This window comes from Nelumbo nucifera, chromosome 6 (genome assembly GCF_055504915.1).
Source record: "Nelumbo nucifera cultivar China Antique chromosome 6, China Antique-T2T, whole genome shotgun sequence".
Taxonomy (NCBI): Eukaryota; Viridiplantae; Streptophyta; class Magnoliopsida; order Proteales; family Nelumbonaceae; genus Nelumbo; species Nelumbo nucifera.
In genome coordinates, this window is record NC_142654.1 from 37,700,838 (window position 1) to 37,845,016 (window position 144,179).

General features: G+C 39.2%; 5 protein-coding genes and 1 long non-coding RNA gene across 9 annotated transcripts in view; 4 read left to right on the forward strand and 2 right to left on the reverse strand.

Moving 5' to 3' along the window:
- The first annotated feature begins 1,961 nt into the window (after nucleotides 1-1,961).
- LOC148790776 (uncharacterized) lies at nucleotides 1,962-3,867 on the forward strand. The gene is made up of 2 exons (XR_016077913.1): nucleotides 1,962-3,090; nucleotides 3,544-3,867. It is a non-coding gene; the product is annotated as an uncharacterized LOC148790776 (long non-coding RNA).
- A 29,865-nt stretch (nucleotides 3,868-33,732) lies between these two features.
- On the reverse strand, nucleotides 33,733-43,213 carry LOC104608716 (zinc finger (CCCH-type) family protein / D111/G-patch domain-containing protein). The gene is made up of 4 exons (XM_010274773.2): nucleotides 43,002-43,213; nucleotides 37,383-37,736; nucleotides 35,105-35,165; nucleotides 33,733-34,823 (listed from the first exon to the last, which is right to left on the reverse strand). The coding sequence occupies exons 1-4, from the start codon at nucleotides 43,125-43,127 to the stop codon at nucleotides 33,826-33,828; spliced, it is 1,539 nt and encodes a 512-aa protein (XP_010273075.1). The 5' UTR covers nucleotides 43,128-43,213; the 3' UTR covers nucleotides 33,733-33,825.
- Nucleotides 43,214-53,972: 10,759 nt separating this feature from the next.
- LOC104608714 (uncharacterized) lies at nucleotides 53,973-59,995 on the forward strand. Of its 3 annotated transcripts, none has more exons than XM_088889323.1 (7): nucleotides 53,973-54,288; nucleotides 54,375-54,802; nucleotides 55,287-55,837; nucleotides 58,166-58,358; nucleotides 59,003-59,067; nucleotides 59,182-59,392; nucleotides 59,486-59,995. In XM_088889323.1, exons 2-7 carry the CDS (start codon nucleotides 54,641-54,643, stop codon nucleotides 59,834-59,836), a joined length of 1,533 nt encoding a protein of 510 aa, XP_088745449.1. In that variant the 5' UTR covers nucleotides 53,973-54,288; nucleotides 54,375-54,640; the 3' UTR covers nucleotides 59,837-59,995. The 3 variants fall into 3 exon arrangements, with proteins under 3 accessions (XP_088745449.1, XP_010273073.1, XP_019055207.1); XM_010274771.3 differs by having other exon boundaries at nucleotides 54,405-54,802; XM_019199662.2 differs by having other exon boundaries at nucleotides 53,973-54,802.
- A 6,152-nt stretch (nucleotides 59,996-66,147) lies between these two features.
- LOC104608713 (uncharacterized) lies at nucleotides 66,148-71,269 on the forward strand. 2 transcript variants are annotated; one of them, XM_010274770.3, is made up of 8 exons: nucleotides 66,148-66,395; nucleotides 66,500-66,710; nucleotides 66,970-67,544; nucleotides 68,383-68,972; nucleotides 69,955-70,147; nucleotides 70,234-70,298; nucleotides 70,410-70,620; nucleotides 70,720-71,269. In XM_010274770.3, the coding sequence occupies exons 3-8, from the start codon at nucleotides 67,362-67,364 to the stop codon at nucleotides 71,071-71,073; spliced, it is 1,596 nt and encodes a 531-aa protein (XP_010273072.1). In that variant the 5' UTR covers nucleotides 66,148-66,395; nucleotides 66,500-66,710; nucleotides 66,970-67,361; the 3' UTR covers nucleotides 71,074-71,269. The 2 variants fall into 2 exon arrangements, with proteins under 2 accessions (XP_010273072.1, XP_010273071.1); XM_010274769.3 differs by lacking the exon at nucleotides 66,500-66,710.
- A 13,322-nt stretch (nucleotides 71,270-84,591) lies between these two features.
- On the reverse strand, nucleotides 84,592-87,860 carry LOC104608783 (uncharacterized). Its single transcript, XM_010274868.1, has 5 exons — nucleotides 87,224-87,860; nucleotides 86,858-86,971; nucleotides 86,744-86,811; nucleotides 85,168-85,850; nucleotides 84,592-84,898 (listed from the first exon to the last, which is right to left on the reverse strand). Exons 1-5 carry the CDS (start codon nucleotides 87,858-87,860, stop codon nucleotides 84,592-84,594), a joined length of 1,809 nt encoding a protein of 602 aa, XP_010273170.1.
- A 50,993-nt stretch (nucleotides 87,861-138,853) lies between these two features.
- The window catches only part of LOC104608712 (putative LRR receptor-like serine/threonine-protein kinase At1g63430), a 7,714-nt gene continuing 2,388 nt past the window's right edge, over nucleotides 138,854-144,179 (forward strand). Inside the window, exons 1-11 of the mRNA XM_010274768.2 lie at nucleotides 138,854-139,290; nucleotides 139,585-139,723; nucleotides 139,985-140,056; nucleotides 140,160-140,303; nucleotides 140,399-140,548; nucleotides 141,337-141,447; nucleotides 141,524-141,588; nucleotides 142,046-142,252; nucleotides 142,361-142,566; nucleotides 142,731-142,863; nucleotides 142,960-143,117. Of these exons, the coding sequence (XP_010273070.1) occupies nucleotides 139,206-139,290; nucleotides 139,585-139,723; nucleotides 139,985-140,056; nucleotides 140,160-140,303; nucleotides 140,399-140,548; nucleotides 141,337-141,447; nucleotides 141,524-141,588; nucleotides 142,046-142,252; nucleotides 142,361-142,566; nucleotides 142,731-142,863; nucleotides 142,960-143,117 (1,470 nt within the window). The 5' untranslated portion in view covers nucleotides 138,854-139,205. The remainder of the gene's footprint in view (nucleotides 139,291-139,584; nucleotides 139,724-139,984; nucleotides 140,057-140,159; nucleotides 140,304-140,398; nucleotides 140,549-141,336; nucleotides 141,448-141,523; nucleotides 141,589-142,045; nucleotides 142,253-142,360; nucleotides 142,567-142,730; nucleotides 142,864-142,959; nucleotides 143,118-144,179) is intronic.

Here is a 144,179-nt window from a genome sequence, read left to right on the forward strand (position 1 = left end):
CTGGTTCAACTAAACATGTATTTTCTGTATACATCTGTAGCATCAACGCTGATATTTGACAGTGGATGCGCCCAATGAGCACTGGCTTTGTTGTTCGCCCTTCCACCTTCCGATACTCCAGGTTTGAGCTGCCTGCACCTGAGTGTCTAGGTCCGGCGAAAGACTCGACAGCAAGCCCTTCAGGTTCTCTTCTGAATAGCAATTTCTATTTCTTGTACTGAAGGAAAACAAAAAAAAGAAACAAAATTTTGAAATGATTTCCATTCCTTTTCTCTCAATACCAATAATAATCATAAATCCTTCCATCTTGGGTAAATCCTTAATTTCATACATACATGATTATAAGTGAAATTTACACCAGGTTGGATTCATCGATGCTCCTGCTTCCTCTCTCTCTCTCTAATCATTCTAACCATGGCTTTGTAATGCTTTTGGGATTGCAAAGGAATGAGGAGATTTTAATTTCTGGAGTTCAAACTACTGAATTCTACCACCCAAATTCTCGGTTCTTGGAGAGCTGAGCAGGTTCTGCAATCTACAAGCCTGCAAGCCTGCAACAACTACAAAGAGGGAGGCCGAGCACCTACAGACAGCATTAAGCCCTCTCGAATACACATCGCAGAGTCCTGATCAACACATATGATCACCAAGAACAGACCCAGAACCCCAACCTCCATGAATGTGCTGCACAAGCTTGGACCTAGAAACCAGACGCCCCACTCTTTGACTGGAACAATTTAAATCATTAGTTGATCCCAAATCGAAAGATGTTCAATTAAAATTTTCCATCATCACTTCGACGATTACATACATATATAAAAATAGAAATTAGAAAAAAGTTTATATTAGGCCAAGATTAGTTAACTATGAAAGTTTATTCTTGCAAGCTCTATTGTTGCTTGGTTATTAACAAAATCTCTCCAAAAGAGGGAAATAACAAAATGGTGTATACTCCCACAGAAGGCCACACAATGTTCTGTTTTTTCGCCACAAAAACAACGAGAGGAACCCAGAAAACCATGTCAGGTCCCCACAATCTAAGCTAAGCAACTAATCTCACCCTTTTCCCTTCTCCAAATTCCATATCAGAGTCACTCTGCACCCTTTTCACGGGTGGACCCAGATTTTGTATGATTTTCTTGAAAAAGAAGATGATGAACAATATGTTTTATTTTTAAGGATAATTTTGACATTTTCAAAATTCTTAAACCCACACATGAGGTTACATGATATACATAACTGATGGTCCATTAACGATAAGTACTAGATTGTCGCATTAAATCTTAAATTTGGGTAATAAATTGACACTTGGCAAAGTACAAGGTACCTATTGAAAAATTTCCCCCAATTTAACTCTTGCATATCGACGCAAATGCCTTTATTGTAAAAAAGCAAAATATCAAATTTATGCTCTACTATTCGTTAAATTTTTAAAACAAACCTAATTAATGAAAAAATAATTGATGTTATTTCGCATTTCCGCTACTAGAAAAAGAAATCTAAATCTCCCTTAAGCTTTCTTGTGCAACCCTGCAATGCTTTCCTGCGCAACAGAATAGGCAAACCCTACGAAGTGCCACCCAACGCCCAAAAAAAGTAACACCGTATGATTAGATTATAAGCGCAAGATAGGGAATATGTTGGGGCCCGAGCAAACCACCCACCGCTGGATTCTTGTGCACAGCGCAACTCGTCCAACTCTCCGGTATTCGGATTCTTCTGCCCAATGCCTGTTGTTGTTAAAATACCTTTATAGAAAAAGCCAGTTATGTTACTTTTTCAGTTCGGTCAAGAGTTACGATCCTGTTTCAAGTTTCAATTTATATGATTATAGGTTATAGTTATGGCCTTCTTTTTAACAAATCCAAGGGATTAATTAGGTAAGATAATCCAAGAAAAGGCTTCCATTTCAAAATCTGGGACAAAATTACACTGTAATTCTATACCCAGATCCTCTGTTTTGTAAAAAGATCTTGTTCTCTTCCTAAAAATGTAGGAGCAATGAGGAAGAGCCACCAAGGTTGATCAATGGGGATGGTAGCCTAATATCACTTTTGTTCGTTTTTGAAGCAATGAAGCTAATAATCCTCAAGCAATCTGATTTCCTCACTCACCTAAAGGGTTGTTGCTAGAGCCTCTACCACTACCTAATCTTCTCCGTGTGCCGATTGGTCGTCGTACTTCGTCGGGAGTAGATAAATTCTTTAAACATCATAAGACGTAATCTACTGCAAAGCTAGGTCAATCCTTCTGTAACCCCACCAAAAAAATATAGATATGTGAAAGCGTAACACATGGAATCAAACCGAGGATGACAATTGTATAAAACCTCCCTTGTCATTAATACTCTTTTATAGTTATATATATAGTTTGTCATATAATTTAATGGCTCTCCCAAACCACTTTGTGGGAATGTCTAAGTACATTGGGACACCGCCTTCTACAAAGTTTCCAGTGCTTTGGTGGTCGGAGAACCCATACTACGGTGTCGCAGTTCTAGGTGGTAGACCGGTAGTTGGCATCATCAGTCGGTGTTGTTAAGAGGAGGATCCACATGTTTCCTGGACAACCCCAGTTCTAATTAAGAAATCCTCCAATTCGTCTCTCTAAAAGTGAGTTGGTGGTGGGTAGTTCCCCAACTACACAGTTTCTGGTGCTCTGGTGGTCGGAGTACCCATACTACGATGTCACGTAGAGTTGCAAGTATAAGACCAGTAGAGGGCATCATTAGTCGGTGTTGCCAAGAGGAGGATTCACATGTTTCTTGGGCAACCCTAGCTCTGATTAAGAAATCCTCCAAAGTCATCTCTCCAAAACCAAAAGTGAGTTGGTGCTGGGTAGTTCCAGGATTACCAGTGTCCTACAGTTGTTGCCCCTCAAGCTGTTGTTGCTCTTGGATTTTGTGGATTTCAGCCCATACCTCGTTAACGGTTTTGTGGCAAAGTTGTGTCGTTCAAATGTTATTGAGGAACTCGTCCATGTTTTGTGGCAAAGCTGTGTCGTGTGTTGGAAACTCGTCGAGGGTGAGAGAGTAGATGGAGGATTGTCTTCCAAGTGATGGCAGGGAGTGGGTCTTTGATGCATCCTCAGGTGGTGGTTCTGTTACTTCACTTCAAGTTCCAAAACCACCATAGTTGAACCTTTTAAACTTGGAAGGTTTATTTTGAAAATTAGGGCTTCTCTATTATGGGCAAAGATGGAGGAGATTTGATCTAATTGTTTAGTCCTTGGAGAGAGAGGTGGAAGCCATTAAGAGTCATCCTCTACTCTTGAGCTCCAACCATCACTGTATTGATAGAGCTGGTTTTTAAGGATGAAAAAAAGTATATATGCTTCCATCTACAGTGTGTTGATTCCTAATCAGGGTGCTTCCATCTACAGTGTGTCGATTCCTAATCAATGTGCTTCCATCTACAGTGGAATTTAAATTTTGTTGCATTGTTACTGTATGATTCTATCAATAGAGTGAATATATATATAAAACAATAAATTTCAAATGATCTTGGCATGTATCTAACTATTCTTTTTCCATGGAACATGAAGTTCATTAGGTAGAAGCAGCGCTTTGAGATTAGAAGAATCAGAAGATTGGCCGCAGGTGTCTAACATCTCTAGTGGCAGCAACAATGGCGATCGATCTTTACTTTACTATGATCCGGTTTCATCATAATCAAGGAATCGTACCAGTTTCATGTCTATTGAACAGAGAGAATTATTCAACTTGGAGAATGCGATGATTAATGTTCTCAATGTGAAGAACAAGGTTGGCTTTGTTGATGGGTTGGTTAACAAACTAGATGCTTCCAAACTGATGGAGTTGTTGGCTTGGCCGAAGTGTAATTCAATGGTGTTATCTTGGATTTTCAATGCTCTTGCACGAGAATTTCATGAAAGCATAACTTATGTTGATAGTGTTCATGTAGTTTGGACAAAATTGGAGGAGTGGTATTCAAAGAGCAATGTTCCTTGAAGAGGAGATGGCTTGATGAAACAAGACAACTTCTCTATTTCACTCTATTGCACTAAACCGAAAGGGAATTGGGATAAACTCGTAGCCTACCTTCCTTCAGTCTGTAGTTGTGGTGCTAATAAAGATTTCAACACTGAGAAAGCAAGAAAATGTATATCAATTCTTGATGGGATTAGGGGATCGGTTCAACACCATTCGATCCATCATACTTGGCATTGGATCCCCTACCCTTTGTTAACAAAGTTTACACTAATCCCTCAAGAAGAGAAACACCAATTGTTAAGTGCACAACAGTTTCCTACCGTTGAAGTTGCAACACTTGATGTTTTAGGATCAACCAAAGTCAAAGGATTGTTTGAAATACCAGTGTGATCATTGCTAGAAAACCCAGTTACCCTTGAGGATGGGACAAGAACAAATCAAGTGGAAATAATGCCTCTATTAATTAGAATTCTAAATCTACAATAAGTGTGGTAAGTGAAACTAGCTCTGATGCGGCACGATCCGGGTATTCCTAACTGGCAACAGATGGCACCTGAGAGGAAGAAGATGAAGGATTCCCGGGGGATTTGCCCGGCGAGAATACTCCAAAGCTTAAGTTAGAACGCTGGGGGAGAAAGCAAAGAGTGTAGGTCGCGCTAGATCACTGAGTTCTCAAAATTAGCTCAAGAGCAAGTAAGTTTTCAGTTATGATCTCTGATGTTCGAGAGAGAGTTTCCCTTTAACTAGGGAGCTCTTATATAGGCGTTCTTATCAAATCGGGCGTAACCGCCACTAGGCTTCTGTCGCAGCCGTTACCTGCCAGGGCTGCGTAGGTGATCGTTACAACGTACTACCCACTCAGATGAGTGACACATCCCAAAGGGATAGGCACGCCACTATCTGTCGAGAGATGTGGGTGTAGATTGTCAAATGGGCAGGGACTGCGCCGTCAGTCGAGAGACATGGTGCAGTTTGACGGGTACGGTCTTGTCAGATAGAAGCTTCCTGAGAACGTCGTGTTGCCTAGTCGCGAGTTACTTTGTAGTGAGCTACCTTGTCGCGTAGTGAGCTATCTTTGCCACGAGTTACTTTGTAGTGAGCTACCTTGTCGCGTAGTGAGCTATCTTTCCCGTGAGCTACTTTGTAGTGAGCTCCTAGGGATACTTCGAGGTGGCCCTCATCGAGATTGTCTTTGGGGCAGTTCTTCTGCGTAAGTGTTGGAGCGAGCTGGTTACCCTAGATCGTGAGCTGAAATAGTCTTGGAGTATTCCCTTCTCAGTAGCTCGGGGGACCTGGAGCTTGCGTTGTAGCGAGCTCCCCCTACAGTGAGCTATGACGTAGCGAGCTGTTCTACAGGCTCGTTACTTAGTTGCAGTCAGGCTGTAGTGCTGAGTTGTTGCTCGTGCTGAGTCAGGTCCATGTGTCATCGTCTCAATGGGTCGGGTCAAATCATCATCCATCAATTGCCCCCCACTCATCGAGCTAAGAGTGCTACCTTAGCGTGAGGAGTTCATGAAGTGTGACGAGTTGATTTGATCAAAGTTCAAACTTGATTGACTTTTCATATTAAATGTGTGCACGGGAACCAGGGGATTTCTGACTTTTCGAATACTGAAAAATGCGCTGAAGTAGCTCTTAACTCTGGATGTCGTGCAACCGCCATTACCTCAATCATGGGAGACGTGCAGCCAGTCACATTTCCGTTTCAGAAGGCGTGTGGTCAGCTTGACTACGAACCGTTAGATCTGCCTCAATCTGGGCCGTTGATTCGGAGGAACAGTGACTATAAATAGGAGGGCCCCCTAGGCCTCATTTTCTTTCATGCTATCTTACTGTCTTCGGATTCTGAGGTCGTGCATCCATCTAGTCTACCCGAGCTCTTCCGTTCACACCGTTTCATTTTTTCTCGGTGAGTCTTAATCATTCTGTCAATCATGTCTGGGTATCCATACCATGTCTATTCCCGGGGTGGTAACTAGGACGACAATGTCCCCTCGAGCTCAGGGGGAGCTTGGGAGAAGGTTCCAGAGGCTCGGGAGACCTCCAGTGATGTGGCCTCTACTTCTCGGGGGAGGGAGCCCAACACCTTCGGCCCCTCCTCCATGATGGTGGAGAGACTCAGGTCTCTAATCCGTTACTTTCACCTTCCCGGGGACCTCCTCTACAATATCCCCACTAGTAACTTTCCTTGGGAACATGGTCCCAACGACATAGTGATTTTCCAAGAATAGCTCAACGTCACCATCGACCAGCTCCATCCCAACACCATCCGGAACATGGTTGGGACCATTTCTTTGTGCTATGAGTATTGTCTTCCCCTTGACCTTGATATTTTTGCTTCTATTCTCTGCGTCAAGAATGCCATTCTCGGAGCCCCTTTGGAAAGGCGTTTTTACTACCTCTCTCCCCGCCGCGACTATAAGCTCCTATACCCAAACAAGATTCCTACCTGGAAGCGGGACTATTTTTTGGTCTATAACTCCGAGGGGTGGCCCTTCCCAACTTCCTGGAGGGGCGCCATCCAGGACCCCGGGGCCGAGTTGGACCCTAAAATTCGGAAAATGATGCTGTCTTGGGCATCGATAGGCTTCCTTTGTTCGGACTACTTGACTGAGGAGAAGCTCGCGCAGGCTGGCCTGAGTCCGGGTAGGTTGCCTTTTTAGGTCGCGTAGTGCCTTGTAAAAATATCATGTGTATACATATGCTTTGTTTTTTTACTGGACTAATACCTTGTGGTTTTTTGGCAGCCATCATGTGTAGTGTTGACGTGCGTCGCCTTCTCTCGAGCAACCAAAAGTGCAAGGTGAAGAGGTCGCATCCTGACCGGACTCCCACCACTGGGGGCACTGAGCTAGACTTTACTTCTCCATCTGAAGGAGGTGCTGGCGGAGGTAGCCTCGAGGAGGGTGAGCTCCCGCAGCAAGGGGTGGTTCCCCCTGGTCCTTCCAGTCCATTTCACTACCCGCGGCTCCCAGTGGGGAACTGGGAGGGTGTTAATGATTACGTTGTGGCTAGGCGGAAGAGCTGAAGGGCGATCTACAATGAGGAGATCACTAAGTGGGGGGAGATGGAGCCCGGGGAGCTCACCGCGCTCGCCGCCTCTCATTGTATGGTGGTAAGTGGTCCTTCCCCTCTTCTCTTTTTTTGCTTCCTTTTGCTGTCTTCTGAGCTTAGTCTCTTTGTTGGCAGGTGAACTCCGCCATCCACGCCATGGCCCTCCAGACGAACATCACTCCGGCGATGCTCGCAATCAGAGGGTCATCGTTCAGAAGCTCCAGGGCGAGCTCGACCGGACCCAGGGCGAGCTCCTTCACACTCGCAAGGGGAGCGGGGCCTAGGAGCTGCTCGTCCGTGACCAGGAGGCGCAGATCGCCAGGCTTTTCAAGGAGAGCGCGCGCTACAGGGAGGAGTCATCGAGGGTGGCAGCGGAGAGGGAGCTCCTTCACCAACAGGTTCGGGACTTGGAGACCGAACTCGAAACTTCGACACCATGGTGGAGGCTGAGCGGAAGAAGACAGTCTGGGACTTCAAGGACTCCCAAGAGTATCACAACCTCCAAGTGGAGTATGGCTCGAGCTCGTACCGCTCCGGATTCAAGCTCTGCCGCTGGTTGGTTCGAAAGAAGTTCTCTGGGCTCAACCTTGACGGCATTACCATGAAGGGCCTGGCTCCCAAGACGATGGACCAAGCGGATGAGGAAGAGCCTGACTCCCCAGAGGACGAGGACGAGGTGGACCCCTGAGGCTGGCGACTCTATTTTTATGTTCTTCTGACTGATTACTAGTGGTTCCCAGGTGCTAGAACCCGGTCTTGAAAAGATCTTCTTGGGCGGTTGTGCCCTTTTTTATCTCTTGTTGAACTTTCTCGAGCTGTTTAGCTTGGGTTTTTTTTTTTTTTGAAATGGCAATGAAATTTCTCTTTTTCTTCTAAGTATGGTGTGCTCTTTTTATTTTTGCCAAAACGATCTCATCACTCGAGCTATTAGAGTTGCATACCCGAAGTAGGATTTTTCGATAATCGTTATCTCGGGCTATCCCTTAGCGTTTAAGGCATCACTATGGTATATCGCGAAGCAATTACCATGTATGCTCGAACTATATGTTTGTAGGTTGTACCTTGGTCCAACTGATGTATTGAGACGAGCTATGCTTCGTAGGGTTCAGGTCCGAGCTGCTTACGTCTCTGATACTTCATACTTTGCCTTCACCATTGAAGTGGCTAAGTCTTTCTTGATGCCGAGGTCTTAGTTAGCTCGGTGTTTTAGCCCTTAGGCTGAGGAGGTGACTTATAGTCTACCGTTGAAGTTTGCCCATGCCATGGAGGCGACTAGGTCTTATTGCGCCGAGGTCGTGTTAGCTCGGCATTTTGGCCCTTAGGATTTGGGAGTGACTCATGGTCTACTATGTAGTTACAGGTAATATTACCTTAAGTTGACAATAATTCATGCTTGAGGTACTTGTTTCCCTTCAAGGGTTTCAAGCTCGTATGTTCCTTCCCCGAAAACTCGTTTCACTCGGTAAGGTCCTTCCCAATTCGGTCTGAGCTTGCCAACGCTGGGCTCAAGTACCATAACTTTACGAAGGACCAGGTCGCCCATGCGGAGGTTCCGCTTCTTGACTCTGGTGTTATAGTACCGAGCTACTCTTTGCTAGTAAGCTACGGTCCTGATATATGCGAGGTACCTTACCTCGTCGAGTAGGTCGAGGTTGGTACATAGCTCGTCTTCATTTGCCTTATCATCATATGCTTCCAGTCGTAGTGAGGGAACCTCAATTTCAACTGGGATGACTGCCTCAGTGTCGTAGGTGAGGCTGAAGGGAGTCTCTTCTGTGGTGGTCTTCTTTATGGTTCGGTAAGCCCATTGAACACTAGGTAGCTTGTCCACCCATAGTCCTTTAGCTCAGTTTAATCGTGCCTTCAGTCCGCGGAGTATAGCTCTGTTCGTGACTTCTGCTTGACCGTTTGCTTGAGGGTGTGCAATCGAAGTGAAGTTTTGCCAGATCCCCATGTCTTGGCACTAGTTCTGGAATTTGATGTCTTCGAACTACTTACCATTATCAGAAATTAATACCCGAGGTAACCCGAAGCGGCACATTATGTTCTTCCAAAAGAAGTTCTAAACGTTTCGGGCTGTGATAGTTACAAGAGGTTCGGCTTCTATCCACTTGGTAAAATAATCCACTACTACCACTAGAAACTTCCTCTAGCCTATTGCTAGTGGAAATGGTCCAAGTAAATCAATGCCCCATTGCGTGAAAGGCCACGGGCTCGTGAGATATTTGAGATTGGTAGTAGGCTGATGGTGGATATTGGCATGCTTCTGGCACTTGTCACACTTTCTGAAGAGCTCAATAGCATCTGCTTTCATTGTTGGCCAGTAGTATCCCTGTCGTAGTGCTTTTTGGGTGAGGGCCCTGCCCCCCAAGTGTCCGCCGCACAGGTCCTCATGAGTGTCGCGGAGTATGAGCTCGGCTTCAGAAGGTCACAAGCAGCGTAGGTAGGGGAGCGTGTAGGATCTTCGGTACAGCCGGTTCGTCTATCATGACATATTTGGCCACCTGACGCTCTACCCTTCTGGCGGCATTGCGATATGCAAGGAGGGTCCAATGTAGCAGGAAGCTCGCGAGCGGGTCAATCCAGCTCGACTCTGCTTGAACGACAGGAGCGATCTCCTCTGCCCCCCCGAGAATGCTAGGCCGAGGCAGGTTCTCTATATACTCGGTTCTCATGGTGTTATCACTGGTGTTGGCTAACCGGGACAAGGCATCGGCCTCAGCGTTCTCAGACCTCGGGACTTGCCTGATGAAGTGTGACTGGAAGTTGGGCAGAGCCTCTCTTAATTTGGCTAAGTAGGCAATCATAGTCGATTCACGAGCTTCGTATTCTCCTGTGACCTGATTGACCACGAGCTGGGAATCGCTGCATATGATAATGTGCTTGGCTTTCATTTCTTTGGCTAGAGCTAGCCCGACTATCAACACTTCGTACTCTGCTTCATCGTTGGATGCCACGAACTCGAGGTGTAGTGCATACTCCAGTTTCATGCCACTTGGGCCGTGCAAAACTATTCCGGCTCCGCTGCCCTGTTGGTTCGAGGAGCCATCTATGTAAAGGATCCAGGGCTCCTCATCCCAGTTCGTGCTTGGCCTAACTAGGAGAGATGCTACACTGGCTGCTACCTCATGGTGCTTGGACTCAACCAGCCTGGGAGCTCCGGGCTCGCCCGAGCTGGGGGCCTCGTGCTCAACCGGCCTGGGGACTTCGGAGCTGAAAGTGCACTCCGCAATGAAATCTACTAAAGCTTGGGCCTTAATAGCAGTTCGTGGCTTATATTGGAGGTCGTACTCACTGAGCTCAACGGCCCACTTCGTTAGTCGACCAGAGACCTTGGGCTTGAGTAGGAATTGCCTTAGAGGGTTGTTGGTGAGGACGATAACAGTGTGAGCTTGAAAGTACGGACGGAACTTTCAGACTGCAATAACTAGTGCATACGCCAGTTTTCTATCTCTAGATATCTCATTTCTGCTCCCTGCAACACTTTACTAACATAGTAGATAGGTCGTTGGACCCGATCTACTTCTTTTATTAGTACAGAGCTGACCACTTTGTCACTTGCCGAGAGGTACAACTCTAAAACATCACCCTCTTCGGGTCGGGTTAAGACTTGTATGCCAGCGAGGTACTTTTTGAGCTCGTCAAACTCGAGCTGACAATCCTAGGTCCATTCAAACCCTTTGCTTTTAATTGCTTTAAAGAAAGGTAGGCAGCGATTTGCCGACTTGGATATGAAGCGGCTCAGGGCGGCTATTCGGCCATTCAACCTCTGAACCTCCTTCATTTTTCGGGGTGGTCTCATATCTAAGATGGCCTTTATTTTGTCCAGGTTGACTTCAATGCCGCATCGGTTTGCGATGTATCCCAGAAATTTACCCGAGGTGACACCAAAGACACACTTATTCAGGTTTAGCTTCATATTGAATCTACACAGGATTTCAAAACTAAATTCAAGTCTTGTATTAAATCACATGAGAACTGGGTTTTGACGACCATGTCGCCTACATAACATTCTACTTTTTGGCCAATCAATGGCTCAAACAGTTTGTTTACAAGTCTTTGAAAGGTTGCCCGACATTTTTTATCCCAAAGGGCATGACCTTGTAGCAGTACAGGCCGAGCTCAGTTATGAATGCAGTTTTCTCTTCATCAGCAGGGTCTATCCTGATCTGATTGTAGCCCGAGTAGGCGTATAGAAAGCTCAGCAACTCATGCCCCGAGGTTGCGTCCACCAGACGGTTGATCCTAGGAAGTGGGAAGCAATCCTTTGGGCAAGCTCGATTCAGGTCAGTGTAGTCGACGCACATGCGCCATTTACCGTTAGCCTTTTTCACCAGAACGAGGTTGGCCACCCAGCTCGGGTAATGGACTTCCCTGATAAAATCGGCTACAAGGAGCTTCCCGACCTCCTTGTCGAATGCCCTCCATCGCTCTGGGGCTAGGTTGCATTTCTTCTGTCTAACGGGCCTAACTATAGGATCAATTTTAAGCTTATGAGTTATGATTCTAGGGTCTATGTCGGGCATTTCCACCATAGACCATGCAAAAACATCTAAATTTTCAGTAAGAAGCGTACCAGTTTAGATCGCAGAGGCTCCTCAATGGAAGCACCGATCTGAAGAGTTCGGGCTGGGATAGAGATGGTCTCTTCCGTGGGCGTAGCTCGCTCCTCGCTTTGCTCCATAGGTCGCTCCAACTCGAGGTCATCATCCACCTTGGCTTTTCCCTTGAGGGCGGCGACATAGCATTTGCGAGACTCAAGCTGGTCACCTCGCGCTACCCTGATGCCAAAGTCCGTGGGGAACTTCATAGCCAAGTAGTAGGTGGACACCATAGCCCATAAGGCATGGGTAATCGGCCGACCTACTATGGCGTTGTATGGGGAGGGGGTTGCGACCACTAAGAAATCGTGGTTGAGCCTCACTATGCTAGGCCAGGTGCCGACTTCCACAAGTACTGTTACCCTTCCCAGGGGCCGAACTTCCTCTCCACTGAAGCCTACCAGGGGAGTGTTCACGGGCTTTAGGTTGCACTCTTGAAGCTGGAGTTGGTCGAAGGCCGCTTTGAAGAGGATGTCTGCTGAGCTACCCGAATCGACAAAGACGCGCCTAAGTTCGAAGTCGTTGATCTTCATCTTTATGAAAAGCGCATCGTCATGGGGGTAGTGGACCCCGTGCACGTTGTCCTCTATGAAGAAGATGGGGTCTTCTATCCTTGGTCGCTTCGATGGGTTCCACTCTTCCCTGCCGGTCTCGCGAGCTGATGTGCGAGCTGCCGCTGAGGTGCAGCCCGCCACAATCGAACCTCCGACTATGACATGGATGGTCCCCCGAACTGGTCTCTCTTCGAAGGGCTGCTTCTGCGGCTGTTCCACTTGCCTGCTGGACTCGGGAGCGTCTTTACTCTGCTCCCCTTGTCGACCTGTTATATTATTATTATTATTATTATTTTGTACAAAATTTCTCAAATATCCGCAACGGATGAGTTCTTCTATCTCATCGTGGAGATTTTTACAACTTTCGGTACTATGACCGTGATCTTTATGAAAGCTACAATACAATTTTTTATTCCTGGTGTTAGGATCGGCCTTCAGCCGAGGTGGCCACTTCACGTACGGAGCGTCCTTGATCGCCATGAGGATCTCGGCCCGCTTTGTGTTGAGGGGCGTGTAGTCCCTTTCTGCTGTTAGAGCTCGGGAGGGCTGGACTAGCCTTATCCCCCGAGCCGTGTCCTTCTTCTTCCTGATGTCACCTTGAGATGGGGGCTCTGGCTCCCTCTTTCTTTTTTCTGGGGCCTACTCGCCCTTCTGGTTGATTTCCTCCTCTGTTACTATGAACCGATCCGTGAGCTTGAGGAACTCGGTCATGGTCTTGGGTTGATTGACAACTACGTGCCACTTGAACTCTTTGTGGGTGATACCTCGCTTGGTTGCGGTGAGGTGAACTGCAAGATCCAGGTCGGGTATCTGTAAACAAGTGTCATTGAACAGTTTGATATAACTCTGAATGCACTCCCCTTCCTTTTGAACTATGCCGAGGAGGCTTTCCTGAGTTCTTGGACCTTTTGCTGGTGACGAAGTGGGAGGTGAAAACTTGCATAAACTGTGCCCAGCTTCTTATCAAACCAAGCATGAGGTTACGGTACCATGTGCAGGCTACCCCTTGTCCAGGTGCAGGATTCACTGGCTCTTGCCAGGTGCATATAGGACTGGAAGGCGTCCACGTGATCATTTGGATTGAAGGATCCGTCATACTTGTCTAGTGGAGGGAGCTTGAAGTCCCTTGGCATGGGGACAACAAAGAGTTCTGGAGATAATGGGCAGAAACTGAGAGGAGAGGGGTGGCTTTTACTTCACCTGAGCATACCTCCTCTTTTCCTTTGAGCTCGGGAGAGACTCAGGTAGCAGTTTGGCGAGCTCGCCGGTGTTTTCATTGTTGTTTTGATAGCTCGGTGTTGGTGCTTGATGCTTCAATGTCACCGAGCTCGACGGGCTCAAATTGCTGGTGGCGACTCTGGACCAAAGGGCCCTGCCTATAGTCTACGGCCAGGACCTCGAACAGATTCTCCATGAGCGGGAGCTTAAACTGCGAAGGCTGGGGCGATACGGGCTTGGTTGGCTGGGAGGCCCCCGACCTGCCCATAGGCTATGAGGCGGGAGTAGTTGGCCTCTCCTTCTTGCTATGGGAGGAGGCTTGGCTCTTGGCAGGATCTTGGGTCTAGAGGCCTCTCCCCAACAAGGTCGCTCACTCCGGTGGGAGGGTTTGGTCTGCTTTGTGGCCAAATGCCGAGGGGGAAGTGACGACTGGGCCTGAGGTAGAGAGGGGAACTGCTGCTGGTACTGGTATTGGGAAACCTGGTGCAACACTTATTGTTGGTGAAGTTGGAATTGTTGAAATTGTTGCATTTGAGCCCGCATGGCTTGCATGCATTGCATTAAGTCCTCCAACTGGCTCGGGTTGGCCGCTGGGGGCACAACCGAGGGTTCAGTAAAGGTTGCTTCAACTATGGAAGGGAGTGGAGCGACCCCGGGTGCCACCGTAAGAGGCACGTTCAAACTGGGGACTCTGTCCATGAAGAGGGGGACAGTGAACTATCCAATACAGATAGTAGGAAGCTGGGGCTACTCCCCAGAAGCATTCTGGCTGGTACCACGTCCGGCGTTACTGGAAGAAGCCATGAATTCTGAGTTTTTGGAAAAAGAAACTGTAAAAGCTTAGAGGAAGACTTTTAGAAGCGTTTCCCACAGACGGCGCCAAATGATGCGGCACGATCTGAGCACTCCTAGCTGGCTGCTGATTGGCTCCTAGCTGGCAATGAATGACACTTGAGAGGAAGAAGATGAAGGATTCCCAGGGGATTTGCCCGACGGAAATACTCCGAAACTTAAGTTAGAACGTTGTGGGAGAAAGCAAAGAGTGTAAAGAGGCTAAGAGTGTAGGTCGCGCTAGATCACTGATTTCTCAAGATTAGCTTGAGAGCAAGTACGTTTTCAAATAGGATCTCTGATGTTCGAGAGAGAGTTTCCCTTTAACTAGGGAGCTCTTATATAGGCGTTCTTGTCAAATCGGGCGTAACCGCCACTGGGCTCCTGTCGCAGCCGTTACTTGCCAGGGCTATGCAGGTGATCGTTACAACGTACTACCCGCTTGGATGAGTGACACGTCCCGAAGGGACAGGCACGCCACTATCTATCGTGAGACGTGGGTGCAGACTGTCAAATGGGCAGGGACTGCGCCGTCAGTTGAGAGACGTGGTGCATCGCGTTGCCTAGTTGTGAGCTACTTTGTAGTGAGCTACCCTGTCGCGTAGCGAGCTATCTTTGCCGCGAGCTACTTTGTAGCAAGCTCCTAGGGATACTTCATGGTGGCCCTCATCGAAATTGTCTTTGGGGCAGTTCTTCTGTCTAAGTGTTGGAGCGAGCTGGTTACCCTAGATTGCGAGCTGAAATAGTCTTGGAGTATTCCCTTCTCAGTAGCTCGGGGGACCTAGAGCTCGCGTTGTAGCGAGCTCCCCCTATAGTGAGCTATGACGTAACGAGTTGTTCTACAGGCTCGTTACTTAATTGCAGTCAGGTTGTGGTGTTGAGCTGTTGCTCGTGCTGAATCAGGTCTACATATCGTCTCAATGGGTTGGGTCAAATCATCCTCCATCAAGCTCCTTTGCTAAATCTTCAGTTACTGGTCTATCTCTTGAACAACTTAACTAGATGCTTTGATATATATATATATATATATATATATATCTGAATGTGAATCGCAATGATGCTTATTTTAACTTTGCTAGTAAAGCCTCTGAGCCCCTTGGTATATTAAATATTGATATCTGGTTACTTGATATTGGTGCATCAAACCACATGGCACCACCCACAATCGTACTAGTAAACTCACAACACCACATTCCAATGACTTCACGTCTTCATGGGGCAATATAAATTTGTCCTTAAATTTACATCAGAGTGCTTCTCATACTTGATTTCAAGTGCAAATTATTATCTATAAGTAACATCACCTCTGATCTAAATTGTATGGCCCTTGCATTTTACAGGACTTAAGGTACAAGAAGGTAATTGTGCTCGACAAGATGCATGATGGCATATAGCATTTTACTATTGTCAATCTACTAGTTGATTAAGCTTATTGTTTACATAGTTATGCTACTACTTCCTCCAATTTGTGGCATTCCAGTTTAGGACATGCTTCATTTGACTGTCTATCTTAATCTTAGATTTGCATGTTCAAGTACCTAATAATTTTTGTTGTGACAAGCCAAGAAAACTCACTTATCTTTTCCTATTAGTACAGTAGGATCAACTGATTGTTTTGACTTAATACATGTGGATATTTGGGGAGGTTATAAAATTCCTTTGCTTTTAGGAGCCAAGTATTTTCTGACTATTGTGGATGACCATTCATGGGCTACTTGGGTTTACCTAATGAAATGTAAGTTTGATGCTTACACTTATCATGTTATGTTTTGTAACATGGTTCAGATTCAATTTCAATCCCATGTAAAATGTTTCGATTCAAACAACGGGATTTAGTTTACATTTGGGCCCATGTATATTCATTTTCATCAGCACGGTATACATACATCAACACGCCTTAACAAAATGGTGTCGTTGAGTGAAAACATCGCCACCTACTAAAAGTAGCCAAATCTCTTAGATTTCATGCAAGCTTACTTATTCAATTTTGGGGAGAATGCATTCTTAGAGTTGCATACATAGTGAATCATTTGCCCACCTCCATCCTCTCAGGTTAAATACCATATGAGATTCTATATTACCTACCATCTTTGTATGCTCACTTTTGAGCTTTTGGGTGCCAATGTTTATATTAGTATGTTACATCGTGCCCATGAAAAATTTGTACCAAGGACACAATGGTGCATTTTTCTTGGGTATCCTTATGGACAAAAGGGTTATCGTGTGTATAATATTGTTGATGGTCACTTATTTGTTTCCTAGGATGTAGTTTTTTGAAGATCAATTCCCTTATAGGGATGCTACTCATACAATCAAGAAACTTCACAACAAAATTTCCTCATTTCCTATGATTCAACTTCCTATTCTTGAGACTACCATTAGGGATTCCTTTACCCAATCCCAATCTCAGCTCACTAATACCACTCATAGTTCAAAGTATCGATACATCTCTCTGTATCAATAGAGGTGTATTAGTATTTTAATTAATGCACCTTTTATTTTTTAATTTTTTTTTTCAAATTTATTTTTTAAGTATAATTATATATATTATTTAGGGGGTGTTCGATAGTGTGTTCATCTCGTGGATGGACCGTTTCGGTCTATGCTATAGGGTGAAAATGAAGTTTGGTTGGGCGTGGATGGGACCAATCCACACTATATCGTGGACCAGCCCTATACACTATATCATAGTCCATGGTTTATTTTTGATAATATGTTTCACATACACAGTCGAAACCCTACATCATTTTACCGTTAACCTCTCCACCGCCGAAGTGCTCTGCCACTGTGTTCCTTCGCAAATGGAGGTTTTCTCCATCGAAGCACTCCTCCAGGCTTTCTCCACCACTGGTATGTCATCTTTCTCAATTGTTGTTTCTTTTTCCTTTGTTTCTGTTGTTGCTGTTGGTGGTTTTTTGTATGTATTGGTTGGGTTTTCTTTTGATTTCTGTTAGGTTTTTGTATGTATTGGTTTTTTGTATTCTATAATAGTTTGGGTGTTGTATGTATTGGTTTTTTGTATTCAACACTGTTGGATTTTTTCATGTATTGATTTCGTTTCTTTCTCCACCATCCTTTTTCTTATGAAAAGAATAAGAAACATGCCATAGACTCATGGAAATTCTAATCCAAGACATGATGATAAGCAAATATTAAGGTCCTCTAAATTCAACATTGCACATATACCAAAAGCACAAGTCATAATATGCTCTGTGGTGGAAGTTGTAAGCTAGTAGTCTAGTTGTCTATCCAAATCCAACTCATCAACCTAGACTAGCCAACAAGTTGGCTAATCTGTCAAAATGGCCACCACATTGTCCTATATTATAAGTTTTTAACAATTTATAATTGTTAAAAAGGGGTTGAGATTTGACAAAAAGTTAAGGAGTAGGAAAAACACTTTTGAACTTCACATAAACATCCATGCCAAAAAAGTAAACTAAGATCAGATTTAAATCTATATTAGAAACTATTATAATGTGCATTGTATTCCTATAATATGTGGATATGATCTTGTAAACTAGGTGATGTGTTGATGCAATGATGGATTTTACCTTTTTAGTCAACAGCATTATCAATGCTCATGTTAAGTTCTATATTCTACTTCTAGGATCTAAGGATCACTCACCTATAACTTAAAGATTATAGCTTTTCTTTTTCCCATTTGGATCCTCACTTGAAGCTAGAACCTAGGCTTCCATTTCATTGGCTTGCACTCTTTAGTTTGGTGTGCCATATCTTTTACGGTAGTACGTTGGACAACCAATGGTGGGATGGTTGAGTGAATAAGAGAAAAGGCATTGTAGTTTGGGATCTTGGGTTTGTAGTTTCACAACAAGCATTGTACAATTCCTATTTCAAGAGCCTCAAATTGAATTTTGATGAATGTTCTCTGAATAACCCAGGGCCTTCAAGTATTAATGACTTTCATAGGAGCCATGTGAGAGAGTAAAGCTTGTTCTAAATATCATGATGCAGCCTTGTTTAAAGGAAAAGTTGACTCTGATCTTGGAAGGAATGAAAAAATTAATAATAGGTGCTTGGATGGCTGATTATTGCTTCAAATGTAACCCTAGTTGAATGTGTTTTCAACCAATATTTTTAGAATGGAACCCACATAGAACCGTTTTGATGACTGGGTATGGGGCCAAATGGTTTTTGATTTTTTGTCATGGTTAGTATAGGAGTTTTAGCTTGCTTTTTATGTTTATTTCTTGTTTGTTTCCTTTTTCTTTGTAATGAAATGTTTCTTTACCAAAATGGTTCAACCATCTTGTTTTCAATATTTCTAAGAACTTGACAACCAAATTCCTCTACCAGTTCCCTGCTCCAACTATCCAATTGTCTAGTCCAATATGAGTCCAACAAGATTGTTTTGAACACCATTTTCACTTTTGCCATCCTATCTTCCCTAATACTGTTATTAGAGAGTGCTTTTGGTGAGGGGGAAAAAGCAGTCTTGGGTGGTTAGGATTTAATTTGATCTGAAGGATGACCTTGGTTTGAGAAGTCTTAGAAAGAAAAATGCTTTTAGATAAAATTTCTTTGAAACATCTCATGGATGATTTAGGTTAGCTACATCATCCATCCATTGACAGAAATGAGGTAGGAAATAAACTACATGAGCCTAATTGATCTGAACAAAGAATCCAATAGCTTTTGGCCAATTTAGAAATTATTCTACCAGTAATTGAAAAAGAGAATCGCCATCCATGTCCAATTAAATAAACTGGTGGTGCTTGCTCTACTCTGGTACCCTTGGGTTTTATGGTAGGAGGTATCCTTAGATATTCATCTATGCTTCTACTCTTCTTCTATTAGAAACACTTACAACTGCATTGCAAAAATTTGGGCAATTAGATAAGGACCTATCATCTCTAAATATAATTGTTTTCACCAATTACTATAATTTTAGCCGGTTTATGATGGGTAGACCACCCATCATCCCACTTACAACAAGACTCTACGACAATATAGAGACAGCGTTTTCATTGAAATGTTTCTTTATACAGGTGACATCTCACGACCCTCGACTGTGTGGTGGTCCTCAACACATCCTATTATTTTTGTTTAAGTACTAATAGTAATATTGGTGGTTTATCCATACACCATTTCAAGAAGCCATTTGACCAATATTTTGATGCTATGCTTGTCTTGCAACTAGTATGGGAATCGATAGATTATTAGTTTGTATAAATAGTTTGATGCTATGCTTATCTTACAATAATTTTTTATTTCATTTGTTTAAATATTATTTTTAGACATTTTTATCAATAAAAATAATATTTTTTTTACTTTTAAATTATTTTATTACCATTTTGTTGAAATTAATATTTTTAGTTAATATTCAATTGCCAAAGCCTTTTTTTCAAGTTGTTTATCATATAAATTATAAAAATTAAACATTTATTATCAACTACGTATATTATTTCATTAATTGTATGAGTCAAAATGTGTGGCGTGGACTGATCCACACCAAGCCTATAGAACACCACTATGGGTGTGGACTAGTCCAGTCCACAGTTTGTCCATAGTTTAAAATAGTAGTGAACTTTGGTGTTGTGTAGATTGGTCCTTGCCATAGGGTGTAGTATGGACTGGTCCATTCCATTCAATTTCTCATTCACACTACATAACACCCCCTTAATAAAAAACGAGTTCTTGAATAAGTGTACCGGCACCTAAAAATATAATACGATACACCTCGCATCAAGCATATCATGCTGATATTTTAAACATTGATATCACTAATTCCACTTCAGAGGAACAATATGATTCCTCACCTCATCACACTCAAATTGAAGCAGAACTCACTTTACCAAATCATCCAACCATGTTTATTAGGCCCATAAGGGCTCAACATCCACCAACACATCTAAGTAATTGTATACCATTAAATCTACAACAATCTAGGTCCATCAACAAGTTCCATCGGTTATACACTAATTAAGCCTACTACTTAATTAATAAACTCATTAACATACTCAGTGGCAACAAGCCATGACAACCAAGTTAGCTACACTTGAAGCCATTCATACTTGGACTTTAGTTGACCCTCTACCTAACAAGGTTCCAATAGGGTGAAAATAGGTCTTCAAAATCAAGACCAAACGTGATGAATGTATAGAGCGCTACAAAGTGTGTCTTGTTGCAAAATGTTACACCTAAATAGAGGGTGTTGATTACACAAAGACATATGCTCTAGCTGTTGAGTTAGTTACAGTCCGCTTCTTATTTCATGCTTGTTGTGGCACAAAATTGGGAATTGCATTACATTGATGTAAATAATGCTTTTCTTCATAGAACTCTTCACGAAGAAGTTTGCATGCAACCCTCTCTTTTGAGACTCTAAAGCTTGAAAGCTTAACTAGATCAACCTGAGACTTACCAAATTCCAAAATTTTCTCTTCTAGTATAACCTATATGTCAAACGAGAACATTGAGATCAAAATTCAATATTGCATAGGCTTTAGTACTCCGATTAGACATGATTCATAGATACCCTCACTTAGCAACATGTTAAATTTCATGACCAAACTCTAAGGATCCACTAAAATTCTTTTTAACGGTTTTGATCTTCACAACGTTTAAACCTTGACTCTACAATAGCATATCTAATATATCCATTGCCTCAAGGTTGTTAAGATACGATCAACCCCTAAATCACACCTCAAATCTATGATGGTCAAACTTAAAATTCCAAGATTCTATTTCGATGGCCATGAATGAATATAGTTAGACAACCAAAATTAATAAATCCTTTTATAGATCTAAACTGTACACCCGATTCCTTATCGTAATCTGTGCTCACATGCCAAATTTCAACTCAAAATTTTCTTGTTTATCTGTCCAATCAACAAAGATTCCTATTTAATGCATACGATTAAACCACATAAGAAGTCATAACCTAAGCAACCAAGCACCTCTCATTAAGTCCAAAATCTTCAAAATAATCTATCTATCCAATTTCAGCTTTGAATTCCTCTATTTCCATTCAAAACAAGCAAGATTCAATTTTGATTTTCTCATTAAAAACCTTGATCTGAACCAAATCTTTCAATCTACATCTTTGATCACAAATCCTCCTCTTTTATCAAATTCAAAACATAAAAAAATGCATACCCGCTAAAATTTTGATTTGAACCAAATATTTCAATCCACACTTTTGATCACAAATCCACATCTTCCATCAGATTTAGGATGCCCGAAAATACCTACCCACCAAATTTCATCCAAAATTTGCTCATTTAACTCATTATCAAGCCAAGGTTCTATTTTTAATAAATCTCATTGATTAGAGCATATCAACCATAGATGTTTATCATCCGAGCCTTATAGACTAATCAGACATCACCACCATGTTCAAAGACTCAAAAAACCCTTGTATGTCAAATTTCATGACCTAATTTACCCATTTGATTGTTAAACTAGAAATATTCGATTTTGCTATGCTGGATTAAATCACCACTTAATTTATCTAAACCTGAGACCTCAAGAGGGTGGGGGTTGATGTCAGCCCCATACTTGACTATTCAAACACATTGACTAATAAAATTAAGCCAGTAGACTTAATAAAACCCAAAGATACCCTCACTTAAAGCTGAAAAAAGACAAAATAACAATTATAACTGAGTCAACTTTACGTCATACAATTGAGAGCTCCAAATATAAGATTGCAACGATAGGCATGTCTAAAACTATCATTAGGACATAAAATCCATGAAAATCAAAACCAAATCAAGGAAAATGTTGCACCAAAAAGGAAAGGTTGACTGTAAACCTTTTCTTTTAAAATTCTTTGCCCTTTTCCATGAAAACACTCTCTTAAAGTTAAGCTTTGTGATTGGATGAGATTTATACCTAATTTTCCCTTAGTTCTCTATAAACAGAGAATAAACTTGAGCCTAGAAGGAGAGACCCTAGAAGCATTCTTAGCCTTTGTAGAGACCCCATTATATCGAAATTGCCAAGCACTTAAACCTTAAACATTAAATTTGCCCACTGTTTTTCAAATTAAAAATCTATGATTAGAAGCACTCTCGAACTCAATAGCTCTTTCAAGCATCATCTCAACTTATTTCAGTTGTTGGAAAACCTTTGTTAAGGTCATACACGACAGGTAAACCTTTTACTCTACTGTTTAGCTCATATTCATAATTTTTGCTTTTTTAGTTTAGTTTTGGGTTGCTTGAAGTTCTAAAACTTTGGAGAACTTGTGCTCTCAGTTCCTTTTAAAATAGGACAAAGAGGTAGAGAGGCGAGGGTCTTAGGGAAAGTAGCACCTAAGGTCCGATAACATCTCTTTAAACCAATTTGACGAGGAGTTGGAAGCATTTATCATGAGATTTCAAGAATTCTTAGCAATCTTTCCATTAGTTTTCATTAGGAATTAAGTCTAAAGAACTCTAATATTGGGCTGCCACAACAACTTGGAGAGAGGGGTGCCTAACACCTTCCCTCTCTCAATCCCTTGGAATCTAAAGTCTCTTGGTTAATTGCCTTTCCCATAGAGAATAGAGTCACTATTTTGAAGATAAATTGAATTTTCAAAGATGAAATGAGAGTCAATTTCCTCTAAAAAATGGGTGGCAACTCCTACTTTGAGCTGGCTATGGGCTTTTTGGAGCTCACAATGAGGGTTTACACAATCCAAGGCCAATCAAACTTTCTTTACATTTCACAACTCTGGACGTACTCTTGTTGTCCTTGTTTTTGTCGATGACTTACTTATTACCAAAACAGATTCTCATCAAATAGCTAAATTTAAGACAATACAATCAATGCTTTTTTAAGCTCCTATACTATTTTTAGGTATTGAAATTTCTCAGTCCTATGATGGTATTTTCCTTAGTCAGTGGAAATGTCTACATGAAATTCTTAAGGATAAAAGCATGTTTAAATGCAAAGCTAACCACTTCCCTATGCAACACCATCACCTTGAGCCTGTTTCAAGCCCACCAATAGATAATCCAAAACAGTACAAATACTTAATGGGATGCCTTCTTTATTTGACCATCATTGGACTAAATATCATTTATTTTGTTCATGTTCTGAGCCAATTCATGTCCAATCCATCACTACCTCATATAAACACTACCATGCACATTCTTCGATATCTGAAGTCCTCTGTTACATACGGTCTCTTTCTTTCTTTTGAGAATGATTTGATTCTTCGTGCCTTCTATGATTTTGATTAGGTCAATTGTCTGACTATAAGGCATTTAGGCATTCAACCATAGGCTATTTTATTATTCTTGGAAACTTTACTTTTATCTTGGAAGTCCAAAAAGCAATTACTGTTTCTTACTCATTCACAAAGCAAAGTATTGTGCCATGGTTGTTGTAACCAATGAATTGATTTGGCTTAAACAACTCTTTAGTGATCTTGGGTTTGTTCATTCACAACCAAAGGAGTTATTTTGTGACAACAAAGCAACTCTCCATATTACTAGTAACCCAGTCTTTAATGAGCATACCAAACACATCAAAATTAACTATCATTTCATACGAGAACATTTGTAGTCAAAATATATCACTACTTTACACATCTCCAATTTCCAACCTATTGACATTTTTACCAAAGTTATTGGCCAAGATCAATTTCATACTCTACTACCCAAGTTGTGTTGGAATAGGGTTAGAATCCATCAGATGGATGGCTAAAACATGCTAGATGGCTGGCCGAAATTACAAAAAATTTTCTAACCTTTTTGGGAACCGATTTCCTGGTAAATTTGAAATCTAAAATTTCAAGATCATTCTTGCATTGAACCAGACCAAATTTAAAACTAAAGAGAAAGGAGATTATACCTGATAGGCTTATACAGAGACCACAAATCGCAGCTCCCAAGGTGGTAGTTCACGCCCAATATCAGACACAAAAATTGTTCTCCAACTGAAGATGGTATAGTGTATAGAGAACCAATTTAGCAATACTTGTTTTCAGCAAATCTGCTATCCAACTTGTTTGGATCAAGTGGGGTAATTGAGCTTGAAATTCTTCTGGCTTTTTCTTGCAAAGAAAAAGAAGAAAACTTATCAGAATCAATTCTTGAAAGCCTAGTTCATTCTAGGGTTTCTTGGGAGATAAGAGAGAGAAAGAGAGAACAAGAAAGAGAGGTGTTCAAGTCTAGTTTGCCCTCTTCTTCAGTTCTTTTTTGATCTCCTTATGAAGTACTCTCTTAATCTAGTTAGAAGATTATCCCAATCTGATTTGGATTTGGACTCTATTAAGAGATAACTTATCCTCTCTATACCCAATACCAAACCTAGATTCGACCTAGAGCATCTTGTGACAGCTTAATTAATCTTATTAATGTTGGGCCTTTGGCCCATTTTCTTCAAAGGCTCACGACCTTTACAGATAAAATATGGCAAGTCTCTTAAATCAAATAAAAATCCATCAAAACAAAAAATGAAAGACCTAACTTAAATTTTTAATATAAATGATTTAAATAATTGAAAATTTAAAATAATTCATATTAGTGGCCCCGTAATGAGTACGAGAGTCATGCCTAGTTACAAATAATTTAGAAGATAAATAGAAATTAGAAATAATTTTGGAGAAAGTGAGGAAGGTAGTTTAGGAGAAATTTTAGGAGTAGAGATTATTTAAGTTATCGTAAAAGTGCATCTAATTGGTTGTTTCAAAAACGACATAAAATTTAAGCCTGATATTGTATGGCATGGGACCCCACAAAGGTCTCTCTCACGTCCATAAGGGTCCGGCCCCACCTCTATAAGAGGATAGGCCGAATTCATTGTTCAGAGTAGTGAACCATTGAGCCAATCAGCATGGGCTCAATTTGGAACTAACATTTAAATGATCCTTGGATTTAGCCACTCTATGAAGACCCGAGGATAATGGACTTAAGTGAGATAAAGCCCATTAGGTAATTAGTCCTATAATGGTCTCTTACACTTAACCTCTTGATCCATAATGATCAAAACACTACCCAACAGGGAATGACCTCTCCCCTGGTTGCAAGGTACAGTGCTACACTCTCTGCTCAGATGGATCCCGGGATTAAAACCTTTTGCAAACATTTTTCATAAAATAGTAGTATATATAATGTATAAAGACATTTTGCAAAACTAGATTTTAAATATAGTTGAAATCCACTACCGGTAGTTTAGGTTTCCATCAGAGAGGGTATAAACCTTGATATTCACTTTGTCCAACAAAGGGGCCGATTCTATCACTATGATCACCCACTTAAAAGATTTCCTAAACTACCCCAACATGCATAGGTATTTGACCCGTGATGGATCTCACTGATTGGCATATCAAAGACAATACAGTTTAACACCTAGTGTAGTACCATAATCAAGTTTGGAGTTATGTGTAACTTTTCAATTTTGCTCATCTATCTCCAAGGTCCAGGATATAACTGCAAATCAGTTCAGGTTCAATGTTTCTTTCAAACACACATTGCATGTGCTTGGGGTCTAACCCTATCAGTTGAGACAAGCTGCTCCAACTATTTGGTAGCACACCAATGTAAACCTTGGCAAGATAAATTCTCTAAGTCTATCCAATGGCTGAAAATATTCTAAACTAACACAAGTCTCTTAAGTGTCTAGTTTAAGGGGTAATTCATAGAAAATATACCAATATCAATATGAAGCAATAATGTACTTTATTCATTTACAAATAAATGTTCATGTACATTATTCCGGTTAGATCTAAGGGCATATACTATCTAACATGTTAAGTATTCAATCTACTCTTGCTCCAACTTGAGGGGACGTATTACACCAACTGTCATTCCATTAGATACCAATTGCCATCCCAAATTGTATAAATAAGACCCAAGTTGGGACCTGAGTTAGTTACCATTGAATCTTGATTCTTTGTATCTATATAAGTATCATCACAATGAAATTTTACAAAGTTCTTTTCCTTCATTTAGAAATCTTCAACTTCATATATCTTCTTCTTTCTTCCTTGTCTTTACATTCTCAATACAATTTACTCCACCTTTTAGAAACAAGGGTTGTGAATACTCATTTTAAAGGTCTTAAAAGGAGTTTTTCAAGTTTAAACATGTTCTCACCAAGCAAAGGAAACTCCTTCATTATTGAAGGCATGCTAACTTTAGTGCAAAATGGTTGAGAAAAAGTAGGAAAACAATAATTTTTTGTGGAACCCAATTTTTTAAAGTAACAAATTTTGTCCAAATAGCAAATGGCAAATTTTCCTACTATGTCCTAGTATACCTTGTTACCATGTCATACCAATACCTGTGTAAGGAGAGAAAGGAAAACACAAAATTAGGAATAGGGGTATAAATGGATCAAATTCGAACTGAATTAGGCAATATCCGAATTTGAATCCGATTAGAAAATTTGATTTAATACCTAACATATATTGAAATCAATGTTCGAATTCAAATTCGACTAAATATTTGAATGTTCAATTTGATTTGAATTCGACTGATTAATTATTTTAGGTAATTAATAAATATATAAAATAAATATTTTATTTATATAAAATATATAAACATATAAGTTATTTATATAATTTAATTATTATACATCAATTATATAAAATATTTAAATATTTTATATATTATATATAATAATTAAATAATTGGTCGAATTTGAATATTTATCAAATCAAATTAGATTATATCTGAATTTGACCAATTATGATATTCAAATTATTCAAATTCAATTCCATTATGTAGAATTTCAAATTAAAAATTAGATTTTCGAATACCACTCACGACCATAATTCGGAATAGGTGAATAGCTTGTTGGCCCCCCATCCCAACTAGAAAGTAATGCTCCTCAATTCGGATATGCCTTGCACAATATATAGGATGCTAAGTGCAAATAACAGTCAATAATAATTAAAAAAAATAAATCCAATTATTGTTAATACCAAAATTTAGAAAGCCGGATCGGATTGGGCCATTTGATCCTTTGACCTGGGAACCAGTCAGGTCTCCAGTTCCGGTTATAATATGAACCGCTAATACTAAAAAAACATTAAAATGGTCAAAGAACTGTTGACCTAGGCGGTCGAACTACTAAACCATTTGACCTAGGTAGTGGTTTGTGGGTTATATTTTTATTTTTTCTGTAATTAAAAAATAATAATAAAAATAAAAAATTCACTTGTGTCCCGAATCGAATTGGTCAATTGGGGCTAGGGTTTGAACAAAAACCATTTTTGTTCTTTCCTTCTTAGGCTCTCACTTGCTTAACCTTCGACGACTTACGGCAACAGTGACCCATGACAACCAACGACCAGCGGTTGAGGCCCCATCTATGGCGACCAATAGTGAACGAAAGCCATTTTCTCAGTTTCTTTAATCTCATTCTCCATTTCTCACTCTGAGATGTCGAGCACAAGGTTTTACAACGATGACATACAGAGTTACAATCCACAATCTACGGCGACCAATAGTTTATCAACATTTTGGATTTTTTTCCTCCTTTGTCGGCGAGTTTATAGTTGCAACAACGATTCTAATCACTGGTGACCATACCACAATCCACCGACGGTGGTTTTTCCCCTCTCTCCGTGAGCCCAACACCATTACTGGTGACAATGAAATCATGAAGATATAAAATGCATCACAGAAACTTTGAGTTTGAATTCACCTCATAATTTGTTTTTCATTTTTCCTAATTATGATATGAAAACAAACTTTGGTTTGCTTTCATTAATTGATTATTTGAATCAAATCCTTGTTGTTTATTAATTATTTTTTAATTCCTTGTTAATTTGCTATGTCCAATTTTATAATGAAAATCTGAAAATTGTAAGCCATGATTTTCTGGCTACGACTACTCTAATACCAAATGGTTGTATGATCACTTATTTGCTATATTTCAATTTTATATTTTTATTAGTTCTTGCTTCTTAATTCTTGCTATACTTTTTAATTCCTTGTTGAATTAAGATGGTAGAATCTCCAACTCCAAATACTAATCAATTTGATCCAAATCCATCACAAGAATATGTTTCATCAAATGCTAAACAGAAACCAATCTTGCATGGGGTCATGTTTCCCCTAAAGTTGACCCTCTCAATGGAACAAAGTTAATGAGATGTCCTTATAATCAAAAGACTTTTAAAGAGGGAGGGATTAATTGGATGAAACAACATCTTGCCCAAAGGAAAGGTGACATTTCAGTTTGTTGTAAGGTACCCTATGATGTAAAATACAAAATGGTTTAATTGTTGAATGGAATCAATAAAAAAAAGTGAAAAGCAACCTATGGATTTTGTTGATGACACTAGAACACAATGTGAAAATGATGATGACGATGTTGAGATTAGGGAAATATATCCATCTAGTACACAGGATACTAATCAGGGGAAAAACTAACTACATCATCAAGAAAAGGGGAAAGCACCTTCAAAGCTAATAACTAACCATTTTGCTCTACGAACCACTCCATGTGAACAACTTAGTATTAAGAGTGTATTGGCATCTAAGGGAGCAATTAGTCATGTGGATTGTGCTGTTATGAAGTGGATGTGTGATGCTTGTATTCTCTTGAGTGATTTGCGTGCAAGATGTTTTCAACATATGTTGGATGCACTTGCTACAATTGGTCCAAGGTACAAAGTTCCTTCATATCATAATTGTAGGATCAATTTGTTGAAAGATTTGGTTTAGGTGGTTAAGATGTCTATTGATAAACTCTATAGTCAATGGATTGCAATTGGTTATATTATAATGGCTAATAGTTGGACAGGTACACATAATCGAACATTGATTAATTTTTTACTGTATTGTCCTAGAGGAATTATATTTGTGAAGTCTGTAAATGCTTCTGAATTAGTGAAGAGTGCATAGAATTTGTTTGTTTTGTTTAAACAAATTATTAATTGGATAAAATTAGAAAATGTTGTTCAGGTAGTCACTAACAATGTTGCAAATTATGTAGTTGCACAAAGATTGTTGGAAGTATAATTTCCATGGATTTATTGGTCATCTTGTACAATACATTGTCTGAACTTGCTGTTGAAGATAATTGGGAAAGTGGATTATGTTGCAAATGTGGTTCAACGTGCATCTAAAATTACAAAGTATGTCTATAATCATATTTTTGTACTATCAATGCTAAGGCAGATACTCGCTTTGCAATCAATTTCATTTTGAAACACATGCATGATTTTCAAAATTTGGTGACCGATTGGAGTTATAATGACTCCAGCTATGCAAAAGATGCAAAGGGGGAGGAAGAATTGAAAATAGTGCTAGACTCTAAATTTTGGGAACAATGCAAAATGGTTGTAGGTTTCACATCATCACTTGTAAGTGTATTGAGGCTTGCAGATTTTGAGTTTAGGCCTGCAATGGATAGGAATGACAATGGTGCAGATTTCAGGTGGATTTTGTTAATTCTAGACTCTACTCACCTCCCTAAACCTCTCAACCCATACCTGCCCCAAAACCCATAGTAGGATGGATTTTGACAATCCAAACCCTACCCACATATGAAAATGCAAAACCCTCCCTATGTTCAAGGGTAGACTTGTTCATGGGCCGGGTGGCCCGATTATAGGCCCACGGGCTTAAACTTGAGCCAAAAAGCCCGGCCCACAATAAATTCGAACCGGGCTTGGGTTTTGTCAAAATAGCCCGGCCCAACCTAAAATTAGACTTAAAATGAGTTATGTGATTATGTCTATTTGAATAAATTTTTTAATTTAAGAATGTAAAACTGTGTTTTAAAACGTAAAAGAAAAGGAAAAAACCATCTTGTAGGCCCATTGTTCATTTAAATAGGAAAAAAAACATCTGAATTTTTAATTCTAATTTGAATAGGGAAAATTGTAATTTTTTTATTAGGTCGGGCTTTTTATCAGGGCCGGGCTCGGGCCCAAGTTATAGGCCCGTTGGTCGGGCCGGGCTCGGGCTCGGGCCTAGCGTATTTCCATTAATGATGAGTAAAAGCCCAGCCTGACCCAGCCCATGAACAGGTTTATTCAAGGGTAGGGGTGGGTTGGGTTTAAAACCCACATCTAATTTCCTTTTATTTCTTTTCATATAAAAGCAATAAATAAGAAAAATAACACAAATAAACAACAAAATTTCAAACTATTTGATTAAGACGTATAAAAACACATAAACTATCAATTATCCTTCATGTAAAGTTTAAAATATTATTAAATTCAAGACCTAGTACATCAAAATTTATATGATTTTCTACAATATGTGGGTCAAGGAGGGTCGGGTTTAGCCTAATATCATACCCTACATGTACCTGTACAAGTTGTAGAATCCCAAAACCCATTATTCAAGCAGAAAAACCCATCCCATCGGGGAGGGTAGGGGTGGGTACTCACTAGGTAAGGTAGAAATTGCCATCCCTAGCAATGGGGTATATGTATCATGCTATGTTGAAGGTTAAAGAAGCATTGAAAAAATATTTCAATTATAGGAAAGCTGAATATGACCCATTTATGTAGATTATTGATAAAAGATGGGATAAACAAATGGGTCACAAGCTTCATCTTATGGGTTATTATTTCAACCTGACCTTCCAATATTATATGAAATCAAACGTCAAATCCCCAACCGTTATGTCAACCATTTTTTATGTCATTGAAAAGTTTGCAATCAAATCAAATGATGCGAAGGTAAAGCTAAACAAAGAGCTTTGTATTTTTTAAACTTGTGGTGATAATTTTGGAAGAATGGAGATAGTTAAGACAATGCCTCCGAGCAATAAATATTTTCTTCTTATAACATGTTTATTATTTCAATTGTTTTTATTTTGGGTAGACATTTTAATTTTATTTTATAAATTAAATCAATTCCATTTCATTGCATATAGGTGAATGGTGATCGAGATTTGGTTATGACACTTCGAATTTAAAATGAATTATTGTATAGATCCTTAGCTAGATATGTAGTTCATTTGGATGTGAATACAATTGGAGTGTTTTTGAATGTATGCACACGAAGAAAATGAGTAGGTTGGAGCACTAAAGGCTCAATGACCTAGTATATGTTAATTGCAACCTAGGCATGATAGATTGGTAAGTGTTTTATGTTTCACAATTGTCTACTTTTTTATGCTTTCACTTCATCTAATTTTATCACTTGCTTCTTTGTAGGAGAAAAATTGAAAGTCTTGACCCAATTAGGTATGAACATGATGTTGTGGAAGATTTAACAATGCATGATGATGAGGATCCTCCATTACTTGATGGTTATGAGAAGGACAATATGCTTAGAGCTTATGAGACAACACTTCCAATAATGGAAGCACCATAAAAAAAAAGGAGCTACGACTGAAGGTAACTATTATTAATACTATCTCATAGGCATTTCCATACTTGAGTTTTTTGACTATTTCTTGAGTTCTAATTTTCTATTTTCATTCTTTAGATGGTAATGTTGATGATTTCTTCAATAAGCAATAGAAAATCTTGGAGGAAAATACATCCAACACCCAACTTGGAGATGAAAATGAAACATAACCTCCTGAAGATGAAGATAATGATAAAATACCACCTAGCTTTGGTTGGTAGTTGGTACCATTGAGAAATGAAACCAACATATCTTAAGAATTTGGACTATTGGATTTGTACAATTTATATGTTGAACTTGAAGTTTTGACTTGTGTTTAATACTTGTTGAACCTTGGTTTGTGATCTTTTCTGCTTTTGAGTACCTAAGTGTTGTGATTGATGAATTAGTAATGCATGATTTTATGGCAATATCTATGGAATCTCTTGCAAGTTTTCTTCTCTTGTCTTCTTAGTTTATTTATTTATTTATTTTTTGAGCAAGAAGCCAACAGAGGAAACTTCGAGAGGCTTAACTATCTAAAGGGGCTCCTTTCCATTTGTAAAGGTAAGGGCATTATAATGGCATGAATGGTACTTAAGTTTTTCCCTTCTTTTTTTTAGTATAACAAATTATAATGGCATGGATGTTTAGGAAAACATTATTTGAAGTTTAGTGAACTCTATGTTTATATGACCTAGATAAGCAAATTGTAAGTGAAAACAATAGCAAACAATTAAAAAAAAAAAAGAAAAAACAGAGTGAGAGGACCTAAAATTATGTTTGTTCCAATTTGACTGCCATAAACCATGTGAAGGAGAACCTATGGTGGCTTTGAGCTGGAAGGGAAAAGGGCCAGAGGTGGAGGTTTGAGTCTAGCATGGGAGCTTAATGAATCTTTTGAAATGGAGGGAGACTTTAAGAGAATCCGATAGGACCTGAAATGATTAAGTGAACTTTAGGGTAGGACTTGGGTTGACAGAGGGATAAACTTTAGGTAAGGACCAGGGTTGACATAGGGGTAGACCCTTGGAATCCCATGACCCATTCTGTTATTGCTTTCTACCGTGTTCTATAAATGCTTATGGCTATGTTCTTGTGTCTACTATTGTGTTCAAAATGAGAGTTGCCTACAAATTGATGGAAAGGGAAACCGTTTCCAAGGAAATGACCACATTGTAGTCTTCTGTTGTATATAAGTTAACAGTTTCTGTTGACTAACAATGCCAATCCTTTGGTTTGGAAGTGTGTTCACTTTTCATGCATCTTTTCTGTGTTTTTTTTTCTGTATTTCTTTTTGTATTTTCTGTAGACATATGACTAAACACATCATGCTTTTTATATTTTCTTCTGTATTTTTCTTTATTTTCTACAGACATATGACTAAACACATCATACTTTCTATATTTTTTCTGTATTTTTTGCAATTTTGTATGTTTTTTCTATATTGTTTAGAAATTTTATGTTTTTTTTTTGTAGACATGACTAAACACATCCTACTTTCTGTATTTTTTTTTGCAAATTTCTATATTTTTTTGGAAGTTTTCTATATTTTTTTTGCATTTTCTGCTGACATGACTAAACACGTCATACTTTATGTATTTTTTCTGTATTTTTGGAAATTTTCTGTATTTTGTTTTGTATTTTCTGCAGACATATGACTACACACATCCTACTTTCTATTTTTTTCTGTATTTTTTGCAAATTTTTGTGTTTCTTTTCTGTAATTTTTGGAATTTTTCTGTATTGTTTTGTATTTTCTACAGACATATGACTAAACATATCCTATTTTCTGTATTTTTTGCAAATTTCTGTATTTTTTGAAAATCTTCTGTATTTATTATTTATATATTTAGATATTTTTAATTTTCCAAATGATTTTTTTCTGTATTTTATTTAATTTTATGGTATTTTTTTATTATTTATAAATATTTTTTGTTTTTAATTTATTTATAACATCACGGGTCAAACCGTTTTACCCAAATGGTTGAACCATCAAACAAAAAATGGTGCCAAGACCGGTTATGTCTCCGGGTTGGTTTTCAAAACCTTGGTTAATACTACGATAACGAAATAACTTAGCATCTTGTAAGTAATAATACATTTAATCATCCCATTTTACTTTTCTTTTTAGGTCTTCTTTCTTGGATAAGAATGCGTAAGACCATCTCAATGATCAATATAGTCACGAGTCACGACTGCAGTAGAATTGTAGAAGAAAAAAGAAATGGATTGTTATGAATTATGATGCAAGCTTAACATCTTGGAGACTTTGGAAGGTTAGAATTTGGTATTATAATCTAATAATCATATCAAACATGTAAAATGTCAGGCAACAGTAACAGAAAGTGCATTCAAAACTTGAGCCACCTCTTCTCTTTCTCCTTGCTAACAACAGCATTGGATGCAGATGCATGGGCTGCCTCTGCATCTGCCAAGGCCTTGCGGGCCTCATTGAGCTTCCTCAAAGCAGCTTCATAAACCACCTTTTCTTTCCTGTTCCGATTCACCATTTCTTCTAGCTTCTCAACCCGGAACCTTAGCTCCTTCACCTCATCATCATAAGCTACCAGGGCCCGTCTGTCTTCTTTCTTTGCATCCTTTTCACCTTTAGCCTGTTGTTTTTTTGCAAGGCCATTTTGAGCTTCGCCTTGCATAGCTAGCTGGTTATTGATGAAACTGAAGACGCTTGGCCTTGATTCCTCTTCAGCTTTTGCAGCCCGTGCAGCAGCTGCATGTTTCTTATCACGCTTTCTCTTGCCACCTCTAGTGCGCTTCTTTCCTTGATTTTCCTTGTTTTCCTCATTTTCACGTGACTCCAGTGCATGATCAAGTGATTGCTTTGGTGGGAGAACTTTTACAGGAATTGGGTGCACCATTCCTTGTCCCGATGCACCCAAGCCCATCCCTTCTCGGTAACCCATGTTAGCCATCATCTTGGAAGCTATGCCCCGGGTGTGATGCTCCCACTTGGCAAATACTGTTGTTTCAGTCTGGATGCCTCGTTGTCGTGTTGTTGCTTCCAGAAATCCAAGACCTCGAGAGTCCTCTTCTTCATAGCAGCTGGAATCAGAATTGTCTGAACTTGAATCATCATCATCATCTTCTTCATCTACACTCATTTCAGCATATTCAGACAATGAAAGTGCCTCACTCCCAAGATTTGCACAACTTCCATCATCTCGAAAGACAACTTGACCCATTCCAATCACATCATCCCATGACTCAAGTTCTGCTTCCCTCCAAATGCCAGCCTTGCTTTCTGAAACTGCCCAGATGCTAGAACCTATCAATGACTCTTGCCATCTTGTGGGAATATACTTCTTGAGGGAAGAAATAGGAACATTGATTCCTGAGAAAATGGCTCTAAGTCAGATCCAAAGCACTGGATCAAAGCAAATGCATACAAAAGCTTCTCATGGAACAACCGAACAACCACAGACCAATTAAAAAATAATAGTAATAATATAAAGAAAAGAAAACCTTCACTGTTAAATTTGATAATGTATGTCAGCAGACATTCATGAAGAAACACCACAAGAGATCACAGCAGAAATACATGGGATTGAATTGACAGGAAAACAAACTTCTTTAAATCCTACATCTTAGGACCCACTGCAAACACTAACATACCATGAGACAAGCGGCAATTGGTACCAAATCGACATCGTTGTTGTAAAAAGAACTTGCACATCTGCACTTAGGTGGGTTCACATTAGTAAGTTTTGAACCAAGAACAAAGGCTTCCAAGTTTCTAGCAGTAGATAAATTTCAGCAACTGGTGATGATGACAAGAGTAAGCAATTTCAGGGTATCAGATATGTTAAGCAGATAGGTCTCCCAGATAGCATATAGAACAAACCAGTAAATGTTTGTAAAGACGAAATTTTATTAAAATAAAAAAATGAATACAAGGTGAGAAGAAATCACCTTGGAAATAAGAAAATAGAAGGAGCCACAAGACTTGGCAACAGAAACTGATCAGCATTACCTAAGAAAAGCCAAGAGCCACTAAATATAAAACAATGAAATCCAGGACCATTAACGTCTGAGCAACAACTATGACCCTTGAAACATATTGAGACTGTCAAATACCAGATAAGTATGTTGGGTAAAAATCTGGACATGAGCTGTGCCTTGGGAATAGATGAAGACCACTGCCCAGTCTTCAGCATACATGTAGAAAAATAAGATAAAAAGATGAGGTCCCACTGATTCATCTGAATTATCCACTAGCTAATATATATACATATCACATAAATTGGAAGGTCAAGTCACCCTATCAGTTTGAATTGTTGGGTAGCTAATATTCAACCGCTGGACCACCTTAGTAACAATGAAACAGAGACCAGGAAGGGTCTAATCACCCTTCCGAATGAAGTTCAGATTAACATGCATCATTATATAACAATAAATTGAGAGTATTGAAAAGGTGTGTTTAGGGATGAGAATGGGTTTGTTTCAGCCATGTTTTCGGGCCCAAATGGAGTGGGTGACTCTCTCAGGGCTGAGATTTTTGCAGTTCTGGAAGGAGTCCAAAAGCTAAGGAGATGAATATAAGAAAACTCATCACTGAAGGGAACTCAGAAGTGGTGGTAGGGTGGCTGAATAAAGAAAATAGCAGGTTATAGATGTACAGTAATGAGAGGAGGAAATTTAGGTGGCTGGTTGAAGAGAGAGAAATTAAGATCAGCTGGGTGAAAAGATCAGCTAACTCTTTTGCTGATGGGTTAGCTAAGCAAGGAGTCGAGAGAGAGTTAATGTTTTCGACACAAGTGTAACTTTTTCCTTTTTTCTGTTCTTGGGAGCTCAAGCTCTAGTTGGAAGATAAGAAAGTTTGTCTTCCTCCTTGTAATTATTTTTGTGATTAATTAATGAAATGTGGTTATTGATAAAAAAAAGTATTCAAATTACATGAAAGAGAGCTTTTCTACATATCACCACTTAACTCCTATGGTGTTAAGAGAAAAAGAAACTCCATTTAGTTATTAAATTGTAACATATGTTTGAATCTGCATATCATATAATAGATTTTCTGGATGGCCTAGAATATTTTTAGAAATAGAATAAAACAAGAACTCATGATTTTCTCACATCCCTTTGCCACCAGTGCCTAAAGACAGAAATAGTGTATTGGTAAATAGCCAAAGTAGGGGGAGTTAATCAACGCATTTCTACTTTCCCAAAGATAGATAGCTCCTTTCCCAAAAGGTCAATTTTTTGGAGAACCTATCAAGGATCAGATTCCAAAAATTTCTAAACATTGGGTTTCCTCCTAACAGAAAAATGATCTTTTTAACAGCAACACGATGGAAATGCATTAAAAATGAGAATAATGAGATCATGAAAGAATACTAGTACAAAACTCCTCGGCCAGGAGCAAAGGGAGAAAGATGGAACAATCTCAAAGAAACTGACCACACATTCTTTGCAATATCCAAGCAAGTTCATTTAGCATTGAATAGATTCAATATAAAAATCTTACTTTGGAACAACTAAGAAAAAACTTAGGCTCAGTTTGGAAGGAGTACAAATACAAATAAAATAATACAAAATACAAGGTTTTGCATTCCACATAATTGCACTTGTACTCCTTCCAAACTGAGCCTTATAGAAGATATGGTCCTTGATGGATTGAAATAGCAAAAAAGGATTCATGTAGCTGACCCAATATGAGGTTGAGTCAAGCAGTCTTAGAAAACTGTCACACTCACATGAGGTTGCATTTGAAGGAAGCAAAGTTGCAATAGTTCTCATTAGTCCTAATTAAAGTAGCAAATTTTATATGCTTGGAATACTACATCACAACCATGAGGCATGAGGTTGCACTTGAAGGAAGCAATCCAAAAGAGTAGTTGTAGTATAACCCCCCCCCCCCCAAAAAAAAAAAAAGAAAAGAAATTGTACGCACCAACATGTTTTCAGATGTGGGTGTAAGAAAAGAGATCCTTGCAGAACTAGAACCTTCCAACGCAACTATGCAACCATTATACCATCGTCCATCAGTGTGACGGAATCTACATTTTGATCCAACTGCAAAACCTTGATCTTTCACTGGTTCTGCTTCAACATGTGTCGGACCAAGAGGTTCCACCATCACATCTGTGGCTTCTGCATCAAATAGCTCCACCTTAGCATTCTCAGCAGTAGCTTCACAATTTTGTACTGATATAAGTAAATCAGTTTCACGCAATAACCGTGAACGTTTGAGGTGAAGAAGCCCTTCCTCTGCATCTCTGATTGCGAGAACAAGTTCCTCATGAACCTTAGGAAAAAAAAAACGTCAATACCTATGGATCATAATGATACCTCTCAGAAATCATCATAGCAATAAACAAGGACCAAAATTTTGCAACGTATCAGGGTGTATTGGACATATCATATCATTCCAGATACACCCTTTGTGAAATTTTGAAACAAAAGCCGAAAAGAAGTGGAGCACGTGATCCAAACACCTGGTACCCATGTTCGAGCGTATCGAGGTGTCTCAATACTTTGAACCTTGGCAATAAAGCCTGGTACCATGGTTTATAATTCATAACAAGGGAGAGATTGAGGAAGATGTCACCCATAGATTTAGAGCAGGATGGGAAAAATGGAGGGTGCATCCAAAGTTTTATGTGATAGGGATTACCACTTAGATTAAAAGGAGATCTATAAAACAATTGTATGCTGTACGGAACAAAGTTTTGGGCAGTCAAGAAACAACATGCCCCAAAAATTAATGTGGCAAAAAATGTGTATGCTGAGATGAATGAGTGGAAAAACCAAAAAAGGGATAAAATATTAGGGGTGTAAATGGATCAAATTTAAATAAAATCAGAAAATATCCAAATTCGAGTTTGAATCCGATTAGAAAATTAGATACCCGAATTTGATTCAATATCCAATGGATATTGAAAATTAATATTCAAATTCAACCAATTAATAAATATAAAAAATAAATATTTTATTTATATAAAGTATATAAATATATAAGTTATTTATATAATTTAATTATTATATATTTAAATAATATAAAACATTTAAATATTTTATATGTTATATATAAGAATTAAATAATTGGTTGAATTCGGATATTTATCAAATCAAATTAGGTCATATCCGAATTCAACCAATTAGATATTCAAATTTGATTCGATCAAATACCGTTGACACCCCTATCAAAAATGAAGTCATTCGAAGGAATCTAGGAGCAGCTCCAATAGGCAACAAAATGAGAGAAAGTAGACTTAGGTTGCATTTAGCATTCCTTATTTCAAGGACTTATTTCTTTTTTGCAATTAAAAACTCAATGTTTATAGGGGCATTTTATCAGCAAAAAGGAGATAAGTCCTTAAAATAAGGAATGCCAAATGCAGCCTTAGATGGTTTGGTTACTATAGAAGACCATCAACAGCAACCCTAAGAAAAGTTGATTTGTTGCAAGTTGAAGGGGCTAGAAGGGCTAGGGGTAAACCAAAACGGAAATGGGTAGAAGTAACAAGAAATGATTTAAGAACCAATAATTTAACAATGGATATGGCATTAAACAGATCAGATTGGCAAAACAGGATTCATGTAGATGACCAATATAGTTGGGACAAGGCTTGGATGATGATGAGTAACAAAGTGGAACATAGCTATTGCACTTAGGATTTTAAGAATCTTGGCCATCTTGTTTACTTTCACCATGATCAACAATTAGGTCCTGTTTTTTCACTTTGATTGCTAGTTATTCATTACACCTTTATTTTGTTTTTTTAGTTTCATTGTTTTTATTAATCTAAATAGTAGAGATCTTGAGTTTTGTTATTTTTATTAGTGTTCTTTCTTATTAAGTTTTGTTGTTATGCAAATTCAGTCACTACGTTTGGGAAAAAATCAAATGTTTCCAAAGGTTTGACTGATCACCTATGCTTATCTATAAATAAGCCTTGGTTTATGTAAGAAGGAAACTTATGGAATTGAATTTCTCTCTTCAGAGCTTAGAATTCTCTCTTGGACATCTGATTGGACACAAAACTATGTCGTAATGGTTTGATTCTATTAGAATGAAGTAAGAACCAGACTGACAATAGTCCTTAGTTAAGAAGGGGATATATAATTACTAGCTATCCCCTTTCCTTCTTTCTTGATTCTAGGTACTCTTCTTGTCTTTAATTTTCTTTAATCAGCAATAAAAATGACATTAGTAATAAAAGAGGGGCATGATGATTTTGCAGGATTCCAAAAAGGAAAGGTGGACAGGGGAATTGAATAGGGAAGTCTGGGCTGATGATGCTTGTTACTGAGCAGAAAGACCAGTTGTGGGGGCTTATGGTGGTAATCTTGTTATCTGAAATGCAAAGGTGTTGAGGGCTTGTGATGCATTTGTTGGGATTTAATCTATATCATGTGTTTTGTTGGGGGGGGGGGGGGGATGAGGAATGGATCTTTTCAGTTGTTTATACGCCTAAGGAAGATAGCTTGCAGGGCGACTTTTCAGTTGTTTATAAGCCTTTCAAGATATCCATGCAGTGTTCTCTACCTCACACAACTTCAGATCACATGCCTTTGTCATTACAGACAGGTGAAATGTCCAGGCTGGGTCTCTCCCATTTTGAATTAATGTTCTTTTGAGGCTCTGGGATTTCGTGACAAAATGAAGGAATGGTGAGACAGTGCTGGTTTTTCAGCCCACTTATAACAGAAGCTTAGACATCTCAAGAAGGAAATTAAGCAGCAGAATTAGAAATTGCAAGGAAAAGATGTTGGATTTTGTACCAGAGTTGGACAAGGTGGTTTCAAATAGCCTATCTAAGGAAGAGCGTCACAAGAAGAGCTTGGCCCAAGATAAGTTTTGCAGATTATGTTGAATGGAGGTGTCATGGTGCCAAAATCTAGGGCCTTGTAGCTCAAAGCAGGTGATGAAAATACACGGCCCTTTCATCAAATGGCCAATGCCAGGAGGAGGCAGAACACCATCACATCTATTACCGTGGATGGCTCTTACATAGAGAACCAACAGCAAGTGGTGGAAGGCATTACATCCTTTTTTGAGAAATTATATAAAGAGGGAGAGGTATTTAGACCACAGCTTGATGGTATGGATCTTGATCAATTGGAAGAACAGGATGGAACTCATCTCGAAAGGGAGATTTGGAAGGAGAGGTATGGCAAACCTTATAGGATCATCTCAAAGGGGACAAGGGCCCGGGCCCTAATGGATTTCCTATGGGCTTCTATACCAAATGCTGGGATATAATTCATGGTGACCTAATGGCAGCAGTGACGGACTTTCAGGTGAATGCTTGCCTTTCTTGAGACAAGGCTCTTTGTGGGCTGGTAGTTGAAGGCTTTTTGTGGGAACTCCAGTCAGTCATTTTGTTGATCATTGGACACCTATCATTTACTGAGGCTCTTTTTGTATAGGTTCTAAACGTATATGACCTGTGCACAACTACAGGCACATTTTTTACAGGATCTCTCGCCCTCCCTTTCACTTATATTAATATAAATATTTTATCATTTTTTTTATAGGAAACGGTAACTTTCATTAGATAAAACCATAAGAAACAACTGTTACCTTCCAAAGTAAAAGGTGACCCCTGAATAACAAAAAGCTTACAACACTGCACGAAACAAAAACTCCTGATTCACCCCTTGTTTTGCTAGGTTGTCAGCTAAAGCATTTGCTGACCTCCTAGACCAATAAACTTTTGCATCCAGCTCCCTTGTGAGGCTCAATAATTCCCTTGATGGTGATCCCTTCAATATTTTATCATTTATCAAAAATAAATAAATAAAAGAGGGGGAAGTCAAATAAAATCTAGCCCTGATTCTCAACTAAGAAGGCCATTACCCAATTTTGGTCCCAGGTATATGGGGTCTTGGGAGGGGTGGACTGCATATGGACCTAACCTTTGGCATTCTTTTATGCGCAAAGCAGCTACTCTCAGATATAATCCAATCCCAATTTTCAATTATATAGCCTAATTTCTAATGGTCATTCTATTCTGATTGGAGACAATATCCCTGATATCCACTTAATGCTACTCTCAGATATAATCCAATCCCAATTTTCAATTAGATAGCCTAATTTCTAATGGTCATTCTATTCTGATTGGAGACAATATCCCTGATATCCACTTATGCTATGCCAGCAATGATTGAACAGGGACAGGCTAGCCACATGGAGACAGTGATTACTTGTAATTGATTGGTGCTGGCATTAACTTGTAAGTTGAAGTTCACCATCAATTGAAGTTCACCACGTGGAGTGAATTTAGGAGATGATAAATCCAATAGGGATGACTGGAGAGATGGTTTAGCTAAATCTGGGGTGGGAAGGGATGTTTTGTACAGTGATATTTCATTGCCTATGTAAATTCTGAGGTATGTTCTTTTCCGTTGCTTTTGCCTTGTTGCTTGGTTATTGTGTACATCTTCTCATGTATATCCTTCCCCTTTTCTTTTTGCAATGAAAGTAATCTTTTTTCAGAAAAAAAAAGGGGTTGAAGAGGATGAAGTCATCAGGGCGAAAGAATCAAAGAGTGAAGAGGAGCAAGTCGATGATTGGAAGGTAGGAATAAAAGAAGCTTAAAAGTTATTCAGGAGTAAATAAGAGGATCAATGTGGAGAAGCTTGTAAGCCAACTGATGGCGGCTCAGTTGGTAGGTTCTCTGACTCGTTGGAGTAGAGACCTGGGATCAAATCCCGCTGCCACCAGGGGTTGGGGGGGTTAAGGGAAAGGGGATGGGCTACCCCCTGTTGTGTAGCCCCATGAAGCAAAAAAAAAAAAAAAAAAGTGGAGAAGCTTGTAAGTAAGTAAGTAACCTTTAGGATTAGGAGAGAAGATTGACTTCTATTAAGAATGTTGCAAAGTTTTTAGAATGGATAGTAAAAGTGGGATGGTCAGGGAGAGTTGCTAGAATCCAGAGCCTAGGAATAACACTGGGAAGGGAGTTGCTGATGCCCCTAATTAAATTTGGATAAATTGGATATATCTGTTTCAGGATAATGAAAATCCAACTAAGAAAATAATCATATAATTCCATGTGAAGTATGATTAAAGTGGTCAGCAAACAAGTGCAGGCATGAAGGACATGATGACAAGAATTCAATATATTTACTTTTTCTTATCTAAACAACTACTAATTCTTAACTGGTTAAAAATTGTGGCAAGAAATATGCTTGAAAACTCTTGAAAAGGGAGCAACTTTGACAACTGCTTGACAACCTAATCCTTTATAAGATAAAAAACACTAAACAATTACCTTTTTTTTTTGATCAATACACTAAACAATTACTTTTGGAAAGGATTCGTTTTCTGATTGTCCAGCAAAGTAGCAGTAACTTCAGAAAATCAAACGTCTTAACAAATTCAAGCAACATAAAGACCGTACAGATAAAAAACATTAAGAAATATCAACCTTTTATTTCAATTTCGCACACAGAAAAATAAATCAAATTCTTTGAGGAACTCCGCGTAGAACATAAACCAAAAAAAAGTTCACAATTACAAACAAACGAAAACCCTAATTTGGACACGAAGTTTTGAACCACCTACCGCAAGAAGCTCCGCATTAGCTGGGTCAGAAGCTAGGGCTTCCTTTAAAGCCGTCAAGGATTCCTTCTGTTCTTCTAGTTGAAGCTCGAGCTGCTGCTCGAGAACACTTTCTTCTTCGTTCGCCATCGAGAGTGACGGAAACGAAGATCGAAGGATGGCCGTGCACTACCTCGCGGTCCTCGCCGGAACGAAAACAAGTTGTTTCTAGTGTCTAGTTAGCCATGCACGTATGGGCTTTTACATGCTCTCCACACTCCTGGCTCCTGCTCCAACAGGCCCATGGGCCACGGCCATTTGCATTTTGCTTTGGGCCTCTTGGTCCATTGATATAAGGCCCACAATTCTTTTAGTGGCAGTTGCTTGTAGGTCCATACGCCGACATGGCTAAAAGGTTTCTTTTTCTGGTATATATATATATGGAGAGAGAGAGAAGCAGAGAAGGGAAAGTCTACCCTCAGAAATATAGCCTTGAATCTTACCTTGACTAGCCACACCGAATTTGGGTTATGTTTGGTTTAATTTTCACTTTTTCTCATTCTTACTCAAAATAGAATTCTAAAATAGATAAGAATGGGAAAAAATATGTAAAATGAGAAAATATTATTATAAATCAAATACTTATTTACTAAAAAAAATAAATTCTTTTCAGATTAAAAGTGTCTTATGTTGGTCATTTTTATTCTTCAAAAATACTTTGTGCTGGTGGTCATAAACCGCCAGCCCAAGTCTCCAAAACCATTGGCATAGATATTTACAGGCAGATGACCAACAGTCAATGTCTGTCAGCATAAGTTTTCATGACAATCCGCTAATAAACATCTACAGCGGTGACCTTGCATACCTAAGCTGGAGGTTTATGACTACTGACATAAAGTTTCTTTAAAGAATGAAAATGAACAAAATTGGACACAATCATTTTTCATGTTGCAGGTTACCTCAATTTTTATATTATATGTTGATTTTTCATTCTGAAAAAAAAAAATGAGACTCATGACAAGAATTTTATAACCAAAACTCTAATATTATTGATCGTAAGACTCAGAACAACAAACTAAACATGGCCTTGGTTTTTTGATCGTTATGATACAATAGCGAAGTAACCTGTATTGTTAATTGCCAAGTGGACACTCGAATGACAAACTAACCAAGTTCACATCTGCACCCCACAAGGGTGTGACTCACAATATCCTATAGTACATTTCTATTGTGTATTAGAAACATCTCTCAATGATGTACCAGAAATGATGATATCATCATCTGAAAATGTTCTCAATACACGACGAAAATGTACTGTGGAACATTGTGGGGTGCCCCCTTGTGGGGCGCAAATCTGAACTCCAACTAACCACGTACCACGTGGAATGTGAATTTGTCCCCACCTCCAAAAAAATTGGAATTGTCATCATCTATCCATGGCCATGATCGACATGGGTTTGGATTTTGGCCCAACAAGCAAATATCAGCAATATCTACTTTTTGAGTTTTAACGTGATCTGACATGCCCAAAGATAACGGCCCATTTAACTTCGGGCCTTGAACCACTGAATGTGACTGCTTTGGATTAATGGGCCTGTCTCGTTCTACTCGATTGATGTCTTAGTCATTTTATAAAAAGACTCCATATTCCATCCTATGATTCATATTCGGGGAAGGGTTTTTGGCGATAATGGCAACCTTTGGCCCCTAATATCAATAAAAATAAAATTTTAATATAATCTTTAGAATATAAATGCTTCTCCTTCCTCCATGTCCTTCATTGGTAATTAGAACAAGGGAAATCCCAAGTCAGAAAACCTAAGCCCCATGGATCCTTTTTCCAATACTCCATTATCTCAACTCTCAATACACTTTATGGCACAAAAACTTTACTACAAATTCAAATGCACCTACACCCAAGGATTAGGATATCGATATAATATGTCTGATATAGGGTGTATCATATTAGTATAGGATTGAACCGATATGATCGGAGGTGTATCCTGTCAGTCATTTGTATCGGTCCAATATGTTATTGTATTGGCACGTATCGTGAGTATCGACCAATATGGTCTGATACGCATCGATACAAAAGCATAATGAACCCGAATTTGACAATAAATATACCTAATGATTCACTATAAAAAAAAGAACCTAGTGTGGTTTGAATCTAGGTCATTTATTCATGACACAATAAATGAAATAAATTAACTTTTATTAACATTACACTTATATTCAACAACTCCAACTATAAATTAAAAAAATAATATTTAAAATTATTATTTATAAATCAATGGAATAAATAATTTATCAAATCCACACACATACTCACACACACACACACACACACATATATATATATATATCAAAAATTGATTTCTAATTTAAAAAAAATTATATAAATAATAAAGTAATTATTTTAATACTTAAAATTTATAAATGTGCATATGATATGTATCTTAAAATATTTTTATAAATTATTAATTAATATTTTAATTTACATTAAGTAACATTGTATTTATTATTTACAAAGATAAAAATATTGTTTACAAAATATTTGAGAATATAATAAAAATAAAAATATTAATAATGGAATAATGATTTTAGTAATTTAATTTTATGAATTTTCATATGATATGCATCTTCAAAATTTTAATAGGTTTGATATATTTTAAGTTAAGATTTTTATTTTTATAAATTATTAATTGACATTTTAATTTACATTTTATAATAACATATTTACAAAAACGAAAATATTGTTTATCAAACATTTGAGAATTAATTTTTAGTTGATTTTTTTGTTAATGTTAAAACTTAAAAATAATAAAATAGAAAAAATAGATATAATAATTCAAATACAATAGTTGCATATTTTTTGTTCCTTTAACTTTAATAGAAAATAAAATAATAATGGCTTTGTACATGTATTAATTTGTAAAAAATCCATATAATATTTGTCTTGGATTCTTTTTTATTGATGCATTATCAATAAAATTATATATTATCTATGCATCCCTCTATATTAATTGTAATATATTTCTTCATATATACAATTCCTATATTTATACATTATTTTTAGTTATTTTGGCATTAAACTTATTGTTTATAATATATAAATAGAATTTGTATACATTTCCTTACTGTATCCAACCGTTTCCATATTCTTTTGTGCATATCCATGCATTTTCCAAGTGTATTTGTATCCATATCCATATCCAAGTTGTCCATTATGATACCTATAATCCTTGTCTACAACACATGGAAAATCAATCAAGACTATATAGTTGGCATTCCCCTTGTGATCAATGTATTATTTTATTCATCCTTTCACACTGTAGAAGTGGGGATACTTGCAATACAAACATAAATAAATTAGCCAAAAAATTAAAGAAGCTAGCCAAAGCACTTAAAAGCTCATTGTATAACCTTTTTGATTTATTACTTGATTTTTTTATCAAAAACCCAATTTCTAATTAGTTTCAAGATCACCACACATCACAACTTACCCAATGCAACAACACATGTAAATTTTTAATAGTGGTTGTAAAATAAAAGGGGAAAATAGAAAAAGGTGTATAATTGTCCAACCTAAAATCTTTAACCTATTAGGTGAGATCCCCTCGTGTTTATTGGGCTTGAAGTGTGTGTGGACAAGCAGAGTCCTTTGATTTATAGTGGATTCATGAAGAGGAAAATGATATTAACAAAACGACTGAATCTGTTAGTGCATGATTCATGACATGAACATTACCATACTGATGTTCACATATTTTTTGCACCTGAAGAAGCACTAGCAGGGCTACTATTACTTCTTAGCTTGGTAGAACAATAAGGTGCTCGTGGGAGCCCCCTCTTCGGTGAGCACTGGAAAGAGGGGTTCTTCTTCGTGCACCGCCTAGGGGCTAGCTGTTCCCTACCAAGTTGTCAGTCTCAAAGACCAAGGTGAAGGCATTGACCAAGGCCGAGCTGTTTAGAGAGGAGTTGGCGGTCATTAAGAGGATTGTGGGGGTGCAAGTACAGAAGTACACCATGTCCGTGATGTTGATCCGTGTTGGGATGATGGAGCCCCCAACTAGTTTGTCCTCACTTAGTGTAAGTTTTTTATGTACTTCCTCAGCTATAACTGACCATCGTTCTTCTTTTGGGTAGATATGATCATGGCTGGGGATGAGGAGGAGAGGATGAGGCGTATGTAGGCCGTCGCATAGAGGAAGGCAACAACTAAGGCGGGGGCCACTCAGTAGTAGCATCGCCCCAATAATGTAACCCTGCTGCCATCAAAGAGGTTGAGGCCTGCCGAGGGTGACGTAGTAAACGTCGGTTCTAACGAGACTCCTCTACAACATCCACGGCTATAGTCTGCGACTTGAGGAGGTCTTGAGGTTCTACCCCCTCGAGTGTTCACCTAGATAATACTTTGGAAACTGAGGGCATCCTCGTGTAGTTGGCCCAAGGTATCTTGCTACTCAGGATTGATCGAGAGACAAGCGACTAATTCGTTGCAGTAAAGTATTTATACTTTGTCTAATCCCTTTCTCCGGATTGCTTCACCATGCTAATTGACTTGTTTTGTAGACTATTTGAACGGTGACAATGCTGATTGATAGGATGTGCGGTCTTCGGCAGATGGCCGAGGCTTGGGAGGTTGAGTTCTCTCAACTGAAGGCAGAGATAGCCGAGCTTAAGAAGGCGATGATGACCAAAGATGAGGACCTGCGGAGGTTGAGGAGTCAGATGCGCGAACTCAAGGAGGGCCATGACAAGGTGTGGAAGACGGTCGAGGAGGCCGAGGCGAAGTTGCTTCATGCCGAAGAGGAAGCGGTCACAAAGTACAAGGAGTTTGAGGAGTTCTAGATTGTTCTTGATGATTACACTATGGACTCTTGGCAGATCAGCTTCGTCCGAAGCAAGAGGAGGGTTATGTGCAAGCATCCCAAGATAGCAGCCGCCGTGGGGGCGTATGGTCCTTTCGACACAAAGCCATCACCAGCAGCGCAACCTACCCAGACTGACGCCTCAACTACCATCGAAGGGGTGGATCTTATCGACGACGTAACCGATGTGGAGTGACGTTTCCTTTTTTTTCTCATTGTTGTACTAAACTTAGTATGTCGGGCTTATAACTATTGTACTGGACTCCTTTGATAATGGAAATCTTCCTTTTGCCATCCAATCTTTGCCTTGACCTATTTTTTTTAACAAGTTAACCCACTTCGGGCTCTCATCATCGTTGGGGAGATTGGTGGCGCGTGATTTTATGGAGCTTTGATCAAGCTAACCCACTTCAGGCTTTGGTTGGCCAGAGTGATTCCAAGCCCTTGTAATCATGAAGCTCGCACTCCTTGAGGGGGTTAGCCATGGTGCTCCGCTAGCTCTTCTCCAGCTTCGAGTCAGATGGTTTCTCAGAGTTCAATTGTCACCTTCTTTCATTGTTTGATAGGGGCGCCGTTCCCACTGTGCCTTGTTGGGTCAGTTTGGCATGGGGCCTTGGCTGTTTCAGGTCAATCGAGTCTCTGATATGATTTAAGGCACTAAGGTTATTTCGAGCTCAACTCAGTGTGTGTGTAGCGATCTTGTGTCCTTGGTCGTTAGAGTTCAGCCAGGTTGTGCGTACAGTAGCTATCTTGTGCCTTGTTGGGCCAGTTTGGCATGGGGCCTCAACTATTTTAGGTTGGCTGAGTCTCTAATATGGTTAAGGCACTAAGGTTGTTTCGAGCTCAACTTAGTTGTTTCATGGGGTGCTTGTGCGCGTGTAGCAATCTTGTGTCCTTGGCCGTTAGAGTTCAGCCAGGTTGTGCGTGTAGTGGTGTCTCAAGGTCCTTGTCCGTTAGAGTTCGATTGGGAAATGTGTGTAATGGTGTCTCGAGGTTCTCGATTGTTAAAGTTCGGTCGAGCATTGTGTATAGTGTTTACCCGCTTGTGGTTGAAGAAGAGATCATTCATTTATTCTTGAGCTACTGTACAAGAATTTGACAACACAAGTCATTGGTAATACATTCTTAGGTTCCTAGCATTCCAGCTCCTTGGTATAGGTCTTTCATCTTATATGAGCTTGGTTCGAGTACTCTAGTGACTCTGTACGGGCCTTCCCAATTCAGACTGAGCTTTCCCTCTTCGAGCTTGGGCATGAAGAATTTGCGGAGGACGAGGTCACCTGTCTTGAAATCCCAAAGATGAACTTTGGCATCATAGTACTTGGCCATCTTTTGTTGTTGTGTCACCATCCTAACATGTGCTCAGTTTCTAGCTTCTTTCACTAAGTTCAGCTCAGCTCTTAGATCTTCGGTATTCGCCTCGTCATTGTAGAGCTCGATTCGAAGTGTGAGGAATCAAATCTCTATGAGGATCACTACCTCAACTCCAAATGTTAGATAGAATTGGGTTTCTTCAGTAGTTGTTTTTGTCGTCATTCTATAGCCTTAGAGGATTCTCAACAACTCTTCCACCCACCTGCCTTTGGCCTTGTCAATCCTTGTCTTTAGACCGTGGAGCAGGATTTGGTTAGTCACATCTATCTATCCATTGCTTTGGAGTCAATGAATTGCCGTTGTGCGATAGTCAATCCTAAGCCTAGCGTAGAAGGCCTCAACTTCCTATCAATGAATTGTGACTCGTTGTCAATGATGAGTACCTTGGGTATACCAAAGTGGCAGATGACATTCCTCCAGAGGAAGCCTTGGGCGTTCTATGTTGTGATGCTCGTTGGGGGCTCAGCTTCGACCAATTTAGTGTAGTCTACAATGACAAGGAGGAATTTCTTCTGGCAATCCGTGGTAGGGAAGTCCCCAAGGATATCTAGACCTCACTGAGAAAAGGCCTATGAGATAGGAATCGGCCTGAGAGAGGCTATCGACTAGTGGTGCAAGTTGGAGTGTCTTTGGCAACGGTCACACCTCTGGATGAGCTAAGTTGCATCTTGCTTCATGGTGGCCTAGAAGTAACTTTTCCGAAGTTCCTTGTGCGCTAGGGTCCATGCACCGGGATAGACTTTGTAGATACCTTTGTGTATCTCCCTTAGGATGTAATCAACTTCACTTTGGGGGGTTCACCTCAGGTAGGGGAGAGTGTGCGACCTGTAATAGCGTTGTCCTCGGATGAGATAGTACTAGACTGATCTATAGGCTAGTCTCTTCGCTTTGGTTCGGTCTTTGGGTAAGGTTCCACCTAGTAGGTACTACACAATCAGATCCATCCACGATGTCTCTTGCTGCTTTCGAGATGCTAGGTTGTGCCAAGTTATCCACTTGACTGTAGTGTCGAGGTCGGCCTGTGGTGAGTTCGCAATCTTTGATAAGGCGTCGACTTGAACGTTCTTGGCTCTGGAGATTTACTGTATAGTGAAATGCTCGAACTATCCGACGAGTTCATGTACTCTCTAAAATAGCTGGCCATGGTGGGTTCCTGTGCCTCTAACTGTCCAATGACTTGGTTGACCACGAGCTGAGTCACTGAAGTCTTTCACTCTCTTTGCTCTGATGTCTAGTGCGAGTTAAAGCCCGGCTATTAGGGCCTCGTAGTTTGCTTCATTGTTCGATGCTTTGAACTCAAACCTCTATGTGTGCTTGAGAATGGTGGAGTCCAGTCCGAGGAGTATGAAACTAGTATTATTCCCTTGTCGGGTGGGTGATCCATTGACATGGAGGGTCCAAGCTAGGGGGTCTTCAGTTGGGTCCTGGACTGAGAATATGCACTTGGCCAAGAAGTTGGCTAGGGCTTGAGCTTTTGATGGTGGTCCGAGGTGCATAGTCGATGTCGAACTCGCTCAGCTCTACACTCCACTTGATTAGGCGCCCTGGTGTGTTCGGCCTTTACATTACTTGCTTCTATGGCTGGTCGGTCAATACCCGGACGTTGTGTGCCTGAAAATAGGTGAAGAGGGCCAAGCGACCTTTTCAACATTCAAGTACCACATCTCTGCGTCTATGAGGACCTTTCTAGTGTAGTAGATCGACCTTTGGGTTTGGCCTTCTTCCTTTACTAGAACCTAACTGACCACTTCATCCTCGGTGGACAAGTATAGTAGGAGTCTGTTGTCGGGGTTCGACTCCATTAGCAAGGGCGGTGAGCTCAGGTATCACTTCAATGCCTAGAAGGACTGTTCACATTCCTCGGTCCACTAGAAGTCTTTTTACCTTCTTGAGTGCCTTAAAGAACGACAGGCAGCGGTTTGCGGACTTTGATATGAACTTGATCAATGCGCCTAGCTAACCTATGAAGCGTTGCACTTCTTTTTGTGTCTACGACGACTGCATCTAGGATGTCTTGGATCTTTTCTAGATTTGCTTCAATTCCCCTTGTGTGACCATACAACACAGGAACTTGTCGAAACCGATGCCGAAGGCACATTTCGTCAGATTCAACTTCATGCGGTACTTCCTAAGGAGGCTGAAGACTTCCTTCAGGTTGTCTAGTTATTATTCTACTTTCTTGCTCTTCACCAGCATGTTGTCTATGTACGCATCCACATTACAACTGAGCTATTCTCTAAAGATGTGGCATCGGCGTTCTTCAACCCGAAGGGACCTTGTAACAATAGAGTCCTTGGTTCGTGATGAAGGTGGTCTTCTCCTAGTCATCTAGGTGCATCTTAATCTGATTGTATCCGAAAAATGCATCCATGAAGCTTAGGAATTCATGCCTCGCCATTGCATTGGTGAGTTGGTCAATCGTCAGCAGAAGGAAACTATCCTTCGGGTAAGCTCGATTTAGGTTGGTGAAGTCAATGCATATTCTCCACTTTTCATTGGTCTTCTTTACCATCACGACGTTCACCAGCCAGTCCAAGTAGGACATTTCTTGGATGAAGTTGGTGTCTAGTAGCTTTTGTACTTCATCGTTGATCACCTGGCACCATTCAGAGACGAAACTCCTCTTCTTTTGCCTTATGGGTTGGTAATGCGGGTCGGTGTTGAGCCGATGGGACCTTGGGGTCGATCCCTGGCATGTTTCCTCAACAGAGTTTCCTTCCTTGTCCATGTGAAACACTCCTCTCGATCACGCTCTTTCATCACACGGTTTGATGCTAACATTGTCCTAGGAAGATGGCCACAAATCCAACCATGTGGCATCCTCAGCCAGCTTAGATACTAGCCGAACACTACCAATACCCATGTCTCGGTAAGTCGATGAAAACCAACACAAATGTTTCAAAAAAATTGAACATAATAGAAATTAGTAGTTACAACTCTACAAGAGTGTAGGTGAATCTCTTCTGCTCCTTTGGGAGATGAAATCCTTTGCCCTTTTCAACTTTGAAAGCCCACTTCAAGAAACAAACTCCATTGTCATCTGGTTGGAAACAATCACCTTCATGCATCTTGAATCTCAGCCTTAGTTAAAGTAATGTCACTAGAATAGTAGGTGGAGATTGACAAAATCTCCCCCTCAAATAAAAGCCTGAGTTTAGTGAATAAATGAAGTGGATATTTTCAATTTATTTTCTTTTTACATTGGAAATAGAAGTATGCAGAGTGATGAGAAATGAAATGACCGAAGAGAAGCTATAAAGAGAAAAAGACCAAATGGGGAAGAGTTCGATAAAAAACTAAGGGCCTGTTTGTTTGCTCTGGAGTCTGACATTTGAAAGTGCAATAATTACATTAAGAAGTATATTGGTATTGGTGAACTTTTCTTTTCTTTGAACTCTGAATGTAGAGAATGTTGTTCTGAATTCTGAAAAATTATCAACTATCCATTTTAACCCCATTATGAGAGTTTTTGTTTGTCTTTTTAGAGGTATCATTGAAAAACAAAAAATTGTATGATTGCACTTTAAGAGATAAGAGATAAAAAGAAACGAACAACCATTTATCTCTTAAAATTAAAAGATTCTTCTAAAAAAATAAGAGTTAAGAGAAAACAAATAAACTCTAAGAATCGATTGAACTGTCATGGTAAATCATATTGTGTAATAGGTATCAAATTTCACTCTATAGCCCTCAAATAGTCAGAAGTCAAATATTACAATTTGTATGAGAAAACAAATATTAGTATGTATTTGGTCGGTCGGATTGTACATTCTATCAATCCAAAATCGACCGACAGCATCAATAAACCGAATATATTGGGTTGAGTTGGGTCGATTTGATGGGTTTGATCGGTTTGACATTCTTTGTGAATAGCACTACTCTGTATTGACATGTGCAGTGTAGGAAACATGTACAGACTGGAGAGAGAACCCATTAAACTATTCAATTTCAAGTTTTAAACACAAAGTCTTACGCCATGAAAGCGGACGGAAGTGTTACTTACTTCTTCCATTCCTGGACTGGGCCTATATTTCTATTTAATAGCTATATATTATGTGTGTTGACTTCTTGTTCTAAAACATGAGGTGATCAGCCAAAGCCAACTGGCAAATACCATGGTCCAAATCGGGTTTCTCAATTTCTTTTTGAATTAGCGTACATCAATCTTCATTTATTTTTTTAGGGTAGATTGCTAAAACATAACCGAAGTTTAGTAATTGCAATCACCCCCTAAATTTTTTAACATAGTTGTTAGTAAATCCTTTCTGTTAAAATGATTAAAATATTCATACAGTTACTTTGATCAAAATGTTTATTTTTCAAGTTCTCTACCCTAAATCCTTTTGATTGATTTATTTTTTAAGTTTGCCCTTTATATCAATCACTTAAAAGTAAAGCTGCAACTTAACTTTAAATTCTCTTTCTTTAGTTTTAATAGAACCAGTTTCAATAGTAACTATATGAGTATTTTGGATATTTTCTTACTTATTTTTAGAAGATTGTAATAAAGGGCTCTGCTTACAAATGTGTCAGAAACTTTAGGAGAGGTGATAACAATTATCAGACTTTAGGGGAGGTTTTAGCAACTTTACAAAACCGGAAAGGAAGTTTCAACAATTTACCTTTTTTTATTAATGTCTTCATTTGCTTTGACCACTTAGAATGTAAGCTTTCCACGTTGAAATTGAAACTGTTGGACAGTTCTAGGTAGCACCAGTATTCACGTATAGTCCACGTTTAACAAAATTAAGAATTAGAAGATGAACAACAAGTAGAAGGGACTGTTAAGGGCTCCACGCTACGAAATCCTCAAATGAAGCCGTAAATTGATACAACATAGAGGCAGCAAAACACTTTACCAGCAAGCAAGCCCGCACCTTCAAAAACCAACTATTCTGTTCTTCGTCTATATTCACTCTTTCCCCGCGCATCGAACGGTACTGCGAATCTCTCTAAATCTCCAGTAGATTTATTTAAATCATTCCTTTGGTTTCCTCGTATAGAGCTGGGTATATTCTACTGATCCTCAGAAATCGAGAAAGTTTCGGCCGCTAAAATCCTAGGTAAGAAGAGATCTTCAAAGATTCTAAAGTGTCGAAACTGATCTCTGGTTTTCTGTTCATATAATTAATCACCATGACAAGTGCAGATAACGATTTTCTTTTTGGCCTTTATGAAGTCAACCCGGTACTGAGAAGTTGGTTCGGTTTGGTTTCTCGCCCTGTCTTTATGTCTTTGTCATTCTTCACCAATCGTTACGGGGACGCTATAAACTCCATTGTTTCCAAATTCCAGATATAATCAAACTGATATATGTGGTTCTAGCAAACAGAGACTGGAGGACTGAAAGCAGTGAAGCTTGGAGAATTCTCATCAAGAAACTCTTCCTTTTAGAGTGATCCAGATTGGGAAAATATGAGAGAAAACGTGCAGAAACTTGGGAGTATATTATTCAAGGGCGGTTGTGGATTCTATAGGCAACTCTCATGGAAGGGACCTGAAAGAAGGAATAATGTGCTCTTCTTCTTCGTTCTCTTCCTCTGTGCGGTTTTCGTTTCTGCTTACTGGATTGACGCTGTAAGTTTCACCATAACCTTGAACGAAATGCAAACGAATTCATATTTCTTCGTCATTGCTCGACAAAATCTGTTTTCTTTCTTCCTCCATTGTTTTTTTTTTTTTTTTTTTTTCCTTTTTTCTTTTTTCACTGTCCTTGTTGTGGTCGTCACTCGTCAGCATATGAAAGGCTAGACCATTGAATTTGAATAGAAGAGCTGATAGGTTTCTCCGCGTAAAAAAGTTGACTGTTGAAACGTGAGAAACCGTCTCTTCTTTCTGTTCCACAGTTTTGCATACTATCACGCCGGCTGTCGGCAGACTTGGAAGAAGAAACCAGAAATCCCTAAGTAGAAACCATGCATCACGCATGTGACTGTAGGTCCCTAATCGCTACTCTGGGTTGTTAATTTGTTTGCTATGACCTGTCACTAGGATCATATTCATATTTATGGGAACAGATCAGAATCTTTAGATACTATTTTCTTAATTACTTTCTGTGCAGTCTATCACGGCAGATTCGAAGCCAGCAAATCTGTTCAAAGTTCTTCGTAAGCCGAAGAGAAGAATTGAACTCCCACTCAATTGCACAGCCGGGAATCTGACACGAACTTGTCCGGCGGGTTATCCGTCTACATACGAATCCGGGAAGTATGAGAACTCATCAGCCGCTCCGGTATGCCCAGATTATTTCCGTTGGATTCACGAAGATCTGCGACCGTGGAAGGATACCGGAATCACGAGGGAGATGGTGGAGGGAGCGGGAAGGAGTGCGAAATTTAGGCTGGTGGTGGTAAATGGCACGGCGTACGTAGAGAAATACAGGAAGGCCATTCAGACGAGAGACGTATTTACGTTGTGGGGGATTCTACAGCTACTGAGAAGGTACCCAGGCAGAATGCCGGACTTGGACCTCATGTTCGACTGCGATGACCGGCCGCTAATCAGATCGCGGGATCATCGGGGACCCAACGCTGCCCCACCGCCCTTGTTTCGTTATTGCGGGGACGACTGGACCTTGGACATTGTTTTCCCTGATTGGTCCTTTTGGGGATGGTACGTAATTTCCTCCCTCCCTCTCACTCAGTCTCAGCCTCTGCGGCCCACACGCATAACATAACAACATTCCAAAACATGCTTTAATTTTTGATGCGCGAAACCTATGATACCATAAGAGTTTTGACCAATCAAATCCTCCCTCCAGGATCGGCTGCTCACAGAACGGATCTACTCCTCACACATGGGCGCCTCACAGGCACATCTAACGTGCATTGGAAACATGCTCTCCAAATGAGAGGATGTGCGTGTGAGGCGCCCTGTGTGAGGAGCAGAAGCAGATCCGGTCTCCCTATCGCCCATCCTTTCCATGCTCCATCACATCACAAGCACTGGAGATGGGAGGGGATGGATAGTAGGGCACTTGTGGGGCATGCTCTGTGGACAGCTGATTCAATCTCCAATCAGACAATCACAACATAAAGGGGAGTTCAGATTTCTTACCAATCATACTCTCAATTTGTTCCAAATGGTCGCCGCAGCTGCACATTGGAAACATTGTCATGAATAGATCTTCAAATGATGAAATGTGTAGTCGAAAAGGGGTCATATAAATTCCAAAATTAGGTTAATTTTTTACTGACTTCTTACCAAATACATTTTTAGCTGTAATGGATGAAAAAATAAATTCTAATAAAGTATATGTTTTTTTTTATTAAAAACTTATTTGAATACAAATTTACTTATTTTTTATTGATGTTTATTATCAATATAAATATACCTTGGCCTGTCATTTGTAAATGCATAAATGTAATGTTTAATAAATACAGGCAAAATGCAAATTTACCCAGAACTAGGATTTGCATCATTTTCCAAGGCAGCCTAATGTGCGGTTACAATGCCCAAATAGTATAATGTTGGGAGCATTTTGTTGGTAGTATATCCCTATTCATAAAAGGAATTTGGATCTATTATGGAGTAGCTTTTCAACGTCTCTATCATCAAGACATTACAAGCCTCTTGTCTTGTCATTCATAGAGTGATCTTTCCAATGCAGGGCGATGGTGTCTTACACGTAGGGATAGGGAAAATTTATATCCGTGTTAGATGGGGAAGTGAATAAAAGTGAGAGACCTCACCCAACATGTTAGATAATAATAAAAATCTTACTATTCAAGTACATCACCTAATAGTCTAATACCTTAATACCACCCCCACTTGAAAAAAGAAAATATATGATTATATAGATATAAAATCATATTTCCTATGACCACAGACGCAAAACAACCCAAAGACCCCTCAATAAAATCTGAACATACCATGTTTGATTTATATTCATGTAATTAGGGGTTAAATTCAAGCATAGTTGTAAGAAATGTTTTCTCTATATTGAATATCAACTTTGGTTATCATTAGTAGTTATAAGTTTTTTAGATATTATAACTTTTGTCATAAATCAGATCCATAAATATTCTAATTGCAGTCTTATAAATTTGCTTTGAATCATTTCAAGGATAAATTAGGGTATTTACGAGACAAGTGTGAGAAAATTTACCGTTTTTGGGTTGGTTTTTAAAACCTTGTATGAACATGGATGGTATCAGATGTTTTGACTGCACATAACTTTTTTTAGTTTTCTTTTTTTAAATTTGACAAATGGTCAGTTTTGTCAACTCCAAAACCCCTTATTCAAAGTATCGGTAACATGGGGGCCGATACATTGGGAAACTTTGTTCCTTACTATACCAAGAAAACTTTTGATAGGTTAGACAACTGTTACTGTTATTTACTTTTTGGATATAACCAAAAAATTTTCTTTTCTTGAGGTTGTGTTTGGTTGCAGTGTAATTTTATTTGCACTAGTACAGTACCTCCAAAAGTTGTAAATTGTTAATGGACTGAATATTGGTCCAAGCCAACCAGATCAATATGAGTCAAATCCAATCTGATGAATACTTTGGACCATTCTGGATTGGTCAAATTCAATTTATATGGTGTGTCTAATATGTTTAAATTGGTTTTAATTTAGATTGGCTCTAATCCAGACCTGATCTATTGACACCCGTACTAGTATCTTCTATCAATGAACAAGTTATTGATTTAATCTGACCTAGTCTAATATAAATCTATTACAGATGGACCAGGTTCAATCGAATCAAATAAATATTTTGGACCATTAAATTTGAATTGATCCAATTCAATAAATCTTATAATACCATCCAATAAATTGATTTTAATTTGAACGGATCCAACCTAAACCCAGTCCATTGACACCCTAGTGGGATGTAATTTACCCTAATTCAAATTAGAGTAATGTAAGGCTGATGCCTAGTTATCAGATGCTCTGGATTCTAACCATATATATCCCACTGTTGTTTGTTTGAGCAGGGCAGAGATCAACATAAAGCCATGGGAATCTTTGTTGAAAGAGCTGAAAAAAGGAAATGAGATGACCAAATGGAAAGAGAGGGAACCATATGCATACTGGAAAGGGAATCCATATGTGGCCCCAACCAGGCGAGACCTACTCAAATGCAATGTCTCTCAAGAACAGGATTGGAATGCTCGTCTCTACATCCAAGTAAAAGTTTCTCTTTGTTTTCTTGTCATTGCTCCTTCGTTACTACCGTAGCTGATATTGTCCATAGTAGACATATAGTTTACAGTTACTATTACCGTTATTATTACTATCGCTTAAGTTTGAAAGCAGTTATTTTATGCGAAAATTATACTAAAACTTAGTTCAGTTTGATTTGCAGTTGGAATCGGAATCGAAATCCTATGGAATTGGAATCGGAATGATCCATTCTCATAATCTGTTTGGTTCAGTCAAGAATGGGAATGAGAATTAGAATCAACAGGAATGAGATTTCATTCTCAAGGAAGGGGCAGAGAATGGCCATTCCCTCAAATGAGGGAATGCCATTCCAGCAAGTATAGGAATAGGATTTTGATTCCGCCTAACCAAACAGTTGAAATCGAAATAACCCATTCTAATTCCGATTCCAAACCCCTATTCTCACGAACCAAACAGGCCCTTAAGTCTGTATTTACTATCTAGTGAGTCTACCTCTCCAAATAGCTCGAGATGGTTAGGGATAACATTTGATAATGGCCACTTTGTATAATTTACAGTTAATCCATCATGCTATACTCCACTAATTACAGATGGAGCATTAAGACTTTAGTACAATATGAATGGTTAGTAATAACTACCATTTACAGGATTGGAACAGAGAATCTCAACAAGGTTACAAGGAATCAAACTTAGAACAACAATGCACCCACAGGTATATATTATCATGGACTTGTTACAATTTTTTACATAATTTTCATTTCTTCTCTTCTCAAGTTCAAGTTCACCCCCTGTAGATCCTAGGCTCCTAAATGGCATATATATGTAGGTATAAGATCTACATAGAAGGATGGGCTTGGTCAGTTAGCGAGAAATACATTCTAGCCTGCAATTCTCCCACTCTGCTAGTGAGGCCTAATTTCTATGACTTCTTCACAAGAAGTTTAGTACCTGGCCGACACTACTGGCCGATAAGGGGCAATGATAAATGTAGATCTATAAAGTTTGCAGTTGACTGGGGCAACAATCATACACAAGAGGTACTCTCCCTCCCTCCCCCTCTCTCTCTCTCTCTCTCTAGATCTCTCTATAGCAAAATCTCCATAAACTATTATTTTCCATGGAATGACCAGGCACAGGCCATTGGAGAGGCAGCTAGCAGCTTTATACAAGAGGAACTAAAGATGGATTTTGTGTATGACTACATGTTCCATTTATTGAACGAATATGCTAAGCTCTTGAAATATAGGCCAACTGTGCCTCCAAATGCCATTCAGTTGTGTTCAGAGACAATGGCTTGCCCTGCAAATGGATTACAAAGGAAATTTATGATGGAATCAATGGTGAAGGCTCCTAAAGAAACAGGCCCGTGTGCCCTGCCACCACCCTTTGATCCTGCGACTCTTCAAGCTTTCCAAAGGGAAAAACAAGATTCAATAAAGCAAGTGGAAACGTGGGAAGCTAAATCCTGGGAGTCTAATTAACACCTATAGACTCTGGAGGGCCTTTTCTCCCTTCTATGATAGCTTTGTTTCTTGTATATCCATCTCTATAAATGTATGTTTAATATAGAGCTGAACTGATTAGTTATGTATAAGAATAAGGTAATAGTAATATTAGGGCATTTTGCGGTGAGCGTCGTACATGAATATGTTGATATGTTTCTACAAGCCTCTCCTGGGTTTTGCGGCCTCTTGCTCAAGCTACTTTAAAAGCTCTGCTCTCAAACATGGCTCAAAAAGTATTCAAAACAGACGTTTGGGCAATTTTTTTTTTTTTGTCTTTTGGTCTAAAAAAGTAGGGGTGACCACGAGTTGAGCTTTTCACGATCTATTCAAGTTCGGTTCGATTTGGTCTAAACCAAGGTTTGACCCTAATAAAGCTTGACTTGTGAGATTCGCGAGTCTAATCAAGTTTTTACACACACACACACACACACATATATATATATACATATAAAAATAATAAATATAAAAATATTATATACATAAAATTTTAATTTTTACATATAATAATATAATTAATTTTTTATATGTCAAATAAAAAAATAATTTTATATGTATATTTTATTTTTATAAAACAGTTAATTCACTGTTGAGCTTTCGAGCTTTTGACTCGAGCTTGAGCCTGATAGTCTATTAGCTAGCTGAGCTCGAATAGTCAGATATTCAGCTCGACTTGGCTAGAAACCACCCCTATAAAAAAAGTAAAGGAAGTTTTTAAATGTTGAAAAAGAAGGCAGCTTGATTATGTGTAAGTCCTACATGTGTAGTGGTTCTCACCTTGAATTGAGGCCCCGTTCGCTTTTTGGTAAGTTATTTACCCGGATAAATGCAATTACCTAGGTAAGTTTTTCCTGGGAAACACTTATTTGAGTAAGTGCATTTATGATTTACCCATGTTCTTTTGTTTTTCAGGTAAACAAGGTAATGACCATTTTAGTCATAAAAATTCATTATTAAAAGGGGCATTTTTGTCCCATTCAAGTGTTAGCAACTTTCCTCCTACGTGGGAAAGTTATTTACCCACAAACTTTCCTTGGTTCCCACATTAATATGAAAAATGAACATGGGATTCTTGGTCAATGGGAACCAAAATCCCATTGACCAACTTCCCCCCCCCCCCCCCACCCCTCAAAATCCGAAAAAAGAACACCCCTTGAATGTTATTAAAAATAGGGTAAATTAATTAGACTTCCCCTAAAGTTTCTAGTTGTTGTTGAAACCTCTTAAGAAGTTTGATAATTGAAATCACTTCCCCTGAACTTTCTGACACAGTTGTAAATAAACCTTGTCGACACAAATTTCATGTATTTTATTAACACAAAATATAGAGACAAATTACAAAAATAAATTTGTAATAAAGAAAGATACAAGGGATTTGAACTCTCTTTGATTTTTGCTCGATGACATGTGCAACTTTTGACTAACGATCGAATTTGGTGAAGACGAGGGCCGTCGGCGCATTTCTCGTACTTCTTGAAGTGTTGATGTAGATTTCCTTGAATTTAGTGCTTCTGAAGAGTTAATTTAGATTTCTTCACTCCAGGCTTCACGCTTGATTGGTTGTGAAGGATGCTTCTCTAAGAAAAACCCTTTTATAGTGGCTTGATCTTCTTTGGAGAGCTTAAATTCAAGTGTATTGTAGAGAACTAAGAAGCTTTTCCCTTCTTTACTCTTTCTTGATCTTGAAGTTGCTAGAGTTTGTAGGAGCTTGTGGTTACTTACAATCCTTAAGTGTTGGTGTGTGAGAGCTTCTTACAATGTGAGTGTTGAAAAAGGGATCTCTTTCTTCTTAGACAAGGCTATTTATAGCCAAGGATTAGAGTTGTCACCTTAGCCCACTTTGCTAACTAATCCCATGTGAGTGGGGTGTTGGGTTAGGGTTAACTCCAATACATGCACCATTATGTAGGAATTAGTGGTCTTGTCAATGGAACCACCTTATTACAATAGAGCATGCGCCATATTGGACTTTGTACACTTGGATCCTTGGACAGTTAAGTCATATTTATGTAGACTTGGGCCTTGGGATCGTAGAGGCCCATATTAACTTGAGAGGGCTACCATGTAAATTAAACCCACTTATTTGGCTTGAAAATTTGCATGTGTACAGACCCCCTTTGTTAGAACCCTCTAAAAAGAGGCATGAAAAATGCCCAAAATAATCATGAATTCACTTTTGCTCAAAATGTTTAGTTTTCAAATTTTATCATCATATAAATCGCTAGCCCAAATCCTTCCAATGTCTTTTCTGAAATTGATTTAATTTTTCAAATATGCCCTTCATATCAATCACTCAAAGCTAAAGCTGCAACTTTAAATTCTCTTTTTTTTTGTTGTTGTTTATAAAATTTGTATTGTTCTTTCTACATAAACTAGCCTCAATAGTAACTATATGGGTATTTCAGACATTTAATAGTAATTGCATGGATATTTTGGATATTTGAATGCCTCTTGTTAGAAGATTCTTGCAAAGGGGATCAACTTGCAATTATGTCATAAAATTTAAGGGAGGTTACTGCAATTACCAACTTCAAGGGAGGTTTTAAGAATGATAAAAACTTTAGGGGAGGTTTCAGCAATTTACACTTAAAAATAGGGTAAAATATAAAAACCTCCCCTAAAGTTTCTGTAAAAAGCTACTCTTTAGTTTTACTTTAATAAAAACCTCCCTTGAACTTTTAAAGAAGTTGACAAAAACCTCCCTTCTATCAATGACCCAGACAAAAAACGTTAGACCAATGCATCCATATTTTCCAAATACCCAATTTACCCTTTTGTAGTTCTCTCTCTCTAGGAGTCAAGTGATGCTGTTTCTTTACCCTTCGAACTCGTTCTCTCCCTAACTTCAAAAGTCACGCTCCCTCATACCCCACTTTTCTCTCTCTCTCTCTCTGAGCTTTCAAATGCCCCATCTCCCTTGACATTATGAAATCTCCGGTAAGCTTATGCATCAGCATTATTTACGACCGATCCAGCATCTAGAAATGGCTCAATAGTGCCAAAAGTAGAGAAATGTTATTTGTTACAGTAGGTTTTGCACAAACCAGAGCGCCACTGATGACTTACAAATGCTTAAATCAGGATTTCAGCAAATGGGTTCCCATCGTTTTAGGGTTTCATTCACCCTCTACTATTGCTGTCGCTGAAACAACCAAATGATTGCAACATTGAAGCAGAAGACAAAGGACCAATCAATAGTCTTAAGTCAGGATTTTCGAATACCTGAATTGGTAGCACCTAAAAATGGCTGCGACAATCTTTTTCTCTTTTTCAAAATAGAAATTCCCCCTCATGAGTGTGTCCTTTATTCCCATCTGTTCCCCCCCTCTCTCCATTATAACTTTATGATTGAGGTTTCAAAAATTAGAACAGAGAATACTCCCGTTCTCCCTCTGTGAAATTAAAAATGAAAATTATAAAAAACGAAACTTCAATTTCTCCTCCAAAAAGAAGCCAAAAAGCATCCACTATCTACCGCTACATATATCTCTCCCTCCCTCCTTGTTTTATCATCTCTCCTGCTCTCTCGTTTTTCCCGGGCACCAGCAATGGATGCCATCTCCCTCCATGAATAAAACAACAAAGAGAACATCCCTCCTTCTTTGCCAACCAGATTAGCCCACTTCATGCAATCAATCCCTTTTTCACCAATAGAAAATGAGGATCAAAGGGCCTCTCGAGAACATTACCCATCTCATCTATCCATTAGTTTGATGCAATTTAGTTGTTGATGTTGATATTCTTTTCTAGGTAATATTGATGCATAGGCTTACAGGAGATTTCATGACGGCAAGGGAGATGGGGCATTCCAGAGATTTCAGACAACGAGGGAGATGGAGCATTTGAAAGCTTAGAGAGAGAGAGAGAGAGAGAGGTACCCTAAATTTTTCTCATACAAAATTTCCAAGTAATTTCTTTATTCCTTATTTTCTTTAACCACGTACCTTAAAAGTTCCAGGGTCCAGACCTAAATTCATGTTTAATAGTAATGCCGTGAAGGGAGGGATACGTCGTCGCTTTTGGATGCGATGGTGGTTCTAAATTCTAATGTCCAACAAGTAAACATCATTTGCATTGTCGACGTTTCAAAGTATTAATGGTCAATTTTTTGTGTTCAAAGTCGCCGTTGGTCACCCTCTGGTATCTTGGAGAAGACAAGGGTGTTCTCTATTTGCAAGGGTAGTTTGGGCATTATAAATTTTTTTAAGGGACTGGACTGCCCCAGATTATTTTTTTCTTGAAGCACTTGTTAAAAAAAGCAACCTTGAACTTACTTAGTTAAGTGCTTTTTTTGAAAATAAGCACTTATACCTAACTTATTTATCAAACAGGTATAAGTGTTTTTTTCCACTTAATGTGTGGTCCCGGTCCAGCACTTTTTTTAGATACTTATAAAAATAAGTATTTCTTACTAATGAAATCAAACAGGGCCTTATAAGTGCTAATTCTCAAAATAAACATTTATTTCGTGCATATTTCCCAAACATAAATAAATGCTTAATGGTGTGGTCCCAGCCTAAAATAAGTATTTATTCAAATAAACACTAAATTTTAAGAAAGAAATATGAGAATAGAAGTATAGATACACATTCCATGAGGCAAAAAGTGATGGACACGCTAAGATAGTTGTTATTGCCAAACACAGCTTCTGTGTTTTGTGTTTTGGCTTACAAACCCAAATCTCAGTTGAGTTTATGAAGAATAGAGGTAGGAGAGAAAAAAAAAATAATAATATTAGTATTGGAATTCAAAAGCTTGAACATTGACGAAATGTGGGGAGTGAAACTCTCTAGATATTAAAATGTAAAGTCAAAACACTTTAGCTGTGCTTTGGGCTTTAAAAACACCAAATCAGAAGCTTATCTAGACGCAAGATTTTAAAAAGAAAAAAGAATTTGAATTAAACATTGGCCAATTGAAAAAGGACATTTGCAGTAATATAATTGTATAGCAGCTATCAGCTGAACTTCAAGATATTTTTGTTTTATTTGAGTGCTTTCTGTTCGTAAGAAGGTGATTTGGAGAAGACAGGGCATGTCAAAAAAAAAAAAAAAAATTCTAATTAAAATATGGGAGCTAGGTTTGAAAAATAGAGGCTGCTAGTGCTTAGTGAAATGCACCATTTATTAATTAATTTTCCATAATGAATCCTAGTAATCTTTACTCGCTGAATCATAAAGAAACTGAGATGGAATAGTTTGATTCCACGTGGTTTCTAAAGTCAAAAGCCACTAAAATCAGAGTTTGAATGAACCGATGAAGTACAAACAAATACGTGTACAAGGCGCTACGAAACCAGCAATCAAGGGTGAACACCCCAGATCACATCATCAAGTTTATTTTCTCCATGTATTATATTGAATAACAACTAATCTGATCCTGATGTTTCCTTTTTATTTTATTTTTAATTGAAACTCAGATTATACATGTGACTTGAGCCAGCCTATGGTTAGTGACGTTAGTCCAAAGTATAAATCTATGGTAGAAATTCATGTTAACTCTATATGTTTTGCCTTCGAAGTGGAGGATAAATAAAGAAATATACATACATTTATATACAAGCATAAAGCTTCTATATGGATAGATAGATTAAAAGCATGCAATTAATATCCCTTATTTTATTATTCCCATACTTGTTGAAATCAAAATATCTGTGGGTTTTGGTAATTTAACTTTCCTTTATTTTTTTCTTTTTATATTTTCTGAATAAACAAGTAACAGCATATATACTTGTGGCAAACTTTTCAATAATAGGTCGTTTTCAACATTTTCTAATAAAAAGTGAACAAGATATCTCATGTGATAGACAAAATATGAAATGGGAATGGGCTAATGGGCTATTGGACTTCTTCCTAGTTGGCTAGTTCCTAGTGGAGTCCCAGTTTTGGGTTTCGAAGAGAGGTGGGTTTGACCGTGAGGTGGCCTCATGCCTGATTGGGTTGTTGACTTGTTGCTACATACTGACACTTGAATATTCAATGAAACCCTCACCCAAACAAACTTGACCGAGAGAAATATGCCTCATATATAGGAATTTCTATGGTGATTCTTCATCTATTATTTGAGTTCAAAACTAATTACTGATGATGATGGGATGGCTATTTTGGTTTTTGAAGCAAAAAACGCTGAGTAGTAGTCAAGTACCATGTTAGTATTTGAACCCTATTTCCACTGTCTAATTCTGTAAATATTTAATTACCGAATATTAGACGTGCTCCAATCAGAAATGTCTTTACACCTTTGGCCTTTGTTTTATCCAAGATAACGTGTTTAACGATATAATAAGACCCTTTGCGATGGGTCTTCGTCTTTTAGTCTCATTCATCTACAATTATCAGTTCTTCAGGTTTTCAACACTTTGCTTGGATTTTTTTTCCTGCTTCATCCATGTTTTGGTAAATTATTTCTTCAGATTCAGAGCGAGCCCCAGTTGGTGTCTCCAAGATGAGATGATATATTGACACACATCCATCCATATGCATATCTTTAGTATCGGTGCTCCGCAGTCTGAAGAGTGGTTTTATCGCTGTATTCAGAGGTAAGACATCTCAAAATTAAAGCTTAAGATTTTTTCTTATTTCTATCTGTAACCACCTACGTTCAGGTAATCTTATCTAGCTTCTTTAAACTTTCTTTTGAGAGGCTTGGGGTGTCAACCAAGTCCAGGTACTGTTCGATTTATCTGTTAAGCTCTTTCTCATTTGATAATGAATCATTGGCGCTCCACACCAAGAGAGAGTGATCGGGGTGACTAGCTAGTAGATCAGAAAAAAAGGAAAGAGAGAGAGAGAGAGAGTTGGAGGCATGAGTAACCAACGAAGCCGAGAAATAATACTATGGAATTAGAAACTAGGTAACGTTTTCTTCTTTCTTTGGTTTTCGATCATAATTAATAAAACAAGAAGAGAAAAGCCCCATGTTCACGAGCCTCACTCTCTATGAAAATTTATAAGACGAGTTCAGGTTCACCATCAATTCTCTCTCTCTCTGTCTCTCTCATCTCATGTAGAAACAGACATACATGCCCTGTACTTTGATCTTTATATATTCATGTCTTCCTATTCATATCTTACAGTCTTTCTCTTTTAATTTGCTTGTTATGTTATATTTAGGTACCTGACTGGAGGAGTTGTGTTGGAAGTAGAAGCCAATATCAAGGAAGCAGCCAGAAAATTAAGATTCCTAGATTTGGAGTTTAGATCGACGTAGTTTTAAAGCAAGGGAGACTTTTGGAGTGGGGCAAAGAGAGGAAAAGTAATTTTGTACTTAAACTGGTAAAAAATAAATAGAAAAAAATACTGTGTGTTGGGTTATTAGCTTTTCTGACATTGGAATTGAACCACAAAGTTGGAGAATTGGAATTGGAGCCCCCAGGTAGCTGAGTCTGGATAGCTACAAAAAAAAAAAAAAAAGAAAATCTTGTTTGAGTGATGTTTTTGGGTTTTAAGGGAAAATAGAAAAGGAGATAAAAAATTGAGTTATCAGGAGTGAAGAAGGAACTGAAATGATAGAGAGGGTGCAGACATGGATGAACACCCTATGGGAAGGGTCTGGACTCCAGAGGCACTTTTCAGAGGAGACGAGATGTCGGCCATTCCTACTAGAGAAGGGAACTTCGAGAACCATGGTTTTCTTCTTTATCGTCCTCTTCCTTGGCGCCTTCTTTTCTGTTCGTTGGATCGACACTGTAAGTCATTTCTATCTTTAACACCCACCCGGAATTTCTGTGTTCAGAGAAAATATAACAGAGAACATTTTTCTAAATTCTATTACGTCGTTTGAATTCGAGAAGTCAGCAATGGCGTTCAGAAGTCCAGAATCCAAAAAATCGATTCGATCAAACCAGCAATTGGAGATGGAATTGGTGGGCCTGGATTGTGGACTTTTAACGAAGCCCATGAGCCACGTATTCATTTGTTGTTTGTTAAAGATGAACATGATGGAATAGAATAGACTACTGGAACTGGAGGAGTGTGGAGTGGAGAGGCTCCCATTCCCACACGATTGTGACTTGGGAGGAAGAAAAGATGCCAACGGATGGAGCGAGAGAGAAACGCGGTGGTTTTACTAAAATTCTATCCTTTCCTTTGCCAATTTATTTTAACCAAAATGCCCTATACATTTATTATGAAATTAACATATGGGGAATGGACATTTTGGTAATTGGGTGATAAGGCTGGTGTAGGGTTCGTTTGGTTAGCAGTCAGAATCATCAGAATCAGGATCGGAATTATCTATTCCCCACCCGTTTGGTTTAAATGGAATCGAAATTGGCTGAAATGGATTTTCACTCCCAAGTCCCAAGGGAGAGGGAGGGAATGGCCATTCCACCTAGAATGGAAATCGGTCGAATTCCAATTCCACTCAACCAAACAATTCGACCATTCCAATTCCGATTCAAGACTCCTCCCTATTCCTGTAAAATAAACAAACGGTCCCTTAGTAAATTGATATGCTTAATTATTTATCACAGTAATATGGATTAGATCATGAGAGGTTAAATGGATTATTATTCAATGATGCAGTCTGTCATTACAAGCGGCAGTGCGTCTCTGAAAGCAATTTTTACTTCCTCCTCCGACACCCCAGAGGAGTCAGAAAGCGAGGAACTTGAGTTTCCATTCAACTGCTCCGTAGCTAACCTGAGTCAGATATGCTCCACAAGCTTCCCGGCAACGTTTTCAAGAGGCGACAATTCGTCTTCCACTGCTGCTAGAAGAACAACCGCTGCAACATGCCCGCATTACTTCCGTTGGATCCACGAGGATTTGCGGCCGTGGAAGGAGACAGGGATCACGAGAGAGATGGTTGAAAGAGAAAGAAAGAGAGCAAACTTCAGGTTGGTGGTGGTGGACGGGAGGCTTTACTACGATAAGTACAGCGGCGCATTTCAGACCAGAGACGTATTTACGCTGTGGGGAATTGTACAGCTTATGAGGAGGTACCCAGGGAAGTTGCCCGATCTGGATATCATGTTCAACTGCGACGACCACCCCATCATCAGGAAAAGCGATTATCAGGGGCCGAACGCGACGGCGCCGCCAGCTCTGTTTCATTATTGTGGCGACGACATGACGCTGGACATCGTTTTCCCTGACTGGTCGTTCTGGGGATGGTAAGTTAATCCTTGATAAATATATAGAAATTACCAAACATTCAATGTGCTACGCCTTGTTGCCGCTGCCTGCTGGTTGGGGAGCCGCTGCACTGCCCAGTGCCTGCTAATTACGCCGTAAGCAACTCCTCGGAAACAATGCTCTGCAGCCAAGTTGGTGACCATGTTATGTATCTCTCACGTCACCTTTATCTATGGGGCGTTGTTTTCGAGTATTTCTCTATCAACTGAGAATGCAGAATCTACGTTTTCGCACGCTTCAGGCATTAAATGGTTGAGGTTTTGAGATGACTGTTTAGGTGGTTCGGTCCCCCACTCCAAAGTTGGCAAGTGGAAGTCACTGACTGAAAGTATGCGTTTTTTTTCCATTAGATAGAAATTATTAATTATTTTATTTTTTTTGTTAAAATAATTAAAAATAAAAACTTAATAGATAATTTCTGTTTAACCGAACAAAAATATTTAGAAGAAAGACGCATTAAATAGGACTTGTGTCACACAGCGATCAAACCACTCTTGCTACGAAATGAAAGCCAAGCACCCACCTTGAATCCGATGAAATGAAAGCCAAGTTGAATCCGATGAAGTGATAAGTTGATGGGGCCACAGTAATACATCTTAAGGCCATGATTCTCGGTTTTAATCCTGCTATAAGACATTGTCGTAGTAAAAGTGAATTACCACTTTAGTAATCGATTTGGTACAGGACAGGTGCTTACGCGAAAAAAATTAAAAAAGTAAAAAAAAAAAAAAAAAAACTTGAGAAAATGACAACCGTACAGATGGTGGGATGAATTTTGATAGTGAATTGATACTAAATCTAGGGATAGGATGCGATTGATAGAGGGGTGTAATTTTAGAATTCTGAAATGTACTGCAATACATATAAGGCCATGATTAATTCTCAGTTTTAGCAAAAGCCCAACTAGCAAGGAGACGGACCACTTGTTAATTAGGAAGTAGTTTTAATTTGGGTGTGCAGGCCTGAAATCAACATAAAGCCATGGGTGCCTCTGCTGAAAGACCTGAAACAAGGCAACCAGAGGATCAAGTGGGTGCAAAGGCAACGTTACGCCTACTGGAAAGGGAATCCCTATGTGTCCCCGGGTAGGCAAGACCTCCTCAAATGCAACCACAACAAGCATCAGGATTGGAATGCACGCTTTTATGTGCAGGTGAGTACTATAGGTAAACTCGATCGCTCTTCTTTCTTTACTTGCCTACATTTATCACCATTTGATTCTTAATTGTTTGCTTCCAGGACTGGGAACGTGCATCCAAGCAAGGTTACAAGCATTCAAATTTGGCAGATCAATGCACTCACCGGTGGGTGGGAGAGAGATATTCTGATGATCAATGACCATTCCAATTACTTAGTTTCTAACTTTCTTAACTGAACCATCATATTTCATATTAATTTGCAATATTTGCATACAGATACAAGGTCTACATTGAAGGAAGGGCCTGGTCCGTCAGTGAAAAATATATCCTAGCTTGTGATTCTCCTACGCTACTAGTGACGCCTCATTACTACGATTTCTTCACAAGAAGTTTATTGCCGATTCATCACTACTGGCCCATCAAGGACACCGACAAGTGTCGATCTATCAAGTTTGCCGTCGACTGGGGCAACAAACACAAAAAACAGGTCACAACGTCCATATATAGCTTATTATTTTTCATTAATATATAGCAGCTCCATTAATTACTATATTGTTCACCTGTGCAATCTTATTATTAATTGCAGGCACAGGCCATTGGGAAGGCGGGGAGCAAATTCATTCAAGAGCAGATCAGGATGGAGTTTGTGTATGACTACATGTTTCATCTGCTGAGTCAGTACTCGAAGCTACTGACATACAAACCCACTATTCCTCCACACGCCGTCGAGCTCTGTTCGGAGGTGATGGCTTGCCCTGCAGCTGGACTAAACAAAGAGTTCATGATGGAGTCCATGGTGAAGGGTCCTGCCAATAAAACCCCATGCACCCTACCGCCTCCTTTTGATCCTCCAGCTCTTGAAGCTTTTTTGAAGCACAAAGAAAATCTCACCAGCCAGGTCGAAACATGGCAAAAGCAATTTTGGGAGAAAATAAATTAATGGCTTCAATTCTCTCTATAGCTAGTCTAGTCTCTTGTACGCGTAAAATTAAGAAATATTTTCATAACTCAAGTATGTATCAATGGTCTATCATATTCACACCACAGGCCTCACCCACATATAGCTAGATCAAGTTAGATGATACTCTATATTTTTATCATAAAAATGGATACGGTACGGGTTGACAGTTCTCAAATTACAATAACGGACACAGTTCGGGTCGACGGTTCTCAAATTACAAGAAGGAACGGTTCAATAAAAATTTTTCATTGAAAATTCTCAAATTGTACTGGTTTATAAGATTATAAGATATATATATATATATATATATAATCTTATATATCTTATCTGCCACCTGTTTTTGGATTAACGGTTTGACTATCTGATTCAAATAGATGGTTTGTAATAAAAATTAAAGGTAAAATATTATGAAACCGTTCTAGCCACCAGTTTTGGGTCAACGGTTTGACCATCCGGTTCGAACGAACGACATGTTATGACAACAAAAATTACAGGCAAAAAAATGAGTGTGTGAGGTCCATTAAGCAGTATCATACTATCATACATTTTATGCCATTCGAGCGTGTGATCATACGACTTGAAAATGGAACCATTCTGGCCACCGGTTTTTGGGTCGATAGTTCAACCGTCTATTTCAAACGGATGGCCCGTTCTGACAACAAAAATTAAAAATAAAAAATAAAAAAAACGGCTAAAAACCATTAAACGGGTCAACGGCTTGTTAACCCAGGTCAATGGGTCGTCGACAGATTCAACGGTTTTTTACCAAGGATCAGGATTGGGATAAAACGAAACCGGTTGCTTGGATGATTCCAAATTAAAAAAATAAAAAGTGGCCAAAAAACATTGAACGGGTTAACAGATTGATTGTTCGATCAGTCAGGTCAATGGATCATTGACCAATTCAATAGTTTTTTGCTAGGGATTAGGACTGGGATTGGGATAAAACGAAACCGGTTGCCTAAACGGTTTCCAGGCCGAAATATTCGTCTATCCGGGTCAATAACCGTTCGAAAACTATAATTTTTTATGATTTTAGATTTTCACTATATTTATTTTACTGTGAATTTTATTCGAACATGTACGGTATGCTAATTTTATTCCAATCCAGCCCCTGAGAACAAGGGCCCCTCCGCTAGTGTTAATTAATTACAATGAGTGAAGTCAAATCTTGAAAAGCAAGGCAGATCAGTTCAAATCTGACTTACAACCCAAACAAGCCGAATAAAATTAAAAAATATCAACCAGTATTTATCCAAATTCACGTGGTATTCGAATTGATAAAAGCTTTTTTAAGTACAATATTTTTTAAGATGGTCGATCAGACAGACCGGATTGAAAATCCAATTAGATACAGATTGCTGGTTAAAACACTCTGGGTCTAATTGGATTCTATGTGGATTAATTTAGCAGAGGGATTTTGTTAATTTAGTCAAACTTAGGATGTGGCTGGATACAATCCAAATGCAACCCAGTTACATTCCCAATTACGGTTTATTGGACCATTTTTTGTAAGAAAGGATGCTAAATGTTGAATATTTTAATTACTTCAGAAGGGAAGGATGCTAAAGGTTTAATTTGGACATGTGGAGTAGTAGGAACTAGGAACTTTTAGATATTGGAATTTGGAACTTTGGCACAGGGCCTCGTTTGGGAGGACTTCTATGTTTGGGGTGATATGCTTTATCAATTTAACCGAGCCGCTCTGGTTGAGCGTTCTTGATAAGCTCGTCTGAGTGGTTACTTCTTGATAAGTTAGTCAGAGTAGTTGCTTGTTATAGGCACAATTATGGCCTTTGGTATGTTCATGTATATTGACTTTTCAAATTTTTACCAAACACAACTTAAGAGAATTTCACGTGGGACTCAACTCAGAACGCCAGAAGTTGTATCCCAACAGCCCTCCCAAACTGATACTTAGATATGCATAAGGAGAATCAATAGGGCTCTTGTGGGCCCTATGAAATATTATAAATGGTGTTAATTAAAAATTACATCACCACTTACTCACCATGAGTTCAGGCCTTGATAAATAAATAAAATTATTAATTTTTTTTTCATATTTGTAATTATTACCTGATACAGACTCCATCAAAAAGACAGAAAGCAATAATTTTCAATCTGATTTGCTAAAAATCAATTTTACCCCATAAATTTGGTTAAAATAAGGTTAAGGTGCTGGCTGTGTCCCAATCAATTTGGACGGTTTGGTGGTGCATATTAGGCAAACCTAATTGGACGGCATTTAATAAGTTGTTGACATTATCAAACTAGAACCTGAATTCTGAAAAAGAAAATCCAGTCTGTGGATTCTTGTGTTGTAAACAAATTCAAGTTGTTGTTGGAACGAAAATCTGGGGTTGCATATATGTCCAGCCAATTAGAACTGTAGTAATAATGTACGTACCCACACTGTCGATACATGGTCGATCGGCCAGAACCCAGAAAACGACCGGACTTTCTTGCGAGTTGGAGTGTTGGACCGTTGGACGCATCTACCCAACAACGGCGGTAATGCTAGTAGACAACGAGTTTTATTTTATTTGCCATATTGATAGGGTGGGACTCATGAAAGGACTAAACATTAAACTATTAAAGAACCAATTAATGCAAAGAGTTGCGTAAAGTAAACAATCTATCTTATCTCATTTGCACTTTCGAAAAAAAAATATTATCTTATTTGGACTTTTGCAAAGAATAAAACAAAAAAAATAGAAAAAATTGTCAGTGTTCAGTGAGTAGCTTTTCTCCATTGTTTGTTGTGAATGAGTTAGCAATGAGCACTTCTGCAGTGCTTCTTGGATGCTTTTACCTAGGCTGTGTTTGGTTTCAATGAAAGGACGAATCCCTTCCTTTTCCTACCTTTTCTTTCAAACCAAACACAGTCAAAGTTGAGCTAATCCAATTACCCAACAAGATCTAGATGCTATTACTTGATTTTGGGGCCTCCTTGACAATTTTTAATAATCTACCGACTGCATCAAAAATTGTCTTAGGTCATGTTTATTTAAAATAAGTATTTATTTCGGTCATTAAGCACTTATTGGTATTTAGGATATAAACCCAAAATAAGTGCTTATTTTAAAAATAAGAGCTTATTTTTTAAGCCCAAATTTTCTGTTTTTTTTAAGTGCTTATACAATAAGCACGTATCCCTAGTTGAATTTTAAAATACTACTTATAAAATTATCCCTATTTGAATTTTATAAAAGTACTTTTCTGAAAACATTTTTACATAAGTACTTTCATAAAAGTAAAAGTACTTTTATGAAAGCACTTTTATAAAAAGTACTTTTACAAATTCACTTTTAAGAAAGTACTTTTAAAAAAGAAATTTTATGAAAGCACTTTTACGAAAGTTTATTTTCAACTTTTATGAAAGCACTTTTAAAGCACTTTTATGAAAGTACTCAATGGGTATATTTTGAAATTTTGAAAGAAAATGAAGGACAAAATAGTCACAAATGCTTATTTAAGTGCTTATAAGAGAAAAAGATTACCAAACACACAATATAAAATAAAATAAGCAATTGAAAAAGTTGGGTGCCAAATGCAAGTTAGTGTTTATTCGAATAAGCACTTATTTTTAACTTAAGCATTCCCAAACATGGCGGCCTTAAGCTAAACCAGAATAAGCTTATTTTGAAAACTTCAACCAACTCTTAGATCATTTAGATGTCCAATTTGATAATAAAAATGATCAAAAGGATATATGGAGTGTTAATAACATGGCAAATTCCTATAAATTGTATGAATAATGAACTATGTTTGGGCCTGGCTCAGGTGGCTTAAGTAGTGGCCTATGTGGCCTATGCATGGGCTGGACCAGGGCGGAGTGGTGGGCCCATGTCTAGGCTTGGGTTAAGGCAGACTGGGTTGTGGCCTAGGATTACTAATTTTTAGTAAACTACCCACAAAATGCAGCACAATTTAAGCACTAAGTATCATTAAATTACAATATTTCACCATAATTTAAACACTAAATATTTCTAAACAAAATAAACCACAAAATACACAAATAATTCAAAATTAAGATATAAATTCACCACAATTTAAGCACCACATTCAAGTGATATCACCAAATACATAAATGGTCCACAATCAATAATAATTCAATAAATTTTAATTATTACTTTTTCAGTAATTATTCATCCAAATAATTAATTAACCCTTGATAAATATTGATTGATCATTTCATAAAAATACATAAATTAAATTACTGAAAATCAATAATTAAATTTTAAAAATACATTAAAGTAATTTCAGGTAAACTACTGAAAATTTATAATAATAATTTAGTGTTAAATAAGAATATTTTAATTTCAGGTAAATTACTGATTTGAATAATTAATAATATATCTCTAATAAATATGAATCATTGATTTTTACTGAAATTAATTTTCCACTAAAATTTTTCAATGAATATATAAATATATCAATACATATTTGCGATTTCAAATTTTAAAAAATATCAATAATTAATTACTGAAAATATTAAAATAAATTGATATCACAGAAAATTTTTAATAAATATCTGAATTAGAAAATTTTCAATATTACTTTTCAGTAATTATATTGAAAAACATACAATAGTTTAGAAATTTATCAGTAAATGTTCAATAGTTTTCAATTATTAATTTTCAGTAATTGAATTTTACTGAAATTAGTTTCCACTAAAAGTTATTGAAATTTTTCAATAATTACTGAAACATTAGTTTTCAATAATTTGAAAAATATCAATAACTAATTACTGAAAATATTAAAATAATTTGGTATTATTGAATGTTTTTAATAAACATATGAAAATTGTTTTCAATTATTGTTCAAAGGTTTTAATAAGTTGCTGAAATTTTTCAATAATTACTGAAAAATTAATTTTCAACATTTTGAAAAATATCAATTTTGAATATTACTAAAAATTTCAATAAATTTTAGTGGAAAATTAATTTCAGTCAAAATTAATTTACTTTTTGCAATTTCAGTAATTTTAAAAATTAATAACTAATTAATGAAAATATTGAAATAAAAAATAAATATTAATAAAAAATTTCTGAAAATTATAAATATTAATAACTAAATAGTGAAAAATAAAAACTAATTGAAGTAGAAGGAGATTAACATAACCAATCGTGCTAGCTCAGTTGACCCAGGTAAAGCAACCTGGACACTCTATGCTTAAGATAGAAGGTGTCTTATGGCATTCCTACTTAGGTAAAACTAAATCAAATCCACCCCAATTTTTATTTTTAGATATTAGAGGGAAATGATAGTCCTATGGATGGATTGCGGGTTGTGACAGGCACGACACAATTATATGGGTCGTGCCCAGCCTGGGGTTTCAAGTCCATGGGCTGGCACGACTGAGCAAGCATGATTGGACGACTTAAGCATCGGAGTGCCCACCCCGGGTAAAGCAACCTGGACACTCTAACACTGTCTCTTTGCAGGTCGACCCGACGAACTAGGCAGCTCGGCATTTGAATCACCTTCCAACAGGGAGCTACCAGATCACACATCATCAATTTTATTTTATTATTACATATATAAACATTTTTGTATACAATCAAAATTCATATAAAATAAAATTTTAAGATATTTTTATTTTTTACTTTATATTAAATAAAAAAACATGGCTTGGCCCAGTTTGTGGCCCAGTTTGCCCCATGGCTCGACCCACAGACCAACCTAGCCCATAGCACAGGCCCGTGTGAGATTGGTCCATGGGCCATGCCGAGTCGACCCCCCAAAAGTATCATAGGGAAGGGAAGCACAACCTGCACTTTGCATGGGCAGCATACGGGTCATGCCACACCAACCTAGTACGACCCGGTTTACACCTACTCTAAAATAAGCAAGGGGTAAAGCAACCCCAATGATTAAGGAGACAAGGATAGAGCCAACGTGACCCAAGGGAACCCTAATCCCCACTTATACTACCCCTCACCATGTAAATTTCCCTCTCTCCCACCCCACCCAATTATTAGCCCCCAAAGCCCCATCCATGTTTATTCTCCTATTCCCATCCATTTAATAAGGTTTTGGCCTTGTAAAAAAATTTTGGCTCCTCCCCTACCAAAGATCATTGAGCTTTGCTCTTTCAAATATGCTCATTAATAAATATCATAGTTAATTATATTAAAATATAGTTAATTAGTAAATATTATTAATTAATGAATTACGTTAACACTATTAATTAAAATAATTAAATTCAAATACTGTTAATTCATAAATATTGGTAATTAATAAACACCATAATTAATTATATTGAAATACTATTAGGTAATAAATATTGTTAATTAAGATCTTGTTAAAATACCATTAATAGATACTACTAAATAATAAATACAGCTCATTAATAAATACCATAATTTATTAAATTACTGTTAATTAAATACTAGTATTAATTAGAAGCATTTAATATGATTAATACTACTAATTTTATGATAATTTTTAGTGAATACTAGTGGGGCCCTGTGCGATGCACGGGATGGGGCACTCCTTGTCCCTCACCCCCATAGTCAAGACACTCTACCCCATCCCTGGTGGGGGTGGAGCGGGTACGAGGCAAGTCACCCATTCCCTATCGGGGATAGGGAATCTCCAAATTTTCCCTACCCCGAGGCAACCACCTAAAGTAATCTAATTCGTGGATACTTTACAAATAGGGTTATGGGAATTTGGGGTATTTTAGGAATTGGATTATGACAAATTGGGTGTACTTTATAAATAGAATTGTTGGATCGTAGAATTATAAGAATATGAGGAAAACTTAGAGATATTTTAACAATCAATATTAAATATGTTGATATTTTACTAATTTACCATCGGATTTGGGGAATTATATGCAAAGCCCATCCCTTCCCAATCCCTGATTTGGAGAAAAAATATTTTCCCCATCCCCACCTTCTCTTCACCATACCTATTTAAAATTCAAGAAAACTTGCCACATTCGAGATGGGGCAATAGAGCCCTAGTTTTATAGGGAAAATTGTCATCCCTACAATTCTAATAATTTTCTAATAACTAATTAACTAACAATAAATTACAATATATTATGATAATTTCCACAAATTACTGAAATTGTTGTTGATTAGCAAAAAATGTATAGTAAATTAGTTATTTACAATAGCAATAAATTAATGTGAATTAATGTAAATTCTTTACTTTTTAATCCCAAATTATTTACTATTAATCAATGTGATTAATTATAGTAAATTAATGTAATTATGGTAAATTACATTAATTTTAATTAAAAGTAAATCTTTTATTGTAAATTAATGTAAAACCAAGAGTGGTTGAAGTCAACCAAGTGGTCTAGACCGGTGTGGATAGATTTAATAATTTTCCTAAATTATTTCATAATTATTTATTAAAATAATAATATCGGATTGCTATTTAAATAAATATGAAATAGTTTTTGATAGATTAATTTTCTGAATTTTTTTAATAATTATTTAGTTGAATAATAATAATGGACTATTATTTAAATAGTTTTTGAGAATATTTTTTTCATAGATTAATTTCCTAATTTTTAATTATTATTTATTTTAAAAATTGTAGATTATTAGTTAAAGAGTTTCCCTGGATTATTTGGTAATTGTTAAATATAATTATTGATTTTATAGAAATTAATAAATTATGCCAATTAGTAATATCTTTTATGAATAAATAATTTTTGTAAAAATTTAATGAAAATTTATTAAATTACAATGATTAATGTAAATTATTCTAAATATTAAAAAATTGAACATTTATAAATTATCCAATGGTTAGTTTTCACTAATGGTTGGTCGGTTTTGAGTGGCCAACTCCCTAACCTAAATAGATCAGTTTGGCTAGCCAAACAATCTCCAACCGAACTGAATTGCCTAGTGAACACTCCTAATTTCAGCTAAACTAATAGTTTAATCTCTAACAAATAACAATAGTTTAATCTCCAATAATTATTGAAAATTTATAGAGAAAATGAACAATTGCTAACAATATATTTATAACAAAAATACAATAAATAACTAATAAGAAGCTTTAATACGTCTCAGTTATTTAATCAACTTCCACTATTTCAATAATATTTATTTTTTCATTAATTTATATTTTATATTCTTATTAAAGTTACTACATAATTTTGTTATTTAATCTATTTTTTGTTTTTAAATAATATTTAAAATATGATTCAGTATTCAATTTTTTATATTGAAAACATTTAAAATTTATTAAGAAATAGTATATAAAACATAAATAATACCCTGCCCTACCCCGAACGAGGCAAGTTTTCTTTAATGTTATTTAGTTATTATATATAAGATATAACTTAGTTATTAATATTATTTAATTATTTCAATAGCATCATTATTTAAAATTTTAAAATATTAATTATTTATTGAAGTTAATAATCCATGAAATTATAATTTGTACTATTATTACATAAGTTATGAAATCTATTATAATTTTGTTATTTTAACTATTTAAAATTTAGTTATGTTAAATATTTTTTTATTTAAGTATTTAAATAATATGTAAAATATTTAATCTTTTTTTATTTAAATTTTATTTCTTTAAACTTATTATGTAATTTTAAATATTTTGTTACATAATTATTTAGCTATTTTTATTGTTTTGTTATTTAAATAATTTTTTATTTATTTTTAAAATATTATTTTATTATTAAATTGAATAATCCATAAAATTATAATTTATATTGTTATTACATAATTTCATTATGAATTTCATAAAATTATTAATAATATGAATATTATTAAACCTACTATAATTATTTTTTGTGTTTTTAATAAAGATTTTAAAGTTATTACCATAAATTCATTATAATATTTAAATAATTGTTAAATGCTTTAATTGAAGCTTTCTTTAGATAGACATAGATGAAAAGTGTGTGGGGGGGGGGGGGGGGGGGGGGGGGGGGGGGGGGGATAAATAGGAATTAGAGATAATTTAGGGGATGAATAGGGATTAGGTAGAGATAGAGATAATTTAAGAGAAAGTGGGGGATAGTTAGTTTTCTAATAAAAAGGAGAGGTAAAAAGGAGATAAGCCATGCTAGGTGGCAACTCCTAGTGCTTCTAGAGGGAATCTTGCACGCCCTCCAAAATTGCTAGGTTAGGGTAATAGATCAAGTAGAGGACTGCTGACATGGCAAACTCTACTTTAGTGTGTTTATATATATATATATGTGTGTGTGATGTGCCCAAAATCATACGATTTATATTTGGGCCTATTGAGGCCCAATGTCAAAATATTGAGTAATTGGGGTACAAACTTGGGTGGGCTCCGATTAAACACTTGGTTAAACTTTAAAGGGGCCTGGCCCCGATGAATTTTGGTGACCAAATTGAAGTATTGTTCATGATATCCTGAACAAGGGTCGGGCAATGCTCTCCACTCTTTAAGATTCGTTGATATAGAATTGCAGCAGGCCGGCTAGCTTCTTTTGGAATCCTCCACAGACAATGAGAAGTCTTTCAGGGCTGTGTTTGGTTTGAAAGAAAAAGTAGGGAAACGTAAGGAATTCCCTTTCTTTCCCTACCTTATTTTTTTAACAAACATATAGCTTTAGTGTCTCGCATGTAGGGGTACAACGTACAAGTCAGGTGGGCTGGGCCAGGGTTTTACTCAATCCAAGTCAAACTCAAGCCCAGACTGACACTAAGGTCAAGCCCATGCTATCAAATCTGAACATAGCCCACACTAAAATTTGATGCACTTGGTTGGGCTCAGAGACCTAGGCCGGCATGGTTCAGATTGGTCAGTGAGCCCACACTAAAAATTGATATACATGTGTGTGTATATATATGCATTGTATGCAAGTATGTATATATAAAATTGCATCAGACTCAGGCTACCTAAGGGCTAGGCCCAATCCCACCCCAAACGTTTGGGCCGAAGCCCAACACAAGGACTGAAAATCCAAGCAAATACCAGGTAAAATTGTGGGTTGGGTCAGTCCGGGTTTGGGTTGGGCCTAGCCAGTTTGCACCCCTACTAACATTTGTCCTCACATAGTGTTTGTAGTAAAGTTGCATGGGCGCTAGCGATGTCAACAAACTCCAAAAGTTTGATACCCTATTCAACTCTAAATCCTATTATCCCAGATTTGGATGTTAGAACTTGCACCCAATTAATAATTGGAACAGATTTAGATTTAACCTTATTCAATCCAATTAAAATCTAAGTATGATAAAAGAAATTAGGGAAAACTCCCAATTAGTAAGTACCTTGTACTTTGGGCCTAGTGTCACTTTAGTCCCCGAACTTTAAAAATGCGATAATTCATTACACAAACTTTCAAAACGTGCCAATTTATTACCTACTGTTAACCAACAGTTAAGTGGAATTTGAAAAGACATAAATGTCCTTTGAGTGTCATCTAATTTTCTTTATCAATCATCCAAACATTGATTAGTCCCAAATCCTTGTCTTTTCTATTCAAGAAAGTTGGGGTCACATATTAGTGGGCATTCTGGTGACCCCAACTTTCTTGAATAGAAAAGACAAGTATTTGGGACTGTTCATTTTTTATCAATGTTTGGATGATTGATAAAAAAATTTAAATGACACTTGAATGACATTTATGTCTTTTCAAATGCCACTTAATGGCTGATTAGCAGTAGATACTAAATTGGCATGTTTTGAAAGTTTGGGTACTAAATTGTGGCATTTTAAAGTTTGGGAACCAAGTGACACTAGGCAAAGTACAGGGTACTAATCAGGAATTTTTCAAAAAAAAAATTATGTCAATGTATATATGTAGTGTAATTATGTGTGTGTATATACATAGATATATAGATGGATTAAATACTTAAAGTACCCCTATGGTTTAGGAAATGGACAAAAAACTTTATCTTTTGAAAAATTACTTAAAGTCAGTGTTTTAGAACCGCGTTGACCCGGACGGTCAGACTATTTTGCCCGAAAACTGTCTAGGCAACCGATTATGTTTCACCCATAACCCGTTCTTGGCCAAAAAAATTGACTTGGTTAGAGAACCACTGACTTGGGCGAACAAACCATCGACTCGTTCAACCCGGATAGCAGTTCACATTTTAAGAAATTGCAGTTGCAAAGCAGACTGAGACCTCAGATTTGAGATCAATAATATCCCAACAAGAGAGAGAGAGAGAGAGAGAGAGAGAGAATTGTAGATCTGAAATCGCAATTCTCATATATGATATCTAAGATTGCAGATCTGAGATCTCAGTTCTCAGATCTCATATCTGAGATCATAGAGAGATTTGACTGCTAAGTTTTCTGTTATCATCGTCGTCATCGCCATCACCAGTGGACGTTAGATGCTTTTCCTCCTCTTCCTTCTTCCTCTTCCTCCTTTTTTTCCTCCCTCCCTCCTTTCTTTTCCTTTCCTTTCTTTCTTTCTTTCTCAGCCAACAACGCTTTTTATGTTTTTTCTTAGAAAAGACTGAAATGAATATTATTTTCCCTAATATTCTAAACCGCCTAAACCGTTCGACCAAGACGATCGAACCGCTAACCCAAAAACTGGTAGCCAGACTGGTTCCGTTTTCGGGTCAGTTTTTAAAACCTTGCTTAAAGTACTCTGATGTTTTCTGACAATGCAGATCATTGCTAAATATTGACTATAAGAAAAAACAAAATGTCAAATTTACCGTCTATTACAATTTCACTTAAAATATGTCTTCTAAAACACCCATCCCTGACGCCCATAAGAATGGTTATAGAAAAAATAAAAAAAATAAACAAAAAGTCAACGTTTCAGCTTGACCTCAAATTTTGTTTGCTTTCTATTAAACTGATCTAATTTCTCTGTCTTCTTATCACCCCCCTTAATCCTATCAGATTCGGGAACTTTTTATGAAGAAAACTTTCAATCTATAGTTTTTTCTTTTTTTTTTTGAGAAATCCAGCTATTATTGTTTTTCTTTTCGTTGAACTATTTCCTACTATCATGAAATTTCTTCAAATGCTATTCTTTTTACTGGAGATTTGCTCACTTTGATATGTGCTCCTTCAAGTTTCGTTTTAGGAAAATTCCATATTAGTACCTTATACTTTGGGCCTAGTGATACTTTGGTCCCTAAACTTTAAAATGCAACAATCCAATACTTGAACTTTCAAAACGTGCCAGTCTAGTACCTACCATTAATCAGTTGTTAAATGACATGTTAAAAGACACAAATTCCCTTTAGGTGTCATTTAATTTTCTTTAACAACCATCCAAATGCCCTTCTCAAAACTAAAACAATGTTCATCATCTTCTTCCTCAATAATTCTATCTCTACCATTGCCTTTCTCAACAGCAACCCATGAGGGTGTATGACAACCTATGAAACATAGACAATTAGGAGATGAGAGGTGGGCTTGTGAAAACTGATTGGTCGCAAGCACCCTCTCTCTCTCTCTCTCTCTTCAAGGTCTGATTTGGGTAACGAAGCACTATTTTAGTCCCAAGGTAAAAGGTGAAGAATAATGTTTTTAAAGGATAAGTTTGACATTTTAAAAGTTTTAAATCATGCATGTCATCATGCGATACAGATAATTGATGGACTATTAATGGTACGTACTAAATTGGCACGTTTTGAAAATTCAGGTATTGGATTGTTTTGTCTAAAAATAATTGGGAGTTTTTCCTTCATTTTATTGTTTTGTCTGAAAATAAGTGAATTTCTATTTGATTTGGTATGCTATTTCTTGAAAAACAGAGGAACTATTTTGAATGAATACCAAAAAATGTGTGTTACTCGTTCATATATATATATATATTCTACATCTGTATGTACATGTGTCACTATACAATTGGAGTTATATACAATAGAGATAAATACACAAGGAATTTAGGATAGGATTATAGAGAGGAGATAAGAATACACCAAATCCCTCATCCCTCACGTTACTAAATGGATGGAACAGTCCAAATCCCTCATGTTACGGAATAGTTGGAGAGACTGGTGTAACTGATTCAGCAGTATCATTGTTATCAGCCCCCCACAAGTGGACAGGGGGGACCACTGTCAACTTGGACTTGAACATAGTAAACTGAGAGGAAGGCAACGACTTAATAAGGATATCAGCAATTTGGTCACCAGAGGAGATAAAGCGAACAACCAAGTGCTTTTTCGCCACTTGCTCACGTATAAAGTGAAAGTCAATTTCAATATGCTTTGTACGAGCATGAAATATTGGATTAATAGTGAGAAAAGTAGCTCCAAGGTTATCACACCACAACAAGGGGGGATCTTGAAGAGGGATACCAATTTCAGATAGAAGGGAACTGAGCCAGATAAGTTCAGAGGTGGCAAGGGCAAGGCTTCGATATTCAGACTCGGTACTGGATCGAGACACAGTGCCTTTCTTCTTAGAAGACCATGATAGCAAGTTCGATCCCATGAACACACAGAAGCCTCCTATGACCGTCGGTTATCTAGGCAACTAACCCAATCAGCACCGGAGTAGGCAGCCAAGCGAGTGTTGGGAGATGGGCGTATGAGAAGTCCATGAGAGAGAGTCCCCTTAAGATACCGAAATATTCGCTTCACAGTTGACCAGTGCACTGGAAGGAGAGTGGAGAAACTGGCACACCTTATTTACAACAAAAGCTATATCTGGTTTTGTGAAAGTAAGGTACTTTAATGCACCCACAATACTGCGATATAAGAAGGAATCAGATGCAGAAAGAGAAATACCATATGACTTACTAAGCTTCAGGGAGGACTCCATAGGGGTAGAGGAAGGCTTGGCAACATCCATCTTTGCACGATGAAGTAAATCAATGGTGTATTTGCGCTGGGATAGAAACAGGCCATGACATCCCAGTGAGCTTCAATGCCAAGAAAGTAATGAAGAGATCCCATATCTTTGACAACAAAGACAGTAGAGTGGTGCCGGACATATAAATAAATAAGAGCATACAACACAGTGGTGCCAAACATATAAATAAATAGAGAGGAATCCACCTTAGAAGTAGTAAAACCAACATGAAACAAGAAGGAACTGAGTTTAGAGTACCAAGCCCATGGGACTTGTTTCAAGCCATAGAGTGACTTCTTCAGATGATAGATGTAGTCAGGAAACTAAGAATCTACAAACCCAGGAGGTTGATTCATAAACACATCCTCTTCAAGAGTACCATGTAGGAAAGCATTTTGAATATCCAATTGCTTAATATCCCAGTTTTTGGATACAACAACTGAGAGGATCACTCTGATGGTAGTAGGTTTGACTACTGGGCTAAACGTCTCATGGTAATCAAGACCTTCACGTTGATTGAAGCCTTTAGCAACCAACCTAGCTTTGTAACGTGAAATAGACCCATTTGGGTTGTGTTTTAGGCGAAAGACCCACTTACATCCTACAAGATTCATGTAAGATTGGCGTGGAACCAAAACCCAAGTATCATTTTTCTTGAGAGCATCAAATTCTGCATGCATGGCATCACGCCACTTAGGGTGTTTGTAAGCTGAAGAGAAATGAGTAGGCTCAACATCTGGTGGCAAAGGATGAGCAGAAGCTATATAGCTTATCGGCTTAAAAATGCCTGCTTTGCTTCTAGTAACCATAGGATATGTGTTGAGTGAAGAGGGTGGAGCAGCATACCTGACAGAAGAAGAAGATAGAGAACCATCAGCTGCTTGAGAAGGCATTAAGGTGTCAAGAGAGGCAAAAGCCACAAGTACAGTATCAATAGGTGCTGAAATGTCACCATTAGGAACCAATGACAGTGAAGAGGAAGATGTAGGCTGAGATGCAACATCTTTGGAACTTGTATGCGGCTGAAAATAGCATGAACAATAGGTGGAGGCCCAATTGAAGATGAGTGCTTGCACATCATTGGAGGTGGTGATGATGTTGATGTGGTAAAAGGAAACATTCATTAAACAAGACGTGGCGGGAGATATATATCCGTCTAGTAGCTTGATCAAGGCATTTATAGCCATGATACTCATCAAGATACCCCAAGAAAATGCAACTGATAGAGCGGAATTCTAACTTGTTCTTAGCATAAGGTCATGTCAAGGGAAAGCATTGACACCCAAAGACTTTCAACAACTTGTAATTGGGAGGAGTGTGAAACAAGACCTCCCAAGGTGATTGCATGTTAAGTGTTCGTGTTGGGATTCTATTTGCAAGAAAAATAGCAGCATGAAATGCTTCCCACCAATATTCTTTCGGCATGGAAGAGTGAGCCATCAAAGTTAACCCAGTTTCAACAATTTGGCAATGTTGCCTTTCAACAAATCCATTTTGTTCTTGGGTATGAGGGCAAAAACTATGTGTAATACCATGTTGGACCAAAAATATCTTGAACTTGTTAAATTCACCATCACCATCTGATTGGAAGTGCTTTATTTTAGTATGAAATAATGTTTCAACCTTAGACTTGAACAAAGTAAAGGCCTAAAGTGCATCAGATTTTCTAAATAAAGGAAATATCCATTGAAAGTGACTGAAACCTCAATGAAGACAATATAATATCTAAATCCATTTACTGAAGTTACAGGTGCTAGCCCCCATAAATCTGTTGAAATTAATCTAATGGACTCTTATAGACAGTAGTACTAGAGGGAAATGGTAGTTTGTGTGCCTTCCCAAGAGGGCATGAAGTGCAAAATGACAAAGACATAGACGACATTAGAAGTTTATTCTGGTGGAGAACCTAACGAACCACAAGTGCAACTGGATGCCCAAGACGTGCATGCCAATTGTCAATGGAGGTCCGTTCACCAATGAAAGCTGATGGCGAAAAACTAGGAACAATAGAACAATTAGGGGATCTCACTGGCAACTGAAAGAAGGTTCTTTGTTATCTTTGCAACATGAAGGACATCATGCAAAATAAACTTTCGAGAAGAAGAAGAAAAGCTAGAAAATCCAGTATGCTTAATAAGCAAACCTGCACCATTTCCAACTTTGATTTGATCAAGACCGATATAATCAGAATGAAGGTGAAGATTCTCCTATTTTGAAGTCATATGATGACTTGCTCCAAAGTCAAGATACCAACTGTTGTCAATGAATGGAGAGGATGAAGTTGTGTATGCAGCAGGAGGAGGTGCAACAGTATCAGGATGAAAATCTCTATCATAGCGTGCTCTACACCTGAAAGCTGTGTGATTAAGTTTGTGGCAGATTTGACATCAAACACCTTGATAAGGATTTGGCTTTCGTCCCTTAGGATTCTCAGACAATTTATCCTTATGCTTTTGGTTGTCATTCCGCAGGGTTCCAGACTTAGCACTGGCTGCCACATGTGCAATGGGTTGAATAGATTCAAATAAGAGGTTTGAATGCTCCATTCTGATTTCATGATTTATGAGAAAAGCCTGAATTTCTTCAAGTGAATAGTCATCATGACGAAGGAGGAGAATGGTAACAAAGGCTTCATAATCAGGTCCTACCCCAGCTAGGATATATTGGATGATTTCAGCATCAGACAGAATCTCTCCAATTGATGCAAGGCTGTCAACAATCAGCATTGCTTTCTGTAAGTAATCTGCCATTGTTAAGTTGCCTTTCTTGAGATGCATCAATTCAAAATGCAGTTGCACTGTGCGTGCTCTAGATTTGGAAGCAAACAGTCGAGAGAGGGCATCCCAGACTGCCTTTGAGGTGTTGTGACCAACAACTTGGGCAAGGATGCCTTCAGTCAAAGGGGACAAGATCCAGCTTAGCAATAACTGGTCTTGTTGTTCCCATAAAGCAAACTCAGGATTCAAAGTGGAGTTTATACCTTCACCAATGTATTTACTTGGTGGTCTAATGGAGCCGTCTATGTAACCCATCGCCTTGAAACCTTTGAGAACAGGAATGAGTTGTGACCGCCAGAGCAAGTAATTGGTGCGATCCAACTTCACTACTGTATTATTTTGAATGACACCAAAAAATGTGTGTTACTCATTATGAGTCTCACACACACACACACACACACACACACACACACACACATATATATATATATATATATATATATATTCATATATATATATATATTCTGTATCTGTATGTACATATGTCACTATACAATTGGAGTTATATAAGATAAATACACAAGGAATTTAGGATAGGATTACAGAGGGGAGATAAGAATACACCAAATCCCTCATCCCTCACGTTACTGAATGGATGGAACAGTCCAAATCCCTCATGTTACGGAATAGATGGAGCGACTGGTGTAACTGATTCAGCAGTATCATCGTTATCATTTCTTACTTACTAAAATTTGAGATGATTTTGAACTCCAAATCTATTTTTTTAAGAACCAAACTCCATTTTATATTCTAATTAACAATAGAGATGCTTTATTTTCCAATGACCCCTTTGCTTCATGACATTGGTATTATGTGGTGGAAGAAGCTTGCACGATTGAGGATATGTTTGAAAACCATTGGGTTTTATTTTGAAATTTAAAAAACGATGAAGGGCAAAATTGACCATTAATGGGTAGTTTGGAAATTAAAAAATATTATATAAATCATGTGACATCACATGTGAATGGATTGAAACAGCACACTAACAGTAGGGGAGGATTTTGTCTATTGTCAGAAAACTTATGGGTACCTTAAGTAATTTTTCAAGCAGTAGTGCAAGTTTTTGTCCATTTGCTAAACCATCGGAGTACTTTAAGTATTTAACCCTAGATGGATTGATAGATAGATAGATTTAGATATTATGTATAATTATATAAAATTTAACCATACACCTTGAAGCTATTAGATTGTTAATGAGCAAGAAGATGATGGTCACCTACGTTTGCAAACTCAGTGATGTGGCTAAACTAAAAAAACTTAGGCTGCATTTGGCATTCCTTATTTGAAGGACTACTTATTTCCTTTTTGTAGTTAAAATGCTCCTGTAAACACTGAATTTTTAACTACAAAAAGGAGATAAATCCTGAATGCCAAATGCAGCCATATTGGTTTATCTTTCAGTGAATAAGTATTGAAGGTCATTAGGCTTGAATAGATTATACTACCCTTGCATATTTTATGATTTAATCGATTTATCCATTAAAAGGCAAAACAATAAATCGCTCAGTTCCAATGGTGGGGTGTCCTGTCTGTCATTCATCTTTATCCTGGCCTTGATGATATGATCTAGGGAAAATCCCTTTGACAGGAAATTATGTTAGTTGGTTTGGGCCCATAGCCTTTCATTCATGTTATCCAAAATACAGCCCAAGACGCGAAAAGAAGCTGCAACCAAGCCCATCCCTAGCCAATAATAAGACAAGTTACATGGCCCAGACCAAAAGTGAATAAATGAAGCCTAGCTGAGTCCATTGGGCTTAGCTTGGGAAGAATGCAAATACAAGGTACTGCATACAAGTGCATAATTGTATTTGCAGTCTTACCAAGCTGAACCTTAATTTTAAAATTTTCAACAGTCTCAATTCTACCAACATACCAAAAATCAGCAGTTTTGGGCATTTTCCAAGCGTCAGAGCAGACCTTTGACCGGAATACCCGCCCAATTGATCCCATTACCAACCGGTTCTTACTTATTGGTGATCTGATCCCACCCAAGTCCATCTCCATTGATTTGATGATCCTCGCTTCTGCTAAATCATGATCCACTCTTGGATACTGGTAAAGGCCAAACATCAATAAGAGGACCAATTGGGTTGAATGAATATGCTAAGCTTTTGACATATAAACCCACAGTTGATGGGTTTTAAGTCATGACTCACAGCTCAATAGTGCATGCGAGCCATGCAGTCCCAAATGCAACAGTTCTAGCAACTTCAGCTCTATCAACAACACGTACTGCACCAGGTCTCCCAGTATCAGTATCAGCAGCAGTTCCCCCAGCTGCCTCAACCTCAACTTCAGCAGCCGCAATTCCCGCCTCGGCACCTAGCCTCGCAGCAAGCTAAGTCTCGCCACCAAGACGAGCGCCCCTCAGGCCAAGGAGAGGTCCCCCAAAACCTCCCAAAAAACCAGGCCTCCCCCCGCAGCAGACGAGAGAGACCGGCTACCCCGATCTCACCGCGGGCGAACAGGTTGGGAGGACCCCAGCTCACCAGGTCTATGTCACCTCGGCAGTCGAAGTTTGAAACCCCACTCCTTGAGAACCAGTTCGAGGTCCTGGCAACAGATTCTAAGTAGGACCTCTCTATCCGCAGCCATCACCAGCAGACTGGGCTACTTCCTGCACAAACCATTCCGGACAGCGCAGAGGTGAGCAGCACAAACGCCGAACCCACCAAGAAGTAGAGATGCCGCCGCCGAGCTTACTGATCTGTCACCCGCGATTTGCCCGAGCTCATGGGCAAAGAAGAGGTAAGCTCGGCCGAAGTCAAAGCTCCCCTCCTCTCGGTTACATCCCCCCTGTCTTCCAAACTCCTGGCAGTCCCGATGCCCAAAGACTTCAAGCTCCCCCCTCTTGACAAGTATGACGGATTGTTTGACCTAAATGATCACGTAGATGTCTTTCAGTCACAGATGCACCTGGCGCGAGTCAGTGAATCGTGCATGTGCGTGGCCTTCTCCACTACTTTTAGGGGAGCAGCCCGTACGTGGTACCGAAACTTGGCACCTGGGTCGATAAGAAGTTGGGCGCAGTTCGCACAAACCTTCATGTCCCACTTCGTTACTAGCAAGCGGTGTCCGCGAACTGAAGAAAGTCTCCTCAGCATAGTACGGAGAGAGGGAGAATCCATCCGAAGATATATCAAGCGGTTCAATGATGCTTGTATGCAGATACCGCGCCTGGACCCCGCCGTACGCCTTGTAGCAGCTAAGAAGGGCGTGAACACAAAGAGTTTAAATGGCATGGTCATCAACCAACCAGCGATCATAACCGAGTTCCTAAAGCTTGCAGACAGGTTCATAACCACCGAAAAGGAGATCAACCAAAAGGAAGAGGGCGCGCCCGAAAAAAGAAAGAGGGAAGGAGAGCTCTCCAGTCAAGGAGACAGCCGAAAGAAAAAGGACACAGCTCGGGGGGCAAGGCCGGGTCAATTATTCCGACCTCCTGTAGCGGACCGAGCCGATTACACCCCACTGAACGCGAAGAGGGCTGAAATCCTGATGGTGATCAAGGACGCCCCGTACGTGAAGTGGCCACCCCGTTTGAGGGGGAATCCCAATGAAAGAGATAAGAATATGTATTATAGTTTTCACAAAGATCACAGTCACAGTATCGAGAGTTGTAAAAACCTCCGCGATGAGATAGAGGAGCTCATTCGTCGCGGGTATCTAAGAAACTTTGTACAGAATAATAATAATAGTAATAAAATAGGTCGACAAGGGGAGCGCGGTAAGGATGCTCCCGAGTCCAGCAGCAGGCCGGTCAAACAACCGCAGAGGCAGCCTCCGAAGGAGAGGTCAGTCCGGGGAACCATCCACATGATAGTGGGAGGCTTTATCATCGCGGGGTGCAGCTTAGCAGCAGCTTGGACTTTGGTTCGTGAAGCCACCCGGGAGGAGCAGAACCCCCCAAAGCGGTCGAGGACAGAAGAGTCAATTTTCTTCACAGAAGATGATGCACGAGGAGTCCACTACCCCCACGACGACGCGCTCGTAATAAAACTAAGAGTCAACGACTTTGAGGTCAGGCGTGTACTCGTTGACTCAGGCAGCTCAACCGACATCCTCTTCAAAGCTGCATTTGACCAGCTCTAGTTGTAGAGAAGCGACCTGAAGCCCGCAGACACTCCTTTGGTAGGCTTCAGCAGAGAAGAAGTCTGGCCCCTTGGGAAAATAACAGTACCTGTGGAAGTCGACACGTGGCCTTGTGTGGTCAGATTCAAGCACGACTTCTTGGTGGTCGTGACCCCCTCCCCCTACAATGCCATAGTAGGTCGACCGATCACCCATGTCCTACGGGCGGTGGTCTCCACTTACCATTTGGCTATGAAGTTCCCAACCGACTTCGGTGTGGGAGTAGTGCGGGGCGACCAACCCGAGTCCCGTAAGTAATACGTCGCCGCCCTGAAGGGAAAAACCAAGGTAGCCGACAACCTCGAGCTGGAGCGGCCTATGGAGCAAGGCAAAGAATGAGCCGCGCCAACAGAAGAAATAGTCACGGTTCCGACCTCAACAGTGGACCCAGCTCGAACGCTTCAGATCGGCGCTTCCGTCCAGGAACCTCTACGATCAGAACTGGTAAGTTTCTTACTTCAAAATTTAGATATTTTTGAATGGTCCGCGGCAGAGATGCCCGGTATAGACCCCAAACTCATAACTCACAAGCTGAACACTAATCCTATAGTTAGGCCCGTTAGACAGAAGAAACGCAACCTAGCCCCAAAGCGGTGGAAAGCGGTCGACGAGGAGGTCGGAAAGCTCCTCGCAGCTGACTTCATAAGAGAAGTCCACTACCCGAGTTGGGTAGCCAACCCCGTCCTGGTAAAGAAGGCCAACGGCAAGTGGCGCATGTGTGTCGACTACACCGACTTGAACCGTGCTTGCCCAAAAGACTGCTTCTCGCTCCCCAGAATTGACCGATTGGTGGATGTGACCTCACGGCACGAGTTGCTAAGTTTCTTGGACGCCTATTCGGGCTATAACCAGATCAAGATAGACCCGGTGGACAAAGAAAAGACTGCCTTTATCACGGAATTCGGCCTATACTGTTACAAGGTTATGCCCTTTGGGTTGAAAAACATCGGGGCAACCTTTCAAAGGCTTGTAAATAAGTTGTTTGTGCCGTTAATCGGGAGAAAAGTAGAATGCTATGTAGACGACATGGTCGTCAAAACTCAATTCTCTCATGAATTAATACAAGATTTGCACTCTATTTTTGAAATTCTACGTAAATTTAATATGAGGCTGAACCCAAACAAGTGTGTGTTTGGTGTGACCTCGGGCAAGTTCCTAGGATACATCATTAACTGGCGCGGCATTGAGGCCAACCCGGATAAGATTAAGGCCATTGTAGATATGAGACCGCCCCAGAAGTTGAAGGAGGTTCAAAGGTTGAATGGCCGCATAGCCGCCTTGAGCCGCTTCATGTCTAAATCGGCGAACCGCTGTCTACCGTTCTTTAAGGCAATTAAGAGCAAAGGGTTCGAATGGACCCAAGATTGCCAGCTCGCGTTCGACGAGCTCAAGAAATACCTTGCTAGTGTGCCGACCTTAACCTGGCCCGAGGAGGGCGATGTTTTAGAACTGTACCTCTCGGCGAGTGACGAAGTGGTCAGTTCGGTACTAATAAAGGAAGTAGATTGGGTCCAACGACCCATCTATTATGTTAGTAAAGTATTGTAGAGAGCATAAACGAGATACCCGAAGATGGAAAAACTAGCATACGCACTGATAATCATAGCTCGGAAACTCCGCCCGTACTTCCAAGCTCATACTATTATCGTCCTCACCGACAAACCTCTGAGGCAGGTGTTGCTTAAGCCCGAGGTCTTTGTTCGGTTGACGAAGTGGGCCATTGAGCTCAGCGAGTACGACTTCCAGTACAAGCCACGAACTACCATTAAGGCCCAAGCCTTAGCAGATTTCATAGCTGAATGCACATTCAGCTCCAAAGTTCCCAGGACGGTTGAGTGCAAGGCTCCCACCCGAAGCTCCCGGGTCAGTCGAGTCCGAACCCCGTGAGGTAGCAACCAGTGTGGCACCTCTCCTAGTTCGGCCAAGCGCGAGCTGGGATGAGGAGCCCTGGATCCTTCACGTAGATGGCTCCTCGAACCAACAGGGCAGCGGTGCCGGAATAGTTCTGCACGGCCTAAGCGGTACGAAACTGGAATACGCGCTACGTTTCGAGTTCGCGGCGTCTAACAATGAAGCAGAGTACGAGGCGTTGATAGCTGGACTAGCCATAGCCAGAGAAGTAAAAGCAAAGCACATTGTTATCTGCAGTGACTCCCAGCACGTGGTTAACCAGGTCACCGACGAGTATGAAGCTCGTGAGCCAACCATGATTGCCTACTTGACCAAAGTTAGAGAAGCCCTGCTCGACTTCCAGTCACACTTCATCAGACAGATCCCTAGGTCGGAGAACGCTGAGGCCGACGCTCTGTCCAAGTTAGCCAGTACTAGCAACATCACCATGAGAACCGTGTACATAGAGGACCTGTATCGGCCTAGCATTCTCAGGGGGCAGAGGAGGTCGCTCCCGTCGCCCAAGCAGAGCCGAGCTGGATTGATCCGCTTGCGAGCTTCTTGCTACATGGGACCCTCCCTGCAGATCGCAATGCAGCCAGAAGGGTGCAGCGCCAGGCAGCCAAATATGTCATGATAGACGAGCAGCTGTACAAGAGATCCTACATGCTCCCCTATCTGTGTTGCTTGCGGCCTACCGAAGCCAAACTCGTACTCTGCGACACTCATGAGGGGTTGTGCGGTGGGCACTTGGGGGGTAGAGCCCTTGCCCATAAAGCACTTCGACAAGGGTATTATTGGCCAACAATGAAGGCAGATGTCGTTGAACTCGTTAGAAAATGTGACAAATGCCAGAGACATGCCAATATTCACCACCAACCCGCCGCCGACCTCAAGTATCTCACCAGTCCGTGGCCCTTTGCACAATGGGGCATCGATCTACTCGGGCCATTCTTGCCAGCAATGGGTGGAAGGAAGTTCTTAGTGGTAGCAATGGACTATTTCACCAAGTGGGTAGAGACTGAACCCCTCGTAATGATAACATCCCAAAATGTCTAGAATTTCTTTTGGAAAAACATCGTATGCCGCTTCGGATTACCTCGGGTATTGATTTCCGACAATGGCAAACAGTTCGAAGACATCAAATTCCAAGATTGGTGCCAAGACATGGGAATCCGATAGAACTTTACTTCAGTCGCACACCCTCAAGCAAACAGTCAGGCAAAAGTAACGAACAGAGCCATCCTCCGTGGATTAAAGGCACGGTTGGACCAAGCTAAAGGATTGTGGGTAGATGAACTACCCAGTGTTCTGTGGGCGTACCGGACGACAGAGAAGACCGCCACGGGAGAAACACTCTTCAATCTCACCTACGGCACTGAAGCAGTAATCCCTGCAGAGATCGAAGTACCCACGCTATGACTAAAAGCATACAGTGATCAGACGAACGAAGATGAGCTACATACCAACCTCGATCTACTCGATGAAGTAAGGGACCTCACGTACATCAGAACCACAGCCTACCGGCAGAGAGTAGCTCGGTACTATAACGCCAGGGTCAAGAGGCGGAACCTCCGCGTTGGCGATCTGGTCCTTCGTAAAGTTATGGTACCTGAGCCTGACGTTGGCAAGCTCGGGTCCAACTGGGAGGGTCCCTACCAAGTGAAATGAGTGCTCGGGGAAGGAACGTAGGAGCTCGAGACCTTCGAAGGGAAACAAGTACCTCGGGCATGGAATATTGTCAACCTAAGACAATACTATCTGTAAGAATTGAGTAGGTCACGAGCCACTCCCAAAGCCTAAGGGCCAGAATACCGAGCTAATATGACATCGGCACAACAGGACCCAGTCGCCTCTATGGCATGGGCAAACTTCGAGATTGAGCCACGAGCTGCTCCTCCAGCCTAAGGGCTGAAACGCCGAGCTAATGAAGAAACCTCGGCAGCATACACAGCTAAGTTGACCCATCAGCATGAACTAAGTACTTGCAGCACCTGAGGTACAGGTGGCTCGGACACAAACCTTACGACAAATAGCCTGCCCTGGCATGCGAAGAGTTAAACCCGTAAGGACAACTGACAGCAACCTACCTCGTGTACAGATAGGGTGGGCATGTGCCCTACTATGTTCCTCACCCTGACGTACACGAGGCTGCCCCTACTAAACAGTTCGGGGCCACGATGGCCGTTAAGGAACACCCACTTCGGAAGTCCAACTCAACAGGTTGACAGCTTAGGGTGAGATAACTGTTTTCGACATAAATGAATTGCGCAAACTTTTGACAAGAGGAAGAAATTTCTTCATTTCAGAAAATTCGTTACATAAATTTCATTAAGGACACCTCAATTACAAGAAAGAAAAAGGGAAAAGATTAAGTTACAAGTATAAAGAGCAAACTACTTCAGGAGCTCATCGCCTCTATCAGGGACCCCCTCGGGGACAGTATCTAGACCAGCATCCTCTGCTTCATTTTCGGCGCCCTCATCTTCAGAATCGGGGTCATCTTTTGACTGACACACGATGTCGTCAGTAATCCGCGAAGTAGTGATGGCGCTCGTGTCCAGCTCGGGGTAGAGGTGCCTGATCAGCCACCGACTGAGCTTGAAACCCATACGGTAGGCCTCCGTCATCACGTCGTCGAATCTGGAAGAGTTGACGTAGTCAATGACGGCCTGAGTCTTGGCCTCCTCAAGGGCACCCTCGAAGATTGCAGTCTTCTCCCTTATGTCCTCCTGGAGGTACCCCACTTCATGCTCCAGCTTCCCCTTTGCCTCCTTGAGGCCTTGCACCTCAAGCTTCAAGGCATCCCACTCAGCCTTGAGGCTACTCACCTCGAGCCCTAAGGCCTCCTGACCGACCTTAAGGCCGTTCACCTCGGCCCTCAACTTGTCTTTGTCTCAAGTCAGCTCCCCCTTCTCTGCCATTAACACCTCGATGAATTTCTTTTGAGCCGAGGCGTCACTCTCCAAGCGGTGAACCTGACAACGAGCTGCCCTCAACTCAGTATGGGCTGCGCGAGACGATTTCTCAGCCTCCAGAGCCCGCCTTAGGTGCCAATCTGATTGGAGGGTCAAGGCGCGAATGGTGGTGTTCACCTGCAAAAGGGAAACCAGTCAAAAAAAAAGAAGGAAAAGGAAAAGAAAAAGAGAAGAAGATGAGAGACTCACCACCATAGTATGAGTGGCAGCTCGGGCGCCGAGCTGACCAGGAGTGAGTTCAGCCCACTCGCTGACCTCCCCCGGGTATGCAGCCAGCGTACTCTTCTTCAGGCTGCACTTGGGGTTCAGGACGGTTTGGCTCCCTTGACCCTCCGAGCTAGAAACTGTCATCTCCACATCACGAGTGGAACTCCCAGAGGTCTCGACGGTAGCCTCGGCAGGATGAGCCCCGACAGCAGCAGCGTTGGCCTCGGCAACGCTTTCACCGGTAAGTCCGGTGGGCTTGACAGCAGACTCGGCGGGCCTCACGGCAGGTCTCGTTGACATTTCGGGCCCTTTAGGCACGACCCTTTCTTCCAAATCAACAATAGGCGCGACTACCACCTCGGGCCCCGAGGCTGAAGTCTACGGAGGTTGGGGCTCGGCTGAAGCTCGCGGGGACTCAATGCGTGCCTTCTTGGCTACGCGTTTCTTCCTCTTCATTTGGCGGAAAAGCTTCTGGTGGTCTATTTTCTCCGCCTCCATGGGACCTGCAGCAAAACATGACATTAGCAACCCGAAGTATACATATGAACAGAAAACCGAAGTGAAGGAAAACCTACCCGGGCTCAAGCTCGCCTGGACGAGCTTCTCCTCAGAAGTGAAGTCTTTATAATTCAATCCGAGCTGAGCCAATGACTGGAGCGCCTTCTTGGTCTTCCCGTCAAGGATGACGCCAAGGTCTTGAACGGCTATCCTCCAATCGGTGGGGAAGGGCCACCCCATACTGCTCCGGACTACGAAGTAGTCTCGCTTCCAAGCTGGGACTTTGCTCGAGAGCTTGTGCATGAATTTGAAACCCGGGTGGGGGGACAGGTATTAGGACCGCCTATGCCCGGGGAGAGCGCCCGAAGCGCTCTTCTTTATAGCCAAAATTGTGCTAAGAATATCTAAATCTATAGAGAGGGAGCGATCGAAGCAAAGAGAGATGGACCCCACCACATTTCGTATGGAGTTTGGGTGGAGTTGGTCCAAGGTGATGTTGAAGTGTATCAACACCTCAACGATCAGAGGGTGAAGAGGAAGTCAGAGTCTGATTATCAGTTGTTCCCTAAAGATCACGATCTCGTTGGGACCGTGCTCCCATTGGAAGTTGCCAGTGGGAAGGCTATATGAGAACGAAAGGGAATAAACAAACTGAAAAGGAGGGAAGAAGCTCGGGAGGACTCACCAAAAGAAACACAACCGGACTAGGAGAGCAGGACGAACTGGAAGACTCGAGCTAAGAGACCTCCGACGCGAGCTCAAACACTAACGACGAGAGCTTTGTGGTGAAGAAAATGGCCAAGGGGCCCCCTATTTATAGCCACAGCTGCGGGTTCCTCGAGGCAAAAGCGGTTTAGCGCATTTTTGACGTCCGCAAAGTCCAAATCGCGTGAGATCCGTGCGTAAACTAGATGCGACTCGAGTCTTTTCTAATCGAACCGGACACTAGACCAGCCCAACTGGATGGAGCGCGCGACAAAGCAGCATGAAAACCGACGCCAAATCCACCCGACGCGTCATGACCTCCCCGCACTGGGTCATCGCCGCCAGCACAGGGAGCGGGGGGCAATTGATGGAGGGTGATTTGGCCCGACCTCGCAGCACGGGTACACGTGGGCGTGACCTTGCTCAAACAGTGACTCAGCATGACAGCGCAAAGAGCGTGAGCATAACTCGGAGGGAAAGTCCCACCGAGTTCAACTCGGTAACTCAGCGAGTAAACTACTCGTCGGGAGCCGCCTTACCCGCGCCTCCTCCCTAGGGTCAAGGCACTTCGGGGGGTCCCATGTTTGGGGCGCCCCGACCCCTTTTATGACCCGAACTCCTCCCAATGGACCTCAGGCCGCTCCCAAGCAAGAACGCACCGATCCTTCTCAAGACACCCTGAGGCACTGACACCTCAGGGCAGCTAGCTCGGCATAACCGGCTACATGCGACCTGTCACTCAAAGGACAGCCCGGCTCAGGGTAATTCGTGGGAGGGTAGTTCGGTATACCACAGGAGGGCTTCCTGCTCGACCGCCATACCCGACAAATCTGTGGACAGCAGGCTTGTCCCTCTCGCCGCGCCTGCCACCTTTAGAAAGGTGTCCCGTACCTGACAGACACGTACCCTGCAACGACGGTCCCGTGTAGGCCACCTCAGCCTTGCTTGTGACGGCTGTGGCAGACTGACAGTGGCGGTTATACCTGCCTTGTTAGAAGTCAGAGGGCCTGAAGCAACGGAATTCAGTTATAAGAGGCTTAATCTCAAGGAACAAGGTATCTTCGAATCACCTGCGTAACCTTTCACTCTTAGCCTTCGTTCTCCTTTTGCTTCTTGCACACAATTCTAACTTAAGCATCGGAGCGTTCTCGCTGGGAAACCCCCCGGGAGTTCTTCCTCTTTCCTCTCGTCTCAGGCACCTCTCAGGAGCCACGCGAGCGCCAGCTAGGAGTGACCGGATTGCACTGCATCAGTGCTTAAGTTAAAAGTAAGTATTTATTGAATAAGTGCATAAAAACAAGTATTTATTTGAATAAGTATTTATTTGCATTTGACAGCTAATTTTTTAAAGTGCTTATTTAAAATAAGCATTTATTTCATATTGAGCATTTGGTAGTCTTTTTCTTCAATAAGCACTTAAATAAGCATTTGTGACTATTTTGTCCTTCATTTCTTTCAACTTTTTAAAATATACCCTTATGAAAGTAATTTTATAAAAATATTTTTGCGAAAGTACTTTCATGAAAACACTTTTTTAAAAGCACTTTTATGAAAGTACTTTTACGAAAGCACTTTTAAAAGTACTTTTATAAAAATACTATTACGAGAGCACTTTTATAAAATTCAAATAGAGAATTTTATAAGTGGTTTTTTAAAATTCAACTAGGGATAATTTTGGAAGAAAAAAATTGAATAAGTGCTTATTGTATAAGCAGTTAGGCCATGTTTGGGAGTGCTTATGTTAAAACTAAGGGGATGTTTGGAACCATGGCCGTTTTTCAAAAAAACGGTGCCACGTCGGATCCACATAGGTGTTTCAACAAATGCCCGTGTATCTCATTGTTTGGTTTAGCCGATTATAAAAAAGTCGGGCATGCCTCAAAAATCGGGACCCCACCGATGCATGAAACACCAACCATTTACCCCAACGGTTGATTGATGTGTATCCTATGTGGTGCTTACTTGTGCACATACATGAAAAACGGTGATGAAAATCACCTTACCAAACAACATAGTGTTGCTCACTGCCTACGTGGCAGAAGCATATTTTTTGTGAAAAATGGGTCTTGGAAGCATGGGCTTTTTTCTTGAAAATCGGTCCCAAAAAGCACCCTTGCTTCCAAACACCATGTAAGTGCTTATTGAATGAGTGTTTAAAAACAAGTGCTTATTCGAATATGCACTTATTTGCATTTGGCACCTATCTTTTTCAAGATCTCATTTTAAAAAATAAGCACTTCTTTTGTATTGGGTGTTTGGTGGTTTTTTTTCTCCAATAAGCACTTGTGACTCTTTTGTCCTTCATTTTCTTTTAAATTTTCAAAATATCCAATCCAAAGTGAATGAATAAAGGGTAAAGGCTTTTAGGTTTCTTGGACACTTGTTGTTTATATGAGTCGGGTTTCTTCTATATAGTGTGAGGGGTAAGGCTTTACGTCCCCCCTTCCAAGGTTTTTTGCATATGAATAAAGCTTCGGTGGCCACCCCTCCATCGGGAGTAAATTTTGGGTTCAAAAAAAGGGTAAATCTTTTAAACTATCCCTATTGTTTGCAAAATTGGCTAACTGTACCCTTACTGTTTACATATTATCTTAAAGTACCCTTATTGTTTCTAAAAATTGACATCGCCGTTAAGTGCTAATGGAAAGAAACGAAATATCGAATTTGCCCTCCACTATTCCTCAAATTTTAAAATAAAGCCCAACTGATGAAGCATTGCTACTTGAAACATGGAGCTGAGGGTATATCCTGTGAAGCTTGAAAATAAAATTCATCATAGAAGATTGAATTGGAAAGGTGCAATTCCCCTCCTATTAAACCCCAAAAAACAAGTTGTTTGAGGAATAAAATTCGCCAATCTTCTTCTTTCCCCCTTCCCCTCTTCGTTCTCCCTATTTTCTTCTTCTTCCTCCGCTCCCTCCCAAATTTGCAACTTCCAACCATTTTCTTGATTGAAAGAGATCTAGCTTTGCATTTTCACAGCGTTTTGAACTTCTTTTTGAGCTATTGAACATGTGAATTGGGGCTTTTCGTGTTAAATTGATAGATTTTTTCTTACTTTTCATCTATAAAATATACAATATGCATTTTTACTTACTTTTTTCTGTTTTACTTATCTACTTATGGGTCTTGCAATGCCTCTAGTTAGGGTTGTTCATAAGAAGACCCAACCCGACCAAACCGACCAACCCAAACCGAACCAAATTAGTAGTTAGTAGTTAGTTCCTAGTTAGTATTTACAACCTACTTAGTTCCTACTTAACTAAGTTGTCTCTATCCTAGTTACAACCTAACTTAATTTGTAGTCTTCTAGTTAAGAATGACATTAATGGCAAGTATTGTAAGACAACTAGACAAGGAATTTTTTTGGAAAAGTTTAAAGAAAAGAATCAAAGGGTCCTAGTTTTTATGGTCTTTTACACCAAATAGGCAACCAATTACAATTAGAATTAGGTGTCCTTTTTTACTTAGGTTAGAAGGTTTCTTGAAATATACAAATTTCAGTCTTCTTTCTCTAATACAGTTTGACTTTCTATTTTCTTGATAACTTCTATTCTAAATTTCAGTCTTCTTTCTCTAATACAGTTTGACTTTCTATTTTCTTGATAACTTCTATTCTAACTTGGTCGGCCCCCTACCAATTTCAGTTTTCTTTCTCTAATAGAATTAGGTGTCCTTTTTTATATCAAATTTCAGTATTCTTTCTCCAATCTACCAATTTATTACCATGGTTGAACTTAGAGCCAAAACCCACTCAAACTGACCCAACCCGACTCAAACCGACCAGGTCGGTTTTGTTTAACACAGGGTCGGTTTCAGTTTCAATTTCAGGTAACCCAACCAGGTCAGGTCGGTTGAAAAAATCTCAGTAAACCAACCCAACCCGACCCATGAACAGCCCTACCTCTAGTTTTATTTAGAATTTTCTTTCATTTACTTCATCTTAGGATTTTTATGGCTTCTCTGTATGCATTATGATTCTCCTTATTGCATGGTTTCAGCCCAAAGGCAAACATGGTCTAGAAGATGGGAAAATTCTTGAATCCCTTAATGGGGTTTCTGTTGTTGTGCTCCTGGGTAGCCATAGCAGAAGCAGAGTACCTCAAATATAAAGACCCTCAACAGCCACTGAATGTTTAGGTAAAGGATCTTTTGAACAGGATGACTTTAGAGAAAAAGATCGGACAGATGGCGCAGATTGAGCGAAGCGTTGCTTCTGCCAAAGTGATGAAGAACTACTTCATTGGTAAAACACCGATAATCTGCTTTTTCCATTGATGAAACCAGAATATTTAGAAGTAATCTGTGCTCTATTTGGGTTAGGAAGTGTACTAAGTGGTGGAGGGAGTGTGCTACTCTAGTTTTGTTTGATGATAGAACTAGTTGGATTCAGTAGATTTGTTGGACAAAAGAGCTCACATTAGCTTAAGCTTGTGGATTGCTGGAGACGGAAACTATAGGTTCTGTTGTTTTGGGTTCAGACGCTGGAGAACGCTGGTTGATTGCTGTAGCAGAACGGTTGCACCACCAGCGGCCATCGAGTCGAGGAGTGGCTCGTTGTAGTAGCTGCTAGGGAGAGGGATGGTGAAGAAGTAGGGAGAGGGACAAAGGGCAAAATTGGGTTTTAAAGAAAATTTATACGTCACGTGGTGTCACATGTGTATGAATTTAGATGCAACATTAATGAATATTAACGACAGGGGCATAGCTAGTCAATTGTTAGAAACAATAGGGGTGGTGCAAGACAATAGTTAAACAATAAGAGTATTGTTAGAGAATATTAACCTATTCAAGGACCTTACCTAAGGGCTTAAGCTTTTAGGGTGAATGGTTCTTTGAGATGGTATCAAAGCTATTTTGACCAAGTGGTCTAGTGTTCGATCCTCATTACCCCCATTATAATTAATTAAGTTTCAGCAAAAGGTATGAGTGTGCCTGTGCTTGTTCACACTTCAAGCCCAATGGGCTTTCATGTAAGGGGGCGTGTTAGAGAGTATTAACCTATTCAAGGACCTCACCTCAGAGCTTAAGCTTTTAGGTTGAATGGTTCTTTGAGAGGTATAGTTAGTCAATTTTGCAAATAGTACGGGTAGTTTAAGAGATTTACCCATGAATAAAAGTACTTTGATAGAAATGCTTCGTAAAAGTGATTTTATAAAAGTACTTTCATAAAAGTGTTTTCCTAAATGTACTTTGTTTTCATAAAAGTGCTTTTGTAAAAGTAACGACATTGTTGCTAAAAGTAACAATATTGAATGGGTATAATTGGTACTTTAAAAATTTATCAGGGACAATTCTAAGAAAATTTTGAATAAGTGCTTATTGTATGAGCACTTAAAAAAACTGGAAATTTGGGCTTAAAAAGTAAGCCCTTATTTTTAAAATAATCACTTATTTCGGACTTATTTCCCAAACTCCAATAAGTGCTTAATGGTGTGGTCCCAGTCCAAATAAGCACTTATTTTTAAGCACTCCCAAACATGGCCTTAAAAAAGCTGGAAATTTGGGCTTAAAAGCAAGCACTTATTTTGGGCTTATTTCCCAAATACCAATAAGTGCTTAATGGCCCAAATAAACACTTATTTTTAAACACTCCCAAACATGGCCTTAGAAGACTCTAATATCATATATTCATCATATTAAACAAAAATAAGCTGACAGAATAATAAGTGTATTTATTAATGTTGAAAATTACAAAATTTAAAAGGAACCTTTAGACACAAAAACATGATTTTATTCATAAGATGTCCATGTGGAATCAATAGTAAACATTTCAGCCTATCATAATTCTGAAAGAGTCATTCTTTTCTTGGAAAGGAAAAAACATTCCTTTTAACAAAACAATCACATCTTTTTAAAATGCATCACACTTAAAATGAACCCGACAACCAAACACTACCCCCTTAGATGTTCTTTCAACTTCGTGACATCTCTAAGGTGGTTGTAGCCAAGGTTTTTAAAATCAAACTAGGCAAAGAACCATTCAGGGTCCGATTCCTGGGTCGAACGGTTCGACCGTTTTAACTGACTGAACAACCCATTTTGACAAAAAAAAATAAAAAATAAAAAAGGCCAAAAATCGCTAGACGGTTCAAATGGTTCGACCACCCAAGTCGGCGATTTGCTGACCAAATCAACGGTTTTTGGCCGAAATGACGGTTCTGGGGTAAAACGGAATTCTAGTCTGACTATCTGCTCTGGTCCGGTTTTGAAAACCATGGTTGTAGCCCTGGTTGGTTAAAAGATGTATATTTCCATCAATACGAGAGCTTCGTTTGGTACCATTGTTGTTTCTACTTGAATCATTTGAGTTGATCAATACAAATTGATGAAAAATATGTGTTGCCACATCACATATTCAACTAGAAAAATGCATGTATGGGATTGGTCATTGATTTTATAGTTGCATGATACGTTGTGTTTAGTTGGGAAAGGAAGGGAGAGGTAGGAAATGTTAACAAACTTAATATACGTTTTCTTACCTTTTCCTACCCTTTCTTTCGAACCAAACACAGTCTTACAATGGCCTAGCATAAGAGAATTAGGTAAATTTGCGACAGTGGTTGGTTTGGGCCAAGAAAATCGAAAAAACCCAACCAAGCCCAGCCTTAGTCAATAAGACAAGGTACATGGCCTACCATAAGAGAATAAATGAGGCCTAGCTTAGTCCATTATTTTCAAAATTTCAACAGTGTCAAGGGGGACCGGATCTTCTCCTCACACCTGGCGCTTCACACGCACATCCTACCATGCATCGGGAGCATCTCCCATGAATATTAGTTATTATTCACGGGAGATGTTCCCAATGCACGGTGGATGTGCATGTGAGGCGCCTATTTGTGAGGAGCAGATCCCGTCTCGTGTCAAGGGTTCCAAATGCCAGTACTAACATATTAAAATCAGAAGTTTTGCCATGGTTTTGAAAACCAGAGTAGATTGTACAGTTGGATCAGTTGATCCAGGAACCGTTCAGGTAACCGATTTCATTTTACCCTAAAAATGCTTTTGAGTCAAAAAAATGTTGACTTGATCAGTGACCTGCCGACCTGGTCAGTTGATCCCAAAATCAAACAGTTTTTACTTCTTAGGGGGCGTTCTTTTTCTGGATTTTGAGAGGGGGAAAGTTGGTCAATGGGATTTTGATTCTCATTGACCAAGAATCCCATGTTCTTTTTTCATATTTATGTGGGGACCAGGGAAAGTTTATTTTCCTTGGTAAGTGATACCTATCTCCTAGGTGAATAAATAACTTTACCACCTGGAGGGAAAATTGCCAACACTTAAACGGGACAAAAATACCCCTTTTAATAATAGATTTTTATGGCTAAAATGGTCATTGCCTTATTTACATGGAAAATAAAATAATATGGATAAATGCAATTAGCAGGGTAAGTCTTTCCCAAGAAAAACTAATCTGGATAAATATATTTATCCAAATTAATAACTTACCAAAAAAGAAACGGGGCCTTAATAACCTCACACAAGGAATGAAGGGATCGTGTTTGTCACACAAGTCCATCTCCATTGATATGGTTTGAATGAATACGCTAAGCTTTTGACATACAAACCCACTGTTGATGGGTTTAAATTTAAGTCATGAATCACAACTCAATAGGACGAATTTATTCTTTACTGAGAAGGAATTAATAGATGTATGTGAAATGAAGACTTTGCAGGGCAAGAAGTTATAAGTCCTATGGATTTGTCACAGCCGGATCCGGGTGTGTGCCCAATCAAAGGCTGAACTGGGCTGCATAATGCCAGTAAGGCCCACTCTAGCCTAACTCTGGCCTTTGATTTGGGAACATCCTTTGACATCACCTTATCGAATGATCATTTCATCTTTTATTTTTATTTTTCTATGTTTTTTTCAAGTAACTGCAGCGATCCTTAATTTGGGGTTGCTTTATTTTTCCCTTCTGCTTCAGATTCTGGATGAGCAGACACTGTCTCCATTTCACCGTAAAGAATTCCTCGTGTATTAAATATGACTTACAGTAAATGTCTTGATAGTCAAAGCTGAATCATCAGTATTCTTATCTTATTAATGGTATTAAGTTTCTGCGTCCTTGTTCTTGTCAGCATCCGCATGTCAGGTAGCCATGTAGGGAGGATATAATCCTACGATTGAATGAGCCCTTCCTAATTTAAAATTAAAACCAAAATGTTCCGGTAATTTTTATTAAAATAATTTTGGTGCGACTTGCAGATAGAGGTGTCAATTGGACTGAATTTGGTCCAACCCGATCTAGTCCAATATGAGTCCACTTATAAATGAATTGGATCCAATTCAGTCCAAAATTCAATACAAATCCAATCCAATCCAATCCATTAATATGTAAATGGATTGGATTGAATCTAATTCAAACCGAATGAAATATCAAAAATTATATAAAAAACAGAACCTTTAAAAAATTACAAACATATAAATAAAAAGAAAATATGAAAATTACAAAAAATATACCATTTCGGCATTGAAAATGTACTTTTGCAAAAGTACATTCATAAAAGTACATTTGTAAAAGTGTTTTCTTAAAAGTATTTTTGTAGAAGTTCTTTCATATAAGTACTTTTCATAAAATTACTTTTATAAAAGTGCTTTTATAAAAGTATTTTCATAAAAAAGTACTTTCATAAATGTGATTTTATGCTGGCTTCAGTTTTGGTCAGTTTCAAATTGGAGAAGGATTTCGTCTCATGATCGGATTATTAGAAATTTGGTTTAGGTCCAATTCAGATCAATAAGAATAAGGACCAATTTTTTTGGATTGGCCCAATCCAATAATTATAACGGACCGTTCAAATCCAATTTGATAAGGTTTGAATCAGATTAGATCCATCCAAACCAGTCGATTGACACCCCTACTTGTAGGTAGGGCGTAAACGGATCAAATTCAAATCGAATCAGGCAATATCTGAACTCGAATCCGATTAAAAGAATTGATATCCGATAGATATTAAAAACTAATATTTGAATATTCGATTCAATTTGAATTTGACCAATCAATTATTTAGGTAATTAATAAATATATAAATAAATATTATATTTATATAAAGTATATAAATTATTTATATAATTTGATTATTATATATAAATTATATAAAAAGTTTAAATATTTCATATATTATATATAAGAATTAAATAATCAATCAAATTTGAATATTTATCGAATTGAATCTGGTCATATCCAAATTCGACCGATTAGATATTCGAATTATCCAAATTCGATTCGATTATGTCGAATCTCGAACTCAAAATTGAATTTTTGAATGCCGTTGACACCCCTACTTGTAAGAATTTAGGGGTTGATAAAGATATATAAGAAGCCCGATGATAAGGCTAAGAAGCCCAATGAAACACGTCGGGCAATTCAGAATCATCTTGAAAGAGTCCAGTCTTGATAACTCTTTGTACATAGCTCCCCTTATCATAACTTTGTAAATATATCCTGTGTACTCATTTATAAATACAGATACAAAATACAAGGTGTGTGGAAAATTATTTTCCTTTAATCTAAGGTTCATTTATGGTATCGGAGCATAAAAGACTCACCATCCTCTGATCCTCTCCTTTCGTTTCACATCATGTTGACTACTTCGAATGGAAGCTCCTCCAGCACCTCGACTCTCTTCGTTTTTGGACCATTAGGGTCGTAGTTCTCTCATCTGATCACAATCAAACTGGATGCAAGCAACTATATCGTTTGGCGTTTTCAAGTTGAAAATGCATTACTCAACCATGAGGTATATGGCTATGTCAATGGAACCATATCATGTCCTGAAACAAGTTCGAGTGCTCAATCATCTTGGACCAAAGCCAAACAAGATCATTTCATTTCATTTTCAGTTGGTTGCTGGCTTCGCTTTCCAAGACTACACTTGCTTAAGTCGTCGGATGCAAAACCAGCAAAGCAGTTTGGGACACTCTTGAACGCCTTTACTCACCCAGAGGCACTGCAAGTGCTGTCAATCTAAGGAATGAACTTGGTAATCTTTGCAAGAATGATTCAACAATGAATGCTTATCTACAAAAATTGAAGACCTACTCTGATGAACTTGCAGCAATTGATGAACCACTGACCAATTCATAGTTTATTCCCCCTACCTTACATGGGTTGTTGGGTGTTGATTACGACCCATTTGTTACAGCTATTACCACTCATATAGACGAGTTGTATGCTACTTACTTTTGAAAGTTGATTTCTACAAACTTGTTCTCCATCTTCCTTTGCAGAAATTGCACCAACTGTTAATGCTACCACCAAACCAAAGCTCTCATGATTGGTTCGAGCTTTTTCCTCCCAACTTCTCTCCCCTTTCTTCTCTTGATCGAAATGGTAAAACCTTACATCTCTCTCGCTTTCCTTTGGTTCTTATCTTTTCTCTTTTTTTCTTTCTTTTTCCTTTTTCTTTCCCTATTAGTCTCCCCTTCTTGACCAAACTCTATCTTGTTAGACAGTGTATGCCCTTATCTCCAATCAAATTAATGTAATCTAACATTTATTAGTGAATAAAATCAAAGCATTATTATATCCTACAAGTTTTGAAATGTTTTTATGTATTATCCCTTATGTTAGTTTATAATGTTTTCAACCATTGGATAAACTTGGGGATTTACCCTACCAAGTTTGATATTACCAAATTAGTGGAGCAATTTATTTCAATTGTTAAAGTTAGAGATGAGGTACAATTAATGGGTGTTTGTTGAAACACTAAATAATGATCATTTTCAATTATTCCCTGGGCCTTGGAGATAGATAGGAAAAAAATGGAAAGTTACACTTAATCTTAGACTTGATAAAGGTGCTATACTAATTGTTGGACTAGGCATCTTTTGATATATCAACCAGTGACATCCTCTTAGAGACAAATATTTGGGTATATTAGAGAAGTTTGGAATATCAATTGAGTGGGTAATCATTGTAATAGGACCATCCACATTGTCAAACAAAGAGAATATCTTGGTGAACATTCTTTTTTATGAAAACCTAAACTATTGGAAATAAATTTCAACTTATTTAAAATCATATTTGTAAAATGTATTTATACTTATAAATAATTTATTTTAAGAAAGAGTTTTTAAAGGTTTTAATCCCAAGATTAATCTGAAAAGAAAGTGTGATACTGTATTTCACAATTAGAAAAGAGATCCTCGAAGAGTAGTATTAGATATTATGAGAGCTGAGAGGTTAAGAGCAAAAGTCTTTAAGTTGAAACCTTATGGGCTTATTTTTCATATTAATTTATAGGTTTTGGGCTTTATAGGGTAGTTGAAACTCAAAGTACACTTGTATTTAAGTTTTGGGTCGATTGCACCCCCAATTGGATTAGGTAAAAGGTTCACTAGGTGTATTTAAAGAACCACATGGGCTGAACTCAAATAACTTAATATGAGAACTTAATGGGTCCCATGCCATACAATATTCATGTCTAATGGGATTGTTTAAATTGTGAATTAAATTACTTGAGTATAATGGTCCAATTCCAATCACATGATTGGTTTGACTAGATTATTGCATAATTGAATAACATGGGTCAAAATTGGAATGGACTTGGATCTTTCTTATTTCTACTATGATTAGGATAGTTTCCAAGTTAGAAATTTTCTAATCAAGTTGGAAATCTGATTTGGAAACTCCTTGTCGAACTACACCTTTCTAGCTCTATATATGTTAAGAGTAAGAGAAAGTCTTGCTATAGATTATCATCTATTCTCCTACCTCCAAACCATAGTTCGACCAAGGTTGAAAGATGATCTATTTCTCTCTTTTCATAGAGTTTTTATAGCAAAAACACAATTTTCCTATCAAGAATATCCTTAAATACTTAAGAAAGACTAAGGATCTATTCTTGGTCTATGGAGGAGATGAATTGAGGCTTGAAGGCTCCACCGACTCTGATTTTCAATTAGATGTTAGTTCATATTTACCTGTAACGGTGGAATCATTAGCTAGAAGAGTACTATGGCTATGGCTGATTTAACGACAGAAGCTGAATACATTGTTGCATGTGATGCACCAAAGAAAGTAATTTAAATAAATAAATTTGTTGTAGAGCTTAGAGTGGTCAATACCATAGATTTAGCCTTGCCACTGTACTATGACAATAATGGGGTGATTGCCACGCCAAGGAAGTTATCACATCATCAAAGAGATTGTTGGCAGAGGTGATGTGGCTATGTAGAAACTAGAATTTACAGATAATTTTGTAGATTCACTAAGGCCTTAATGCAACAACAGTTGGAGCATCATCCTAAGAAGATGGGTATGAGATACATGTGAGACTAGCTTTAGTGTAAGTGGGAGATTGTTAGTCATGTGCCCTAAAACCAATAATGTGACACTGTAGAAGGGAAATTTTATTAATAAATGGGCATTTTGATATTCATGTTTTTCTAATATTATATTTTTCAATAGCATCTATGTCAAAATAGTGTAATCTTAAATTTGTTAAAAATTTTAGGTATGCTTATCTTGATACAAGATACTTAAATAATTCCTAGTTGGAGGATCATCAAGAGGTTTTAGATGATCTAGATAGATTGACACATCTTATGCTTGCTTCAATCAGGTGATGAGTCTCAAGTCACTTGTATGAAGACTCTAAAACAAATGTGTAGGTGCTTGTTAGAAAGCAAGTTCACTAAACTTGACCCATTAATAGAATAGTTACGTAGAGTCTCTTGTGAATAATTGATTTAATCATCACAGTTGTATAGATAATCCTTAGACCTAAGGCATCATGTGTAACTTGTGCACTAGCCTCCATAATTTGACAATATAGTTAGGAGCATAAGGCATGAACATGTTGGCTATAGTAAATTATATATGGAGGTATGTGCATGTTCAATATGGGATCTATCACTCTCCATGTGGAGAGAGAATGTGCTATGCAACTGGATTTAGTTTGACTTAGTCATCATCAATTCAGTGGGACATATGATTGAACTATTAAGGTTTGACATAATCACCATGATCCTCTGCTCTTATGAGACATAGAAGGATTCTATTGCATGGTAAATGTAGATGGAAAGGTTCAATCTATTGAATTCAAACTATTAGGGTGGTCATGAGTCATGACATACTACTAGATATCACTTATGACTTGTGGAACCCCTGTGAATGATGCTCCATTTATGCACATTCAAAGGAGAACTAAAAGTATTTTAATTGGATCCAACTTGAAGGAGTTCTATCTACGATGTTGAATGAGTTTGGCATCATTTGCTACTGCCTAATAGTATTGAACTTAAGAGGTCATACACATTAAGGGGCAAAATGCAAATAAAGTATGAGGGAAGGGTATAATCACTAAGAGGGATCTTAGTGGAGGGACCTAATTATAAATATGGAAATACTTATGAGATAAATACTCTTAATGCAATTAAGAGTTCACATAAATTTAAGCAATGTATGGGACTATACCTAAGGTTTTTGACTTGAGACTCTCCTAGCTCTCTAAAACCCTAATCACTAATAGGATTACAAGCACAACTCTTGGTTCGCCCCAACCCTCTTCTCCCACCCTTTTCTTTCTTGGGTCACCACTCTAACTACAAAAGGGAGCTTTGATCTGTTGTTGCTTAGTATGGACTAAATTAGAGGCCAAACACTTGTGAGGCTACCAATTGAATAAACACTTTCTTCCAGACCTTTCATAATGCAAATTGATCTGCAAATAGGAATGCAATTAGATAGTTTTTGGAACTAGGGTTTTGTACACCATGATGGGTGTGATCTTAGTTATTCGAGATTCTATTAGTTTTTATTTTCCGTTGCATAAAGATTTATAATAAACCACTAGAATCTTTCACTCAGTACCCACATGTCACCATGTAGGGAGGATATAGCCCCACCATTGAATGGTCCCTTCCTAAATTAATATTAAAACCAAAATGTCCAAATAATATACATATTTTAAATTTTTACTAAAATCAATTTGGCCATGCAGATTATACATCAAATATTAATAGTGACAATTTTATATTGGAACACTCTAATATTATATATTCTTTATATTAAAAAAATAAGCATGATGAATAACAAGTATATTTATTAATGATGGAAATGACAAATTTTAAAATTAACCAAAAAGGAAATAAGTAAAACTATTTTCCCATTCAAGAGGTAGGTTAGTGGTTCAACTGTCCGAGTCAAATAGGTCAATCAATTCATAATGTCATAATGAAATAGTAATATTTTTTAAAATAAATAGAAATATAAAAAATATAATATTTTGGGCATGCCTCTAATATCATATATTTATTTTAATAAACAAGATATTTTTACTAAAGATGAAAATGAAATATTAAATTTAAAATCGGCTAGAAATGAAGCCACTTTTCTCTTGGGGTGGTAGATCATTGATTCCAACATCCAGGCCAAATGGGTCAACTGTTGTAATTAAATAATAAAAATTAAAAAAAAATTAAAATACACAAATTATAAAAATTGTGTAAAAAAGTTTGGACATATCTCTATTTTCTCATATTATACTAGTAAAATGAAATCTATCTATCCACTCTTTAATTTAATTTGTACAGAATTTCATTAGTTCTAACTAAAAAACTTTAGGCTTTTTATTTTGAAGTGCTAAGAAACAATATTTTCCATCTGATTTAGGTGGTATTTGGTTGATGGATTCTCTTTTTAAAAAAAGACGATTCACAGTTTTCTAAAAAATAACACACTTAAAATGAACCCAACCAAACACTACCCCCTTAAAATGTTTTTATCTTTTAATTTGTGAACCATCTCGCTGGCGGTTGTGGCTCTGATTGGTCAAAATGTATATACCCATTAAGGTTTGTGTTTGGTATCATTGTTGTTTCTACTTGAATCGTAGTTTGAAGATGTCAAACCAAACCAATAAAATAGATGATCTTTCAAGTCAAATTTCAGTCTATGTGATCTTTCTTTTCTTATAATACAAAGACCTTAGCCTGATTTGCATTCTTTTATTCGTATATAATAAATTGACTCCTTATCTATACCATATAATTCTCATGTCTAGATGACTAGACCATCTAAAATTCATTTATTTCCTCCTCCTCCCTCCCCTCTTCATTAATTTATTTCTCTTTTGCACACAACTAATCTTACCAAACCTCTGACGCATCTATATTTATTGAAATCTAAAAGTACGTACCATAATCACCAACTTATTTTGATATCTGACACATACTTCAATATGATTGATAGAGACTATAGGTGAACAAATTTAAATATAGTTGAACCCTCCCTGACTCCGTGCTCTGGGGATTCTGGATCTCCTCCCAACAAAATACAGTTTCAACTGCAGGTGTAATTTGGATAGGTTTGGAATGGGCTTTTATCAAAATTTGAATAGGCCTAATTCAAGATAGTTTAAAATGTTAACTCCAACCAATTTGAGATACACTCGTAGTTCTAATCTGTATCCACACATCTCACCATAAGCTAAGACCTATTATAAGATTAGGACCCATCATGTATGAGATGTATGGACACAAATCAACCGGTTTTCTGAAAATATTGATACTAGTTAATAATGGCCCAACACCCATTTTGTACCAACATCAAGCATAAGGAGTCCCACATTCATTCCAATCATAATGAACTAGCAACCAACAAGTAGCTACCGTACGGTTGATTTAAATTGTCACTTTAAATATACAACACTTTCAGCTAGCGTTTCATTGGCAACTCTACCAAGTTGAAGCATACAATGTTTCTTCAACAACCATGCAATCTTTTTTCATTTAATGTACTTTCTGTATTATTTCATATTTTTATGAGAGTAGAGGGTGATCTAAATTTTCCTCAATATTGTTTTGAGTTCAACTATAATGCATTCATTAATATTAATCACATTAAATCTATATCTCAATCAATTATATTAAAGTCTATTTATTTTTCACTGGTTTAAGTTTTATAAAATATACTTTCACCTTGAGATGTTGTTCAACTTCACTGATTTTGGCACCACTATGTGGAGTTCAGATTCGTTAGAATGGCACCAAAACTTCAGTAGCATTGCAAGCATCCACTAAAATGTTGCTTTTGGAGAATTATCAGGGTTTCTTTCTTTGTCTCAATGTCTGAACAAATGCGATATTATAAGGAAATAATTCAATAGGACCCATATGTTGGTATAGGCGATGGTCATGAAAACCAGAAACATTTCTAATCTAAACGTACTATTTCTCTATCATTATACGGTTTCTTTTGTTTAGACAAGAGGTCCCTCTTGGGACAATGAGTTCGGATCAGGTAGACACACAAAATGAACATATTGATTAAGTACGTACCAAAGAAATTTTGCAACACCTGTCCCACAAAATACCCTCAGTAGTGTAGTGTACCCTTAAAATGATTTAAAACAAAATTCTAAGACATCTACCTGTGTATATATTGAGTGCTTAATAAGGATGCTCACAATGGTGTATTTGAAGGGATGAGAGATTCATCCTATGGACGCCCAAAGATTGCGGAATAAGGGGCGAATTTCAAAAATTTTATCTCTCCCTTCAACTGGGAATCGTATTCCCTATTTAGAAAATCATATTTTCAATGATCAATCTTGAACCATAAACTGAACCAGATCTGAACCAAAAGGAGTGGGAGAGGATTATACCTGATACGGAGAAATACTATCTCCCAATGGAGGTATTCACGCCTAAGGAAGGATCCAAAATCTGCTCCCACTGAAGATGGCGCAGTGAAGGATGGAGCAGAATCAGCAATGTTCTTCAAAAGAACTTGACCCTTCGCAAGAATCAACTGGACGGCTTGTGAGTACAGCTCCAACCAATCTTTTCCCAAAAGATTGAGATCAAGATCAAAACTTGATTGCTCCCAAGAACTGGAGATCGAACTGAAGGAATAGCAATGGCAGGAAGGTGGCGGCAGGAGAGAATTCGCAGTATGCAGGAAATCTCTCAATCTCTCTTTTTCAAAGAGAAGAATGCTATTGATGTTGTTGTATTCTTCAAGGCTGTTGCCCCCTTCCCCTTTTATAATCTTAAAGGGTTCAGCTCCTAATCAGATTAGGAGTTGCTAATCCAAATCATATTTGGGTTAGAAGTCCCTTAGTGATAAGGGATAATCCTTATCTTATCTGCAGATCAGATCAGCTGTCTCTTAATCTAATTAGGAGGTTTCTAGATCTAAATCTTATTTAGATCTTGGACACTCTGAGTGGATAGGGTCTAAGCCCAATCCTTTTAGCTGACCCACTTCAGAATTCGCCCCCTTTAAATGACTGATCAAATCAGCCCAGTTCGAAATGGGCTTAAGGCCCATTTAAGGTTATGTACTCAAAAAGCCTTCCAAACTGCTGCCCAGTTGGGCTTCCTTGTATGGCGTGGGACCCAAGCATTGATCTACACATCAGCCACATGGGTTCAGCCCAGCCTTTGTTACAAGGCCTGGCCGAATGCATTGCTGAAGACAGTGTACCCCCTGAAACCCATCAAATGGGCTCTATGGGCCCAACACTTACACTAAGTGGTCCCTGGGCCAAGCCACCCTGTAACACCCAGGGACTGTGGGCAGATGCAAGATTAGCCTATCAGGTGTTATCCTCAATGGTCTTACACTTAACCTCTCAGCCCATAATGATCATACACTGCCCGACAAGAGAGGACCTCTCCCTCGGCTGCAAGGAACAGTGTTGCACTCTCCACTCATATGGATCCCGGGAATTAAAACCTTCTTGCAAACATTTTAGAAACCATATATACTTTTATATCTTATATAAAATATATTTTGCAAAACAAATCTCAATGGTTGAAATCGGCTGCCGGCAGTCTTGGTTTCCATCAGTGAGAGTGCATCACCGATCATTACCTTTGTCCGACAAATGGGCTGATCCTGTCACTATGATCACCCACTCAGATGAATTCTCGGACTGTCCCAACATACCCAGGTTTTGACCCCCGCTAAGGATCTCACTGATTGGTACATCAAAGCTAGCCCAATCCAACACCTAGTGCAGTATCATAATCGAGTCTAGGGGTCGGGTGTAATTTGCCAGTTTTGCCCATCAATCTCCAAGGTCCAGGGCAATACTGGAAATCTGATCCAGTTCAAAGATTCAATTAATCCTACACTGTATGTGCCTAGGGTCTCACCCTGGCAGCTGAGACAGGCCACCCCAACCGACTTGGTGGCACCACAGTGTCAGCCTTGTCAAGATAGGTCTCCCCAGACCGACCCACTGGCTGTGAACATTCTAAACTAACACGAGTCTCATTAAGTGTCCAGTTTAAGGGTATTACACAGAAACAATCCAAGGGAACATGAATCAAATATGTATCTTTATTCATTTACAATAAACTCATAAAGTACATCATTCTGATTGAAGCTAAGGGCATACAAAACTGTCTAACAGTACTAACTTATAAATTCAGTCTCAAATTTACTTCACTTCAGCATTAGCCTTTTATTAATCAACTCATATAAAATGAAAATTAAGTATAAAAGACGTAGCTCGCCTTGTCCCAACAGCCAAACAAAAATCATACATCTTTTCTCACTCAACCCTGCCCGCCCGAGAAAGAAAAAATAGTAAGGTGCCAATCAGCTGCTGATTGGTAAGGTTTCTTGCTGGTCATAGCGGAGATTTGGGATCAAATCGTACCTATATCTCTGAGTTGTGGGGTTATGGGTAGGAGGATGGGTTACCCCTATTGTGTAGCTCTTCAAAAGAAATAAATAAAAAAAAAATAACAGAAAAATATAAAATCAAGATACAAAGGAAAAAAAAAGACAAACAACATTATTCAATACTCCCCAAACAGAAAACTATACAAATATTTATTGCCTGAATTTTCAATCCAAAGAGCGACAAAGACGACATCATGTTCAGCAAACTGGTTAATTTATTTTTGTTCACTCAATGTCAACAAATTAAGGAAGCTTTGGTTAGCAATTGTTTTTGAAAATGGGGTGAAATCTTTTATAGAAAGACTAGTGATGCTGCACGATTTGGGCACTCCTAGCTAGTTGTGACCTGGCTTCTGACTGGAATGAATGGCACCTGAGAGGAAGGAAAAAGTGAAGAGTTCCCGGGGAGTTGGCCCGATGGGAACACTCCGATGGCTAAGTTAGAACTGAAGGAAATCTCAAAAAGAGCAGTGAGTAAGAGTGCTCAAAGTGCTTAAGCTTCAATACCTCTTTTCTGTATGGGTTCGGGTTCTTTTATGTTGGAGTCAGGTCATACCTGGCATAACCGCCATCGCCCTTGCCGTTACTGCCAGGGCAGGTCTGGCAGCAGCAGGTTGTCGCCACAAACTGCCATTGCCAGGTACGAGCTTAACAGATGTGCCATGCCTTCCAGAGGAGGCAAACAGAACGCCGCCTGGCGAGGGATCAGAGCCCTGCCACTGGGTTCGGTGGGTACGGATGTCAGACAGGGCTCCCCACAGCCTACCGAGCTACCGCGCACCGGACTGTCTGGGGCAGGTTTGTCCCTGTACCGAGGTGCCGAGGTGCCTGCACTGGGGGAGGGAGGACGATGCTGCCCCGAGGTGCAGTCAGGTCACTTAACCACGAGCCAGGGTGCTCCCTTTTCAGGAAGGGAGAGCTTCGGGGCCCTTAGGGAGAGCTCGGGACCTTCCACACTTGTTGGAAGTCAAAATTGGCCAGGCGTCAGTCCCCGGCGAGTTGCTCAACTCGCCGAGTGGCCAGCGTTGGACTCGACATGTTTCTCCCGTCGAGTTGTGGTCGTGTTGTCAGGCTGAGCTGTACACTAGGCCAGGTCATATACACGTGTCCCCGGGCTACGAGGTCGGGCCAAATCACCCTTCATCAATTGCCCCCCACTCCCCGTGCTGGGGGTGGCAACCCAGCGCGGAGAGTTCATGACGCGCTGGGTGGATTTGGCTTGGTTCTCGTGCCATCCTATCGGGTGGCTCGTTGGTCGGACCGCTCCGGCACTCGATTCATTCAGAAGGAAGACCTGGGTCGCGTACAGCTTACGTGCGGACATCACGCGATCTGGACTTCGCGGACGCCAAGAAACGCGCTAAATTGATTTCGTCTTGAGAGTCCCGTAGTCGGTTTTCTTGAGGACCGTTAGATCGCTTCGATCCTGGCCGTTAGCGCACGGGCCCATCGGCTATAAATATCAGGGGACCTTGGTCATTTTCTTTTGCCGCTAAGTACCTTTCGTCTACCATAAGCTCGCGTTTGGGGTCTTCAGCTCGAGTCTCCTAGTCCGGTTGCGTCGTTTTCCTGGTGAGTCCCCGAGTTTCCATTTCTCCTTTTTTCTCAGTTCATTCCCTTCCATGTCTAGCGGGGACAGTCTTTTAGACGAACCCGAGGTGGGTACCTCGGGTCAAGGTGACCCTGCCATCGCCCGTCCTTCCCACGAGGCTCGGGTGACCTTGGGAAAACTGGCGTCTACCTCTCGTCGAGGTCGGGTGCCGAACCAGTTCGGTCCATCTGTCATGACGCAGGAGAGGCTTCAGCACCTCATCCAGCAATTCAACCACCCCCTTCTGCTAGGTGAACACCGCTGTGCACGCACTGACCTTTCAGTCCGACAAACACTTGAGGCATGCTCTGGCTGTTGAGGAGTCATCTCGTGCGGCTCACACAAAGTTGAGGGCAGCTTGGGGCAAGATACACCAATTGGAAAGTGATGCTACCGCCCAGAAGAGCTTTATCGAAGCCCTATTGTTGGAGAAGGAGGAGCTGGCCCGCAAGAGGGATAGGCTGAAGGCCAGTCAAGAAGCCTTGAAGCTTGAGGTGGAGTATTGTCGGGTCGGATTTGGATATGCCCCAATTCAAATATGATCTGATCCGTTTGCATTTGTAGCCAGGTGGGCTATAGGCCATGCCATAGGCCTAGATTGTACTAGACTGGGCTACATGCCAGGCCTTGGGCTTGGACCAAATTGTTCCACTTGCATCTCCTTGACTTTCATCATCTATTCCTAGTGAAATATCAGGTGAAGTGTCATACCTTCCTTTATCTTGTAATCTATCCTTAGCATCCAACCAATCTTTCAAGCATATGTACATGTCCATACTTTCATCATTCGTGCAATTTCTTTTGTCATCCAACATCTTAGTATCTGCACTAAAACAAGACTTCGATGGAATTGTAGACACTAGAAGGGTTAGTAGATCGTATGCCATGGCAACAAGAACAATATAATTTTTTCCATTTTCGCTCTACTAGGCTAAAATATGAAAATTATTTATTTACTCTATGTGGGCTCCGGGAAGCTCATGGCCAGCTCAAAGGAATGGAGTCGCCACCCATTTTTAGAGGAAATGGGTTCTCGTTTTTAGATTTGAAAATCAATTTACTTGTTTTGATAGTGACTCCATTCTTCGCTAGGAAAGGCACATAACCAAGAGATTTTGGATCCTAAGGATTTGAAGAGGGAAGGTGCTAGGCACCCCTCTTCCAAGCTGCTGTAACAACCCAATACAAGAGTTGTTTAGGCTTTATTTCTTACAAAAAACACAAAAGTGGTTGTTGGAATTTTTGAAGTCTAGGGAAACATGCTCTCAACTTCTCTTAAGAGTGATTTTGAGGTGATGCTATCGGGTCTTAGGTATTGATTTCCCTAAGGCCCTTACCTCTCTGTCTCTATTCTCAGCCTAGAAGAAGTTGAGAGCAATGGTTCTCCAAGGTCTCAGATCTTTCAAGCAACCCAGAAAAAACAAACTCGAGCTACAGATATGATGAGAGGCTTACTTCTTGTGTGTAACTTTGTCAATGTTGTTCCAACAGTCGAAATCAAAAGAGGTTTGAAACTATTGAATGCTTGGATATTTCATGCAAATTTCATGTCTAAAACACAGTAGAACAAATTTAGAACTTCGGGTTCAAATGCTTAGGGGTTTTCTAATGAATAGGGCACCTACGAGAATTGGGAATGCTTTCTTGGTTCTCTCTTTTGTCTTTTTTCTCTCTCTAGATCCCTCCCCCCTTTGAGCTCAAATTGGATCAATATTTATAAAGAAAAGGGAGGGGGAACAAGTTTGAATTCGTTCAACTATAGTGTTTGGGATTCAATAGAGGTTTTTTCACGTAAATAAGTAAAGACTCCTCAAATGAACATATGCCTAGTCAAGCTTTCCTATTTGGTGAAACTTTTTCTTCAATTTGGGAGTGGTTTTCATGGGTTTTGTGCATCCAATGGGAGTTTGGGGTGTACCTGTCATGGTAGTCTCGTATTTGGGGCTGACAGTGGCAGAAAACGTAAATTTAATAAACTTTTAAAAGTAGTATTGTCTTTTCTTAATTTTAAGTGGGGGTATCTTTAGGATTTTGGGTATATTAGGCTCAATTTCATTGGTCTAAGTGTCTAAATAAGTTAAGAATGGGTCTAACATCAGCCATTTTCCTTTTGAGGTTTTAGGTTAGGACAGATGAGGTGGCAATTTGATTTGGCATGTCGAAATGGCACCTTCCTACTTTAATGGGAAAATGGGTGAATTAGGACATAAAATTTGACGTGTTGGGGTTTTTTGGGTATCTGAACACAGTGGTGAGGCCTGACTGGCCAAATAGGGTCGGAATGATGGATATATATGGCTGACAAGTTCGGATTAACAAGATTTGTTGAAATATAATCTAGGCTTGATGAAGGGTCAAACAATGGAATTTTGGGATGAAATTTGGTGGGTGGACACTTTTGAACATCTTGAATCTGATGGAGGTGACGGATATCAGGGTTGTAGATTGATGGATTTGGTTAGGTTTGGTTAGGGTCAATGGTTTATCAGTTAATGAGATGGCCGAAAATGGAATCTGACTTTCTTAATAGTCAAATGGAGGAGTTTGGTTGTAAAATTTCACAGTGCTGAGGTTTGATTGGCCAAATGAAGTTGGAATTATGGATGATAAGCTTTAATCAATGGGATTTACTAAAATTAGGATCTACCCTGATGGTGGGACAATCGAGGAAAGTTTGACTTGAAATTTGGTGGGTAAGCACTGATTAAGGTTAGGAGTTGAGTGGATGGTTCTAATTTGAGAAAGAAATGGTTAGTCTAGGTTTTCTAATTCTAGTTGTACAGGGCCATCAGAAAGGAATCTTGTTGATTGTATCATAGTGATCTTGAGGCGGTGGTTGTTGGACCAGGGCCATTAGAAAGGAAGTTGGCGTGATGAACAGTGGATGTGTGACTAATTGATAGTTTCCTTAGTCTGTAGGACATGTTTGATTGAACGTCGATATTGATCTCGAAGTTTTCACTTATCTTGTGGATTGTGTCAAAAGAGGGAATTTTGGTTTTGAAAAGTCTCAATTTGATTTGATTTTTGTTTCCATGTTTTGGGATCTAAAAGTAAGGTATAAAGAGATAAGGTGAAGGGATCAAACAAAAATTGGGTGTTGACACTCTGAGTTGAAGGAATCACCTAGATTAGAAAATTTTGCTTGTAAATAAAAATTAAGTTCAGTAAATGAACTTGTTGATGAAGTGACAATAGAGTTCCTTCTTTTACTTATTATAGACCAAAATTTTTCTTTTCCACTACCAGAACTAGATGTTTTAGAAGTAGAAGTTGCACCTGTACAAGTTGTAATTTTCCTATGCCTTACCTTTTGAGATTCATATAATCTGTACATTTCAAATAATAAATTATTAGCTTCTTTTTATATTTCCAATTTCAACATTCATATTTTCACAATATGATTCAAGTAAAACATTTAAAACCATTTCTCTCAATCCTAGGATCTAATATTGTAGTTAAGCAATAAAGAGGAGAATCTCTCAATATTTTTTAAATTTATTTTCCATTATTTCAACAATACTTTTAAATTATAGATTTTTTTCTATATCTTGCAAAACATTCACTAATCGTAAATAAAGTATTAACTAAAATACAACTAGTTGGGTAATAAACACCCATAAATTCATTAGTTGTATCATAAAAATTTTATAAAAAAACTTTTATACAAATTGCCATTTCTTAGTCTTCTTCATGTATAATATCATGTGTCATTTTTGCATTATAAAAATTAGCAAGAATTTGTTTATAAGAAATATAACTTTCTATCATAGAATAGGTAGAATTCTATCTATGTTGAACATCTAATACAAAATTTTTATATTTTAAACCATAATTTTGACATCAACATTATAATTTTTACTTTCTTATTCCAAAACTTCTAATATACAAAATACAATTTCTAATCTTAGAAATATCATGGTTTTAATTGAGATTTTAAAATATTTATTACTGAGTCATTATAGTAGAATTATCAAAACTAATAGAAAAAAATTCATTTTCAATTCCATAATTATGTAAAGTATTTAAAATACTTTCATAAATTGCTAGGTCAATATGTGGCCATTCAAATCTAATAAAACTTAAAATTCTTTTTTTTTTTTTGTAAAAACCATTTTTTCATCAATAAAATGATCAATAACACAAATATAACTTATATTATGTTTAGAAGTCTAAATATTAGAAGTAATTGTAAATTTAAAAGAAAGATTTGATAAAGTAGAAATTAATTTTTGTTTATATGAATAAAAAATTTTCAAAGCATATGATCTAATAGTATGTCTAGAAACTTTTTAAATTGTGGATTTACAAAATGTTGTAAAGATCTTTCAAGCTTAATATCTTCAGCAAATAAAAATGGTTGTTCGACATATACAATATATTTTGCTAATTCTTGCCTCATTTTTCTTGAGAATATTTAAAAGTACAAAAAAAACCATGCCCAATTTGTGTTTGTGATGTTTGTTTCCCTTCTTCTTCTTCTTCTTCTTCTTCTTCTGATGATGATGATGATGATGATGACTCAGAATATGTCTGTCCAAGTGGTCAATACTGCTAAAGTCGCTCCTACATTTAGTGTAAACGACTCTTTTTCCCTTGCCCTCAACTTCTTCCATGGTAAATACTTCCCAGACCTGGCTAGTCAATTTACTACCCTTCTTTTTCTTTCCCCTAGTATCAGTATTGGGGGTGGGAACTCCAACGGTATCAGTAGCATCCATATTGGTGCTTATCATATTGCGATTGAACATCATTGACATTGAACATGTTAGGAAATTGGTTCAAAGAGGAGTTGACCATTTATTTTAAAAATTATAAAAAATAAAAATTAATCTAATTGTAACTGCCAGTTCGGAATCTTAACTTGATTTCAACAGTTGAAACCTCCAAACCTCCCAAATTGCTAATTTGAGATACTTGAGCAAGCCTTCTTTTTGTTGAAACTTGAATAAAGTCGAGAATTGGAGAGTTGAGAGTATCAGAGTGTGTATAAGAGTATGAGAATGTATGAGAATTGGTGTGATGAGAATGGTGGAGGATAGTAGTATTTATAGGAATTGTTGGGAAGGGTGCTTTGTAATTATAAAGTTAATTATCACTTTACCCAAATGGCTCCAACTAGATGTTATATATAGCTATTAGGGGCATTATTGTCATTTTCTCCCCAAGCCAAACTACATAAAGTAAGCGGCATAGCCTGGTCGGTTGTGTTGTACCGTATTGTGCCAGCCCATGGGCCTAAAAACCCAAACCCGACACAGCCCACATGCTGTCTTGTCAGGCTGGACCAAAATCGTGGCAGGTTGTGCCAACCGTGACCCAATTTACAGTTATAGCTTTCCCGTGAAGAAATTGGCAACCAATGATGGGATACCATTATCCATCCCTTCAATAATGTTATTTTTATGAATAAAACAGCCGGTGTTTAGTTTTATCTGGGAAAGAAAAGAATTCTGAAAATGCACTTACCCATAATCTCGCTCTCATTCAATCAAATCCCTTTGAAAAAAAACACAATGAGTTTTAGTTTTGGAGACTTTATATATGTAATGTAAGAGTCTCGGGGGAGGAAATCCTTTCCCTTTTATTGGAAGTTAGCATTTTTAGCTATTAGAGTATCGATAATGCTAGTTGATGAAGGGTGATTTGGCCCGACCTCGTAGTCCGGGGACACGTGTATATGACCTGGCCCAACGTACAGCTCAGCCTGACAACACGACCGCAACTCGACGGGAGAAATACGCCGAGTCCAATGCTGGCCACTCGGCGAGTTGAGCAACTCGTCGGGGACTGACGCCTGGCCAATTTTGACTTCCACCAAGTGTGGAAGGTCCCGAGCTCTCCCTAAGGGACCGGAGCTCTCCATTCCCGAAAAGAGAGCACCCTGGCTCGTGGTTAAGTGTCCCGACTGCACCTCGGGGAAGCATCGTCCTCCCTCCCCCCAGTGCAGGCACCTTGACACCTCGGTACAGGGACAAACATGCCCCAGACAGTCCGGTGCGCGGTAGCTCGGTAGGCTGTGGGGAGCCCTGTCTGACATCTGCACCCACCGAACCCAGTGGCAGGGCTCTAATCCCTCGCCAAGCGGCGTTCTATTTGCCTCCTCTGGAAGGCATGACACGTCTGTTAAGCCCGTACCTGGTAATGGTAGATTGTGGCGGCAACCTACGCCTGCCACACCTGCCCTAGCAGTAACGGCAAGGGCGATGGCGGTTATGCCAGGTATGACCTGACTCCAACATAAAAGAACCTGAACCTACACAAAAAAGAGGTATTGAAGCTTAAGCACTTTGAGCACTCTTACTCATTGCTATCTTTGAGATTTCCTTCAGTTCTAACTTAGCCATCGGAGTGTTCCCACCGGGACAACTCCCCAGGAACCCTTCACTTTTTCCTTCCTCTCAGGTGCCGTTCATTCTAGTCAGAAGCCAGGTCACAGCTAGCTAGAAGTGCCCAAATCGTGCAGCATCGTTTGGAGCTGTCTATGGGAATGTTTCGAAAAGCCTCCCTCTAACCTCTACGAAACTTCTCTTTCTTACTCACCGACGCCCATGGCGTCTTCTAGCAACTCCAAACGCCGGAACGCCCCAGAGGAGCAGCTCCAAGTGCCCATCGTTTGCATCGGGCAGTTCACCGTCCCCCTCTCTGCGGACGGGGTTCCAAGACTAAACATGCCTGCAACGGTGGCACCCGTAACTGTCCTGCTGCCCCCTGCAGTCGGGATGACCTTCGCCAAACCCACCATTCTCCCTCCGGTGGTCGGCCAAGGGCAACTCGAAGACCTGATGCAGTGCATGCGGGCATGCAGGCTCAGATGCAGCAGTTTCAACAGCTCCAGTTTCACCAGCAGCAAGTGTTGCACCAAGTATCCCAGTACCAATACCAGCAACAGTTCCTGTCATTCCCTCCTTCGCATCTGGTGGCGCAGCCAGCTAAACCTCAGCGCCGCAGTGAACTCCCTTCCCGCCGGGGAGAGACTTCGGCATCATCTCACGGAAGGAAGGGAAGACTCCCTACCCACGAAGCGGCCTCCCAGCCGGTTAGGCCGGCGTTACCCTAGCACTCGCAGTTCGAGCCTCTACTCACGGGGAACAAGTTCGAGGTGCTAGCTGACGACCTGGAACAAGGTCCTTCTGTCCGCAGCTACCGGCAACCGTCCCTGCCTCCCCCTGGGCCTATCGAGCTCAGCAATACGGAAGCCATCAGCACCAACTTCGAGCCGGCCAAGAAGCAGTGAAGACATCGCCGAGCTCGCCGAACCACCACCGCCCACAACCTGCCCGAGAGCTCCTTGCGGTCCCCATGTCCAAAGACTTCAAGCTCCCACCGTTGGACAAATATGATGGGTCCTTCGACCCCAACGACCACGTCGACGCCTTCCAGTCCCAGATGCATCTGGCCAAGGCGAGTGAATCTTGCATGTGCGTGGCCTTCTCCACTACGTTCAAAGGAGTGGCCCGCACCTGGTACCAAAACCACTCGCTGGGCTCGGTAAGGAGTTGGGCGCAGTTCGTGAAGGTCTTCACCTCCCACTTCGTCACTAACAAGAGGTGCCCGAGGACCCAAGAGAGCCTCCTCAGCGTAGTCCAGAGAGATGGGGAGTCCATCCGGAACTATATCGAACGGTTTAATGATGCTTGCCTGTAGATACCCGACCTGGACCCTGCAGTTCGGCTCACTGCGGCCAAGCGGAGCATCACCCACAAGGAGTTTAGATGGCACGTGGTCGTCAACCAACCCAAGACCGTGACCAAGTTCCTCGAACTGGCAGATCGGTTCATAGGGACAGAGGAGGAGATCAACCAGAAGGGCGAGCACGCCCCCGAAAAAAGAAGAAGGGAACCGGAACCCCCGGCTCCTAATGACTACAAGAAGAAGAAGGATCAAGCTTAGGGGGTGAGCCCAATTCAGCCTTTCCGAGCTCCAGCAGCAGAAAGGGTGTTTATACCCCTCAACACAATGCGGGCCGAGATCCTCATGGCGATCAAGGATGCCCCATATGTAAAGTGGTCACCTCGGCTCAAGGCCGACCCTACTGTTAGGAACAAGAACTTGTACTATAGTTTCCATAGAGATCACGGTCACAACACCGGAAATTGTAATAACCTCCGCGATGAGATAGAAGAGCTCATCCATCGCTGATATTTGAGAAATTTTGTACAACATGGCAATAATAATAATAATAAAGCAGGTCAGTATGGGGGGGCAGAATAAAGAAACCCCCGAGTCCAGCAGACAGGCGGAGCAACCGCATAGACAACCCCCAGACGAGAAACCAGTCCGAGGGACCATCCACGTAATCATGGGAGGATCAATTTTCGCGGGCTGTACCTCGGCATCAGCTCGATCATCAGCCCGCGAAACCGCCAGAGAAGAGTTAAACCCCCCGAAGCGGCCAAGGGTGGAGGAGCCGATCTTCTTCACTAAAGATGATGCGCGAGGGGTCCACTACCCCCACGATGACGCGCTCGTCATCAAGATCAAGGTCAACGACTTCGAAGTCAAGCGTGTCTTGGTAGATTCGGGCAGTTTGGCAGACATCCTTTTCAAGGCAGCCTTCGATCAGCTTCAGATCCCAGAGGGTGACCTGAAGCCCGGAAGCACTCCACTGGTGGGATTCAATGGCGAGGAGGTCAGGCCGTTAGGGAAAGTCACCGTGCCGGTGGAGGTTGGTACTTGGCCCAGTGTGGTAATGCTCAACCACGAGTTCCTGGTGGTTGCAACCCTGTCTCCATACAACGCGATAGTGGGCCGGCCCATCACCCACGTCCTACGAGCAGTAGTCTCCACCTACCACCTAGCGATGAAGTTCCCTATAGGCTTCGGAGTCGGAGTGGCGCGGGGCGATCAGCTCGAATCCCGCAAATGCTACGTAGCCGCCCTCAAAGGAAAGGCCAAGGTAGCTGATGACCTCGAGTTGGGATGACCCGCAGAGCAGTTCGCAGAGCGGGCCACACCGACTAAAGAGACCATCCTCGTCCCGACCTCGACGGACGATCTAGCGTGGGCACTTCAGATCGACGCTTCTGTCGAAGAGACCCTACGGTCTCAACTGTTAGGCCCGTTAGACAAAAGAAGCGCAACCTAGCCCCAGAGCAATGGAGGGCAGTCGACGAGGAAGTCGGGAAACTCCTTGCAGTCGATTTTATCAGGGAAGTCCATTACCCGAGCTGGGTAGCCAACCCCGTTCTGGTGAAAAAGGCAAACGGCAAGTGGCGCATGTGCGTCGACTACACCGACCTGAACCAGGCTTGCCCAAAAGACTGCTTCCCACTTCCCAGGATTGACCGCCTAGTGGATGCGACCTCGGGGCACGAGTTGCTGAGCTTCTTGGACGCCTATTCGGGCTATAACCAAATAAAAATGGACCCAGCTGATGAGGAAAAGACCGCCTTCATAACCGAGTTTGGCCTGTACTGCTACAAGGTCATGCCCTTCGGGCTGAAGAACGTTGGGGCTACTTTTCAGAGACTTATAAATAAGCTGTTTGAGCCACTTGTTGGCACCAAAGTAGAGTGTTATGTAGACGACATGGTCGTCAAAACCCAGTTTTCAAATGAATTAATACCAGATTTACACTTAGTCTTTGAAGTCTTGCAAAGATTTAATATGAAGTTAAATCCGAATAAGTGCGTCTTCGGTGTCACCTCGGGTAAATTCCTGGGGTTCATCGCCAACCGGCAAGACATTGAGGCCAATCCGGACAAAATCAAGGTCATCCTAGAAATGAGACCACCTCGAAAGTTAAAAGAGGTCCAGAAGCTGAATGGCCGGTTGGCCGCCCTAAGTCGCTTTTTGTCCAAGTCCGTAGACTGCTGTTTGCCTTTCTTTAAAGCCATAAAAAGCAAAGGCTTTGAATGGACTGAAGAGTGCCAGTTCGCGTTAGACGAGCTCAAAAGGCACCTCGCCAGCATCCCAGTCTTGACCCGGCCCGAAGTGGGTGACGTTTTAGAGCTATACCTCTCGGCGAGTGACGAGGTGGTCAGCTCGGTACTAATAAGAAAAGTAGATCGGGTCCAACGACCCGTCTATTATGTTAGTAAAGTGTTGTAGGGAGCAGAGACGAGGTATCTGGAGATAGAAAAGTTAGCCTATGCACTGGTTATAGCAGCCCGAAAGCTCCGCCCATACATCCAAGCTCACACCATCGTTGTCCTTACCAATAAACCTCTGAGGCAAGTTTTGCTCAAGCCCGAGGTCTCAAGAAGGTTGAAAAAGTGGATCACCGAACTTAGCGAGTACGAGCTCCAGTACAAATCGCGAACCGCTATCAAGGCCCAAGCCTTGGCAAATTTTGTCGCATAATGCACATTCAGCTCCGAAGTCCCCAGGCTGGTAGAACACGAGGCCCCCAGTACGGGAGAGCTCGGAGTTCCTGGACCAGTTGAACATGAGCACCGTGAAGTAGCAACCAGCGCGGCATCTCTCCTTGTTAGGCTAAGCCCGAACTGGGATGATGAACCCTGGATCCTTCACATAGATGGCTCGTCAAATCGGCAGGGCAGTAGAGCTGGGATCGTTCTGTACGGACCAAGCGGTGTGAAGTTGGAGTATGCACTACGCTTTGAGTTCGTGGCATCCAACAACGAAGTAGAATACGAGGCGTTGCTAGTCGGGCTGGACCTTGCAAAGGAAGTGAAAGCCAAGCACATCGTCGTCTGCAGTGACTCCCAGCTCGTGGTAAATCAAGTCCTGGGTGAGTACGAAGCTCGCGAACCAACTATGGTAGCATACTTAGCCAAAGTGAGAGAGACTCTACTCAACTTCCGGTCACACTTCATCCGGAAAATCCCGAGATCAGAGAATGCCAAGGCCAATGCCCTGTCACGGCTAGCCAGCACGGGAGACAACACCATGAGGACTGTGTATATAGAGAACTTACCTCAGCCTAGCATTCTCAGGGGGGCAGAGGAGGTCGCTCCTGTCGTTCAAGCAGAGCCGAGCTGGATTGATCCACTCACGAGTTTTCTGCTACACGAAGCCCTCCCCGCAGACCGTAACGCCGCGAGGAGGGTAGAGCGCCACGCAGCCAAATACGTCATGATAGATGGACGGCTGTACCGAAGGTCCTACACGCTCCCCTACCTGCGCTGCCTGCGACCCTCGGAAGCTGAGCTCGTCCTCCACGACACACATGAAGGCCTGTGCGGTAGACATTTGGGGCGCAGGGCCCTCGCTTAGAAAGCACTATGACAGGGGTACTACTGACCAACCATGAAAGCAGATGCGACCGAGCTTGTCAAAAAATGCGACAAGTGCCAGAAGCACGATAACATTCACCACTGCCCTGCCGCCGACCTGAAATACCTCACTATCCCTTGGCCATTTGCACAATGGGGGATTGACCTACTCGGGCCATTCCTGCCAGCAACAGGGCAAAGAAGGTTCCTAGTGGTGGTAGTGGACTATTTCACAAAGTGGGTCGAAGCCGAACCTCTCACGACAATCACAGCTCGGTGCCGAGACATGGGAATTCAGCAGAACTTCACCTCGGTGGCGCACCCTCAAGCGAATGGCCAAACGGAAGTTACAAATAGGGCTATCCTTCGAGGTCTAAAAGCGCGCTTGGACCGAGCTAAGGGACTGTGGACGGACGAACTGCCTAGCATACTTTGAGCCTACCGTACCACGGAAAGGACTGCCACGGGAGAAACTCCCTTTAACCTTACATACGGCACTGAAGCAGTCATCCCAGCTGAGATTGAAGTTCCCTCGCTGAGACTAGAAGCATATGAAGATAGAGCAAACAAAGACGAGCTATGCACCAACCTCGACATGCTAGACAAAGTACGAGACCTCGCATACATCAGGACCGCGGCCTACCAACAAAGGATAGCTCGGTACTATAACGCCAAGGTCAAAAAGTGAACTCTCCGCGTTGGCGACCTGGTTCTCCGCAAGGTTATGGTGCCTGAGCCTGGAGTTGGCAAGCTCGGTCCAAATTGGGAAGGACCCTACCGAGTAAAGCGAGTACTCGTGGAAGGAACATACGAACTCGAAACCGTAGAAGGGAAACAAGTACCTCGGGTGTGGAATATTGTCAACCTAAGACTATATTACCCGTGAACCACCAAACTGAGTGAACCACGTGTCACTCCCTTCTAGCCTTAGGGCCAATTTTCCAAACAAGTGACAACCTCAGAAACACGAGGTCCAGTCACCCCCTCAACAGGGGCAGACTCCGGGAAAACAGTTTGGTGTGACCACGAGTCACTCCCTCCAGCCTAAGGGTCAACGCGCTAGGTTAACTGAAGACCTCGGCACTATACATGACTCTACCGCCTCGCCAGCATAGGCTTAGCACGCCAAAGACCAAAGGCGTCTCGAGAACAGACCTTCTAACTCCTAGCCTACCTTGGTATACGCAGCTAGAGGTAAATGCCAACCTAAATAGCCAAGCAGGCAGGTCGGGCACGCACCTTACTATACCTACCTCGGCGTACGTTGCTAAAACATGATGATCACCCCTACTAAGTGCAGGAAGACAGTTTGGGGTGACAACGGTAAAGGGTCGCTCACCTCAAGGACTGAATTTACTAACTCAACAGCTCAGATAAAGCAAATACTCCGGTAGAAGTGAATCATACAAAGGAGAATACAAAGAAACAAGAAATGTGATTTCATTACAAAATCTCAAGTACAAAGAAACAAGAAAAGGGAAATACAAGGAGCACACAACTATTTAGAAGGCTTATCAACCTTACTCGGGGCCTCTTCGGGGGCCTCCTCGAGGGTGTCAGCTAGGTCGGTAGTATCGACCTTATCGTCGCCGCCCTCATCGTCGAAATCTGGGTCATCCGCGGCCTGACGGGCCATGTCGTCTGTAATATTATAGGTGGTGAAGGCACTTATGTCAAGGTCAGGGTTTGCGCGCCTTATCCACCACCTGCTGAGCTTGAACCCCCTACGGTAGGCCTTCGACATTACGTTGTCAAATCTAGACGACTTGACATAGTCAATAACGGCCTGGGCCTTCGCCTCCTCGAGAGCTTCGTCGAAGATCTTGGTCTTCTCCTTAATGTCGGCTTTGAGGTACTCCACCTCGTGCTCCAAGGCCCCCTTGGCTTCCTTAAGCCCCTGCACCTCAAGCTGTGAAGCCCTCTGATACGCCTTGAGACTTAATTTATTAAAAATTTAAAAAACATAACAATTTATATAAAGAAAAAAATAAAGAATACAAGGATTTTCTTTAACTATTTTCATCACATATATCGGATAGGGGGTTGATTTGAATCTAATTTGATTTTCGATTGGATCCAAAAATCTGATAGGAATATATCTGAATTTAACCAAATAAGATCGGATTTTAGATTGGTTTAGATTATGACCTGATCCATTTGCACCCCTACACCTGGCCTAGGCTTGTAGCACAATACGGCATAACACAGGCCTGCATGGGCTCATGTCGTGAGTCGTGCTAGGCCGATCCTCTAAAATATCCTTAGAGGATTGAGGCACAACCTAGCATGACCCATGATTTGTGCATGCCACCCATTGGCCATGCCATGCCGGCCCAACAATGTCCAATTTACACCACTCAAATTTGGGTATACCACACTCGAAAGTTGTTATTTTTCATGAGACTACTAATATTGAAAAGCGAATATGAATAAATTGATCGACTCTTGCTCTAACAATCTGACCAATGTACCCGCACCTGTTTACCAAAAACAAAAAGGAAAATTCCCGATCAGTACCTTGTACTTTGGCTCGAGTGATAATTTGTTCCCCAAACTTTAAAATGTGACAATCCAGTACCTACCGCTAACTAGTCGGTTAATTGACATTTGAAAAGTAAAAAATGCTCTTCGAATGTCATCTAATTCTCTTTATCAACCATCCAAACATTGACAAAAAATTGAACGGTCCGAAATCCTAGGCTCTTCTATTCAAAAAAGTTGGTGACTATTTAGAAGAATCTAGAATTTGGGGTTGTTCATTTTATTGTCAATGTTTGGACAGTTGATAAAGAGATTAGATGGCATTCGAATGGAAATTTTGGACTTTTCAAATGTCACTTAACGCTGATTAATGAATTGGTTAATGGTAGGTACTGGATTGTCATATTTTAAAAGTTTAAGTACTGAATTGTCACATTTTAAAGTTCGGAGACCAAATTACCACTTGAACCAAAATACGGGTACTGATCAGGAATTTTCCAAAAAGAAAAAAAAAATAAGACGAAGAAATGTCATTTTTTTATTTTTTTATGATAAAAAAATACAACACTAAAAATAGAATACTTTGCCAAACGCCCCCAAATATATTGATGATTACCAGTACAACCACATGATACATCTGACCCACCACCTACGCGTTAATTGGGACCCTGCGCTTGATCAGGTATGACCGCATGCTCCAAATCACCGCCAAAATTTATGGGCGTTGCTGTTGATGAATCAGCCAGTCATGAACTCATGGATCATGGATCCATTTGTCAACACATTTGGGCTAGTGGCCAACCCACCACCCACCACTCACCACTCATCCACATTTTTTTTGCAACCATGCATCTTATAATTAATTCATTCATCCATCGGATGGTGATCGGTGGGGATTTTGACAGTTGCCTCCATTAATTTACCTTAAAGCTTAAGGTGTCTCATCAACTTAACAGTCAATTCCAAGATCGATGCATAGTTGGTCCATATGCAAGCTACGTGTCCCATGAACTAGATGGGCCCAAAGGCCCAATCCTCAGCACCATAAATCCTACAATCCTTTTTGTCCCCCAACTCTTAAAATTGGTGTTGTCAGACTCATACCAATGTATTACTGTTTTATTGAGTAACCAGTCGAATTGGGTCAAATGGTCCAATCCTCCGATTAGACAATTTATTAAATAAAATGTGAAAAATAAATAATAATAATAATAATAATAATAAACAGATTCATTTAACCTTTCGAAGTTTTAATTTTTGTATCAAAATAAATTCAAATAAAAATTAATATAGGTTTTGGCATCTACAAGAATTTGAACAAACCTGTTTCCTTCTTCCGTCTTCTTTGCAATCGAACAAACCTCTTCTTTGTCTTCTTTGCAATCGAACAAACCGAACATGGCTTTCACTCTCTTCTTCTTCGTCTTCTCTGCAATTGAACAAACCTATTTCTCTTCTTCATCTTCTCTGCAATCAAACAAGGCTTTCTCTCTCCTCTTCTTCGTCTTCTCTACAAACTGAACAAGGCAATTGGGCTTCTTATTTATTTGGCCTTTACCCACAACTTAAAAGAAAATAAGTGGAACATTTTCGTCCATCTATTGAACTTCTTTTGTATCCCAAAAGCGAACCCCTGTCTTGAAGGTCTCTCTTTTATTTCCTCTACTCGAATCCAAGAGTAGGATCATCAGGATAGGGGGCTCAACATTCATCTCCATCGTCCACCAGGACAAACCGTTCAGCTTTGTTGATTCCTTTTGAAGAAACAAAGTAGTGGGTTTTACTCAGATAGAAGATCGGGTTTTAGCCTAGGTTAAACAAAAATCTTTCCTTGTTTCAGAAAGAGAAGAAAAAAAGGAGAAAAGGAAGAAGACAGACAGACGGAAGAGGGGGGAGAGAGAGAGAGAGGAAGGGGTGCCAATGTTATGTTGCTTCATCAAGAAGAAGGGAATGAGGGTAATAGTGGGTTTTAAAAGAATTTTAAATATGGATGTTTAGGAAATATTAACGGATGCTAACAATAAGGGTAGAGTTTAGTCAATTATCAAAAATAGTAGGGGTAGTTTAAAACAATAGTTAAATAGTAAGAGTACAGTTTGTCAATTAGCTAAATAGTAGGGGTAGTTAATTAAGAAATTTGCCCTTAAAAAATAGTTGTTTATTTTCTTTAAAAAAATTGAAATAGATCCAAACCTTCTCAAGCTATTTTTCTAAAATTCCTACATCTTCTATCCCTTATCTCATTTTCTTGTTTAACTCGCCCCCCCTCCAAATAAAAAGTGAAATTGTCTAAAACTCACCATGAGTGTTAAACATTTCTCTTAAACTCACCTCAACTTTTCAAAATGTCTAAAACTCACTATGTCAATAAGTTTTAATTTTCCAAAACTCACCTTCTGTTAGTGCACCATTAATGCTTCTTAACAGAGGTGTCCATGTCAGCATACATAACAATTTTCATGACTAAATTACCCTTGAATGGTGAGTTAGAGGAAAATGGTCTTTTTCAGTTTTCAATTTTCTTTTTTTTTTGCATTTTTAGTGTTTTGTTATAATTTCCAATGTTTTTTATAATTTCTATTTTCTACAATCTATAAATTTTCCTATATTTTTGTTATTTATTTACAATTTTTGTGTTATTCTATAATTTTTGGTGTTTTTTCTACAATTTTTTTTTTCAATTTCTATAGTTTCTATAATTTGAAAATATTTTTTTATTTTATTTAAATTTTCTAAAATTTTTTATATATATTTTTTAATTTCTATGTATTTATGTATTTTATATTTGAAAATATTTTTTGAACTTTATTCTTTTTCATGTCTAAATATTAAAATGGTAATATATTAACACCCACTAATTTATTTTGTATATATTTTATATTTTTCTATGAAGATTAAAATGGTAATATATTAACACTCGTAGTCTCTTTAATGTCAAGTTAGTGACATGGTGAGTTTTAGACATTTTGAAAAGTTGTGGTGAGTTTAAGAGAAATGCTGAAAACTCATGATGAGTTTTAGACAATTTCCCAAAAAAAAAAAAAAACGAAATTTCCTGGCTCTACCATTGCTACTCAGCATTGCATTAACTATTTAAGGTTTGATTTGTTTTTTTGATATCAAGTTTCAAAATATCAATACACCCCAATAGGCTAGGAGGGGTGTTTCAATACTTTGAACCTTGCGATTTTTAGGGTAAGTTTGGTTCATGGGAATATGAGTTTGAAATTGGAATCGAAAAAGTCCATTTTGATTCCAACTATTTGGTTGGGTGGAATTAGAATCTGATTCCTATTCCTAGTGGAATGGCATTCCCCCATTTGAGGGAATGGCCATTTCCTCCCTCTCCCTCTCCCTTGGGAACGGGAATTCATTCCAACCAATTTTGATTCTGAATCTGATTCGAACCTGAACCAAAGAGGCAAGAGGGATATTTCCGCTTCCAATTGTAGAAGATCTCAATTCCAATTATGGTTAGGATTCCACTGTGAATTAAATGGACCATTTTTTAGTTTTGTTTAAATTTCAGAGGGGCTTTATGTATTTTAGTTAAAGAAGAAAAAAATTGTATTAGATACATGATACAATGATTATATAAAAAACTTGAGCCCTATTTCAGATTGATGTTTAATTTGATTATGTTTTCATTAGTGGAGTGCTAGGAATTAGGGGTTTTCAACAAAAATCGAAAAACTGAAAAATTGAATCCAATCGAGGAAACCACACTGAAAAATCTGGTTAATTGAACCAATTGGTTTGGGATTCAGTTCAATGTTTTGCAAAAACCGGTGGTACCAATTTGATTTTTGATTAACCTAAACGAAAACTGACGGTCAATCAAACTGACCGGTATATATAGAAATATAAATATATTATATTTTTAATTGTCTATTTATAATATATTAAATAAATTATATATTATATATTTGTAATATTTATAATATAATATACATATTTATGTATAAAAGGGCTGCCCCTATGCACAAGGCTCCTTCCAATGTGGGGGTGTACGCAGCCTTACCTCTACACATGAAGAGAGGTTGTGTATATATTATATATTATATATATATTATGTCGTATACTTATAGTATATATATATATTATATAATTATATATTTTTATAATATATATTGAAATATAAAAGAAAATTGAGAAGCCGAAGAACCAGACCAGTCAAAAACTGAACTGATCAATGGATTAACTGATTAGTTTCAGTTCAATTTCGATTCACGATTTTTAAAATCAATAATATCAATCCATTTAAAAAAAATACCACATAATTAGATTAACCAAACAGTGAACATCCTACTTGAAATGACGCTTGCGTACATGAAATGATGGAAACAATACTTAATTTGTTAACATTTTATCGTTTCTACGTTAGTATGAAAAAGAAAAGTTCATTTTAATGAATTATGAAAACAAAATTTTGGCGTTTCAGTGAGGGTGGTATTTACAATAACACATCCACTAATAAGTAATAAGTTATATTTAAAAAGTAGAATTCCACAACACTACTTTGAGTTGTCACATCTTAATCGCAACAAGCTTTTTGAAAAACAAAGTTAGAACACTTGAAAGGCGACATTGATATTGCCTCTACCAAACAGGTTTTTAATAGAAATTTCATTAACATATGTTGTGTAATTGCGGTATTGATTGGAGCAAAACAGGAACACCCAAAAAGGCAACCATTCCAAAGACCATCTAAAAGATCAAAACAAACCCATCCATCTAAAACCCTTCAGAGAGATTGATCTTGCATTTACATTCATCAAATGAAAGAGACAACACATCTACTTTCTTTTTTCTTCACTTCTTTCTAGAAAAGAAAAAAAAAAGTTGAGAGAAAGAGAGAGAAGAAAATATTGTGATGGAACTAGTCTATTCCCTGTAAAGCAACCCACTCAAAAGGGCAGTCAATCCTTTGAGGAGGGCACATGGGTATGGGTAGTGAGAGAAGAAGCTAAGGGAGAAACCCCATTTGCTTGACATTCAAAAGCTAAAAACCAACAAACCCTAGACCAGAGTGGCCCCAACATGCCCTACGTTTTATTAATTTGGAAAAACAGCTATCTCACCGGCTCACCCTTGTTTTTTAAAACACTCTACAAACCAAATCCCCATCATCTCTCCTCACTCTAATCTAATTTTAATTGATTTACTTGGAAGCATTATCAACGAGGATTGAGGAGGAGGACCCTTTAAGGTTAGACAATCTTCTTCTTATTTCTATTATGAAGTAGAACTGCTACTTTAATTATTGAATAGAGAAAAGAAAATAAAGAAACCAAAAAATACCATTAAATTAATAGAGAACCGAATTATTATAACTATAAACATTTATTATTAAGGTCTCCATCCATGGAACCATGTGGCTTTACAGTTCCCCTTCCCCTTGTACACAAGCTGGAAGACAGTTCTTCCAGATGGGCCAAATATATGCCCCAGGTTCAAATGTCTCTAGGTTCAACACCTAGCACACACCCATGCTGGAGAGGAGGAAAAGAACAAAAGAGAGTAAAGAAAAGAAAATAAAGAAAATAAAGGTGCTACTCTGGGACCTGGTCTTCATCTACTGTTGAATTTGTGCTACATAAAAGAACATGTTTAGCTGTTCAACCTTCATTTTCTGGGTCATCTTTCATGGAGAACAACTGGACTAGAAATTAGAATCCGTGAAAAGGTTTCCGGAGAAATTCAGGCTCAATAGCTTTATTGTCCAATTCATTCAGATGTCATACCCCAAATTGGTTTACTTGTAAGTTACCCTTGACATGGATTTAAGCATAATTCATGGAGTATGAGTGTTTTTTTACTTTAAAATATAATTAAGTAGATTTATAATTGCTAAGGGTATTGTTTTCGAATCGCCATTGACTCAGACGGTCAGACCGTTTGGCTTAAGAACCGTCTAAACAACTGATTTCGTTTTACTTCAAACTCTATCTTTGGTCACAAATCGTTGAATCGGTCAAAGGCAGACGAACCATTGACCTATCAATCCGTTTTTATTTTTTAAAAGTTTTTATTATCAAAACAGACTATCTGTTTGAACAGGACGATCAAACCGTCGACTCTTTGCGGGTCGTGTTTTAAAACCATGGCTAAGGGTATGTTTGGTTCAAACAGACAGTACAAACGGGAGTGACCGTTTGGGTCAATTAATAGGTATGTTTGTTTCCACAAGGATGAGAATGGATTTTAATTCTTTCCAACCAAACAGTTACTGACTCCCTATACCCGTGAACCAAATGGCACCTAAATGCTGCCAAAAAATAGGGATTTAAGAGAAGAAGAAAAAAAAAAAGTACAAACGGAAGTGACCCAATCCATATTCCATCTTATCTGCCAAAAAAATTCCGTATTCCATCCAGGCCGGTAATAAATTAATAAATAGGGATTGAAATTTGAGAGACGGTAATCGGTAAATAATAAATAATTTACTGTGCAATTCCGCAGTGAAAGGTGTGAACTCACCGACCTCTTAATTGACAGCTAACCAACTCTCCCCGATCTTTAAATCATTTCGTGATATTTTGACGATAAATTACACTCTTTCTCTTATCACTTTATCAGATCTTCTCTGTGCCACTGTGGGATCTGAATATCTGATTCATGTATCGCCTCGGTGCTCTGCAAATGCATTCCTGATTCTCAGATCCCATCTGTCTTTTCATCAGACAGTTATCTCCATTTGTTTTCAAGTTTCAAATTCCAACTTATGATTTCTCGTTTTAATGTCGCGATATTTTAATTGTTCTCATTTAAGGAGAAACTCCTAAGGTAAGTAATTAATTACAATCATTAGCACCTATGAAAATAAATAAATAAATAAAAAGGTACGACCCACACAAAACTCAAAAACTAACAAAAACATAAAATCAAAAATGCAAAACCGCCAATTAAAACCAAACAAAAACAATGAAATTAAAACATCCCACGTTTCTCTCTCTCTCTCGCATCACTCACTTTCTCCCTTCTTCTTCTTTATCTCTTTTGTCTTTCAAAAATCTCACAAGCTTGCTCGCTTTTAGTCTTCACTGCTTTTCTCTCTTTGGTCTTTGCGCTCAGTATTCACATCCTCTTCTATATCATGGAAGTTGTAGAAGCAGGGGTTCATTGTTTTTGTTTGTCGACAAATTCATCTCCATTTTAGTGTTTTTTTTTTTTTGGTTTTTTCATAGTTTCTAGCTTTGATGGCTCTTTCCCGTTTCTGGGTTTCTGTAAGAACCTCGTATTCTTGAAAGAAAACTGAGAGGCAGAGAGTATAGGCAATTGCGGACAAGATGGGATCATTTGGGTCTTTTCAGCTTCTTTGTGTTTTTTCGGGACTTCTTTTCGCGTCTTCTAGTTCGTTGGCTTATAATGAAGGTATATTTTGTTCTTTCCTTTCTTGCGATGTCGAGTTTTGTCGACTCTAAGCTCGCTTCTTTCCAATTATGAACTACGGTGGACACTCTTCTGGATAATGTCTACACTACTGTTGAATTTATTTAACTTTTTCCATGAAAATTTTCATGTACATTTTGCTTTTTTTTTTTTTATTTAATGCATTTATTTGCTTTGATTTGTGTTTGTTTTACTTGCCAGAAGAAACCTGTTTTGGGTCTAATTATTTTACTGAAATTTTCTTATGTTTTCTTTCGCTTTCTTTAACTTACACAGTTTCGGCTCTTACGGCATTCAAACAAGCTATATATGAGGACCCTTCCCGGGTTTTGTCAAGTTGGAACTCCCTCGATCCAGATCCTTGCAACTGGTCAGGCATTACCTGTTCAAAGGATCGAGTTCATGTTATAAAGCTGTAAGCAAAGTATCTTCTACTTCATTAGATCCAAATTAGACCTTATAGCGTCAAAACCCATAAGATTGACTTGAGATCTCTTCCAATTGCCGACTCAATTCTCCATAGGGATGCCTAAATAACCAAATTTTCCGAGTCATAGCTAATTTGTTATGAAATTTTAGAATAACTATGCATGTTTGCAAATGAGAAGGTGTTTACATTCATATTAGCATAACTGGCTGATGATAAAACTATGTTATTTTTGCCTGGGCTTTGCAGAAACCTTTCTAATTCATCTTTAAGGGGATTTCTTTCACCGGACTTGGGCTATCTGTCTTCCTTGGAAGAACTGTATGGTTTCTTTCAACCTACCACAATATATTGTGCTTTTCTGACATTTGCTTTTGGAAAACTGTGGACTGGAACCCACTTTTACACACTGCTCTTTTTCCAGGATTCTTCAGAAAAATAATCTCCTTGGGACAATACCGAAGGAAATTGGAATGTTGAAAAACCTCAAGATCTTGTATTTGGGAATGAACCAACTATCAGGGGCAATTCCTCCGGAGATTGGAAAGTTGACCATCCTCACAAAAATGTAAATGACATTTGATTATGGATCCATTGAGCTGCTTTCTTTGTTTGTTTTTCCTTACTTACTCTGACTTATTCCATTTCCTTTTGCTGCTGCAGAAACCTTCAGTCTAATGGGTTGACCGGGAGTTTGCCTCCTGAGTTTGGAAACTTGAGGAATCTCGTGGAAGTGCGGTTGGATAGGAATAAACTTAAAGGAACTGTCCCTGGAAGTAGTGACTCAAACGTTACGTCTAAGATGCATGAGTTGTAAGTAGAATAGTCTCCTTTTGAGTCTTATTAAAGGCATTTATTTGGTGCTTTCAGTTTATGCTACATGCTCTTTTGATGAGTATCATGGTTTGTTGTTTACTTATGGACTCTTGTTGCCTCACCGTTTTAACTTATTTACATAATTTCTTGCTTTGTATTCTATTCTGCATTTATAAGGCTATAGCATCGAAGACTATGTCTAGGAATTGGTCCAACATGTCTATCATAGATTATTGCAGAACCTGTTGGATTTCTCAGAGAATCTGCTATCCATCTCAACTAGATTTAAATCAGTTGCATTTGCTTAACTGATTTGTTTGACTGGTGGATAGTCCCAATTCAGAGTTTCGGGTTTCAGATTCATAATACTTGGAGATTTTCTTCATTTGTTGCTCTGTTTAGTATCAAAATGGTGGATGCCTATCAGAAAAGCAGGAAAATTTAAAGTTCTGGATAAAGTAAAATATAAGTCTGTAACATGTCTGCTTGCAATTCAGGCATGGAATTATAACAATTTACTGAATGTAAATGTCAAATTAATTAAACATGATACATCTGACCAGATGTTCCTCTGGCATACCAAAAAGACATACATCTGAAGCACATAAGTAGATGTGAAAACACAAGAAATCATGGGTTTGTGCACCTAAAAATATTAAAAAATCAATTTCCACTCATTGCACATCAATTTCTTCTTTGTATTTCTTTATTTTTTGGGTAATACGTCTTTGTATGTTTTGTTCATGGAATTCTAATGACACGATTGTCCTGTTTAAATTTCATAGATCTTTATCTCAGTCCACTGGCTTTTGCTGTTTATATCGGCTAAACAATGCAGATTTCTCATACAACTTCTTTGTTGGGAGAATACCACGGTGCCTGGATCATCTTCCAAGGTATTTTATCTAAGCATTTGTTATTAAATTTCTGTTTGTTCTGGAAGCATTCTTACTCTTGTTAAATTTTCTACAGAACAAGCTTTCAGGGGAACTGCTTCCAAGAAAAAAATGTTAAACAGCGTTCTGCTTCACAATGTGGTGCGTATCTTTCAAGTGTATGGCTACTGAACTTCCAAATTTAATGAAACTATAGATACCAAGTGATTATCATAGTAAAGCAAAGTAAAGACTACACCTCTCAAGTGCATAATATTATACAGAGCCCCAAGAGAAGCACAAGTCAGGCTAAACAAACCAAAAGTCTTCGTATTGCCTATTCCTACAAAAATCTAATAAATGCAATTTCAACTTGACCAAGCCCTTTGAAATATCTGACAGTCACTTCAGTTTATCAAAGTCCATGTCAGATTTAAATATGTAATTTTACGCCCCTCTACTTCATTTGAACCATTGATTCATCTTTTTTTTTTAGTTCTCAATTTTTGAAGCATAACTGTGGTTGTATAAATATTGGGTTTATGCATGTTCTTTCATTTGACCTTTCTTTATATGTGGTTGTTGAAATAAAGCAGGGTTGTTAATGACTTTCTTGCAGAAACCAACTCAAAACACCGGCATCCTGAACCTATTCATCATAGACCTGCCTGGCTGCTAGCTCTAGAAATTGTAACAGGAACCCTTTCGGGTATCTTCTTTCTCTTTGCTATTGTTACCGCTGTTAAAAGATGCAAAGGGAAATCCCCTGTCATAATCCCTTGGAAGAAAACATCAAATGGGAAGGATAGCATGGCAATATACATAGGTTAGTCTGTCAATGCAATTTTTGTTTCATCCATGTCTTATGTTTCTTATGTGCCTTCACAAGGTATACACTCTGATTAATTGTTTTGGTTATCTGGTTGCCTCATAGATTCAGAGATGCTGAAGGATGTGTTGAGATTTAGCAGACAGGAGCTCGAAGTAGCCTGTGAGGATTTTAGCAATATCATTGGATCCTCCCCAGACAGCTTAGTCTATAAAGGCACCACGAAAGGTGGTCCAGAGATTGCTGTGATATCACTTGGCATCAAGGAAGAAAACTGGACAGGGTATCTTGAGCTTTATTTTCAGAGAGAGGTAATTCCTCTTTTTTGACTATTAGCTTGTAAACTTTAACTAGCTAATAACTTTTAAGGACAAATGAATTCTATACCAGAAAACAATGGAGGCACCTAACAGTTTTAGATTTTGGAATTTTAAAAAGAGAGGATTCCATATTCCTTAATTATCTCATGCTTCAGGTGGCAGATTTAGCAAGACTAGATCATGAGAATACTGGAAAATTACTGGGATATTGCAGGGAGAACAACCCATTTTCAAGGATGCTAGTCTTTGAATATGCATCAAATGGGACACTCTATGAGCATCTCCATTGTAAGTCAGCCCTCCCCCATACCCCACCTCCCATACAAATGGAGAAGTTATTCACTTGCAATTTTTTGTTGCTTAAATATAGAGTTTTGAATGCAGATGGTGAAGAATCTCAGTTGTCTTGGACTCGACGCATGAAAATTATTATAGGCATTGCTCGTGGCCTAAGATATCTGCACACAGAACTTGAGCCTCCATTTTCAATATCTGAGCTAAATTCCAGTTCTATCTATCTTACAGAAGATTTCTCTCCAAAGGTATGCTCGAAGCACTTTTAAAAGTATGGTTGTGAATGAAGTAGTCAAATTGAACCCACAGACAAGACTAGGTCAAGGGGTTCAATTGTGTTTACTGTTTGCTAAAACCAGAAAGAATTTAATCTATATAACAATGGAACTGGCATTGATTGAAGGTATCTAATGCACTGGTCATAGAGAACCCAAAGTTAATGTAACCAAGGTGCCTGGGCAAGCACAGGCATTTCAATCACCTTATGTCAGGCAATGGCCCAAGCATTAGAAAAATATTGTGCTGATGCTAATATGCCTTTCACTCTCCCCATCTTTTTGGGACAAAAAAATGTCCCCTCTACTGAACTATTCTAAAACATAAGTAGGGATGTTCTCTCTGTCTTCTTCTTCTTTAACAAGATAACCATGGAAAATTAAGGCTGGGGCGAATGACACAAAGCAGCACAGTAGATCCATGAATAGATAATCAAAAAACCAAAACATTAAATGATACGTAAATAGAAGGAAAAAATGATATGCATGTCTATATTGCTTATTCATGTGTGTGTGTGTGTGTGTTTACAGGTTGCAATCTTTAGGTGGATCAATTTGGTCCTTGGCATTGACTAATTTTCAGTTATTCACAATCAACTTGGCTGTAAAGCTCACCTGGGTACATTCTAGATAAAAGGATCTGGTCTATCATGCCCAAAATGTGTGCATGCTCATATAACATGGCATGCTAGTGAGCATAATTTGCAGTACATAGTATTACATGGATGAATATATTTCTGTGTTTCTTTATTTTACATGTTTAATAAACATAGGTAACAATCTATAGACAAAATGGTGATCATAGGGTCGTGCAGGAAGGCATGCCAAGCAAGTGTTTGCATTATAATGGTGATAATTCTTCACCATATTTGAATGACACCAGGACAAATATCTTGTGGTTTTCCGTTACTTTTGAGAGCAGTTTTCCATCTAAAATGGGACCATTTCCAGTTGCCAAGGAATGACAGAAGTGGGGTCATTTCAAGATTTCAATAGATGAACTTATTTCCATTTTTCCTTAGCATCTGGAAGTGT

Bases quoted from the DNA above. Each gene is read 5' to 3' on its own strand.
- LOC104608714 (XM_019199662.2), top strand. From the start codon at position 54,641: ATGAGAGAAAACGTGCAGAAACTTGGGAGTATATTATTCAAGGGCGGT. The intron at 54,803-55,286 runs GTAAGTTTCACC...CTTTCTGTGCAG, and splicing joins CTGCTTACTGGATTGACGCT to TCTATCACGGCAGATTCGAA. The intron at 59,068-59,181 runs GTATATATTATC...ATATATATGTAG, and splicing joins GAACAACAATGCACCCACAG to GTATAAGATCTACATAGAAG.
- LOC104608716 (XM_010274773.2), bottom strand. From the start codon at position 43,127: ATGGCGAACGAAGAAGAAAGTGTTCTCGAGCAGCAGCTCGAGCTTCAA. The intron at 37,737-43,001 runs GTAGGTGGTTCA...TTTTTTCCTAAG, and splicing joins CTAATGCGGAGCTTCTTGCG to GTTCATGAGGAACTTGTTCT. The intron at 35,166-37,382 runs GTGCGTACAATT...ACCTAAGTGCAG, and splicing joins CCACATCTGAAAACATGTTG to ATGTGCAAGTTCTTTTTACA.
- LOC104608783 (XM_010274868.1), bottom strand. From the start codon at position 87,860: ATGGGTTACATAGACGGCTCCATTAGACCACCAAGTAAATACATTGGT. The intron at 86,812-86,857 runs GTGAGATCCCCT...TTTCGCCATCAG, and splicing joins GAACCTTCTTTCAGTTGCCA to CTTTCATTGGTGAACGGACC. The intron at 85,851-86,743 runs GTTCGTTAGGTT...TGCTATTTTCAG, and splicing joins GGCATCCAGTTGCACTTGTG to CCGCATACAAGTTCCAAAGA.
- LOC104608713 (XM_010274770.3), top strand. From the start codon at position 67,362: ATGATAGAGAGGGTGCAGACATGGATGAACACCCTATGGGAAGGGTCT. The intron at 70,148-70,233 runs GTGAGTACTATA...GTTTGCTTCCAG, and splicing joins ATGCACGCTTTTATGTGCAG to GACTGGGAACGTGCATCCAA. The intron at 70,299-70,409 runs GTGGGTGGGAGA...ATTTGCATACAG, and splicing joins GCAGATCAATGCACTCACCG to ATACAAGGTCTACATTGAAG.